A 123312-nucleotide genomic window follows, 5' to 3' on the forward strand; every position below is an offset into this window, starting at 1 on the left:
CCAAACCTTGCGACATTGCGTAAAGAATGTCACAAGCATGAATCATTCTATTCAAATTACCTTTCCAAGGCAATTTCTCGACCAATTAAACCACAACGGGTTGTCAACGAGGTAGTCCATGACGATACAACAAGGACGGACTTGACACAGAATCCGGTAGAAACTGGGGACATAAATGCTATACATTCTCCGGAAAATGTTATATGCTGGAACTGCGAGGAAAAGGGACACAGATATCAAGAATGTTTAAAAGCTCGTCGTGTATTTTGCTACGGCTGTGGTGCCGTTAACATTTACAAGCCTACTTGTCCAAAGTGTACTCCTGTTTCGGAAAACTCTCCGGAGGACTTTCGTCGTCTGTTAAACGCAAATGTCCGTCATCAATAGCCTCGGATCCAGACTTAAATAAAGACACTATTAAACCTGATTCTACCTTCACACCAAACTCATCAAAACCATACCAGACCAAACTTAAGCCCTACCATGTCCGTTTACACGAATACTTGGACCGTAGAGCAACTATTTTTGCTTCAGAACCCAAAGTCAATTTTAGGCCTCGTTCGTCAGAGAGACTAAGAGATCTATGGACTCAGCGACGCATACTTAATAAGTACCGTGTTTCAGCAGTCGGTCATACATCAAGCGATGTACGGCCTTTCACGAACTTGGAGATATTCAGTCAGCGATATCTAGCCTTGTTAGATAGCGGGGCTACGAAAAGCGTGATTGGAGGGAGCTTAGCGAAAAGAATTTTCGATACTAAAATAAACTTTAACAAAATGAAAGGCGATGTAAGAACCGCAGATGGACAAAAGCAACATGTTATAGGTTCGATTACAATTCCTATCGTGTATAACTCCATTGCAAATGAGTTCGAATTTTTAATTGTCCCGTCTATCAAGGAAAATGTTCTCTGTGGAATAGATTTCTGGAGAACATTTGGCATTTCGATACATCATTCGAGTACACTGAATTCAGTGGATTTCGAAAAAGTTGATTCGAATCAGTTGTCGTTAACACTAGCCCAAAAGAAACGCTTACAATCAGTAATCGCCTCTTTCCCTTCGTTTGAAAGTGATGGTCTAGGAAAAACTACTCTGGTAGAGCATACCATTGATACTGGGGATTCTAAGCCCATAAAACAGAGGTTCTATCCGTTATCACCAGCAAGGGAAAAATTGTTGTGCGAAGAAGTGGATCGGATGATCGAACTTGGCGTCATTGAAGAAGCTCCAAATTCCGCATGGTCATCTCCTGCTATACTGATTGTCAAGCCGGGAAAAGTCCGATTTTGCCGCAAGGTAAATGAAGTGACCAGTAAGGATGCATATCCGATACCAAATTTAGATGGTTTGATAAGTAGACTTCCCCCTGTATATTGTGTGTCAAAAATTGATTTAAAAGATGCCTTTTGGCAAATATGCTTGGATGAATCATCGCGGGCAAAAACAGCATTCACCATTCCAAACAGGCCGTTATATCAGTTTATTCGAATGCCTTTCGGATTGTGTAATGCGCCGCAGACAATGAGCCGACTGATGGACCAAGTTATTCCCTACGACATGAAAGGCCATGTTATGGTTTACCTGGACGATTTACTTGTATTATCGCAAAGTTTTGATGAACATTTAGTTCATTTGGCTGAAATTGCCGTGCGATTGTGCAAGGCAGGATTGACAATTAATATCCGTAAAAGTAATTTTTGTCTAACAAAAGTCGAATATCTTGGTTATATCGTAGGTGAAGGCATTCTGCAACCTAATCCGGCCAAGGTTCAAGCAGTTGCAGATTTTCCAGTACCGTCAACAAAAAGACAGCTGAGACGATTCCTAGGAATGACCGGTTGGTATCAACGGTTTATCCCTCAGTACTCGTCGATTATCTTCCACCTTACAGAATTGCTAAAGGGCACGTCATTTTGTTGGAATGATGATGCTCAACTTTCGTTTGAAGAAATCAAAAAGAAATTATCCTCAGCACCGTTTTTGATAAACGCAAACTATGAAAATCCGTTTATAGTCCAATGCGACGCTTCCATGCATGGTGTAGGCGGTGTATTAGCCCAATGTGATGAGTCAGGAATCGAGCGACCCATCGCGTACATGTCAAAAAAACTAAATAAAGCGCAGCGCAATTATTCCGTTACGGAACTCGAATGTCTTGCTGTTGTATTGTATGTAAAAAAATGTCGCATGTACATCGAAGGTCACGATTTCAAAGTCGTAACTGATCATGCAAGTTTACGTTGGCTAATGACCCAAAAAGATCTAAGTGGTACACTAGCTAGATGGTCATTCAAATTGCAAGGATATAGTTTTGCTATCGAGCATCGCAAGGGTAGTGAGAACGTGGTCGCAGACGCGCTTTCCCGTGCCTTTGAGCCAGCAGACGAAGTAGCTGCGGTAGACCTTGAAATATATCCTGAAATCGACCTGACTTCAGAAGCGTTTCAATCCAGCGAATACTGTCGGTTAAAAGACAATATTATTTGTTCTAAATTGTCAGATTTCCGAGTCGTAGATGGTTATATATATTATCGAAATGAATTCTCAGCTAGTAGTTTAGACGAGGATATGAAGAGTTGGAAATTATTTGTGCCGTCTGAATTACGTTTGAATGTTATAAAAGCAGCACATGATCAACCAACATCCGCTCATTGTGGAATGGCCAAATGTTTAGAATGTATTCGCAGACATTTTTACTGGCCGAATATGGTGGTCGATGTACGCGAGTACATACGTCATTGCGAGCTCTGCCAAACTGCAAAAGTTCCTAATCGATGCCTCAAGCCAACCATGGGAAATCAAGTAGTCAGCGAAAGGCCTTTCCAAAGGCTATACGTCGACTTCATTGGTCCGTACCCACCATCAAAAAAACGAAACATTGGTATATTCGTCATTCTTGACCACTACTCAAAGTTTACATTTCTCAAGCCCATAAAAAGGCTCAATGCAAAAGTAGTGGTAGATATACTGAAGGAAGATATTTTTGACTGTTTTGGAGTACCCGAGATCATAGTGAGTGACAACGGCACTCAATTTAAAAGCCTGGAATTCTCCTCACTCTTGTCTAAGTATGGCATACAGCATATGTGTACCGGGGTATACTCGCCACTAGCAAACGCGGTTGAAAGGGTTAATCGTTCGGTTAATGCTGCTTTACGAGCAAATATTCGGTCAGACCAAAGCCAATGGGATGTATACATTAGTAGTATAAACAGTTCGTTACGAAACACAATACATCAGTCTATTGGATCTTCTCCATATTTCGTTGTGTTTGGGCAAAATATGATGAGGCATGGCAATGATTACAAGCTTCTCAAAAGCTTGAATATGCTAAATGAAGGGCAAATAAAACTCGATCGAGTAGACGAATTCCCCTTAATACGTTCTAATATCATAAAACACATGGACAAAGCATATCAAAATAACTCGCGGACATATAACTTACGCACGCGCCCTCGTTCTTTTGAAGTCGGTCAACTTGTAATAAAACGAAACTTCGTTTTAAGCAATTCGGCTAAGCACTTCAACGCAAAACTTGCGCCAGTTGGAACTAAAGCACGTATCAAACGAAAGATTGGCAATTGTATATATTTGTTAGAAGATCTCAGGGGAAAAGAACTTGGTCATTACCATGCTAAAGACATTTGGGAATGTAAGTAATCACCCCTTTTTCAGCTTTTATCTCAGCATTAGTCAATCCTTTCGATTAAACCTGCGTTGTGGTGGGGTGATAAATTTTATTTTGCAAATTCAAATAATCGATGCCATAGGCATGAACAGCTGATCGCAATTAATTCCGATGGGCAGCATTGCACCATAACAGTTATGCAAATACAGAGATTAGCTTAGGTTAATAACATAACCAGAGTGACCATGACCTATGTTAACAATGACGCCGTTGCGAATGAAAATATTGGGTCTTGGAGGTGTGCGTCTTTCCTGCGTTTAATGTCGGCGTGGCGTCATTCTTTCCATTTCTTATCGCCAACGAGTGCAGTCGCATTAAAGTGGAGTACAAATTATAAAAGTTCAGTTTTACACGTGGGCTAAATAAACCACGTGCATCGACATCCTAGCTCGTAGTCGATGTCCCTGGGAAAAATAAAAGTAAATATAGACTTCATGCGCTCTCGGGCGCTCGACTATAAGTTTGCACTAGACTAAAGAAAATTTTTCAGTATTCGGACATAACCAATATCCACTAAGGAATCAGACTTAGAGTCGAGGTGTGCGTTTCCTGAAGCCGTAGGAAGGTGCAGGCTTAATTACGGCGCGCGTTGATGCGTGCCAAAAAAAGAGACAAATTACTCAATACGTGCGGTCCTTGCCGGAGCCAAAGCCAAAGCAACCAATAAGCGATAACCTGCTGTAGACTGGTAGCAGCGAGTTTATTCCCCGAGGCCTGACCAAGCTTTCGGTTTCATCTGATTGTCTACAAATAAGCATCAAACCTCGCATCGTTTGCTCAGACAGACCAACGTGACCACGTGCTTGACCCATATATTCTCGAACTTTCGTTAGCGCAGATCTGGTGGACAGCGAACCAGTGCGCGCAATCACACGGATTTACGGCATTAACTATATTTGTTAAACGGCATATTGGCCGTAGATATAATCGAAGGGCATAAGTATATATAATATCCAAATTGCATCTCTTCCCTTTTTATATCACTGATATTGTCTTTCGATCCTGATCTAGCGCGTATATGTCGCTGACTATTCTTCGTAAATAATATACTTCTACGTTCACACAATTCAACTAAAATTCCACAGCACATCATCGTCGTCAACAGGCCTGCTGACATCGTTGGATTATACCAAATAGTGAGTACTGTGTGAACAAATAAAAAGGTTATAAGCCAATCAAATATTATCAAAAGTATACCCTATGTAAATTATACATATTATTTGAATCGCGGTTATAGTCAGCGGGTGTACCCTTAGTCGGCTTTCGTAATTGTAGGTGATTTTTGTTGGATCATTCAGACCAGCAGTAATTTAAAGTAACGTTAGTTTTGCAGTGCAATCCCGCTCATGTATGCTTTTGCCCAGATTATGTTTAGTTTTATATCCCACCGTTATTCTTTTAACGTTATGTATATTGAAGCACGACAATGAATTTAAATTCTCATTGAATACAATTATATGATAAAATGAAATTTTAACTTTATTTGGGCACCTTAGGTTAATAACATCGCATATCAAGGGTAGTTGCAATGACAATTGCCGATGCAGCTACAGGTAGGGTGGGTGAAGACCGAGGAGCGCCAACATCTTAGTTCCTCGGCTCTATAGGATATTTTCTTCTTGCAGATCGTAGGCGCTCGTTATATATCGTGGTAGCCCCCCCTTATACCTTAACTCTGTCTACCTTTTTTTTTCTAATTATATCTAACGCATCGAGTGTATTAAGGGGGCAAAAAAACCCACGCCACTTCCCCTGAGCACGGTCGGAACCCGTAGCCGGAGTACGCTCCCAATGCACCACACGAGTTATAGGCGGAATACGCCCAGCGTAGCAGTCGTGTTCGTTACAATTGTATTAAACATTTTGTTAGTTATCAAGATAACGACTATAAAATAGTGCCATTCGGACGATTGGTCGAAAATGTAGTTAACAATTTTTTTTGGTTTTTTGAGATTTCTATGTCAAGTCCAAATCCGAAACACTATATTATATTCTTCCCATCTTCCCATATTCGAACGATTGGTCGAAAATGCAGTTCTCATATGAACATTTGTTTTTTTAAGATATGTAGATTAAACTCGGCAGTTACTAGTACAACTATGCTCCTTACATACATGCAAAATCTTACCAATATCGGACCACTATATCAAATAGCTAGCATAAGAACGATCAGTTAAAAATTAAGTTCTTGTATGTTTTTGTTCAGCAAGATATCTTGTCCAAATTCTGTATTTACTAGTTGAACTATATCGCTTATATATGAGCCATGTGTTTTTGTATCGCAAAATATTTTCATCATACTCATCATTTATGAGCTTCACAATTCCCAAATATCTTCAAACCCTTTAGGCAATAATTGTCTGTTGAAGAAGTTCAAATTAAAACAAATTAAGAGGTTATAGTCGGGAGCTCCCGACTCGGGGATACCCTGAACACCAAATACAGCTCGCGATAAGCGCTCAATTGTTCTAGTAGTAATAAAAATAAATAAAATAGCTTCCTCGGTAGGGTTCGAACTCGCAACAGACCGCACTACTTGCCGCCGCCGCTCCTCAATATCCACTCCAATAATGAGTCTCAAAAACGAACTAAAATATCAGCACAGAAAACAATACAGTCGCAATTGTAATGCTGTTGATAAATTACAAAAATAAGCGCATGAATGTGTGTGTGCCTGTATACAAAAATTATTGCAATTTGCGCTAGCTGCCCCAAACTCGAGGCCAGCCAAAACGTGTTTTCTTTAATAACTTCTGTGTTTCTTAACCGATCTTGATAAATTTTCTACAGTAGATCTTGTTGTGCTATAGAATATTTGTGTATTCTCAAAAAGCTAATTGCTTATAAATTGTGGCAGCATATATTGGTAGGCAGCAGAAGTTGGGGGAGGTGGAGATATTTATAAAATGAAAGATACTTGATATATATATACTATTCTAGAAGCTACATGTCAAGTTTGGTGACTCTAGCTCTTATTATTTACCAAAACTGCTCAAAAAACAGGATTTCGATATCGATTTGTATTGATTACTTTGAAACTGGACAAGTTATCGAATATCGGAAACAATCTTGATTTGCGCGAGCACTAGGAGGACCCACAGCATTTATAGGTTCTGAGATCCTTGCATTCATACATACGGACAATGGGTTCAGGGTATAATAAATTAAATATCTAAGCATACCGCTTTGCCACACACTCACGTGAAAAACCGTCGCTCTTAATTTGTCTAAAGAGCATTGTTAATCGCTGCTCTTGTTGATTGCTCAGATTAGCAGCGACATGCCTCTGCTGTAATGATTTGTTTGGAATTGTTTCTCGATCTCTGGAAATGGTCAGAAGCAATAAAGTTCAAGGCAGAAAAGTTCGTTTTCGTTTTTTTCGTCGCAATTAGACATCTGTCATCACAAAAACCTAAGCGGCGTCCAATAATTAAAATTGACATAATAGTGAAAAATTCGGAGTACGTTTCCGTGAAAAACCTTAAAGATTTTACATTGGCGCCCGAGCAGGAATTGTGGGCACATATTATTGATTTATATAAATATAAAAATAAATCAGGTCAACCGCCATTAAATCATCCTTAAAAAAATTAAGTATGTTTGTGCATAATTGGGTGCAACATTAGCGATTTGATTGCCCAACGTGCCGTGTTCGTTACTGCAAGGTATCACTGGGCTTGTTGAGTTGGGCAGCGGCTTTTGCCTACACCGTGTTCGTTAATGCAATGTATCACTGGGCTTGTTGAGTTGGGCACGGGTCATTTGACTGCCAATTTCTGTTTATGGATAAATATTATCCATGGCTAGATCGACTCGGCTGTTGATGCTGATCAAGAATATATATACTTTATGGAGTCGCAGATGCTTCCTTCTGCCTGTTACATACATTTGCACAAATACATTATACCCTTTTTACCCATTTTTAATGGGTTCAGGGTATAATTACCGAACCCATAAGGGATGCACAATCTAAATCAGCATCAACAGCCATATTCATATAGCCAGGACCGTCTGTCTGTTTCTATGCAAACTAGTCTTAGTATTGTATCAAACATTTTGAGATTTCTAAATCAATCTAGGCATTTGCTGGTGCCACTATGGTCCTTTCGCACATGTCAAATCCAAATCCGAAACACTATATTATATTCTTCCCTTAGGAACGATTGGTCGAAAATGCAGTTCTCATATGAACATTTGTTTTTTCAAGATATGTAGATTAAACTCGGCAGTTACTAGTACAACTATGCTCCTTACATACATGCAATATCTTACCAATATCGGACCACTACATCAAATAGTTAGCATAAGAACGATCAGTTAAAAATTAAGTTCTTGTATGTTTTTGTTCAGCAAGATATCTTGTCAAAATTCTGTATTTACTAGTTGAACTATATTGCTTATATCTATATATGCAATGCGGTTGATAAATTACAAAAATAAGCGCATGAATGTGTGGGTGTGCTGTAATGGTTCAATGCTACTAAACGTTTTCTTGTGTCGATCCTTAACAAAGCTTAAAAGAAATCTTAGTAAAAGGATCCACATGGAAAGAGGTGGTCACGCGGTAAAGTCGGAGGGCGAATGGCCTCAGTATATTTGGTCGCGAGAAAACAAACACCGGTGGCTCATCAATATCCACACCAATCCTTACTACGGTCTTTCCGGTAGACCTTGGGTGCACAGTGGAGGTCGGGACCCTTTGATACCCTAGCTCTTCCGGGTTTGGGGTGGGGTTGCTGTGTCCTGAGACCGTCGCTACATAAACTTAATTATTATAGAGTCCCTGCAGAATCTAAATTGGGGAAGCTAAACTTCCATTTAAACATACCAAAAAGTGGACAAGAAGAAAACCAAAACCTAACTTACAGCGTATTAACTGTATACATCAACATGTTGGTGAGGCTCCTTAAAGCTAAACAACTGTCCGATTGTTGCTGGATCTGAGATGAAGGGCGATCCTGGCGATCTTTTACCCACCCAACCATGAATCTCTCATGCCAGTTTAAGAGAGACTCCCTAAAGTAAACTTATCTATAACATTAGGTCAATATGCCTCCCCTCATTAACGATACTTAAACGTTCATTTTGACTTACAATAATATATATGCTTCATTTATTCTCTCTTTAAATTTTAACATGCTTTGTAATGTTGGACATTCGTTATAGCTAGATACGATTTGCAAATTAATTCTTCAGAATGATTTAATTATTACCGGAAGATGTATATCTCATTTCCCTTTTTTAATTCGTTTCTAAACCAGGTCATAATAAAAAAAAACTACTATCTGTATGTATAGTCCCTTAATTAAACTTATTATTACTATTATTTCCTCATATGTCGTTAACTACAAAAAAAAACTCATCGATGATGTAAAACGTGCATTGGGATACGTATATATATATTGACCTAGCATCTTGGTTAAAGTCCGAGCAAAAATCATACAAAGTTTTTTTAAAAAAATTCAAAATAAACAATTTAGTGGGCGCATACTTTTAGTAAGAACGGTCTCAAAGCAAATCAGCAGTTTATACTATGTTCCTCCGCGTCAAGCTTTCGAGTTATGCAAGGGCTCGAAGCATCCAAAAGCTCTTTGTGAGCACAAACGAGTACTTGTTACCGATCAACTGTTCTTTTATTACGTTGCTTTATATGTGCATAAATGAATGCATAATCAACTCACAAACAGAAAGCGTGTTTGAAAGCTCTCTCGCTTGTAAGCATTGTGCAAGCTCGATCAGCACCTGCACACTCACTTATCTGAAAGCTCTATGTATGCAGATACGACGACGCAACGAGAAAGCTTTCAGAACGCTGACACGCTCACAGATGTAAAAGAGGGAGAAGGAAGTATGGTGACTTACATGCAACTGCGGTGAAAGGCCTTCCAACGCTGGAGACGGTGTTGTTCCCTTTAGTTTATGAGTAGTGGGTTGCTATGGTATGGAACTTCTTGTTCCTTTTTTCTTTTTTTTTTTCTTTAATCACTTGAGCACTTAAAGTTTGTTGATTAATTATGCATAATTTCTTTTAGAATTTTTGTTTGTTATATTTATATATACCAAGTTTTTTTATTATATTTTAGTTTTGTTCTCTGCGTGAGAGCACTGCTGACTTGCTTTGTACACACTTGCTTCGTAAACACCTAAAGAAAACTTTGCATACAAAAATTTCAATATTTCCAATTCCCTGCTGGAGGGTTTAAATCCTATGGCACTGCACTCAAAGATTTTATAAATTTTTCTGTTCGTTTAAGTCTGTTATTTTGTTTTCCTTTTTGGGTTTGTGAGACGGCCATGTGCGTCAATATTTCCTGGACCCGTTGGCGGTTCCAACTGGCACGGCACACGTGATTCAAGAAATGGCACCCTGGTGGCCAAAATTTTAGCCCATAACCCAGAATTTTGCTGGTTGGCTGGGGCAACACAAATTTTTGTCTTAGTGATCCTATGGAGCACCAGCAACGATTCGGATCAGGGCGATCGGAATAGTCAGGCTCTTCTCCTTTTTTCCTCTTCACCGCCTTATTAGAAGCTGCTACAAGTGGAGCAAAGATGGGATGCCCTTAGATTAGGGTTTTGGGTGACCGTCACACGTGAGCTGTTGGTTCACCGGGGATTGCCACAACTCAAGCAGTTCTGGTCGCTCCCGTGCCCAATTGTTCAACAAAAAATGTATTGCGAATTTTTACGGGGTTTTTCTACTTCCGTTTTATTTAATTTTTTTTTTTGTTTGTAAAACGATTATTTATAAACTTAAGCATTTATGTAATCACGACGATTTTCTTCCTTGGGGGGTTATGTCAGCAAAAAGGCATTCTGCTTCTATCCGCAGGTTTTTATAGGCTTCCGAAGAAAAAGCTCATGCTCCCGGATGATAAGTGGAGACAACGAAGTTGGGGGTGATCATATAAAGCTCCCATGTGGAGATATATGAGCGGTGCAAGCTTACGAACGCTCGACTTGCTTCAAGCACATTATCTAAAGCTTTAGTTGGTACAAGCCAGCTTTTGTCTGTTACAATACAGGTGACATTTTTGTCGCAGACGATATGTGGTGGAACTGAGTTTACTTTCTTGGTTGTTCTCATCGACCATTACAGTGCCTGCATACAAAAATAATTGCAATTTGCGCTAGCTACCCCAAACTCGAGGCTAACCAAAACATGTTTTCTTTAATAACTTCTGAGTTTCTTAACCGATCTTGATAAATTTTCTACAGTAGATCTTATTGTGCTATAGAATATTTGTGTATTCTCAAAAAGCTAATTGCACATAAATTGTGGCTCATTTCACCATATCCCAAACTCATTGCACAGCTTGGTCTGGCAAGCACAGTGGTCAAACTATGTTCATAATGTGACAGACGCGTACAGTGTCCAAAATACGTCCATTATGCGACACGGCCTTCCTGACAAAATACACGTCCTCGTGTGTTGTCTTAACTCAACCGCATAAGTGACAACGCTTCAGGATTCAAAGGCTCTCTGGACATTTCAATACATTTTAATTCGATATTCTTATTCATTATGTAACACAATTCAAATCAGTTTTAATTTCATTCTTATCATAGCATAATTACATTTTCGTAACATAATTTTAATTTAATAAATCATAACATTCGTGTAATTCCTTAAACACATTTTTTTTTTTTTTTTTTTAACCAAACAAATTTGTGTAGTTCCTTTTACACACAACTAACTTATCATTTGTGTAATTCCTTCTACACATACGAACTTATCATTTGTGTAATTCCTTCTACACATACGAACTTATCATTTGTGTAATTCCTTCTACACATACGAACTTATCATTTGTGTAATTCCTTTTACACATACGAACTTATCATTTGTGTAATTCCTTTCTACACATACGACCCCCGCCATAACATGTCTCTTCTGCTATGGTGCGGTCTTCAGTTATCATATTGGGCAACAGATGCAACTTCCATTGTACTGTCTCTATCTTTACATAACTCATGGAGTATCTGATTATTTGGTATTGCTTTTAAACATTCATGAGAATACTTATACTTTCGATTACATGTTAAAGATTTAAGTAAATATCTGTCCCCATCCAAAGCTTCAATTATCTCAAATGGCCCTTTAAATTTAGGATCAAGTTTAGTTTGATGACGTTCTTCGTTTTTGAGCAAAACGTGATCACCCACTTTGAAATTTCTTATTTTAGCTTTATTTTTATCAAACCTATTTTTGTCGTATTTTGCTAAACTTAGTCACACGATTAATCGTGCAATTCATTGCTAGCTGCACTTCAGCCAACGCATCCTGCCATGATCTCTGACTGGTTTCGACAGCAGTCAGCATACCTTTCAGGGTACTCATGACCCGTTCTACCTGACCGTTTTGCTCTACTGGCACCCGTAGCAATTAAATGTAGATTAATTTTTTGAGATGAGCAAAATTCGCGGAAACTTTTACTTGCGAAACTACGTCCTTGATCTGCTATAATTCGAGTGGGTAAACCAAATAAAGATACGACTGATTTTACAGCCTTAATGCAGCTTTCAGAATCTATATTTAGTGTGTGATAAAAATAAACAAACTTGGTGAAAGCATCTATAAGAACGATGACGTATTCCTTCAAATCATTTTTACCACTCATTTTGCCTGTAATGTCAATATGTATCGTATGCCATGGTATTTCTATTTTAGGAATAGGATGCAGCTCGACTTGCACTTTTCCCACAAGTGGCTTAGATACTTTACATGTGATGCAGTTTTCTACAAATCTACGCACATATTTGGACATGTTTTCGAACCAGTAATAACCATAGACCTTGTCGAGCGTCTTTTCCCAACCCAGATGCATTATAGCTTCATGGACGTGATTTATGACGGCCCATCGAAAAGCTCTTGGTATTACCAGCAAACATTTGGTCTTACTATTTCGCTGTATTTTCCTATGTAGTATACCTTTTCGCAATTCATAGGTTTTGTCCATATTTCCTGGTAACTCATTACTTTTTAACTTTAAAATTATTTCTTGTATCTCGGAATCTCGCTGTTGTTCCGAAACCAACCAGTTGTCAGATACCTCCGTCAAATTGATTCGTAATTCAGGTATTTTAATCAGACTTTTATGTTGTTCATGCACTGGATTCCGAGAGAGAAAGTCAACATGCGCCATTCGCTCGCCTTTTCTATATTCTATTTCGAAATCAAATGCCTGTAAAAACGCCCACCATCTATGCACCCTCGGTGTTAAATCTAGTTTTGTGCGACTGGCCTTTAATGAATTACAGTCAGTATAAACTATAAATTTACGTCCCTGCAAATAATGTCGGAAGTGTTTAATAGCATTTACTACTGCTAACGTCTCCAGTTCGTATGAATGGTATTTAGATTCGGCGGGAGACGTACACTTACTGTAATACTCTACCACATGAGGTTTATTGTCAATTTTGTGTAACAGGATCGCTCCATACCCAATACAACTTGCGTCTGTATGTAGCTCTATTGGGTATTGCGGATCGAATATGATTAAAACTGGCGTCTGAGTCAATATAGTTATTATTTTTGTTCGTATCTGTTCATGCACTGGTAACCAAACAAAGTCAGTGTTTTTCTTAGAGGTGAGAAGATACAGAGGTTTAAGTGTTTGGGAGAAATTTAACACAAATTGCCGAAATTAAGAAGCTAAACCAATAAATTGTCTTAGCTGTGAAACATTTTGAGGTGGTGGTAATCCATTTAAAGCTTGAATTTTTCGTGAATTTGGCCTGATTTCTCCATTGCTTAATGTGAGAAAGTGAGAAAGGAGCACTTGGTGACATTAAATGAAAATCCAGCCTTACTTAATGTCTCCAATACTGTCCGCAATCTAACTAGCGCATCTTCTTTGCTTTCTGCTATTATGAGAACATCATCAATATACACGATTGCATAAGAGTGTAAGCTAAACATTTTGAGGTGGTGGTAATCCATTTAAAGCTTGAATTTTTCGTGAATTTGGCCTGATTTCTTAGCGTTCTCCACTTGAAGCGAACAGACGTGTTTTTTTTGTGCTCTCCGTTTTGTTTTCGATTTAATAAAACACCGGCGTTTTAATTATTTATATTTTATATATTTCTACTATTCTGTTCGCCTTCTCGGTTTATTTTTTATTTATCGCGAGTGCATGCTTGTGGTCTGTGCATTTTTGTTATTTAAATATTGTTTCTTTTAAACTTGTGTTCTTGTGCATTTTTGTTTGTGCGCTTGCGCTATTTAGCTCTGTGGGTAAGCTTCTTGTTGTTGTTTATGTTTAACTGCACATCGCCTCTCTGGTGTGCAAGATTTCGTGGGCAAGCAAGCAATCTATAAATAGACTACTCTCGCACTCTCGCGCTCTCTCACCTTTTTTTTTCAACTCGCGCTTTGATCTTTTTCTATCTTTTTTCGATCTTTTTGCCACTTGTTGGTGCTCCATACGACGCTATTAATCTAATCTAAATAACTCTCTTTTTACATTTGGCTGTGTTATTACAGTAGAGACCCATAATAATGGACCATAAAATTGTCTGTTTTATAAAAACTTGCCAAATGCCAATTACGGCAAGTCAATCCAGCATACCTTGTTGGCTGTGTGATAATGTCGTGCATTCTAAATGTGCGGGTTACACTGGTCTTGTGGGGGATGCTGTTGTCAAACGAAATGGTTTGCACTATAGTTGCGACTCGTGTAGGGAGATTGATGGTGAAATGCGGGCGTTTATGCGTCAGACCAGGAGTGGCTTTAGGGGTCTGATTGTTGGTTTTCGTAAACTTAACGATCAGCTCACAGCCCTGGACACCCAATTTAATAGCCTTAAACTGTTAGATGAGTCTCCGGGGCCTAAAAAGCCCACTCCTTGTGATCTGCCGTTGCCTAATACCCTTCAGCCTCCGACTGCTATGCAGCAGCCTACTACACCGATTACACAGCAGCTCATCTCGTTTGTTACTCCGGTAGCTGTGAGTGAGGTCTGCTGTGGACACTGATTCTGTCCCGAAAAGTGTGACATCGGCACGAGAAAAACCAGTCGAATTATCCGTGTCGTCCGCTGTCGTGGGTGTTCCGAAAGGGCGACAGCAACAATTAAATTTACAACGGCCGCTAGAAGGCTCGTCGTCCGGACTACCGGCTGTTTTAGGTACCATAGTTAATAGTGTTCCCACTGTCCTACCTGTGGCACCTAAACCTCTAGTCGGTGTTCCACCGAAGAGACTTATTTTTGTTTCTAAGGCTTGCCCCTCACTTTTCATCAGATGATGTAAAAGCCTTTATACAGGCAAAAATTCAAGCCCCAGGTATACTGGTGGAGAAATTTAAGTTCGCTTATGAAAGGGATATTGCGTCCTTTAAAATAAGTGTTCCGCCAGAAATATTTACTGATATTTGTTGTAAAGAATTCTGGCCGGAGCACTTAATAGTAAAAGAATATAAGGCCAAAAAGAAAAATCGGACTCCGATTTCATTACCACCTATTTCTAATGGCGCATCAAACTTTAGTTGCTGCGTCAAAAAACTAATTCCATCTTTCGAGCTTGCCTACCAGAATGTTAGAGGTCTTAAATCTAAACTCGCTAAACTGTATTTAGACTCTCTTGCTTTTAATTTTCAAATTATCGCTTTTACTGAGACCTGGCTGAAGCCGGACATCTCAGACTCTTCAATTTTTACCTCCAAATACACCACTTACAGATGCGATCGAGCTTCCCGTATCGGAGGAGGAGTACTCATAGCTGTCGAGTCTGCTCTTTCGTCGGAACGCATTGATCTTCCCATCTCAGAGATTGAGTTGGTGGCTGTACGAGTTGTATTTGGTACTCTTTCTATCTTTATTACATGTTCATATTTACCTCCTCTATCTAATTTGTCTACCTATCAAACCCATCTTAATGCTATTAAATCTATCTCCTCCCTACTTTCTGATAGAGACCTTTTAGTAGTTCTTGGTGACTTTAATCTTCCCGTTGTCGAGTGGTCATCGCCATCAGACTCAAACTTTCTGTTGCCGTCATCGTCTCAAACGAATTTATTGATGGTCTACATGAAATGTCCTTACGGCAGGTTAATTGTGTGCGCAATTCAAGAAACAGATCTCTTGATCTAATTTTCGTGTTGGATTCGTTCAACAGTGTTGTGCACAGGATCAATCCGCTTACACTTCCTGAAGACCTTTTTCATCCAACTCTGGAAATGGTCATTGATTTATCAGCCCGAGTCCCTATCAAGGAATCGGAATTAGCTGAACGTATGCGTTGTTTCAGAAAGGCTGATTTTCATAAGCTTAATGATCTTATTCTGCAAGTCGACTGGTCCCAACTGTACAATTGTGCAGACATTGATGTTGCCTTGAAACTTTTTTATGACACCTTGTACTCGATTTTTGATGTCTGCGTTCCTCTTGATTACCCAGCGAGGCCTGATAGGCCTCCCTGGTTCTCAAAGGAACTGATGAGGTTAAAAAACGTGAAGTCGAGGTGTTATAAAAAGTTTAAGAAATCGGGAAATCACTCTGATTTCTCCCGCTATGCAGTTGCCCGATTCAAATTTTTCCACCCAAAATTCCATTTGCTATAAGAATTACCTTCGGCGTTGTCGCCTTCAATTTTCACATAATCCTAAGCAATTTTTTAACTTTGTCAATTCTAAACGAAAGACATCTACTTTGCCTTCTTCGGTTAAGTTTGCAGATGAGAGCGCGAACACTGATCCAGGCATAGCCGATCTGTTCGCAAACTTTTTTCAAACTACCTACTCCTCCTCTAGGTATAATAAAAATCAGCCTTATCCTTATCAGTTACAGAGGTCAAACTGCATCTTTAATCCCATTATTACCGAAAGTTCGCTTCTTAGCGACCTTAACACTATCAAGCCGGTTTACTCACCGGGCCCTGATGGTGTTCCTGCTTGCGTGCTTAGATACTGCGCTGCAGCATTATGTAAACCTGTTTTAAAACTTTTTGAATTGTCCGTAAACACTTCATCTTTTCCGACCATCTGGAAGGAATCATATATTATCCCTCTCCATAAGAAAGGGAGTAAGTCCGATGTCGAAAACTATAGAGAGGTATTTCCAAATTATCCGCTATACCTAAAGCTTTTGAGAGAATTATAACATCTCAACTGCAGCATTTATGTAGTTCTATTATTTCACCTTCCCAGCATGGGTTCGTGAAGCGCAGATCTACAACCACTAACCTTCTTGAGTTTACTTCGTTTGTAATTGATGGGTTTAAGAAAAGAAAGCAGACTGACGTCATCTATACTGATTTCAGTAAGGCTTTCGACTCTGTCAACCATTCCTTGCTGCTTCATAAATTAAGCCTTCTCGGCTTCCCAGTCAATCTTTTGAACTGGATTTCAGAGTATTTGCGTGACAGAACCCAAAAGGTTCTTTTCAGAAATTCATTCTCTAAACGTATTCTGGTGACTTCCGGTGTTCCTCAAGGTAGTCATCTTGGCCCGCTACTCTTTACTCTTTTCATCAATGACCTTCCCTCGATACTGTCTCACTCTCGAGTATTAATGTATGCTGATGATGTAAAATTATGCCTTGCATATAAGGATATGGCATCATGTTATCTCTTACTACAAGCGGACATTGATGCGTTTCAGGCTTGGTGTCTAGCCAACCTGTTAAGCTTAAACTGCTCTAAATGTAAGGTAATGACCTTCTATAGAAGCCCTCCTCAATTGGTTTCTTACAACCTTGACAGCATACCGCTTGAGCGTGTTAATAGTACTTCTAATGAAGTTAATGATCTAGGTGTCATCCTTGATCATAAACTTAAATTCGACTCTCATGTTAATACCGTGGTCAATAAGGCCAGAATAGTTATGGGTTTCATCAAGCGATGGTCGAAGGAGTTTGACGATCCGTACACGACAAAAACACTTTATATATCTTTGGTACGACCTATTCTTGAGTATGCCTCATGTATCTGGTCACCACAATATGCTACCCATCAGGACAGAATTGAATCCGTTCAGAAACAATTCTTGTTGTTTGCCCTTAGTGGTTTAAATTGGGATCCTCGTGTGCGGTTACCGTCATACTCCAGTAGACTACTGTTGATTAACCTTCCTTCTTTAATTAATCGTAGAACCATGCTGGGTGTAATATTTATTCATAAATTAATTACTGGTGAAATCGACTCTTCTGTGTTGACTAGCCAATTAAATTTCTCTATCCCTACTAGACTAACACGTAATTTTGTACCTTTATCGCTTCAATTTTGCTCAACTAATTATGCCTTGCATGAACCGTTCAGGGTTCTCTGTGATGACTATAACAAGCATTACAGAGTATTCTGCTCGGAAGCTTCTCTTCCTCGTATAAAGTCTTCTATTCTAAACTATTTAGCAAGTAGATAGTCCTATCTTTATTTGTAATTGTATTTGTACACATACTCGTAGTTTGTATCGACTTTTTTTTTTAATATTTTTTTTTCATATTTACTTTGCGTTTCGTGTCGTACGTTACACGACTGCGCCCCTCGGTCGGTTGGGCGGGAGGTGGGATGCAGTACGTTGCATCGGGATTCGCGTAAAAAAAAAAAAAAAATAAAGCTCCTAAGGCCTTCATTATAGCCCGCTGGAACACAGATGGCGCGTGCTTCAAACCGAACGGCATTGTCAAGAACTCGTATTGACCTTCTGGCGTGACAAATGCAGTTCGTTCGATTGAGTCCTCGTGAACTGGAATTTGATAAAAGCCGCTTGCCATATCAATGCACGAAAAATATTTAGCACCACGAAGTCTGGCAATTTGGTCTGAGATGAGGGGCAACGGGTATTTGTCAGCAACTGTATTGTCGTTTAGCATGCGTTTAGCACAGTCGATCGGTGCCATTTTTCTTCTTAACTAGCATCATGGGACTAGCGAAAGGTGAACAGCTTGGGCGAATAACTTGAGCTTTTAATAATTCGCCAACTTTACCCCGCATTTTGATTTTCTCTTCTTCACTAAGCCTATATGGCCGCCGTTGTACTGTCTTTTGCTGATCTATTAGTCTAATTTCCAAATGCCCTGTGGTGACCCTAGTCTTTGGTATTCCATCAATAAACCAATCTGAATAATATTTTAAAATATTTATCAAGGCTGCCTTATCAAGATCATCAAGTTCACTATTCGATTCTATGACATCTTCATAATTGGCAATTGTTAACGCTTCTACTCTTTTGGTTTTGTAAAGTTGAAATTTGTCAGCGTCCATAGTTACGCCAAAGCCCTGACTAAAAATTTCACGACCAATTAGTACGTCATGTTTCAAATACTTGTCCATAATAACATGTAACAAAATCTCAAAATAACATTGATCAATATTTATGTAACATAATAGTTGTTGAGTGCTACATATTGAATCAATACTTATACCGTTTAACTTTACAATGTTATTAATTCTTTTACCAGTAAACTTATCGGCGACGCTTTCCTTAACCAAGGAGCATTTAGCTCCAGAGTCGAAGCAAAATGGAACAGACTCACCGGTTGAACTGCTTATTGTTCCTGATGGCGGAGCTACAGTACAGATGTCTACACGTTTCTCAATTACTCGGTCGTTTCCTCGTGATCGTCCTTTTGGACAAGCGGATGCGAAGTGTCCAAGCTCGTCGCATTTGAAACATTTGACAGTTGACCGGTCTTTTGATCCTTGCGTTGAACTTCCGTAGTGGCTTTTTCCTTGAATTGGTGTCCTCTGCCGAGCACGACATTCAGCATATTTATGCCCAGACTTTCCACAATAGTTGCATTTCACTTGAGAGAGATACTTAGACTTTTTACGCTCCGAGCCTGTTGTAGATGAGTCGTCATCTAGGTTCCGCTTCTTAAAAGTGTGCGCTTGTAGTTGTTGTTGCATTTCATTTCGGGTTTTGATATTGTTTGTAAAAACCCAGCGCGACAATTTGTCATCAATTTGTGCCATGTGGGCCAGAGCTAGTGAAACCGCGATTTCCTCCAGATCATTAGATTTAAATTTTGACATTAAGGTGACAATTCGGCTGCCATATTCGGTGTAGCTTTCTCCAGACTTTGGTCGCCCGTTCAAAATTTTTATCAGTATAGCCGCAGACGTTTCTATGCCAACAAAGCGTTGCACGAAGAGTTCTTTGAATTGTGGCCATGTAATGCCAGCAAAGCATATTTGGGACAGCCATTGTGATGCGCTTCCCTCTAGCGCCTTACTCAAAGTTATCATCAGGATGCTTCCTTCGGGCATTTTATCAGCAAAAATGAGATCCACTGTCGTACACCAAGCTGTGGCATCTGCTCCAGCTCCCTCAGGATTAAATTTTGGCAGAGTTACATGTTTTCCCTTTTCATCAGTTGCCGGAGCCCTTGGTGTCTGCATATTTTTAATGATCTCCAAAAGGTTGTTGTTTTGCACTTGTAAAGCTGCCAAGTATGCATTGGTGATATTTGTAGGCAAAGCAGATCCCACTTCTGATGTCGCAGAATCGTTTATTTTTGGTTGCTGGTCTGCCATATTGACTCACAAACTTTGAGAGTGAAGCGAATTCCAACCGGCGCATACAATTGTCTGAACGCAACTACTTCGCATTCTCTGATCACGCCTCGATCTACTTCTTTTTACATGCTAGCTGGACTACACTCGGCGACAGCGCGACAACGCCGTCGCCTCACTCGTACGGTACCTAGGCGCCAGTCATATTCTACGTTGTAGTCAAATTCTAAGAAATCATTTCACCATATCCCAAACTCATTGCACAGCTTGGTCTGGCAAGCACAGTGGTCAAACTATGTTCATAATGTGACAGACGCGTACAGTGTCCAAAATACGTCCATTATGCGACATATACTTTATGCAGTCGGAAATGCTTCCTTCTGCCTGTTACATACATTTGCACAAATACATTATTCCTTTTTTACCCATTCTTAATGGGTTCAGGGTATAATTACCGAACCCATATGGGATGCATAATCTAAATCAGCATCAAGAGCCATATTCATATAGCCAGGACCGTCTGTCTGTTTCTATGCAAACTAGTCTCAGTATTGTATTAAACATTTTGTTACTTATCAAGATAACGACTATAAAAGAGTGCCCTTCGGACGACTGGTCGAAAATGTAGTAAACAATTTTTTTGGTTTTTGGAGATTTCTAAATCAATCTAGGCATTTGCTGGTGCCACTATGGTCCTTTCGTATGTATGTCAAATCCAAATCCGAAACACTACATTATATTCTTCCCATAGGAACGATTGGTCGAAAATGCAGTTCTCATATAAACATTTGTTTTTTTAAGATATGTAGATCAAACTCGGCAGTTACTAGTGCAACTATGCTCCTTATGTACATGTAAAATCTTTCCAATATTGGACCACTATATCAAATAGGTAGCATAAGAACGATCAGTTAAAAATTAAGTTCTTGTATGTTTTTGTGCAGCAAGATATCTTGTCCAAATTCTGTGTTTACTAGTTGAACTATATTGCTTATATATGAGCCATGTGTTTTTGTATCTGAGAACTAAGCGTCGTCTGCGCAGAATATGGCAGCTTAGTCGTAATCCTCGCGACAAGGCAGCGCTTAACCGTGCATGCAAAGACTTAACGACTCTCCTACTGGATTTGCGTAACGAGACACTTTCTGACTATCTCCGCAAAGCTGAACCTAATAGGCCAGAGCACAACCTGTGGAACGCCACCAGATACCTCAAGAGACCAACTATAAGGATTGCACCTATTCTCAACGCATCTGGCTCCTGGTGTCGTTCCAACGAGGAGAGAGCCCAGACTTTTGCACTCTATCTGGAGAGAATTTTCACACCCTTCAACATATGTTCTGCCTCGGATGTAACAGCCACACAGCTGTTTATAGATGCACCTTGCCAAATGGACTTGCCGATACGACCCATACAAGCAGAAGAAGTTGAGAATGTAGTGTCAAGTTTAAAAACAGCTAAAAGTCCTGGCTACGACCACTCCACCACTTTCCTTCACAATGGAAGTGTGCGGAAATTATAATGATACATAAACCTGGGAAGCCTGAACAAGATCCTGCCTCCTACCGTCCATCAGCTTGTTAGCAATACTGCCGAAAGTATTAGAAAGATTATTTTTGGTCAGACTATTGCCACTGCTGGAAGACGGAAACTTGATACCTGATCATCAATTAGGGCCTTTCTCGATATAAAACAGGTCTTTGACCGAGTGTGGCATCCAGGATTGCTGCACAAGCTGAAGCTCCTACTTCCAGCGCCGTTTTATTTAACGCTAAGGTCATACCTTCATAGGAAGACGTTCTACGTGAGAAGCGAATGGGCCGAATCCGAAATATACCAAATCAATGCCGGTATCCCACAAGGAAGTGTGTTGGGCCCAGTCCTATACACCCTGTACACTGCTGACCTTCCTGTTATCGACAGAGATGATCTGCTCATCGCCACCTATGCAGATGACACTGCATTTGTAGCTTCGTCAACGGATCATGCTGAAGCCTCTGTCATCCAGCAAGCACAGCTGTCAAGCCTCGAACCATGGCTCCAAAAATGGATTATTGTGGTCAATGAAGCCAAGTCCACACACATAACATTCGACACAAGACGAAAAACCTGCCCTCCTGTTAACCTAAACGGCACCACGCTGCCAACGGAAAACACAGTAAAGTATCTTTGCCCAACCCTTGACAGGAGATTGACGTGGTCAACCCACATAAAAACCAAAAGAAAGCAGCTCAACCTGAAACTCCGGCAGATGAACTGGCTACTTGGGTACAGGTCGCAGCTTAACTTGAGAAACAAAGTTCTTTTGTACAAGGTCATTCTGAAGCCAATTTGGACATATGGGATTCGGCTGTGGGGCACGGCCTCAAAATCCAACATTGAAATCCTGCAAGGATTTCAAAATAAAACTCTGCGCAGGCCCCCTATTACTTTAAAAACAGTGTAATACACAATGACCTCAAAATCCCATCCGCCACCGAAGAAGTGAAACGAATAAGCCTGAAGCACGCAGACCGACTGGACAACCACTGCAATCACTTTGCAAAGAACCTTCTCGACAACAACTTGCATCCCCGACGCCTTAAAAGACACCATCCACTCGGCCTGCCTTTTAGGCCGCCTAAAGAGTGGTGAGATCGTTTAAAATACCAGTGCCAATCCACACAAAAACCACATGTAAATATCCACACCACACAATTTACTTATTATCGAAGAGGTAGATCGTAAATAAAAATGGAAACAAAAAAAAAAATACTCATCATTTATGAGCTTCACAATTCCCACATATCTTCAAACCCTTAAGGCAATTGTCTGTTGAAGAAGTTCAAATTAAAACAAATTAAGAGGTTCTAGAGGTTCTAGTCGGGAGCGCCCGACTAAGGGATACCCTGAACACTTTTCTTCCAACACCAAGTGCAGCTCGAGCTAAGCGCTCAATTATTGAAGTAGTAATAAAAATAAATAAAATAGTTTCCTCGGTAGGGTTCGAACTCGCAACAGACCGCACTACTTGCCGCCGCCTCTACTCAACATCCACTCCAATAATGAGTCTCAAAAACGAACTAAAATATTAGCACAGAAAACAATACAATCGCAATTGCAATGCTGTTGATAAATTACAAAAATAAGCGCGTGAATGTGTGTGTGTGTGCCTGTATATAAAAATTATTGCAATTTGCGCTAGCTGCCCCAAACTCAAGGCCACCCAAAACATGTTTTCTTTAATAACTTCTGTGTTTCTTAACCGATCTTTATAAATTTTCTACAGTAGATCTTATTGTGCTATAGAATATTTGTGTATTCTCAAACAGCTAAGTGCATATAAATTGTGGCTCATATTGGTGAGCAGCACAAATTGGTGGGCAGCAAAAATTGGGGGAGGTGGTGATATTTATACAATGAAAGATACTTCATATATATGTATATTCACTATTCTAGAAGCTACATGTCAAGTTTGGTGACTCTAGCTCTTATTATTTACCAAAATTGCTAAAAAAACAGGATTTCGATATCGATTTGTATCGATTACTTGGAAACGGGACAAGTTATCGAATATCGGAAACAAACTCGATCTGCGCGAGCACTAGGAGGACCCACAGCATTTATAGGTTCTGAGATCCTTGCGATCATACAAACTGACAATGGGTTCAGGGTATAATAAATTAAATATCTAAGCATACCGCAAATGTAAACCTGCAGAGTGCAGCATTGTTTTGCCACACACTCTCGTGAATAACAGTCGCTCTTAATTTGTCTAAAGAGCATTGTTAATCGCTGCTCTTGTCGATTGCTCAGATTAGCAGCGACATGCCTCTCCTGTAATGATTTGTTTGGAACTGTTTCTCGATCTCTGGAAATGGTCAGAAGCAATAAAGTTCAAAGCAGAGAAGTTCGTTATCGTTTTTTTCGTCGCAATTAGACATCGGTCATCAAAAAAAACCTAAGCGGCGACCAATAATTAAAATTGGCATAATAGTGGAGAACTTGAGAATACTTTTCCGTGAAAAACCTTAAAGATTTTACATTGGCGCCCGAGCAGGAATTTTGGGCACATATTATTGATTTATATAAAATTAAAAGTAAATCAAGTAAAACGCCCTAACAGCATCCTTAAAAAAAGTATGTTTGTGCATAATTGGGTGCAACATTGGCGGTTTGATTGCCCAACGTGCCGTTCATTACTGCAAAGTATCACTGGGCTTGTTGAGTTGGGCAGCGGCTTTTGCCTACACCCTTAGAAATTTTACTGTCCACCGTTTGTGAACATCGCATGTGAATTTTTGCAGCTGCAGATGCGAAACAAAATTTTGTGGCACAGGTCTTTGTCATTTGTGTTCCGCTATTCATCCGCTTCCCTGTTTTGCTGTTTCGGACCAGGCGAATAGACATCAACAATTTGTCTAGCAATTTACTTTGTGATTTTTTTAATGTGTTTCTTGATTTGATTCGGTGCACTTGGTCAGTACGTTATCGTTATTGCAAGGTAATACTTGCAGCTGCAGATGCGAAACAGAATTTTGTGGCACAAGTCATTGTCATTTGTGTTCCGCTATTCTTCCGCTTCCCTGTTTTGATGTTTGGGATCAGGCGAATAGACAACAACATTTTGTCTCGGAATTTACTTTGTGATTTTTATAATGTGTTTCTTTTTTAATTTGTTGCACTTGGTCAGTACGTTATCATTATTGCAAGGTAATACTGTACTTGTGAGTTGTGTAGCGGGTGTTGCTTAAGCCGTTAGTTATTTTATAGTGGGCATTGTCGCTGATTTTGTGCAGCTGCTGTTGCTAGGTAGAATTAAAGTACAGGTCATTTGACTGCCAATTTCTTTTTATGGATAAATATTATCCATAGCTAGATCGACTCGGCTGTTGATGCTGATCAAGAATATGTATACTATATGGAGTCGGAGATGCCTCCTTCTGCCTGTTACATACATTTGCACAAATACATTATACCCTTTTTACCCATTCTTAATGGGTTCAGGGTATAATTACCGAACCTATATGGGATACATAATCTTAATCAGCATCAACAGCCATGTTCATATAGCCAGGGCCGACTGTCTGTTTCTATGCAAACTAGTCTCAGTATTGTATTAAACATTTTGTTAGTTATCAAAATAACGATGTTTTGAGGAGATGCTAGTTTGCACCCCACTTCGGCCCCCTTTTATGTTTTATAAATATTAATAAAAATCAAAGGAGCCTTTAGACTGCTTGTAATGCGTGATTTACTTCTCGAACTTTCAACAATAACTATCGATAGATTAGTGGTGAGCAACTTACAATGGTATTTTATGGTGGTTTAAAAATAATAGTATGTGACTTCAATATCGTGATTTGAGAAGTAAAGATATATTGTAATTCAGATATAATATTATTCAGAGGGCGTTCTGCTGCGAACATGCTTCCCCCGTTGGAAGATACATGCTTTCAACCGATGTGGTCTCGATTGGCAGAACGGCGATTTTGGCAATGGCTCTCTTGACCAGACCATTTTGTGTACGAATGACTGCTACTCTCACAATGCCGTCGTCACCCGTGATGACGCTGTCGACTCGACCAAGCGGCCACCTGAGTGGTGGTGCATTGTCCTCCTTGAGCAGCACGATGCTGCCGGCCTGAAGATTTTGCTTGGACGATCGCCATTTCCCGCGCTCTTGGAGCAACGACAAATACTATGTACTTCATTTCTTCCAAAATGATTTCTGCATGTGACATATTCGCTGCCAACGGCTGAGGCGACCTATGCTTATGTGAGTTATGTCTGGCTCGTCGATAGTGGCATTGGCTTTGCCCCAGATGAAGTGCCCAGGCGTGAGTATCTCCAAGTCATTCGGGTTTTCTGTAATAGAGCAAAGCGGTCTTGAGTTAAGCATTGCGGATATTTGACAGATGAGTGTTCGGAATTCGTGGAATGAGAGAAGAGAATTTCCAACGACGCGGTAAAAATTATATTTTGCTGACTTGACAGCGGCCTCCCACAATCCTCCAAAATGTGGCGAACTGGACGGAATGAATTTCCAGTTGATTCCCAGAGCTAGGCAGTTGCGAACAATCTCATTGCGCTGGGGATCGCTTATAAACAGGTCGCGCAGTTCCTTCAGCTCATTTCGAGCACCCACGAAATTTGTGGCGTTGTCTGTCCATATTGTATGCTGTTTCCCTCGAAGGCTGATGAATCTCTTCAAGGCAGCGATAAACGATGACGTGGACAGGTCCTCTACCAACTCTAAATGCGTTGCTTTCGTTGCAAAGCATATAAAAATTGAGATGTAGCATTTCGTTGGTGATCGATTCCTGACCTCTGATTTGACGTAGAAAGGACCGCAAAAGTCGATGCCAGTTACGTAAAACGTCGGACTTGGCTGCACACGCTCAGCTGGTAGCGGGGCCATGACTTGCTCCAGAAGTTTAGGTCGCATTCGAAAGCAGCGCACGCACCTGTTGATGATATTTGAGACAGCCTTGAGACCTCCGATGGGCCAGTATCGCTGGCGGAGTGTTGCTAGAAGGAATTGCGGACCAGCATGAAGAAATTCCAAATGATAATATATGATCATAGCTGCGGTGACTGGGTGGCGTTTAGGCAACAATAACGTATGCTTTGCTTCATATTCCAAGTCCCTCAGCGTCCAACAGTGGGCACAATGAACGAAGTCTGCTTTTTGTTGGAAGCGGCCTTTTCAAGCTGAGTGCTTTGTTGAATGTTGAATGTTTTTTATAAGTAAATGCGTTCCGCACTTGATATCATCTGGAGTGAGTGGACCTTTTGAACTCGTCGAATCAGATCTTTTTAGCGCTATAAATCGATACATGTATGCGAAAGTGCGCTGTAACTTGGCAAATGTGTTGTTGAATTTACAAGATGCCGATAGGTCCGTCTTCGTTGATAGTACCAGCACTTTCTGGCGTCGTTCTGGAAGCTCAAAGGGATAGGCGACGTTTTGAGGCCAAGTCGAGCTAGCGGCCTGTATGAATGGGGGTCCATTATGCCATAGCTGTGAGTCTAAAAGTTCCAAAGGTGTGCATCCACGTGATAAAATGTCCGCAGGGTTCAGCTGAGAGGGTACATGATGCCAGGTCATGCCCTTGGTCCGCTCCTGTATTTGTGATACCCTGTTGGATACAAAGACGTTAAACTTTGAAGGTGATTCAGCAATGATTCCAGCAATGATATCTGCATTCGAACTGAATGCACTTGGCAATGTTTCCTAAGAGCTCTGATAATAAAAGTGCAGCTGCCAGCTCAAGCTTTGGGATTGTCAGCGTCTTTAATGGGGCGACCCTTGATTTAGAGCATAGCAAATGTGATGAAAATACCCCTTGCATTTCGGATCTGACAAATACGCAAGCACCATTAACGTCTGTGCTGGCGTCGCAAAATCCATTCTGATTGGAAAGCGACCTTTAGCCAGTAGCAGTTTTACTTTCTGTCGGATCTGAATGGCTTCTTCTATAGAGTCCCCTCCAGAAATTAAATCGTCTACGTAGAAGTCGCGACAAACTATCTTTGCAGCTAGTGGAAAGGTAGGCTCTTCGTCCTGGGCCAGCTGCTGCATCGCTCGAATTGCTAGAAACGCAGCGGGTTTAGTTCCATACGTTACTGTATCCAGGGTGTACGTCCATATGCTTTCATTTTGATGATCACGCCATAAGATGCATTGCAGAAATTGATCTGGATGCGTTATTCGGACACAGCGGTACATGTTACAGATGTCACCGCACATGGCAACCTTTAAAAAACGAAACTGAATTAGAATGTTGAATAATTTGGTGGTTGAGCTATCTGGCTTTTCTACGCAGTGGTGGGGTAAATAGAATTGTGGGACAAGCTGCTGCTTGGAAGCCAAAGACATGTGGCCCAAGTCGATGTACTCGCACATGAATGCAGAGTAGCTCTCCTTCAGCTGGTGATTTTTGTCCAATTTGTTTTCAAGCGACTTGAAACGTCGTAGAGCACGTTGATATGAGTCTCCTAGCGTGTCGAAGCTGAGCTTTGCTGGAAGCCTAACTGAATACTGCCCTGACTTTAGTCGCGTGTAGCCTTCGAGAAATAGCTGCTCACATAGTGCGTCTTCATCAGAGAGCGCAGGGGATGTACCGCAGCAATTGTCGACTTCCCAGAATCGTTTTACGATATCCGTGGATCCTCCCATGGATTAGGTTCCTTGTAAAGGGCTGAAAGGGATGTGTGTTTGTTGTGTACGCGAGAGAGTCCGCCAGACGCAATCCATCCGAGCTTGGTCTTTTGGATCGTTGGTAGGTTATCCGCCATTCGAATTTGACCGATGCAAATGAGATCGAAAAATAGTCCGGCACCAAGTAATAAATCTATTCTTTGAGATTTGAAAAACGTTGGATCCGCGAGCGAGATGTTTTTGGGGATATTCCACCCAGAAATGTCTAACCCAAAGTGGGGCTGATAATCCGTTATACTGCGAGTAACGACTGCTGAAAATGATGTGCTGAAGCTCCTATCACGTGACTGCGCTGATATGTCAGTGGACATGTTAGAAGATAGGGTTGAATCGCCTATACCAGATATTGATACGGCAGCATGATGAGTTTTGAGTTGGAGCTGCTTTACTAGACGAGCAGTGATAAAGTTGAGTTGAGATCCAGAATCCAGTAATGCACGGCAGGGTATGAATACACCTGAGTGGCTCTTGGCATATAAGATGGCGGTTGGAAGCACCACATAGTCTACAGGCTGGGCATTCGTGGCTTCAGGTGCGAATTCAAGAGCAGTGCTGACGAGAGTTGAAGATGGTGGATTACTTGAAGACGATGCGTGAGGCTGGATCGTGGTTGCAGCCTGCAAGCTTGGTGTACACAGGGCAGATGATTGAGTTGTGATGGGGCTCATGTGCAGCAACGAATGATGTTTTTGTTGACAATGCCTGCAGTGACCTGAGCGACATTGCTGCAAGCCATGGCCTTTGCGCAAGCAGTTTAGGCAAAGATGCAATCGCTGGGCCTCCTTGTGGCGCAAACTTGGGGACAGATTCAAAAACAACGGGCATTTAACAAGAAAATGCTCTTTTGAGTCGCAAAAATTACAATTTTGCTGGTAATTGTTAGATGAGGATGCAATGAATGTGTTACGATTCAATTTTTGTACATTCTGGTAACTTGGTGGCTAGGCGTAGGTGCCGTAGCGCCTTTCAAGTTTTCCATCATGCGGCATCTCTTCTCTAAGAACGCCGACATATCCGTCCACCTGGGTAGCTTATCCGTTGCAAGCGCCTCCTGCCACTTTTCCTAGGTGTGGTGATCGAGCTTGTGCGATATTGTGTGTATGAGTAATCCGTCAGCCAGCTCCTCAGTTGTTGACATGGTGCTAAGCGCCCGAAGATGCGAGTTAATTTTGTCACTCAACTCACGCAACGCCTCTGCTGATCCCCTTTCAACACCTGGCAGCCCGACTATAGCCCGCACGTGGCCCTGAAAATGTAGCAACTTATTATCAAAACGCTTTATGAGTAACTCCAACGCCTTGTCGTAATTCACGTCGACAGGCTCTAACGATTTGATTGTGTTGAGAGCAGCACTATCCAAGCACGTAAATGTTGTAATTTCTCAATCTTATTCAGGTCCTCATTGCTGTGCATGGCGTAAAAATCCGGCCAATCCTCGTAGGAGCCGCTGAACCTAGGCAGCTGCAATTCCGGTAGGCGAGACAAGTTGAACAAGTGAGCAAATGTGTGCATACTTTCAGCAAAGCGTGGGATAATTGTTGAATTGGCGTCAGTCATACGTCCCTTAGTGACTACATCCATTTGACGAGCGAGAGTGGATTTGATCTTCCAGTAAACCTTCTCGAAGTCTGAGCGTGCGTCCGTTGCAAGCTCGAGCAAATCTAATTTTTCTACCCTTGACTGGCTGATATCAAACTCGGCCTTCATGCTCTCCGCAGATTCTATACGCACCATCAGATCGGCCTCGTCAAAGCTGATCATCTCACCAGCGCTGAAGAATTCGTTCATTGCTAATAGTTGGCGTTGAACAGAAGCGCATTTGGCTTTGCAAAAGTCTTTTTCACTTGTCGAATTTTCCATTCTGTTGTTGGCGAGGTAATGTTTGGTTGGTACGTTTTGTTGAGTGCTCACTGTACTCCGGCCTGTCACCAAAATCCACTTATGGAGAAGAGCTTTGACCTTGACCACTGCGAATGTCACAGAGTGAGCAGTGCGAGAATGCGATTACCGTTTTATGTGTGCAGCGGCTTGTGTATGTGTGTGTATTCGAGATCAATTGTAGCGGCACTTGCATTCACATACATATGTATGTATGTAAGTATGTAGGTATCTGCTCGACGGCTTCTTTTCTAAGCAAACGGTTGTGCTTGGCAGTGATATCCACCAAACAGCTTGGTTATAATAGCCGATCTGCTAAATAACGCGATAAGATCTTTGAGAGAGAAGCGCGCACTCGAGCCGGTGTGCGAAATATGTACATACATATGTACATATGTCTGTACTAGTGTTTAGTGCCTATGCTGCAGCGGCAAAAGAGCGATGAACAACGAAAGTAAGATTTGCGGCAAGACGAGAAGCAAGCAAAAAAATCACGTCGGGGTCACCAATGTTTTGAGGAGATGCTAGTTTGCACCCCACTTCGGCCCCCTTTTATGTTTTATAAATTTTAATAATAATCAAAGGAGCCTTTAGACTGCTTGTAATGCGTGATTTACTTCTCGAACTTTCAACAATAACTATCGATAGATTAGTGGTGAGCAATTTACAATGGTATTTTATGGTGGTTTAAAAATAATAGTATGTGACTTCAATATCGTGATTTGAGAAGTAAAGATATATTGTAATTCAGATATAATATTATTCAGAGGGCGTTCTGCTGCGAACAGACGACTAAAAAAAACGGCCATTCGGACGATTGGTCAAAAATGTAGTAAACAATTTTTTTGGTGTTTTCAGATTTATAAATAATCTAGGCATTTGCTGGTGCCACTATGGTCCTTTCGTATGTATGTCAAATCCAAATCCGAAACACTATATTATATTCTTCCCATAGGAACGATTGGTCGAAAATGCAGTTCGCATATGAACATTTGTTTTTTCAAGATAGATCAAACTCGGCAGTTACTAGTGCAACTATGCTCCTTATATACATGTAAAATCTTTCCAATATCGGACCACTATATCAAATAGCTAGCATAAGAACGATCAGTTAAAAATTAAGTTCTTGTATGTTTTTCTGCAGCAAGATATCTTGTCCAAATTCTGTGTTTACTAGTTGAACTATATTGCTTATATATGAGCCATGTGTTTTTGTATCTGAGAACTAAGCGTCGTCTGCGCAGAATATGGCAGCTTAGTCGTAATCCTCGCGACAAGGCAGCGCTTAACCGTGCATGCAAAGACTTAACGACTCTCCTACTGGATTTGCGTAACGAGACACTTTCTGACTATCGCCGCAAAGCTGAACCTAATGGGCCAGAGCACAACCTGTGGAACGCCACCAGATACCTCAAGAGACCAACTATAAGGATTGCACCTATTCTCAACGCATCTGGCTCCTGGTGTCGTTCCAACGAGGAGAGAGCCCAGACTTTTGCACTCTATCTGGAGAGAATTTTCACACCCTTCAACATATGTTCTGCCTCGGATGTAACAGCCACACAGCTGTTTATAGATGCACCTTGCCAAATGGACTTGCCGATACGACCCATACAAGCAGAAGAAGTTGAGAATGTAGTGTCAAGTTTAAAAACAGCTAAAAGTCCTGGCTACGACCACTCCATCACTTTCCTTCACAATGGAAGTGTGCGGAAATTATAATGATACATAAACCTGGGAAGCCTGAACAAGATCCTGCCTCCTACCGTCCATCAGCTTGTTAGCAATACTGCCGAAAGTATTAGAAAGATTATTTTTGGTCAGACTATTGCCACTGCTGGAAGACGGAAACTTGATACCTGATCATCAATTAGGGCCTTTCTCGATATAAAACAGGTCTTTGACCGAGTGTGGCATCCAGGATTGCTGCACAAGCTAAAGCTCCTACTTCCAGCGCCGTTTTATTTAACGCTAAGGTCATACCTTCATAGGAGGACGTTCTACGTGAGAAGCGAATGGGCCGAATCCGAAATATACCAAATCAATGCCGGTATCCCACAAGGAAGTGTGTTGGGCCCAGTCCTATACACCCTGTACACTGCTGACCTTCCTGTTATCGACAGAGATGATCTGCTCATCGCCACCTATGCAGATAACACTGCATTTGTAGCTTCGTCAACGGATCATGCTGAAGCCTCTGTCATCCAGCAAGCACAGCTGTCAAGCCTCGAACCATGGCTCCAAAAATGGATTATTGTGGTCAATGAAGCCAAGTCCACACACATAACATTCGACACAAGACGAAAAACCTGCCCTCCTGTTAACCTAAACGGCACCACGCTGCCAACGGAAAACACAGTAAAGTATCTTTGCCTAACCCTAGACAGGAGATTGACGTGGTCAACCCACATAAAAACCTAAAGAAAGCAGCTCAGCCTGAAACTCCGGCAGATGAACTGGGTACAGCTCGCAGCTTAACTTGAGAAACAAAGTTCTTTTGTACAAGGTCATTCTGAAGCCAATTTGGACATATGGGATTCAGCTGTGGGGCACGGCCTCAAATTCCAACATTGAAATCCTGCAAGGATTTCAAAATAAAACTCTGCAAAATAAAACTCTGCCCCCTATTACTTTAACAACAGTGTAATACACAATGACCTCAAAACCACTGCAATCACCTTGCAAAGAACCTTCTCGACAACAACTTGCATCCCCGACGCCTTAAAAGACACCATCCACTCGGCCTGCCTTTTAGGCCGCCTAAAGAGTGGTGAGATCGTTTAAAATACCAGTGCCAATCCACACAAAAACCACATGTAAATATCCACACCACACAATTTACTTATTATCGAAGAGGTAGATCGTAAATAAAAATGGAAACAAAAAAAAAATACTCATCATTTATGAGCTTCACAATTCCCACATATCTTCAAACCCTTAAGGCAATTGTCTGTTGAAGAAGTTCAAATTAAAACAAATTAAGAAGTTCTAGAGGTTATAGTCGGGAGCTCCCGACTCGGGGATACCCTGAACACCAAATGCAGCTCGCGATAAGCGCTCAATTGTTCTAGTAGTAATAAAAATAAATAAAATTGCGTCCTCGGTAGGGTTCGAACTCGCAACAGACCGCACTACTTGCCGCCGCCGCTCCTCAATATCCACTCCAATAATGAGTCTCAAAAACGAACTAAAATATTAGCACAGAAAACAATACAGTCGCAATTGTAATGCTGTTGATAAATTACAAAAATAAGCGCATGAATGTGTGTGTGCCTGTATACAAAAATTATTGCAATTTGCGCTAGCTGCCCCAAACTCGAGGCCAGCCAAAACGTGTTTTCTTTAATAACTTCTGTGTTTCTTAACCGATCTTGATAAATTTTCTACAGTAGATCTTGTTGTGCTATAGAATATTTGTGTATTCTCAAACAGCTAATTTGGCTCATATTGGTGAGCAGCACAAATTGGTGGGCAGCAAAAATTGGGAGAGGTGGTGATATTTATACAATGAAAGATACTTCATATATATATTCACTATTCTAGAAGCTACATGTCAAGTTTGGTGACTCTAGCTCTTATTATTTACCAAAATTGCTCAAAAAACAGGATTTCGATATCGATTTGTATCGATTACTTGGAAACGGGACAAGTTATCGAATATCGGAAACAAACTCGATCTGCGCGGGCACTAGGAGGACCCAGCAAGATATCTGGTCCAAATTCTGTATTTACTAGTTGAACTATATTGCTTATATATCAGCCATGTGTTTTTGTATCGCAAAATATTTTCATCATACTCATTATTTATGAGCTTCACAATTCCTTATTACAACTTCTTATTATTTACCAAAATTACTAAAAAAAAAAAAAAAACAGGATTCCGATACCGATTTTGATCGATTATATAGAAACGGGGAAAATTATCGAAAATCGGAAACAAACCCGATCTGCGCGAGCACTAGGAGGACCTACAGCTAAAATTTCAAGTCTCTAGATCTTATAGGTTCTAAGATCCTTGCGTTCATACATACGGACGGTCGGAGAGACGGACATGGCTAGATCGACTCGTCTGTTGATGCAGATCAAGAATATAAATACTTTATGGGGTCGGAGATGCTTCCTTCTGCCTGTTACATACATTTGCACAAAAACATTATATGTTTTTGCCTATTTTTAATGGGTTCAGGGTATAAATAGCAGCACAGAAAACAATACAATCGCATTTGCAATGCTGTTGATAGAATTCAAAGAAGACGCGCATGAATGTGTGTGTGTACATGTACACAGAAATTCTTGCAATTTGCGCTAGCTGCCGCAAACACGTGGGCAGCCGAAACACATTTTCTTTTGTGTTTCTTTCCCGATCTTGATGTAATTTTCATCAGTAGATCTTATTTTACTTTAAAATATTCGTGTATTCTCACAATTGCATTTAAATTAAGGGTTATTTTGGTGGGCAGCATATGTTAAGTGGTTTATTTAATTGATTTATAGCTTTATGGTGGTAGCGGGGAGGTGATGATGGGTACAAAATGAAAGATACTGATATATATATATACTTTTCAAGAAGCAACATTTCAAGTTTGGTGACTCTCTTATTATTTACCCAATTTGCTCAAAAACAGGATTTCTATATCGATTTGTATCGATTACTTGGAAACGGGCCAAGTTATCGAATATCGGAAACAAACTCGATCTGCGCGGGCACTAGGAGGACCTACAGCTAAGATCCTTGCGTTCATACATACGGACGGACGGACAGACAGACGGACATGGCTAGATCGAGTCGGCTGTTGATACTGATCAAGAATATATATAGTTTATGGGGTCGGACATGCTTTCTTCTGCCTATTACATACATTTGCACAAATACATTATAACCTTTTTACCCATTTTTAATGGGTTCAGGGTATAAAAAATCGAAGTCGCATTTCTGCAAAGGTAATTAATTCATCGTCGGCTTGTCTACGAATTCCGAAAAGAAGACCAAAAATTGAAAAGATCTGTTCGGTGCAAATTTGACAATATTTGAAGGTTTTCGGGATTTCTGAATTTCGAGCTCTACACTCACTGACATACACACAAATGTGTGCGAATGAGCAGAGCAAGGGCTTGTCGTGAGACAGAGATATTTTCTTTAATGGGTGCGTAGATTTTGGCGACTGATACAGTCCTTGTTTTTTTTGCGTCCGCAAAAGCACAAATGTGTGAACTGTCAATAAAATAGGTGAGCCCCACTGGTCGCGGATCTATGCATTGTATGGTTAGTGCTAAGACGTATCTACTTATGTATGTATGAGAAAATACATTCTTCCGTAAGTCATAATAAAGATATTGATTGTTGAGTAAGAAAAAAGTACGCGCTCGCTTGCTTAGGCTTTAGCCGAAAATGATAAAAAACTGAACTAAAATAGCAGAACATACACAGAGCACACATTATACGATGTAATCGCAATCGTAACTCTTTTCCGCTGACACGTGCCCTGCCAATATATATACATATATAGAGACATGTTCTATTTGATAACTTCTGTGTTTCTTAACAGATCTTGATGAAATTTTCAGCAGTTGATCTAATTGTGCTATAGAATATTCGTTTATTCTAAAAAAGAAAACAACATTAATATTGTGTTTTATTTATTTGAGGTGGTGGTGGGATCAGGAATATACATACATTATGGGGTCGGAGATGCTTCCTTCTGGCTGTTACATACATTTGCATAAATTCATTATACCCTTTTTACCCGTTTTGAATGTTACATTTTGTCGACAGGTGCATTCGGAATAACGGAATTCTGAATAGCTACTTTTTTATTATTGTTGTAAAAATCGAAGCCCTGCTGTTGCTTTTTTCAGTTTTTTTTAACTATTGTTTCTAGTTTTTTCGTAGTCTACTACAATAAAACAAAACTGAAAAAAAAACAGCCAACCTAATGGGCCATAGCACAACCTGTGGAACGCCACCAGATACCTCAAGAGACCAACTATAAGGATTGCACCTATTCTCAACGCATCTGGCTCCTGGTGTCGTTCCAACGAGGAGAGAGCCCAGACTTTTGCACTCCATCTGGAGAGAATTTTCACACCCTTCAACATATGTTCTGCCTCGGATGTAACAGCCACACAGCTGTTTGTAGATGCACCTTGCCAAATGGACTTGCCGATACGACCCATACAAGCAGAAGAAGTTAAGAATGTAGTGTCAAGTTTAAAAACAGCTAAAAGTCCTGGCTACGACCACTCCAACACTTTCCTTCACAATGGAAGTGTGCGGAAATTATAATGATACATAAACCTGGGAAGCCTGAACAAGATCCTGCCTCCTACCGTCCATCAGCTTGTTAGCAATACTGCCGAAAGTATTAGAAAGATTATTTTTGGTCAGACTATTGCCACTGCTGGAAGACGGAAACTTGATAGCTGATCATCAATTAGGGCCTTTCTCGATATAAAACAGGTCTTTGACCGAGTGTGGCATCCAGGATTGCTGCACAAGCTAAAGCTCCTACTTCCAGCGCCGTTTTATTTAACGCTAAGGTCATACCTTCATAGGAGGACGTTCTACGTGAGAAGCGAATGGGCCGAATCCGAAATATACCAAATCAATGCCGGTATCCCACAAGGAAGTGTGTTGGGCCCAGTCCTATACACCCTGTACACTGCTGACCTTCCTGTTATCGACAGAGATGATCTGCTCATCGCCACCTATGCAGATAACACTGCATTTGTAGCTTCGTCAACGGATCATGCTGAAGCCTCTGTCATCCAGCAAGCACAGCTGTCAAGCCTCGAACCATGGCTCCAAAAATGGATTATTGTGGTCAATGAAGCCAAGTCCACACACATAACATTCGACACAAGACGAAAAACCTGCCCTCCTGTTAACCTAAACGGCACCACGCTGCCAACGGAAAACACAGTAAAGTATCTTTGCCCAACCCTTGACAGGAGATTGACGTGGTCAACCCACATAAAAACCAAAAGAAAGCAGCTCAACCTGAAACTCCGGCAGATGAACTGGCTACTTGGGTACAGGTCGCAGCTTAACTTGAGAAACAAAGTTCTTTTGTACAAGGTCATTCTGAAGCCAATTTGGACATATGGGATTCAGCTGTGGGGCACGGACTCAAATTCCAACATTGAAATCCTGCAAGGATTTCAAAATAAAACTCTGCACAGGCTGGTTAAGGCCCCCTATTACTTTAAAAACAGTGTAATACACAATGACCTCAAAATCCCATCCGCCACCGAAGAAGTGAAACGAATAAGCCTGAAGCACGCAGACCGACTGGACAACCACTGCAATCACTTTGCAAAGAACCTTCTCGACAACAACTTGCATCCCCGACGCCTTAAAAGACACCATCCACTCGGCCTGCCTTTTAGGCCGCCTAAAGAGTGGTGAGATCGTTTAAAATACCAGTGCCAATCCACACAAAAACCACATGTAAATATCCACACCACACAATTTACTTATTATCGAAGAGGTAGATCGTAAATAAAAATGGAAACAAAAAAAAAAATACTCATCATTTATGAGCTTCACAATTCCCACATATCTTCAAACCCTTAAGGCAATTGTCTGTTGAAGAAGTTCAAATTAAAACAAATTAAGAGGTTCTAGAGGTTCTAGTCGGGAGCTCCCGACTAAGGGATACCCTGAACACTTTTCTTCCAACACCAAGTGCAGCTCGAGCTAAGCGCTCAATTGTTGAAGTAGTAATAAAAATAAATAAAATAGCTTCCTCGGTAGGGTTCGAACTCGCAACAGACCGCACTACTTGCCGCCGCCGCTCCTCAATATCCACTCCAATAATGAGTCTCAAAAACGAACTAAAATATCAGCACAGAAAACATTACAATCGCAATTGCAATGCTGTTGATAAATTACAAAAATAAGCGTATGAATGTGTATGTGTGCCTGTATACATAAATTATTGCAATTTGCGCTAGCTGCCCCAAACTCAAGGCCAGCCAAAACATGTTTTCTTTAATAACTTCTGTGTTTCTTAACAGATCTTGATGAAATTTTCAGCAGTTGATCTAATTGTGCTATAGAATATTCGTTTATTCTAAAAAAGAAAACAACATTAATATTGTGTTTTATTTATTTGAGGAGGTGGTGGGGGGTGTCGATAACTATACAAAAAAAAAACAAATTTCTATAGGTTTTGAGATACATACGTTTATACATATGTACGCACGGACATGGCTAGATCGACTCGGCTATTGATGCTGATCAGGAATATACATACATTATGGGGTCGGAGATGCTTCCTTCTGGCTGTTACATACATTTGCATAAATTCATTATACCCTTTTTACCCGTTTTGAATGTTACATTTTGTCGACAGGTGCATTCGGAATAACTGAATTCTGAATAACTACTTTTTTATTATTGTTGTAAAAATCGAAGCCCTGCTGTTGCTTTTTTTAGTTTTCTTAACTATTGTTTCTAGTTTTTTCGTAGTCTACTACAATAAAACAAAACTGAAAAAAAAACAGCCGGGCTTAGATTTTTACAACAAAAATAAAAAGTAGCTATTCAGAATTCACCTGGCGACAAAATTTTCGTAAAACATAGCAGGGACTAAAATGTCTAAGCGTTTAAAAAAAATAGTAGATAGAAGAACTTCTTACTAACGTTTCTCAAACCAATCCCGTCATTCTGATTATTTGAAATAAAATCTACCTAATAAATTAATAAACTAATATTGCATGCTATAAGCAAAATGGCTATAAACGAAATAGGATCTGTATGGTATGCAGGTAATCCAAGTCATGAAGTTTACGAAATAAAAGCAAATAATATGAGCAACATAAACAAGTAAGAGGTTCTAGTCGGGAGCTCCCGACTAGGGGATACCCTGAGCCCTCTTCTTCCAACACCAAATGCAGCTCGCGTTACGCGCTCGTTTGCTTTAGTAGTAATAAAGAAAAATTAACATAAAAAAAAAAAATTGTTCCCTTGGCACACACCAATAATTGAACTTTAATGAGAAAAAAACCAATTAAAATAGCAGCACAGAAAACAATACAATCGCAATTGCAATGCTGCTGATAGAATTCAAAGCAGACGAGCGTGTGTGTACATGTACACAGAAATTCTTGGAATTTGCGCTAGCTGCTGTTAACACGTGCGCACATAACCTTTGTGTTCCTTAACCGATCTTACTGAAATTTGCGATAGTACATCTTATTGTAGAATAGAATATAGAATATTTGTGTATTATCAAAAAGTCAATTGCATATAAATTGTGGCTTAAATTAATGGGCAATATAAGTTAGATAATTAACTTGATTTGTAGCTTTTTGGTGGTAGCGGGGAGGTGGCGATAGGTATTAAATGAAAGATACTTGATAAAGATGTATATACTATTCTTGAAGCTACATGTCAAGTTTGGTGACTCTAGCTCATATTATTTGCCGAAATTGCTCAAAAAACAGGATTTCGATATCGATTTTTACCGAGTACTTGAACACGGGACAAGTTATCGAATATCGGAAACAAACGATCTGCGCGGGGACTAGGAGGACCAACAGCTTAAATTTTTCTAGCTCTTATAGGTTCCTTGCGTTCATACATACGAACAGACGGACCGACGGACGGACGAACACACGGACGGACAGACAGACGGACATGGCTAGATCGACTCGGCTATTGATGCTGATCAAGAATTTATACACTTTATAGGGTCGGAAAAGCTTCCTTCTGCCTGTTGCATACATTTGCACAAATACATTATACCCTGTTTACCCATTTTGAATGGATTCAGGGTATAAAAACAATAACGAACCAGTTGAAATAAATAAAGGCATTATAGAAAGAATAAACAAGATAACAATGTAATAATCAAAGCATTCAAAGTTCAGACAATATTCTAAATATTCTTGCAATTGAAATTTGTCAATGGCTAAATACTAGTAGTAGTACTAATAATACTATTATAATATCCGAAGAAGAAACTAAAGTTATAAGCAAAATTTGTATAAAAGAAAATATACCATTTAACAATATAGAAGAAGCGTTAAATTTTGCAAATATTAAAATCGCATTTAATGGCGACAAACTGAGCAAAGCTATTGTCATTTCAAAATCTGATAAAGAAATTTGGAAACACGTTTAAAGCATTTAAAAACCAGGAAATGTCTGTATAAAATGTAAAAATTCAGTTTTGGCTACTAACGACCAATGTAAAATATTAATGAAATCAGTAAGTAAGTAATCAGTAATCCGGAATACTATTGGTTTTCATTGCCTATATAATAAAACTAACGCTGTGCAGGCAAACTACTAGGCAAACTACTATTGTTGGGGTAACAGCTACCCCCAATTACAACGAACAGCGCCCAGCCAAGGTTGGTGAAACAGAAGCTCCCCGGAAAAAAGCACAACAAATTTTGAAGCATCAATGATCTATCTGGCTTTTAATAATTGACCAGGACGTTCGAGTTTAGAGAGGGAAGAATTAACACCCAAGTTACCAAATATACCAACCAATTAGATAATCAGCCTTCATACATTTGGTTCGCGCAAGTGGCAAGTCGACGTGCAGGGAAACACTGACATAAAGATGTTGTGTATGCAACTTAGGTGTCTACGGGGTCAACGCTCTTGCTAGAACATATGTAATTGTGAAATTAGCGGACCCAATAGAGTTCGCTTATTATAAGTTATTATATTAGTTTATAATTTCGACATTAAGTTTAGTTTGTATTTGCAACTCATTGTAAGCATAGTGCTGCTAAATAATTAATAAAATATTTTTTTATAATTATCAATCAACAAATAGGTTAAAACACTACGGGGTCGGCATGTTGCATAAATTTGCTCAAAACCGGTATACCCTTTTTATACCCTGAACCGATTAAAAATGGGTAAAGAGGGTATAATGTATTTGTGGAAATGTATTTAACAGGCAGAAGGAAGCATCTCCGACCCCATAAAGTATATATATTCTTGATCAGCATCAATAGCCGCGTAGATCTGTCCGTCCGTCTGTTCGTATGTATGAACGCAAGGATCTCAAAACCTATAAGAGCTAGAGACTTTCCGATATTCGATAAAATTCCCCGTCTCCAAGTAATCGATAAAAATCGATATCGAAATCCTGTTTTTTGAGTAATTTTGGTAAATAATATGAGCTAGAGTCACCAATCGCCTGTTGGAAGAAGAGGGACCTGTTACTTGTTTATTTATCATATTTTGTACAGTGTATATTCATACTTACTTTGACAACATTTTTGACTGCTCGTGAAGGTTTTCTAAATTGCCAATAGCACAAAGCTTATGCAATCGATATTGATTATCTCGTGCGTCTTGTAATATTTTAAGCGATTCCGGAATATTCCCAGACTTTTCATGAATGCGAGCCAGTAGCAACAGCATCTTTATTTTTAATTGCAGTTCTGTAAGACTGTCCTCATTTCTAGAAGAAGAATTTGAGTTTAATTTGGTTAATCAGTTTAATACCTAATTTGAGGGAGCTTATATTACATGCTGCAACAATCGCCACCAACTAGTAAATTTGCTCCGTTTTGAAATTGTTTTAGTTGCAACAATAACTCTGCCAAATCCAATTTTAAAGCAGAACACCCAGGATTTTTTATTACTGCATGGTAGTACTTTAGAGCATTGGCATACTGATGACTTTTGACGTAGGACCTGCCAAGTTCTCTAGCCAGGAATGCATTAGATGGAAAAATACTGCAGGCTTTTCGGAATACTTCTATTGCCATGTCTGTCTCTACAAAAGAAAACCAAGTAAGTTATTTAGTAACATTATAAAATATTTATGGTCGACCTTGGATTGACAGATGCGCCTCCCCTAACATAAAATAACTTCTGGATTCCGGTCGAACTTCAACTAATTCCTTAAAGCACTTCGAGAATGCACTCCGATTTTTTTGGTGATGCAGATAAATATTAGCCAAATGCGTCCTAGCCTTAATAAAAAAATAATAATATTAGGTTAACTTTCTAATGTTGAAACTACATAAGTAGCGTGAGCGCCATAAAGCAAATGTTCTAAACACGTTTGTAATTTCCATTTGTGCATATTACTTCTAAGCACACAATAAATATAGTAGTAAATTGGCAAAAAAAAGTGGACCCTTTTTCTCATTCAAGTTTTTATTAAATAACAAGTTATAGGCTATAATCGGGGGTACCGAAAAGGGGATACATTCACGCATGAATGTGTGTGTGTGTACATGTATACAGAAATTCTAGGAATTTGCGCAACAGCTATGCTGCTAACAGGTGCGCACATACCGTTTGTGTTTCTTAACCGACCTTAATGAAATTTTCGACAGTACATCTAATTGCATATAAACACTGACCATACAATGCATAGACTTGTCAAACAGCGGAATAATCGGATACCGATAAAACGTCAACGACTGAGCCCCATGGGTGTCCGCAACCATTTTAGTGTGCCCAGACAAAGTAAGACTGCTGAGAGTGGCAGCCGAACGCCGGCCTCGAAAGCCGAACGTTCAGTATGAAGCCGCATCTCGCTCAGCGCACAACGTTGCTGCGGCTGATGCTGTTTCGTAATATATGTATGTTAGTATTAACTCTTTTCAGCCCAAATACATACATATATGTATATGCGTGTGCAGAGTGTGCCTCGCTCACATTTATTGCTTTGCGCACTTGTGTGCATCTCCTTCTCCCTGCATAGCTTCTCAAAAACGCCGAGATCTACAAGCATACAAATGTTTGTGTTGTGTGGATGTGCGCACAAGTAGATCACGGCGTTTGTCGCGAGCCAGAGATTTTTTCTTCAATTGTCTGCCCTTTGTGTCTGTGGTGGCAAAAGGCACACACATTCAAATGCTCTATTATGTATTTCTTCGTCCAGTCAGGCATAATGAGAAGAATCTGATATAGTTATATTTATTAAAAACTTAAATGACCTAAATGGTATATTTATATATTATATTTTAATTTTTTGTTTATTGTGGGGACCAATTTTGCTTAAAATTAAAAAAAAAAACTATGTCGTATTTCTGCAAGGGTAATTCTTCGTCGGCTTGTCGAATAATTTAAGAAAAGACCAAAAATTGAAAATGTTCATTTTTTTCGACTTGCTACTTGTGCCCACGCACACTCTTTCTAGTAAGCAGTTGGGTGATATTATTAAAGGGTTTGGCCTGTTCATATGCAAACTCCTATTTTCCATGCATGTTGTAAGGGTAAGGGTACCTGAACGTTGGCATGTGAGCATAATTACTTTTTGGGCCTGCCAAGAACACACACTTACACACTTTTCTATATGGATGGAAGCATTTATGCGTTTGTGTGCGTGTTGGTTGCCTGTCTGCCTGCCCGATGCAAATTTGACCAAATTTTAAGTTTTTGGCATTTCTGAATTTCGAGCTCTACACACAGACACACACACACACAAAAATGTGGGCGAATGAGCCGATCAAGGGTTTGTCGTGAGACAGAGAGATTGTTATCAATGGGTGCGTAAATTTGGGCGACGGTGGGCTTGCGGCCGCGTAAGGCACACATGTGTGAACAGGCAACGAAAACAGGTGAACCGCACTTACCGCTCGTTTGCACTTTGATATGGATGCAGACGCATGCTGCACATTCTGATCCTTTATTGCCTGCCATAACACCCTTTAACCCAAAATGTTTACAATGTCGAAAAATACATTAAAAGATCACTTGCATTTTTTCCATATCAAAGTGCAAACGAGCGGTAAATGCGGTTCACCTGTTTTCGTTGCCTGTTCACACATGTGTGCCTTACGCGGCCGCAAGCCCACCGTCGCCCAAATTTACGCACCCATTGATAACAATCTCTCTGTCTCACGACAAGCCCTTGATCGACATAGCCTGTTTACCCATTTTTAATGGGTTCAGGGTATAAGAACGAGATGCCCAAAGTACACGAAACAACGAGTGGGCGTGAGATACACTCTGCTCATGCATACATACACCAAAGACCATATATGTAAATGCTAAGATGAGTAACGCCATACAACAGTGCTATTATGCATCGGATTAAAATTTACTTATTTTATATCGTATGTGCATCCTTTTACTCTAGAATCAATGTTTTGATAGTTATCTACAAACAGCCCAAAAAATGTTGTTCCCTTTTTCTTTAAATTCTCCTATTGTATTTTGTACTTGAAAAGTGGCAAAACTTATCAACTGACATGTTGTGAAACACTAAATCATTGAATATTTATTAGATTTATAATAGTTATTTAATAATGAATTCTCTCAATTCATAATTTTCCCTATTGATATACTTAAATAAATGCTTTATTGATTCTTGTAAAATTTTCTCAAAACTAATATTATTCTCTCCATGTTTTCCAAACATCTTATTATTACATAAATTTATATCACTCTCTTGTCTTAGAATTTTTATATTAGCTCTATTTAAATATTTGTTTATAGATTTATCTACTGCATCAACTTTATTATATATGAGAAGCTTTAAATCCTCTTTTGGTTTGTGTACTATATTTTGAACATAAAATTTATGTTCGACTGTCTCTCTTGGTAGTTTAGCAGTTATGCCCAAACTTGTCGGTACTCATTTTAATAATGCAAGTTAAAACAAATATTTTTTCCTTATAATAAATTTATTCAAAAATATGATTGCTATGTCCAGCTGCTTGTGAAGCAATTAAAAGCTTTAATCTATTAACAATTTCATTGGAATCATCGCAATAAATATAGTTTGGTTTATTTGGATGTGCTGTTTTATGAAAAAGACCTTATTGAGATAATTTTTGATTATAGTTAAATATTTTCTTGAACGATTTCCTTTAAGTCCATCAGTCCATCATCACCATGCTTTCTGTGCGCAGAAGGTTTCATTAGAATATATTTATAATTTTCCAGGTCTAGTTCATTATAATTCTGAGGAGTATTTTCATAAATTGATAAATACAAGACTGTAGTGAGATCCCATGATTCGCCACTGCCTAGGCTTAATTTTTGTTTTGATAAATGCATTTTAGAATTTCATTACCTCGATTCACCATTTAAATCTTTATATGGTCCATAGGCTTTATCAAGTATCTTTTTTCTAGCAAACTCATTTAGATTCAACATATTTTCAACCCCAACATTAGATTGAGAGAAGAGTTGATTAACTGTATTATCATTAATATCATCATCATTAGCATTATCATGGTTACCGATTTATTGATTTTCGTGTTAGCATCAGTAAAATCATCATAATCATTCTCATTAATGATCTAACATGTGAAGTATCTAGCTGTCACTTGATTCCAGAATTTGATTTATTCGGTTTCAACATTTGATTTTGTAATACTTTACTTTTAGTGATGAGTTTCTGCAATAATGATGTTATGGGCTTAGACGTTTCTTCCAGTTGTAAGGCTGATTCAGCTTTACCACTAACCATACAATGCATAGACTTGTCAAATGTCAAAATAATCGGATACCGATAAATCGTCAACGACTGAGCCCCATGGGTGACCGCGACCATTTTAGTGTGCCCAGACAAAGTAAGACTGCTGAGAGTGGCAGCCGAACGCCGGCCTCGACAGCCGAACGTTCAGTATGAAGCCGCATCCCGCTCAGCGCACAACGTTGCTGTGGCTGATGCTGTTTTGTAATATATGTATCTTTTCAGCCCAAATACATACATATGTGTATATGCGTGTGCAGAGTGCCCCTCGCTCACACTTATTGCTTTGCGCACTTGTGTGCATCTCCTTCTCCCTGCATAGCTTCTCAAAAACCCCGAGATCTACAAACATACATACATATGTTTATGTTGTGTGGGTGTGCTCACAAGTAGATCGCGGCGTTTGTCGCGAGCCAGAGATTTTTTCTTCAATTGTGTGCCCTTTGTGCCTGTGGTGGCAAAAGGCACACACATTCAAATGCTCTATCATGTATTTCTTCGTCCAGTCAGGCATAATGAGAAGAATCTGATATATTTATATTCATTATAAACTTAAATGACCTAAATGATATATTTATATATTATATATTAATTTTTTTGTTAACTGTGGGGACCAATTTTGCTTAAAATTAAAAAAAAAATAAGTCGTATTTCTGCAAGGGTAATGCTTCGTCGGCTTGTCGAATAATTTAAGAAAAGACCAAACATTGAAAATTTTCAATTTTTTCGACTTGCTACTTGTGCACACGCACACTCTTTCGAGTAAGCAGTTGTGTGACATTATTAAAGGGTTTGGCCTGTTCATGTGCAAATCTCCTATTTTCCATGCTTGTTGTAAGGGTAAGGGTACCTGAACGTTGGCATGTGTGCATAATAACTTTTTGGGCCTGCCAAGCACACATACTTACACACTTTTCTATATGGATGGAAGCATTTATGCGTTTGTGTGCGTGTTGGTTGCCTGCCTGCCTGCCCGATGCAAATTTGACCAAATTTGAAGTTTTTGGCATTTCTAAATTTCGAGCTCTACACACAGACACACACACACACAAAAATGTGTGCGAATGAGCCGATCAAGGGTTTGTCGTGAGACAGAGATATTTTCATCAATGGGTGCGTAAATTTGGGCGACGGTGGGCTTGCGGCTTGCGTAAGGCACACATGTGTGAACAAATGGACAAATGGATGCAGACGCATGCTGGACATTCTGATCGTTTATTGCCTGCCATAACACCCTTTAACCCAAAATGTTTACTATGTCAAAAAATAAATAAAAAGATCACTTGCATTTTTTCCATATCAAAGTGCAAACGAGCGGCAAGTGCGGTTCACCTGTTTTCGTTGCCTGTTCACACATGTGTGCCTTACGCAAGCCGCAAGCCCACCGTCGCCCAAATTTACGCACCCATTGATGAAAATATCTCTGTCTCACGACAAACCCTTGATCGGCTCATTCGCACACATTTTTGTGTGTGTGTGTGTCTGTGTGTAGAGCTCGAAATTTAGAAATGCCAAAAACTTCAAATTTGGTCAAATTTGCATCGGGCAGGCAGGCAGGCAACCAACACGCACACAAACGCATAAATGCTTCCATCCATATAGAAAAGTGTGTAAGTATGTGTGCTTGGCAGGCCCAAAAAGTTATTATGCACACATGCCAACGTTCAGGTACCCTTACCCTTACAACAAGCATGGAAAATAGGAGATTTGCACATGAACAGGCCAAACCCTTTAATAATGTCACACAACTGCTTACTCGAAAGAGTGTGCGTGTGCACAAGTAGCAAGTCGAAAAAATTGAAAATTTTCAATGTTTGGTCTTTTCTTAAATTATTCGACAAGCCGACGAAGCATTACCCTTGCAGAAATACGACTTATTTTTTTTTTAATTTTAAGCAAAATTGGTCCCCACAGTTAACAAAAAAATTAATATATAATATATAAATATATCATTTAGGTCATTTAAGTTTATAATGAATATAAATATATCAGATTCTTCTCATTATGCCTGACTGGACGAAGAAATACATGATAGAGCATTTGAATGTGTGTGCCTTTTGCCACCACAGGCACAAAGGGCACACAATTGAAGAAAAAATCTCTGGCTCGCGACAAACGCCGCGATCTACTTGTGAGCACACCCACACAACATAAACATATGTATGTATGTTTGTAGATCTCGGGGTTTTTGAGAAGCTATGCAGGGAGAAGGAGATGCACACAAGTGCGCAAAGCAATAAGTGTGAGCGAGGGGCACTCTGCACACGCATATACACATATGTATGTATTTGGGCTGAAAAGATACATATATTACAAAACAGCATCAGCCACAGCAACGTTGTGCGCTGAGCGGGATGCGGCTTCATACTGAACGTTCGGCTGTCGAGGCCGGCGTTCGGCTGCCACTCTCAGCAGTCTTACTTTGTCTGGGCACACTAAAATGGTCGCGGTCACCCATGGGGCTCAGTCGTTGACGATTTATCGGTATCCGATTATTTTGACATTTGACAAGTCTATGCATTGTATGGTTAGTGGCTTTACCTAATTTTACACTTTGAATTTTTTTTAAAACATTTCGAGCCTTTGATAATTCTTCTAGTAAATTCTTATCCATCTTCTAAACTGCCATACTGTTTAATCTGTTACTTACAGTTTTATAGCAGTTAAACAGACTGTTTTTAATAAGGTTGCCAAATTCGGTCCTCACGGGTTGTCTGCAAAAAACCAGTTTTTGTCGGACATAATGAATAAGGTGAAAAGAAAACACACAAAGTTCTGTTTCTACGCACGAGCAAAGACACTTTTCGTCCTTTTTTTCTCGCACGTGTGGTTGCTTTTCATACAGTGGGTCATAAGTGATGTTTTTATACCATGAACCCATTGAAAATTGGAAAACAGGGTATATTGTATTTGTGCAAATGTATGTAACAGGCAGATGGAAGCATCTCCGACCCCATAAAGTATATATATTATTGATTAGCATCAATAGCCGAGTCGATCTAGCCATGTCCGTCTGTCCGTTCGTCCGTATGTATGTATCGTATGTATCGATATCGAAATCCTGTTTAATGAACAATTTTGGTAAATAATCAGAGCTAGAGTGACCAAACTTGACATGTAGCCGCGTTTCCAAGTAAAAAATCGATATCGAAATCCTGTTTAATGAACAATTTTGGTAAATAATCAGAGCTAGAGTCACCAAACTTGACATGTAGCTTCGAGAATGGTATATAAATTAAATGAACGTTGGTTATTCTTTATTTTTTGTAATGTATAATTTATTTTTATTAAGACATAACTGAATCGCTCATTTTATGACTGAGTTTCAAAGCTTGGACGTGGTGTCGCAAGGCATACATAAAGTGAACTAAACTATAGACAATATAAAATCACTTATCAAGCTACAAAGAATCATTATGAAGTTACACAATGCAAATTCATAGCGTCCGCAGAAACACTAAGCTTGCGCCTCGTGCATTGCCTGCTATGCAAAGACATCCGGCCCAGAGCTGAGTCAGCGTCTGTGCTGGAGTCAAACACGGTCGCGTTAACTAGTGTTTACTACTCCCCTCTCAAGTTAAGGCCGCCCTTGGCCGACCCTATTTCAGCGAGCGCCTCGTTCATCCTTTGGGCCGCTGCCTTTTTCCTGATGATCCGTCGATAGGTGAAGCCGATGCAGATGACTGTGCCACAGGGTGCTCCAAGAAGAAGAAACAATATGGTCAAGTTGATGTTGCCAATTTCGTCTCTGACTTCTTGTATTGTCTCCAAATTGCGTTCATTTAATCGATGAAGGTAAGGGAGACTGAGGATGCCCTAATGACCTGTGACGTTTAACAGAGGGGACGCTGCGATGCCTGGGAACCGGTTCTGAACGTTGTTGCGGCTTATATACCATGTTCCGTTTATAGTGACCCAATTATTGAAAGTGATTAATAGTTGGCCACGCACCCAGGACTGGGTGCCGTTATCTACGCAGACCGGCGCCGCTCCATGTGATTGCGTCTAGGTTGCTTGGATGCATTTCGTAATGGGCTACGCAGCCAGCATGAAGCTCCTTGGCGCATGAGCTGGCTGTTGATCGTTGACAAAATGTCGTTATTGCGGTAACTGTGCAATTCTTCAGCGCGTAGATTTGATCCTGGCATTCGGAAATAATGTTGTTCTCCATTCGCAGCACATGGCTTTCGTGAGCAACCGAGTAGATTGTAATTTTCTCACAGGTGTATTTAATTTTTGGAAATGAGATTATAAAATATATAATGTTTGTGGATTGTAAATCCTTAACGGACGAAACGGACATTAGGTCGGCAATGGGAATTTCTGTGGGTTCTTCAAGCCAAACAGATTTTAAGTCTGCGTGGTCTAAGATATTTGGACTAACAACGTTAATTTTATCTTAGGTTATGGCGAGCATTAAGTTCTGCAATTCCATTGATAACATTCTGTTTCTGTCCAAAAGGGTTTCGTATAAATGCCTTCAAAATTTAGATACCTGTGAGGGTGAGTTGGTTAATCTGATCCTGAACTCTAGTGTTTATCTGCACCTGTCTATTGTTTGAATTGATTACTTTTTCTTTTTTTTTTTTGAAGAAGGAGACGAAAGAATAAAGAATAAAAAAAAACATTGAACAACCCATCACCGAACTTATCTAAAGTGGGGTGTCGAGTGGCTTAAACTTACATCTCTAGCAACTTAATAAAAAAAAAAATGCCAAATGGCACAATAAAATAAAAAGTAAAATGGGAAACACTACCTAAGTTTGTCCTTGTGGACCACCCTCCCCTTAATGAGAACTGTGGTTTCCAGCTCAGCTTCCATGGTTCTTTCTTCACACAAAGGTGTGAGTTTGTTTCCGAGCCTGCGATTGGATTTTTACCATAATTTTCTCGTTAACCTCAAAGACCTTGTTTCGCTGGAAGTCATTCTCTCTAGCTCTGAATGTGTCCTGTGCCCTTTTAAGCTTATTTTGAATCTCCGTCTGTGATTCGCCTGGGAGTGAACGGACGACGTCAACTGGCCGTTTATAAGTGACCGAATGGATTGTCTTGTTGTACTCCACAGTAGACAACAAGATTAGCTCTACAGTGTCAGAAATGTTTTTGTCGATTTTTGTCGGTGGTCCACAAGGACAACCTTAGATAGTGTTTCCCATTTTATTTTATTGTGCCGTGTTTTTCTTTTTTTTTTTGGGTCTTAATGGTTTTTATGGGGTTATGGGGTGTTCCTAATCATATATTAGTTAAATATCCGCCGACGATGCTGTCTTCCTCGCTGCAATCGGGAACAAAATATTTTTTAACGCTGTCCAGTTTAGCTGGCCTGCTATACTGGTGGCACACAGCTGCTCGAAGAGTTCCAGCAGCTTCAGCTGACCAAGTAGACGTAGGTCAGGTACACTGCACTGCACTGTCGAATTGATTGTAGCGGCGCAGGTTTTAATGTGCGCACTGTTGGTATCACAACACAGGTTCACTTTACGTCGATGGCTGTGAATACCGCACAGATTTTTCTTTCGGTTGTATCGAATAAAAGTGCCTCAATGTTTGATGGGCGACTTTTTGTTAAGTTGCTTTTCTTCTAACACAATATTAGAATGTTTTTGAACGAAATCGTCGGCTAAGCGACTTAGTAGCGAACGCGGGATTCGTTAAAGTTGGGCGCCAATTAAAAGAACGTTAGTCATTCTTTATATTTTGTATTGTTTAATTGATTTTTATTAAGACATAACTGAATCGCTCATTTTATGAATGAGTTTCTAGGCTTGGACGTGGTGTCGCTAGGCATACAAAAAGTGAACTAAACTATAGACAATATAAAATCACTTATCAAGCTACAAAGAATCATTATGAAGTTACACAATGCAAATTCATAGCGTCCGCAGAAACCCTAAGCTTGCGCCTCGTGCATTGCCTGCTATGCAAAGACATCAGGCCCAGAGCTGAGTCAGCGTCTGTGCTGGAGTCAAACACGGTCGCGTTAACTAGTGTTTACTACTCCCCTCTCAAGTTAAGGCCGCCCTTGGCCGACCCTATTTCAGCGAGCGCCTCGTTCATCCCTTGGGCCGCTGCCTTTTTCCTGATGATCCGCCGATAGGTGAAGCCGATGCAGATGACTGTGCCAGGCAGGCTGCTCCAAGAAGAAGAAACAATATGGTCAAGTTGATGTTGCCAATTTCGTCTCTGACTTCTTGTATTGTCTCCAAATTGCGTTCATTTAATCGATGAAGGTAAGGGAGACTGAGGATGTCCTGATGACCTGTGACGTTTAACAGAGGGGACGCTGCGATGCCTGGGAACCGGTTCTGAACGTGGTTGCGGTTTATATACCTTGTTCCGTTTATAGTTACCCAATTATTGAAAGTGATTAATAGTTGGCCACGCACCCAGGACTGGGTGCCGTTATCTACGCAGACCGGCGCCGCTCCATCGTTGATGATGATTATTCCGTCGTCAACCCATGTGATTGCGTCTAGGTTGCTTGGATGCATTTCGTAATGGGCTACGCAGCCAGCATGAAGCTCCTTGGCGCATGAGCTGGCTGTTGATCGTTGACAAAATGTCGTTATTGCGGTAACTGTGCAATTCTTCAGCGCGTAGATTTGATCCTGGCATTCGGAAATAATGTTGTTCTCCATTCGCAGCACATGGCTTTCGTGAGCAACCGAGTAGATTGTAATTTTCTCACAGGTGTATTTAATTTTTGGAAATGAGATTATAAAATATATAATGTTTGTGGATTGTAAAACCTTAACGGACGAAGCGGACATTATGTCGGCAATGGGAATTTCTGTGGGTTCTTCAAGCCAAACAGATTTTAAGTCTGCGTGGTCTAAGATATTTGGACTAACAACGTTTATTTTATCTAAGGTAATGGCGAGCATTAAGTTCTGCAATTCCATTGATAACATTCTGTTTCTGTCCAAAAGGGTTTCGTATAAATGGTCGGAATCAATTTGCCTATCCTTTGCAGCCTTCAAAATTTAGATACCTGTGAGGGTGAGTTGGTTAATCTGATCCTGAACTCTAGTGTTTATCTGCACCTGTCTATTGATTGAATTGATTAATTGAGATGTGGAGTGAAAATTACTCTTTCTATTTTTGAAGGAGACGAAAGAGAGAAAAAAATTGAACAACCCATCACCGAACTTATCTAAAGTGGGGTGCCGAGTGGCTTAAACTTACATCTCTAGCAACTTAATATAAAAGAAAAAAAAATTCCAAATGGCACAATAAAATAAAAGTAAAATGGGAAACGCTACCTAAGTTTGTCCTTGTTATAAGTTACCGAATGGATTGTCATGTTGTACTCCACTGTAGACAACAAGATTAGCTCTACAGTGTCGCAACTGTTTTTGTCGATTTTGTCGGTAGTCCACAAGGACAACCTTAGGTAGTGTTTCCCATTTCTGATGATGTCCTGATGACCTTTGACGCTTAACAGAGGGGACGATGCGATGCCGGTAACCGGTTCTGAACGTTGTTGCGGTTGATGTACCTTGTTCCGTTTATAGTGACCCAATTATTGAAAGTGATTAATAGTTGGCCACGCACCCAGGACTGGGTGCCGTTATCTACGCAGACCGACGCCGCTCCATCGTTGATGATGATTATTCCGTGGTCAACCCATGTGACTGCGTCTAGGTTGCTTGGATGCATTTCGCAATGGGCTACGCAGCCAGCATGAAGCTCCTTGGCGCATGAGCTGGCTGTTGATCGTTGACAAAATGTCGTTATTGCGGTAATTGTGCAATTCTTCAGCGCGTAGATTTGATCCTGGCATTCGGAAATAATGTTGTTCTCCATTCGCAGCACATGGCTTTCGTGAGCAACCGAGTAGATTGTAATTTTCTCGCAGGTGTATTTAATTTTTGGAAATGAGATTATAAAATATATTATGTTTGTGGATTGTAGAACCTTGACGGACGAAACGGACAGTAGGTCGGCAATGGGAATTTTTGTGGGTTCTTCAAGCCAAACAGATTTTAAGTCTGCGTGGTCTAATATATTTGGACTAACAACGTTAATTTTAGCTAAGGTTATGGCGAGCATTAAGTTCTGCAATTCCATTGACAACATTCTGTTTCTGTCCAAAAGTGTTTCGAATAAATGGTCGGAATCAATTTGCCTATCCTTTGCAGCCTTCAAAATTTGGTTACCTGTGAGGATGAGTTGGTTAATCTGATCCTGAACTCTAGTGTTTATCTGCACCTGTCTATTGATTGAATTGATTAATTGAGATGTGGAGTGAAAATTACTCTTTCTATTTTTGAAGGAGACGAAAGAGAGAAAAAAAATTGAACAACCCATCACCGAACTTATCTAAAGTGGGGTGCCGAGTGGCTTAAACTTACATCTCTAGCAACTTAATATAAAAGAAAAAAAAATTCCAAATGGCACAATAAAATAAAAGTAAAATGGGAAACGCTACCTAAGTTTGTCCTTGTTATAAGTTACCGAATGGATTGTCATGTTGTACTCCACTGTAGACAACAAGATTAGCTCTACAGTGTCGCAACTGTTTTTGTCGATTTTGTCGGTAGTCCACAAGGACAACCTTAGGTAGTGTTTCCCATTTCTGATGATGTCCTGATGACCTTTGACGCTTAACAGAGGGGACGATGCGATGCCGGTAACCGGTTCTGAACGTTGTTGCGGTTGATGTACCTTGTTCCGTTTATAGTGACCCAATTATTGAAAGTGATTAATAGTTGGCCACGCACCCAGGACTGGGTGCCGTTATCTACGCAGACCGACGCCGCTCCATCGTTGATGATGATTATTCCGTGGTCAACCCATGTGACTGCGTCTAGGTTGCTTGGATGCATTTCGCAATGGGCTACGCAGCCAGCATGAAGCTCCTTGGCGCATGAGCTGGCTGTTGATCGTTGACAAAATGTCGTTATTGCGGTAATTGTGCAATTCTTCAGCGCGTAGATTTGATCCTGGCATTCGGAAATAATGTTGTTCTCCATTCGCAGCACATGGCTTTCGTGAGCAACCGAGTAGATTGTAATTTTCTCGCAGGTGTATTTAATTTTTGGAAATGAGATTATAAAATATATTATGTTTGTGGATTGTAGAACCTTGACGGACGAAACGGACAGTAGGTCGGCAATGGGAATTTTTGTGGGTTCTTCAAGCCAAACAGATTTTAAGTCTGCGTGGTCTAATATATTTGGACTAACAACGTTAATTTTAGCTAAGGTTATGGCGAGCATTAAGTTCTGCAATTCCATTGACAACATTCTGTTTCTGTCCAAAAGTGTTTCGAATAAATGGTCGGAATCAATTTGCCTATCCTTTGCAGCCTTCAAAATTTGGTTACCTGTGAGGATGAGTTGGTTAATCTGATCCTGATCCTCTAGTGTTTTTCTGCACCTGTCTATTGTTTGAATTGATTAATTGAGCTGCGAAGTGAAAATTACTCTTTTTATACCCTGAACCCATTGAAAATGGGTAAAAAGGGTATAATGTATTTGTGCAAATGTATGTAACAGGCAGAAGGAAGCATCTCCGACCCCATAATATATATATGTTCTTGATCAGCATCAACAGCCGAGTCGATCTTGCCATGTCCGTCTGTCTGTCCGTCCGTCCGTCCGTATGTATGAACGCACGGATCTCAAAATCAAGAAAAGCTAGTGACTTGAAATTTTAGCTGTGATCCTCCTAGTGCTCGCGCAGATCGAGTTTGTTTCCGATATTCAATAAATTGCCCCGTTTCCAAGTAATCGATACAAATCGATATCGTAATCCTGATTTTTGCGCAATTTTGGTAAATAATAAGAGTCGCCAAACTTGACATGTACCTTCTAGATTAGTATATATATATCAAGTAACTTTCATTTTACAGCTACCACCACCTCCCCGCTACTACCACATAGCTATAAATCAAGTAAATACACCAATTTATGCTGCTCACCAATATAAGCCACAATTTAAGTGCAATTGACTTTTTGATAATACACGAATAGAATACTATTGAACAGTACAAGAAGATGTAGAAAATTTCTTCAACGTCGGTTCAGAAACACAGAAGTTTCTAAATAATGCATTTTTATTGCACTCTCAACATTAAGGGGTATTTCCCTTTTCAATACCTTATCAGCTGCTTTAACTGCCTGCATAAATCTTTTCTTTTTTGTGCAAAATGTAACCCTTTCCTTATTGCTTTTAATAACTCCTTTTCCCTTTTTTTTTATTTTTTCGCTCTGTTTTTAATTTTTTATAGCGACACCCATTGAGTAATAAACAGACAGAGGGGTCTTTTGGATCAAAAGATCTTTTTCAAAATACTTCATGAGTTATACCGAGGTTGCAAATACAACACCCGGCTGACTACAGCTACTTCTGCCGATGGCCAAAACTCAAAGACAACCTCAGAACATTTTCTATAAGAACCAACAACAACCATAATCAAAACAAACGACTCTACAATAAAACAAGTAAGAGGTTCTAGTCGGGACCTCCCGACTAGGGGATACCCTGAACCCTCTTATTCCAACCCTGAATGCAGCTTGCAACACGCGCTCATTTGCTTTAGCAGTAATAAAAATAAAATAAATTTAAAAAAAAAGTTACCTTGGCAGGGTTCGAACTCGCAACTGGCTGCATAACTAAAAATGGAGTGTACTCTGAGCTTTGGCTCTCTGAGAGCCGTGCAAGCAATTATGTTTGTATGTGTGTTAGTGTACATACATAACAGCATATTTGAATGTGTTGTTATTCACAGCTCTGGCTTTAGCTGGAAAAGAAATACATTTTGTTAGTTTTCTAGCGCTGATCATGCAACTAACCCAAATTTGTATCCACATACAAATGCATGTTGTGTACTGAGGCTCCGTAGAAATTCTGTTTTTTAAAGTCGTCGCAAATATTTATATAATTTCTTTAAATTATATGATTAATTATTATTATTTTTTTTTTATTTTGTTAAAAAATAAATGAGTGCCAAAAATACAAATAGGGTAAATTAAAAACGTAGGTAGCTAGTTCGACCGGCGGAGTAAAAAAAATTTAAACAAAAAAAAATTGATTAAATAAATCTTTGGAAACACAAAACTTGCTCTCTAATTTCATTTATTTTATTTCTTAAAATTAATAAATAAAATTAATATATATAAATATTTGCATCGACTTTAAAAACCTCAGTACACAAAATGCATTCATATGTGAATACAAATTTGGGAAAGGTGCATGATCTGCGCTAGATAATTAAGAAAATGTATTTCTTCACCAGCCAAAGCCAAGGCAGTGAATAACAACACATATATACATATTTTGATGTAGTTATGCATGCATAATTCACACATACAAACATAGGTGCTTGTACGCCATTGGCTGAACCAGAACTTCTCTCGATATGTGTGATATTTGCTTAACATAGTTATTGCACAAGTTGCGCCTTGTAAAAAAAATTATTTTATTCTTAAAATTTTTCTGCAAAATTTAAGGTTAGTATATAGGGTAATGTATCATATAAATTAAGCATGCATTTCATGGATACAGCAGAAGTACTTTGCGTTGATCGTAAGTTTAAAACTTTTCGCTCAATGTACTTCGAAAACGAAGCGCGCAAAGCACCATCGACCAGCTTTGCTGAAGGCAGGCTGGCGATTCGTTCTCGTGTCAGCGCATCAGCAAGCTGAAAACTTCGGCATTCGTTCGTCTGAACGAACAGCCGTCGGCAAGCATGTCGAGCGAAAACTCAAACGTCAGATGAAACGCCAGGCATTAAATTTTTCGTCGCATGCAAATGTATGGGCGTTACTCATCTTAGTGTTTATATTATCAACAACCACACCAATAATTGAGTTTTAATGAGAAAAAAACGAATTAAAATAGCAGCACAGAAAACAATACAATCGCAATTGCAATGCTGTTGATAGAATTCAAAGAAGACGCGCGTGAATGTGTGTGTGTACATGTATAGAGAAATTGTTGGAATTTTCTTGTTGCCGCTGATAGGAGAAAAGTCAAAACACGTTTTCTTTAATCATTTCTGTGTTTCGTAACCGATCCTGATGAAATTTTCTACAGTACATCTTATCGTAAAATACTATAAAATATTCGTGTATTATCAAAAAGTCAATTGCATTTAAATTGTGGCATATATTTGTGGGCAGCATAAATTGGTGTTTTTACTTGTTTATAGCTATGTGGTAGTAGCGGGGAGGTGAGAATAGCTATAAAATGAAAGATACTTGATATATACATATATACTATTCTATAAGCTACATGTCTAGTTTGGTGACTCTAGCTCTTATTATATACCAAAATTGCTCAAAAAGCATAATTTCTATATCGATTTTTGTCGATTAATTGGAAACGCGGCAAGTTATCGAATATCGGAAACAACCCCGATCTGCGGGCGTATAATAAGATGCGTATACATTTATTTTTATTTACTAAAAATACTTTTGTAATATATACTTAGCGTAGTTTTATCTCTCCAAGACAATATAGCTTCTTTTTACAAATATCCTTATAAAGGTACAACAAAAAATAACTTTGTACCTAGCGTATCCTTGCTCTCCATTAAATTGATCTAAAATATACCGTGTGATTGGGGTATACACTTAGGGAAATAAGAAGTTTGGGAGCAGGAAATTTGGCATGACTTCACGATACTCTGAAAAAGAGGTGTGAAACTCCTCCTAAATAAGTGGGATTACTCAACTCAACATGAATTCCATTATTGTATCTCCCATATACCATATATCCATGAATTCTTCGCCGTTCACTAGCTCGCTAACAACTGCATTTTAGTTCCCACGCTTACGCTGCTCACTCACGCACTCGGTACTCACTGTGAAGCCCGTGCAGAGCGTTCCTGGGGTGGCGTTTACGCTGTAAGCTTTACAGCTACACGATCCAGGCGAGGGGAGTGGAGGCGTTGGAATGTTTTAGTGCGCTATTGTGTTATTTAGTACTCAAGTTTAGTAGCCGTCTCGCGAAGCTATTGGTTGCATTCACTCTAATTGCTGTTAGTAGGCTGCCAAACTTCCTATCTAAAACAACAACCAGGTGATTAGTTGTCGAAGATAGCTGGCAGAAAGTATTGCAGGTAAGCTTGTAAGCATTTAAATACGCTAGACAATAGAGCTGGATCAACATCGATATCTGAGACCATCGATCTTTTCCATTGTTTTTAGGCAAAACATCGATAGTATCGATGTTTTAAAATGAAACAATTCGAAGACATTAGTTATATTAACAAGAAACAAATTTATTATTTTCTCTAAAAATAAGTAACATTTCCAATACAATTATTCATGGGAGATCAGGCTAAAATGATGTCGTTTAAGTTTTTGCGTCCTGAAATTATTTGACCAGCTTTGCTAAATGTTTTCTTTGAAATGGTGCACGTCACCGGAATGCAAAAAAAATGTTGTGTTAATAATTCCAATCTTCTTGAGTGATAGCATGAGTTTCAATTTTCGAAATCAACAATCTATTTTTTGAGAGCAATGTTTCGTGTAAGTCTTCTGTTTAATTTGGCAATTTTTTTTAATTTTTCATAATTTTTCTGCGTATTATAGTTTATTTAACTGCTCTTGCGCTTTATATCCTGAACCCATTGAAAATGGGCAAAAGGGTATAATGTATTTGTGCGAATGTATGTGACAGGCAGAAGAAAGCATCTCCAACCCCATATATATTCTTGATCAGTATCAATCTAGCCCTGTCCGTATGCCTGTTCGTATATACGTATTAATTAACTTTTTGAGGATATTTAAATATTCTATAGCACAATAAGAACAAATGTTGAAAATTTCATCAAGATCGGTTAATTGCAATTGCGATTGTATTGTTTTCTGTGCATATTTTTATTTTAATCCGTATTTTTCGCATTTAGACTCAATTATTGGTGTGGCTGTTGAGTAGAGGAGGCGGCAAGAAGTGCGGTCTGTTGCGAGTTCGAACCCTACCGAGGGAACTATTTTTGTTTATTTTATTTATTTTTATTACTATAAGAGCAAACGAGAGCGTAGCGCGAGCTGCATTTGGTGTTGGAAGATTAGGGTTCAGGGTATCCTCTAGTCGGGCGATCCCGACTAGAGCCTCTTACTTGTTGTATTGAAGTTTCCCTGTCTATTTCCAAATTTAATGAGCTTATGTTGTGTAATTTTTAAACTTAAAAAGTAATCAAAGTCATTTCTACATACATTGTCAACTTAGTCAAGGATTTTAAATATTGAAAATTTATTCGAATTTTCGTGTCTCCGTCCAAAACCGGGATGGTGTTGTCGTTCGAGTATTCAGTCGACCTGGTCGTTGTCATTGTGCCAAAAAGTAGCATAGTCTTGTTCCTGAGAACATAAAATTCTATTTTAGAAATCTTACAAAATCTTGATGAACCACCCTCGCATTAATTAAGACTGTCTGCATCCACTGTTTCCTCATTGTAGAAAGGTGTAAACTTATTTCCCAGTCTCTTATTTCTATTCTATGCTCTAAGGGCTTTATTTCTAAGTTCTGCGTCGAGCTCTGGGAGAAATGAATGGATTATGTCGACAGGTCGTTTGTTTGTAATTGAGTAGATTGTCCTGTTGTATTCTATCGTTGCCTGAAGTATTAGTTCGACTGTGTCGATGATATTTTTCTCGGCTTTCAGACTGCGTGCGATTTCGACGAGGGTATTGTGGAATCTCTCTACTTGTCTCTTCGAAGTACCTAGAAGCGGTGGTGCGTTTACAATTTGAACGTTAAATCAAGTTTTTGGGTCATCTTCGGAAAAAAATAATCTTGGAGATTCTGTTTTGTGTGGTGGGAATTGCCGTCGTGAATTTTTCTACTAACTTATACTGAATACAAGCTAAGTTGACACATCCTTTTTGACAAAGTCACATACCCACTGAATAAGTCTTTCTCTTGTAGTGTATTCATGCATGCGCATTGTAACACTTCGTTACAATCTTAAATAATTTTAAAACAAAACAAAACATAAGCGCAAGTCAGTGACCCAATCAAATGTAATATAATCAGCCACAGGACGGCCACCGCCTTATGCCGTCTTACTGCATAAGCGCTGACCATGCTTCCTACGGCCAATGCCCTGGACCGCTATGTACAAGTAGTACGGAGCAGTACTAATACTTTAATGCAACTATATATGCATGAGTACGCTCTCCCATTCAGACTATGTTAGCTTTAACATCATTTTGCTAACTCGAATTTGTAAGCTACGACAAGCTCATTTTAATTCAGTGAAAATCAATCATAAAACTGACGTCAAATCAGCAAGTTGAGTAAACAGTTTTACAAAGCGACCGTGACAATTGTACCAGAAAACGATCGACGGACCTAGATGTGGGAGCCGGAAAGGAAAAGACAACAACAATAACAAAAGCAGGTTGTGTGTTTTATTAACTTGAAAGCGATGCCATTGAACATAACGCTAAATGAGTTTGCTATAGAGCTCACAATGGAAACAGCACAGTAAACTCGGTTCGCACTGAAGCAAGGATGCAGAGCATAGCACGATGGCAATCACGCTGTGATCGCACATCTAAAGGAAGCTGGACGCATAGGCTTATCCCAAACTTGGCAGCCTAGATAAACCGGAAGTCTCGTGAAACTAACTTCTATTTAACGGAACTCCTGCCTGCCCACGGATGCTTCAGGAGCTACTTAGAGCGATTGAGACACGACGACACAGACGAATGTACTTGGTGCGGCCGAGGAATCGTAGAGGACGCTCACCATATCATCTTTGAGTGAGGACGTTTTTGCAGCGAACATACAGGAGCTGGAGAACAGCATGAGCTGCCCCATCATGGTGGGCAACCTGGTCATGAGCCTGCTGAGGCCACACAGAAGTGGGACGCACCCAGCACAATTTCAGCAGCAGTAATGTTGGAACTCAGGAGAGTTGAGCGCAATAGCCGAAGAACGGAGAAAGATTAGGTAGCAACAACATGCCTGTGAAGCAATGCTATGCGGCCGTTTCGAAGGCAATCCACGCTACCTAGTCCCTATGCATCCCCCAACTGCAACCTAAGCAATACAATTAATTATACCTAGTATACTATTATACCTTATTAAAAAAAAACACGTGCACACACACTTTGTTTTCACTGGGGGAATCGTCCACACCTCTGCATTTTCGCATATCGTTTCGCCTATAAGGCTTCTAACTGCTGTGGTTTTCTCTCTCTTTTCAAATTATCTCCTAATAGCTAGCTTCGCCTTTTAGCGACATGACTATGGCATCCGGTTGCGTCTTTTCCTTGCTCCTTTTCGATTGCTTTTCTTGTGAGTGACCTACTTCCATTTGTCACCATCTCCTATGGAGCTCGGTGTCTCTTGCACAGTTGATACGGCAGCCTGACTACCGACTGGTACCCGGATTCTTTTTGTTTGGGGCGTTCGCGCTGTAGGTTGCTTCCGTTTGACCTCGGCCGTCGTCCTAAACAGTTTGTGAGGACTGGTGTGTCCTGATAACCGCCTTTGCCCCGACGTCGTTTACCTGTATGGCTACCAGCTCGTTCAGCGCTCGGATGCTCTCTTTGGAGTCTCGCATGAGCTGATGGATAGAGCGCCGCTTGCCATCTGGATAGGGTTTTCCAGTGCTTACAATCTGAGACGTTGCTGGTCTCAGTCTTAGTCGCCTTCTCGTGTTAGCTAGGCGCGTCACGGGTGGCCTGGTCACAACCGGAGGTCAAGAGTTGCTTTAACTGCCCAGGAACGGAATCGATCTGGCCCTTGCCAGGTTAATGGCGGTCAGAATATTTTCACCTGCCAGAGGCACCCCTCCGAGCAACTACATCCCCGTGTCATTTCAGTCGCCTTACCCGACAAGCAGTGACTAGCTGTGGAAGTATTCTATAGGCCGCTTGCCACACGGCATGCACACAACAACAAACACGGTAGCAAGTCAGAACAGCCTTTGAAGGAAGCTAGCAATCTCTTACAAGCTCAGCGCACTACGCGTTATCTCTGTTTTCCGGACGGTGTAGGACGAGGCAGCCACAGTACTGGGTGGCATGCCGCCAGTGGATATACTTGCGAATGAAATGGAAAAAATATACATAGCCCGAATAACGATGGGTGACGCCGTCTCAATGGACGTCATCCGAAGGTCGGAGAGAGAAGTATCAATGGCAACTTGGCAATCCAATCTGGAGCAATGAACTAGGACAAGGAAAGGAAAAATTAATTTCCACCTAACGCGGTGTTTTACTGGACACGGCGGGTAAAGGAAGAACCTTCATAGACTCAGGCACGAGGACACACACGAAGACCCGGAACACGTTCTGTATCAATGCTTGAGGTACAGAGATGCAGTAGGATCTGTCGCCCCACTGTAGGGACTGGTGACTTTCATCTTAAAAGGAGAAAACTGGAGAAATATGAGCCAGGTCACTATAGGCATCTAGAGGGATCTGAGAAGGTGCGAAAATGAGCGACAAAGAATGGAGACTGCCTAAGTAGGCAACCCATACCCACGAAGTAATACTTTGCAGGTATCCCGCGGGGAATGTGGTGTGTGAGTGGGGGGGTAAGTTTAGTTCGTAGGTGTTGACGGAGTCAGCGAATCGTGCCTTCGAGAAGGCAAAAATCAAACAGATAGTCGTCTAAACAGCTGATAGCAGTGCTATATGAGGGGACCCTATACACGGTACCTAGCACGGCAGTAGGACGAGTAGTACGTTGTGGCCGCGCTACTAAGCGTTGTTAACCGACGATAGAGATATAGTTGTAAACCAAAAATCGTAGCCAAAACATTGAATACCACCATGGTCAAAAAATGTTCCTGTTGTTCTTTACTGACATGCAAATTGAGGCACTTTGAGATTGAAAAAGCACATGGGAAAAAGTACTTAAGGTCACGGAACCGGCCAACTGACAGCCCCGCCACGCAGGTGGTGTACTCAAAGAGGGTTCTGGCGATCGACTAGGAGCGGTATAACTTCCACCAGTTAAAGGCTGAGGGAAACCATGACCGTGGGCCCCCTGTAGAGACTACTCCTCGCACACAACCACAAATCCACCACGCGTCTGTTTTATATTAAAAGGGCTCGTTGGTCTGCGTCTGCGCCGAGTCGGCCGGCAGACAAAAGTCTGCCAGTAGGAATAAAATGCAGAAAAAAATGAAAAGAATGGATTGTAGAAACGAAGCTACTCCAGGTGGCAGTCAAGTAATCCACAATCCATAAAATCCACCACGGATTATGGTGGCCCCAACAACCGTTACTGGCCAAACTACTACGATGTTGGCTCACTTACCCATCGTAGCGGACACAGAGACAAGCAACACAACAGCGGCAACAATAGAAGTGGATCCCTTCCGTAAAAATGCATAGATGGCGAGAACACAGCCGAAAACATCATTGCCTGCATCGCACGCAGTATAGATAGAGGAGCACCGACTGGAGATGCTGCTAACGACACGCCAACGACGAAACGAAGCCGGGATCCATCATGCCTCCCTAACGCAGCAAGCGAGCACCTTGGAAAAAGCAAAAGGGCATGCTGGAACTGGGAGAGATATTGAATAGGCTTTCCCTGTGGAGGGGAAAAAACCAGCTGAGCGGCACATAAATTAAGGTATGTAATATGATATTGCCCGGAAGAAGGAGAACCAGATGGCAATCACTGTACATCGAGCACCCGAGCAACTGGCGCACAAATCCTGCCAGGGTAGGGTTCACTATGATCAGCAGAATATGCAACCGTGCGCATCTCCGGCAGTGCTCCCAACCAGCAGACAAAGCCTGGCTTAACCGTCGACCGGGGAACGATCCCAACTCCCAAAAAGAAAGCGACGACAGCAGCAGCGCGCACATCTCAGCGGCAAAATGGATCAGCAGAAAAAAGTGTGTCCAGAGAAAACAACAATGTCCCCGGGAACTACAAATGGCAAAAATTGAGAGGCAAGGAGGGCTAGAAGAACACCACCTAGCCGCCAAAAAGAATCCGACCGGATGTCCTTCTGGTCATGAGTCCAAAGGAGTACACCAAAGAGCTCAAAGTTGGACATACCAACCCGGAATAACAGCAGTACAGAAAGAGTGTTAGCGGCATCATGCTTTTTTATCTTCTCCTCTTTGAAGCGAACAGACGCGTTTTTTTGTGCTGCTCCGTTTTTTTTAATTTTAATAAAACACTGGCGTTTTTAATATTTATCTCTATATATAAAACTGTTTGTCCTGACTGACTGCCTGACTGACTGACTGACTGATTGGTGATCAACGCACAGCCCAAACCGTAAGAGCTAGGAAGCTGAAATTTTGACTGTAGTTACCTTATGTGACGTAGGTGCACGTTAAGACGGGGTTTCGGGAAATTCCACCCGCAAGTGTGGAAAAATCGCGAAAAACGTTTGTATGTAACTTTTTTGTTTACCATCCGATCGGCCTCAAACTTATTTTCAAAGATCTATGTTCAAATTCATTCGAGGGGTGTTTCACACTTTTTGAAAACTCCATCCCTCCTTGGTGCAAATGGAGGTCGAAGATTTGGTGGATGACGTTTCGCGCTCAAATTCATTTCCAGAGATCTATAAGAAAAATCATTTGAGACGTGTTTCACACTTTTCGCAGAATTCAAACTTCTTCTGGGGGAATGCGGCTTAAAGATTTTTTGGGCGAAGTTTTAAGTTGTGTCCGATTTGCTTCAAACTTATTTTCAAAGCTCTACATAAGAACTTAATAAATATGTATTTCAGCGATTTGGGAAATTCCACCCGCAACAGTGGTAAATTGGTGGAAAACGGTTGTATGAACATTTTTTGTTTACTATCCGATCGGCCCCAAACTCATTTTCAAAGATCTATGTTCAAATTCATTTGAGGGGTATTTCACACTTTTTGAAAAATCCATCCCTCCTTGGTGCAAATGGGGGCCGAAGATTTGGTGAGTGACGTTTCGCGCTCAAATTCATTTCCAGAGATCTATAAGAAAAATCATTTGAGACGTGTTTCACACTTTTCGCAGATTCCAAACTTTTTCGGGTGGAATGCGACTCAAAGATTTTTTGTGCGAAGTTTTAAGTTGTGTCCGATTTGCTTCATACTTATTTTGAAAGCTCTACATAAGAATATAATGAATACGTGTTTCAGCGATTTGGGAAATTCCACCCGCAACAGTGGTAAATTGGCGGAAAACGGTTGTATGAAAGTACCATCCGATCGGCCTCAAACTTATTTTCAAAGATCTTTGTTCAAATTCATTTGAGGGGTGTTTAACACTTTTAGGAAAATCCTTGGTGCAAATGGAGGTCAAAGATTTGGTGGGTGACGTTTCGCGCTCAAATTTATTTCCAAAAATCTATATGAAAATTAATTTTAGACGTGTTTTACATTTTACGTAAAATCAAAGCTTCTTCAGCGGAAAGTTCAATTCTAAGATATTTTTGGAGAAGTTTTAAGTTTTGTCCGATTTGCGTCAAACTTTATTCTTAGAGCTCTACATGAGAATTTAATGAATAGGTGTTTTTGGAAAGTCTTACGTCAATTTGCGGCAAACGGTTGTATGAAGGTTTTTTACCATCCAATCGGCTTAACAGTTATTTTTATAACATAGCTCCGCTTTCCACGTTGAACCTTAGAAAACGTAGCATTGTGAATGTAATTTTGTTGTCGCATGAGAAATATCAGTGCGATTAAATATATTTTGAAATTTGCAGCAGAAGTCTTTTAAACAAAAAAAAAATTATTTTCACAAAACTAGAAAGTTTGGTGGTCTTTTGTTGAAAAAGGAGAAACTGTTAAACATTTTACATAAATGAATTTTCTTTTGACAAATGCCAGACACGTCTTGAAAATTGCTGACAATTTTCTGACAATTTTTGGAGTTTTGTAATCCAACAAAATGAAAATCAATTCAAAAAATAAAAAGTTGTGAATTCTAAGGGTAAATAAAAAATAAAATAAAACCTAACTTTATGCAACAATATATTTTTTAATATCGAGCCGTATCCTACTTGATTCGAATTTGCGGTGTCAAAAAATGTAAGGGTTATGGCGGTGTGGTATGCGTAGCCACATGTCGCGTGCCTAAACACCCAGGTTCAAGTCTTAGTGATGCCGCCATGTGGTGGTTGCTTCGTTTTTTACACTAATTGTGCTTTTAATAAATAAACATGCGTGGAATAATTATGTAAATAAACATATGTTATTTTTAAGAGGTTATGTACGATGTGTAACGGAAAAAGATTGGTCGCTGTACCGCACCCGTACCGTACCCATCATTCTAAGCCCAAATAGTACATCGTGAAAAAGAGGCACATAAAACAAAAAACAGCATAGACACATTCCTTTGCATAGAAAATTTGCTTTGTTGTAACGGTCAGAATTGACGCGGAATACAAGTTAAAGCAAACCACAAAAATTATCGAATCCCTCTCTCAGCAGAAATATCGGCGCGGTGTGCGTCCCTCTCTGAAGTAAATATAAAAATAGTGCAAGTTAATACCTAAGTGTTTGATTATTAGCAATTGATTTAAAATTTATCAATTTATTATAATTAATTGTTTTTCGATTGCGTACGATTAAGAAAATTTTTGGCGCTCCATTGACATTTTTAGTAAACAGTGGACGCAGTGTTAGAACGCGTTTGTATGTTTCTTTGTTTTGTGTTGACTGGATAAGGATTGCAAGTATTTTATATTCCTAAAACCTTTATAAATATTTATTTTTAGCTACATACATAAGTACTTCTTTCCACTAACTTTAAAAATATCGAACTTAAGTGTACTTCTTATTGAGTTGGGTATATAGCAATTGATAGTTTAAGAGTTGAGACTTTTCTTCTATTTTTTTGACTTTAACACATTATGGGTACTGAGAATGTTAACATAAATGGGGTCATGGTGCCTCATCACGTCGTTCATATAATAGGCGATGGCGGTTGCCTCTTTAGAGCTATATCATATGTTTTAAATGGTACGCAAGTATTAGCCTCTGAAATACGTCAGGAGATAGTTTCCCATGTGATAAATCACTGGGACGCTTTTGCAGTTTTCACCCATAATGCTGATGGGAACAATTATAATTCACCTTCACACTATTTAGCCGATATGTTACAGCCCCATACATATGGTAGCACATGTGAATTATATGCAGCTGGGCAAATGTATGGTCTGCTTTTTGAAGTGTATCATAACCAACAATTTTTAAGGAAATGTGGCTCAGAAGCAAACCCAGTCGAAAGATTGCGTTTTACGGGGGACCTTTCAAATGGACATTTTGATGTGTATATTCCATCTTATACTTTGTCCAAAACAGATTCTGCTTCTGAAAATAATTCGAACGCAAATGTTAGAGAGAAAGCTGTGAGTAAGAGAACTCGATTTTCTGATAGAATAAGGAAAAATCAGCTTAATGTGGCAGCCAAAAAATATCGCGTTGAGCATATTAAAGAGCTAAGAGATGCAGCAAAACAATATCAGGCTTCTCAGCCTGAAGTGCATCGAGCTGCAGTTAAAAAATATCAGGATGAGCATCCTCAAGTGCACCGAGTTTCAGCTTTAAAATATCAGGCTGAGAATCCTGAGGTGCACCGAGTTGCTGCTTCAAAATACCAGGCTGAGAATCCTGAGGTGCACCGAGTAGAAGCAAAAATTTACCAAGTTCAAAATCCTGAAGCGCATCGAGCTGCAGCAGCGAAATATCAGACTGAAAATCCTGCGGTGCACCGAGCTTCAGCTTTAAAATATCAGGCTGAGAATCCTGAGGTGCACCGAGTTGCTGCTTCACAATACCAGGCAGAAAATCCGGAGGTGCACCGAGCTTCAGCTTTAAAATATCAGGCTGAGAATCCTGAGGTGCACCGAGTTGCTGCTTCACAATACCAGGCAGAAAATCCGGAGGTGCACCGAGCTTCAGCTTTAAAATATCAGGCTGAGAATCCTGAGGTGCACCAAGCTGCGGTCAGATTATATCAGGCTCTTAACCCTGATTTCCACCGAAAAGCTGTTAATCGTCACGAACAGAGCCATTCTAACGCACGATCAGAAAGACGATTGCCCCTATGGAAAGTAAAAGCTTTGTCTGGCCTTACGTACGATTCCCAAATAGCATATAACGCAGACAAAACTGTTGTACTTGGTTCCATGAACTATAAATGTAAGTTTTGTGATGCGCTAAAATGGAAATATGAATCGCAGGGACTGTGCTGCAAATCTGGTAAAGTTCAACTTCCTTCTTTCGATCTTTTACCAGAACCTCTTAACAGCGTATTAAAGGGTGATCACCCTGAGTACACTCATTTTATAGACCGCATAAGAAAATATAATAGCTGTTTTCAAATGACATCATTTGGATGCAACAGAATTCGAGACACCGGCTTTATGCCTACATTTAAGGTGCAAGGTCAAGTGTATCATTTAGTTGGTAGTATTTTGCCAGGCCTTGAACAAGATCCCCAATTTTTACAAATTTATTTTGTTGGTGAGGATGACAGGGAAGCGCAACTTAGATGCAAAAACATAGCAGATGTGAGATTAGGTTTAGTGAAATCACTTCAATCAATGTTGCACAATTTTAACTCTTACGTTAAAGATTTTAAAAGTGCATTTGATAAAATTCCCAGCAAGTGTACTGATTTTAAAATGGTTATTCAAGCCAATAAAAAGCCATTAGTGAAGTTCACCGTTCCATTGCAATATCCACTTCTTTTTTGTCGTGGAGAGGATGGATATTCCGTTGACATATCTCAACGTGACCCCCACACAAAATTGCCTCTGAAAAAAACTGTTTCAGCAATTAGTTTTTACACATACAGAATAATGATTCGGAAATCTCAGGCCAATCATTTACTTTATTGCCGATCTCTATTCAGTCAGTTTTTAGTTGACATGTATGCAAAAATTGAAACTGAAAGACTGAATTTCATACGAAACAACCAAGCACAACTCAGGGCAGATAGTTATATTCACCTTCAAGATGCTATTGGCAGGCAAGATGTGGATGCTTTTCAGCTTGGTCAGTTGTTCCAGTTCTTCCATCTTCCTTTACTGGGTCGGCAAGATACATGCATGAAAAAACTCAGGACGCAATGACGTATGTTCGACACCACGGGCGTCCTGATCTTTTCATTACATTTATTTGCAACCCTAAATGGAAAGATATTGCAGATGTGTTGATGCCAGAGCAAAAAACGCATGATCGCCATGACATTATTGCTAGAGTCTTTCACTTAAAAGTAAAAGCTTTAATGTCTTTGTTAACAAAAGGCAATTTGTTTGGTAAAGTTCAGTGTTTTATGTACTCTGTGGAGTGGCAAAAGCGGTTAGAAAAACATATTATGCCCGATCAAATTGATGTGCAGAAATTCCAGATCAACAAAACGATCAACTATTGTTTGAAATAGTCAAGGCTAACATGGTTCATGGGCCATGCGGTACACTGAACCTTAAATCACCCTGTATGAGAGAAGGCAAATGTACAAAAAGATTTACTCGACAGTTGCTTAGTGAAACTATCACAGGAAATGACGGTTATCCTCAATACTGGCGAAGAGCCCCACAAGATGGTGGATTTCCTGTTGAAATTAATGGAAAAATCCTGGATAACCGTTGGGTTGTGCCCTATAATAGTGTTCTCTTACGCACATTTGAGGCCCATATAAATATTGAGTACTGCAGTTCTGTTAAGTCAATAAAATACATATGCAAATATGTAAATAAGGGTAGTGATCAAGCATCTTTTACGCTTGAAAATCAGAAAGATGAGGTTAAAATGTATGAAAGTGGTAGATATATTAGCAGTTCAGAAGCAGTATGGAGAATTCTCGCATTTCCCATACATGAAAGGTTTCCGACTGTTACACACTTGGCTGTACACTTAGAAAATGGGCAGCGCATACTTCAACCCAAACAATTCAAATCAAATTCGAGAAAAGCTTAGTAACCCATCCCACACAACCCTTCTAGCATTTTTTGAACTTTGCGCAAAAGACGAATTTGCGAAAACACTGTTGTATGTGGAAGTTCCTTCTTATTACACGTGGAATAAGAATAAGTTTGAAAGAAGGAAACGGGGAAGTGAAGTAGTTCACTTTCCTGGAGTTAAAAAAGATCAAGCTTTGGGATGGGTGTATACAGTACACCCCAATTACAGTGAATGTTATTACTTGAGAATTTTACTCCATGAGGTACGAGGGCCAACCTCATATTCGTATCTAAAAACTGTCAATGGAACTATTTATGAATCGTTTCAATTAGCTTGCAAAGCTGTGGGCTTACTTGAAAACGATAGTCATTCGGACTCTACAATGGCGGAAGCTGTTCTGTGTCAAGTTCCGTTTAAATTGCGAGAACTTTTTGCAATCATTTTGGTATTTTGTCAAGTATCCGATGCCTTAAGTTTGTGAAACAAATATAAAGAAAGCCTTTCAGAAGACATTATTAATGAAATGAAACTCATAGCTGGTCCTAATGTAGATGCAATTATAGAAAAAATTTTAAATAACTGTCTGATATATCTTGAGGACATGGTGTTGTCCTTAGGAGGACAATGTTTGACGGCATACGGGCTGCCTAACCCATGTAGATCCACAGACGTCCTGCAGAATAGAGATTATCTATGGGAAATTAGTTATGATAATAACATTTTAAATGAAATTGTTATAGATAACGAGCCTCTCCTGAATAACGAACAGAAAAGCGTATACGATATTATTTTGGAAAGCGTTCAAACAGATAGAGGAAAAATATTTTTTTTGGACGCCCCTGGTGGTACTGGTAAAACAGTTTTACTGAATTTGTTGTTAGCTTAAGTAAGACAAAGTCAGAAAATAGCATTGGCTGTAGCTTCCTCAGGTATAGCTGCCACATTGCTTAATGGGGGTCGAACAGCACACTCTACATTCAAACTTTCATTTAATTTAATAAATGCAGAGTTACCTCAATGTTCTATTTCAAAGCAATCTAATTTTGCCAAGGTACTCAAAGATTGCAGCCTTATTGTTTGGGATGAGTGCACCATGGCTCATAAAGGTGGCTTTGAAGCTCTGAACAGAACACTAAAGGATTTGCGAGATAATGACTTCCTTATGGGAGGCATAACCGTTCTTTTAGCTGGAGACTTTCGTCAAACACTTCCTGTAATACCTAGGGGAACAAGAGCTGATGAAATAAAGTTATGCCTAAAATATTCATTTTTGTGGCCTCAAATTCAAAAACTTGCATTAAGGACAAATATGCGTGTTCACTTGAATAGTAATGCTTCAACTGGTATTTTTGCAGAAGTATTACTTAAAATAGGAGATGGTACATATCCCACAGTTACAGGAGAAGTTGATATCCCATCATGTTTAGGTAATGTCGTAACGACTCTTGAAGAACTTATCACAATTGTATATCCGAATGTTTCCAGCATATTGGCAAAACCGCCAAATTGGTTATCGGAACGAGCAATTTTAACTGCAAAAAATGAAAGAGCCGCCTATATTAATGACTTGCTACTTAAATCACTTGATGGCGATCGAATTCAATATAGGTCTATCGATTCTGTTACTGACATCGATGACGCAGTTCACTACCCCGTCGAGTTTCTTAATACTTTGAACCCAGCAGGAGCTCCCCCGCATATTCCAACTCTTAAAGTCGGTGCACCTAAAATGTTATTGCGGAATCTAAATCCACCAAAATTATGCAATGGTACTCGACTGCAAGTGAAAGCTCTTCATAAAAATGTCATTGAGGCTACCGTGGTTACTGGATGTGCCAAAGGAGAATCGGTATTTTTACCAAGGATCCCGCTTATACCATCAGATCTTCCTTTTCAGTTTAAGAGACTTCAATTTCCCTTAAAAGTCTGCTTCGCAATTACAATTAACAAATCGCAAGGTCAGACTTTAAAGCTAGCTGGATTAGATCTTACAGAAGATTGCTTTACTCATGGACAGTTTTATGTAGCCTGTTCTAGAGTAAGCTCAGCTAGCAACCTTATCATTTTAGCACCTCTTGGTAAATCTGCAAATGTTGTTTGCAATGAAGTTCTTAAATGAAATGAAGAACTTTAACGTAATTACTGGTTTTATAGTATTGTTTTGAGCTAGGCATAGTTTGTTTTTGTTTCTCTCCGTAGGAAAAAAACATTTCACAAAATAATTTTCCAACAATAGTTGAATAATTTAAGCATAGTTCTATTTAGGCAAAATAAACTCTAAAAAATTTAAGTGACAATGGAGTTCTTAAATAATATGGAAAACTTTAACGTCGTTTAAAAAATATTTTTAATTTTCTGTCTTTTAAATTTACTCATTTTTCAGATCTATCTGTAAGTTAAAAAATATAGTAAAAAATGTAGCCAGCCCATCATTTTAGTCAAAACGTTTAGATATAAACTGCATTTAGGAAAATTTGTATTTTTAATGAGTTCAAATTAAATTTTGACGATTAAATAGTATAAAAATTTAAGCATAGTTTTTTGGGCTAAAGAAGTTCTAGAGCGAACTTTAATTGATGTATCTAAAATTACTCATTTTCCAGATAGATTGCAAATTAAAATTTATAACAAAAATAAATCTAGCAAGCCTATCAGTTTTGTGTAAACTGTTAGAAGATATAAATTTCATTTGGGAAAATTTGTATTTTTAATGAGTTAAAAATAATTATATTTTTAAGCCAAAGAAGTTCTAAAGGGAACTTTAATTTTTGTAACAAGGGAGTTTTTAAATAAATTGGGGAACTTTAACGTAACCATGGTGAAATTGTCTAGAATCTTTTGATATGTATTATCAATTTTTTATTCATATATACTCTTTTTTTTCAATAGATTGTAAATAAAAAAAATTACAAAAAATTAATTTAAGTTGAACAGATTAACGTTTTAATCCCATGTAGTTTTAAGTTTATTTTAAAGAAGTTTTTAAAGAAAGGTTCAGATTGTCTTTATAATAGTTTTAGAATAATCTATTTTCTAATATAGAAGATCTAAAAAAGTAAAGGGAACTTTTATGCCCATTAAGAGAAATTAATTATATGTGGGGGGATGGAGGACGGAATCGTCTCGAGTATTGAAGTAAAATTATTTTATTTTCGAGCGATTCTAGCAACTCACATACTTCCGGTCTCTTAAAACAGACCAAGTGTCCTCTGGGTAGCCCCAGCACAATTGTGTTTGGAGTGAGCTAAATGTGAGAAGGCGAAATAATCAATCTTATCAGAAATATTTGGCAACTATTTAGATCGTAAAGAACGTTTTGACAGCGAAACTCCGGGTAACATCAGATAATTAGTTCTTAAATATAGTTATGGTCGTGAAACTTCGAGTTACATTAGTAACTTTGTTTTGAGATGGAGTATTACCCGTGCAACGCCGGGTAAAAGCAGCTCAAAGTTGGACATACGAACCCGGAATAACAGCAGTACAGAAAGAGTGTTAGCGGCATCATGCTTTTTTATCTTCTCCTCTTTGAAGCGAACAGACGCTTTTTTTTGTGCTGCTCCGTTTTTTTTAATTTTAATAAAACACTGGCGTTTTTAATATTTATATATAATATATTTCTATTATTCTGTTTGCCTTCTCGGTTTATTTTTTATTTTATAGCAGGTGCATGCTTGTGGCCTGTGCATTTTATCATATAAATATAGATTCTTTTAATTTTGTGTTCTTGTGCATTTTTGATTGTGCGCTTGCGCTATTAGCTCTGTGGGTAAGCTATTGTTGTTTTTGGTTGTTTATTTTTAACTGCACATTGCCTCTCTTAGTGTTCAAGATTTCGTGAGCAAGCAAGCCTCTATAAATAAAATACTCTCTCGCACTCTCGCGCTCTCTCACCTTTTTTCAAAAAAAATCAGTCGAATTATGCGTGTCGTCCGCTGTCGTAGAAGTTCCGAAAGGGTGTCAGCTACAAATGAATTTACAGCAGCCGCTAGAAGGCTCGTCGTCCGGACTACCGCCTGTTTTAGGTACCACAGCTAATAGTGTTTCCACTGTCCTAACTGTGGCGCCTAAGCCTCTAGTCGGTGTTCCACCGAAGAGACTTATTTTTGTTTCTAGGCTTGCCCCTCACTTTTCATCAGATGATGTAAAAGCCTTTATACAGGCAAAAATTTAAGCCCCAGGTATACTGGTGGAGAAATTTAAGTTCGCTTATGAAAGGGATATTGCGTCCTTTAAAATAAGTGTTCCGCCAGCAATATTTATTAACATTTGTTGTAAGAGTTTTGGCCGGAACACTAATAGTCAAAGAATATAAGGCCAAAAAGAAAAAAAAATCGGACTCCGATATTATTACCACCTGTTTCTAGTAGCGCATCAATTTTAGTTGCTGCGTAAAAAAACCAAATTCTTCTTTCGAGCTTGCCTACCAGAATGTTAGAGGTCTTACATCTAAACTAGTTAACCTGTATTTAGATTCTCTTGCTTTTAATTTTCAAAATATCGCTTTTACTGAGAGCTGGCTGCAGCCGGACATCTCAGACTCTACAATTTTCACCTCCAAATACACCACTTACAGATGTGATTGAGCTTCCCGTATCGGAGGAGAAGTACTCATAGCTGTCGATTGTGCTCTTCCGTTGGAACGCAATGAACTTCCCATCTCAGGGATTGAGTTGGCGGCTGTGAGAGTTGTATTTGGAAGTTTTTCTATCTTTATTTCATGTTCATATATACCCCCTACATCTAACTTGTTAATTTATCAAACCCATCTTAATGCTATTAAATCTATCTCCTCCTTACTTTCTGATAGAGACCTTCTAGTAGTTCTTGGGGACTTTAATCTCCCAGATGTCGATTGGTCATCGCCATCAGACTCAAACTTTCTGTTCCGTTTGTCCTCGTCAAACGAATTTATTGATGGTCTTCATGAAATGTCCTTACGGCAGGTTAATCGTGTTCGAAATTCAAGAAACAGATCTCTTGATCTAATTTTCGTGTTGGATTCGTTCGACAGTGTTGTGCACAGGATTAATCCGCTTACGCTTCCTGAAGACCCTTTTCATCCATCTTTGGATATGGTCATTGATCTACCAGCCCGAGTCCATAGCAAGGAATCGGAATTAACTGAATGTGTCCATTGTTTTCGTAAGGCTGATTTTCATAAACTAAATGATCTCATTCTGCAAGCCGACTGGCCCCAACTGTACAATTGTGCAGACATTGATGTTGCCATTAAACTATTTTATGATACCTTGTACTCTTTTTTTGATGTCTGTGTTCCTCTTGATAACCCAGCAAGGTCTGATAGGCCTTCCTGCTTCTCAAGTGAACTTATGAGATTAAAAAATGTGAAGTTGAGCTGTTATAAAAAGTTAAAGAAATCGGGAAATCACTCTGATATCTCCCGCTATGCAGTTGCCCGATCAAACTTTTTTACTCAAAATTCCATCAGCTAAAAGGTAATCCCTTCGCCGTTGTCGCCTCCAATTTTCTCATAATCCTAAGCAATTTTTTAACTTTGTCAATTCTAACCGAAAGACATATATTTTGCCTTCTTCGGTTAAGTTTGCAGATAAGAGCGCGAATACTGATCCAGGCATAGCCGATCTGTTCGCGAACTTTTTTCAAACTACCTACTCCTCCTCTAGCTATAATAAAAATCAGCCTTATCCTTATCAGTTACAGAGGTCAAACGGCATCTTTAATCCCATTATTACAGAAAGTTCGCTTCTCAGCGACCTTATTACTATCAAGCCGGTTTACTCATCGGGCCCTGATGGTGTTCCTGCTTGTGTGCTCAGGTATTGTGCTGCAGCAATATGTAAACCTGTTTTAAAACTTTTTGAATTGTCCGTAAACACTTCATCTTTTCCGACCATTTGGAAGGAATCATACATTATCCCTCTCCATTAAAAAGTGAGTAAGCCAGATGTCGAAAACTATAGAGGTATTTCCAAATTATCCGCTATACCTAAAGCTTTTGAGAGAATAATAACATCTCAACTGCAACATTTATGTAGTTCTATCATTTCACATTCCCAGCATGGGTTCGTGAAGTGCAGGTCTACAACCACTAACCTTCTTGAGTTTACTTCGTTTGTAATCGATGGGTTTAAGAAAAGAAAGCAGACTTACGTCATCTATACTGATTTCAGTAAGGCTTTCGACTCTGTCAACCATTCCTTGCTGCTTCATAAATTATGCCTTATCGGCTTCCCAGTCAATCTCTTGAACTGGATTTCAGAGTATTTGCGTAACAGAACCCAAAAGGTTCTTTTCAGAAATTCGTTCTCTTAACGAATTCAGGTGACTTCCGGTGTTCCTCAAGGTAGTCATCTAGGACCGCTTCTCTTTATTCTTTTCATTAATGACCTTCCCTCGATACTGTCTCACTCTCGAGTACTAATGTATGCTGACGATGTGAAGTTATGCCTTGCATATAAAGATATGGCATCATGTTATCTCTTACAAGCTGACATTGATGCGTTTCAGGCTCGGTGTCTAGCCAACCTCTTAAACTTAAACTGCTCCAAATGTAAAGTAATGACTTTCTATAGAAGCCCCCCTCAATTGGTTTCTTACATCCTTGATAGCATACCGCTCGAGCGTGTTAATAGTACTCCTAATGAAGTAAATGATCTAGGTTTCATCCTTGATCATAAACTTAAATTCGATTCTCATGTTAATACCGTGGTCAATAGGGCCAGAATAGTTATGGGTTTCATCAAGCGATGGTCGAAGGAGTTTGACGATACGTACACGACAAAAACCCTTTATATATCTTTGGTACGACCTATACTTGAGTATGCCTCATGTATCTGGTCACCACAGTACTCTATCCATCAAGACAGGGTTGAATCTGTTCAGAAACAATTCTTGTTGTTTGCCCTTCGTGGTTTTTTATTGGGATCCCCGTGTGCGGTTACCGTCATATTCCAGCAGACTTCTGATGATTAACCTTCCTTCCTTAAATAATCGTAGAACCATGCTGGGTGTAATATTTATCCATAAATTAATTACTGGTGAAATCGACTCTTCTGTGTTGACTAGCCAATTAAATTTTTCTATCTCTACTAGACTAACACGTAATTTTACCCCCTTATCGCTTCAATTTTGCTCAACTAATTATGCCTTGCATGAACCGTTCAGGGCTCTCTGTGATGACTATAACAAGCATTACAGAGTATTATGCTCGGAGTCTTCACTTCCTCGTATAAAGTCTTCTATTCTAAACTATTCAGCTAGTAGATAGTATCATTTTTATTTGTAATTGTATTTGTACATATTTTTATTTTTATTTTTTTTTACTTTGCAACTCGTGTCGTACGTTACACGACTGCGCCCCTCGGTCGGTTGGGCGGGAGGTGGGATGCAGTACATTGCATCGGTATTCGCGTTAAAAAAAAAAAATACGCACTGCAGCCGGATAGCTCTTTCTATGGATGAGCAAATTTGAGGGAAAATCTGTCCAGCCGCCCAGAAAGCCATGGAGAATAATGCAGATCTCGGATAAGTAATCATAGAGAAACGCGACATACCCGAATGGTAAACCAGCAACGACGCGCTTACTCCTTTATTCGAAAAATTGAGGTCTTCATATCGCGGCACTCAGACGGGAACTATGCTTTTACCTGGAGGAGGAGAAGATGTTTCAAGTGTCTCGACGTTGGGCAAACGGCTGCACGATCCAGAAGTAAGCATGATACCTCGAACCTGTGCTTCAATTGTGGAGAAACCAGCCACTCATCGATGGAGTGCACCTGCATGCCAAAATGCATAATTTGCACAACGCACGAGCCACACCGCACACAATACCCTTAACAAAGCCTGCCCGTGGCTCATCAAAGTGTCGCAGGCAACGAGCAAAAATTAAGTGAAGTGAAATAACCTTAAACCACTGCAGAGGGGCCCAAACTATCCGAGAAGAGAATGCGGACTTCGCCATGATAGAATTTCAAAGAGTTCTCCCTTATACTGGACAACATCACGGTCGTTGCACGAGTTCGTTCGCCTGTAATCATAGCGGGTGATTTCAATGCGTGGGCATTCGTCTGAGGAAACAGCAACATGGGCGTCTCTTGGGCGTCTCTTGCAACGTCGGTAACAGGCATACGTTCAGCAAAGCGGGCAGAGGATCAGGAATCGACTTGACCTTTGCTACCCCATGCTTAGCGAGACGCGCTACATTAATGGTATCATACGCATACACGCACAACGAATACCAAGCCATATTAAGCCACTTCGACGACCAGCACAAGGCCCAGTATGCTCAGCATGATAACTCGAGCCAAAACACGCTTAGCCCCATAGCAAAAACGGTGAAGGATGCATGCAATGGAGACATGTTTACAAATCGGAGGCGAATAAACGGACCTGTTCACTGTTGAAAACAGGACATAGAGACCGCTAGAAGGGAATGTCATATAGCCAGACGACGCTACCAACGGGCACACAGGAGACACAATTGTCAGGAGATGCAGGAAGCCTACAAAGCGAAGAGGGCCGTACTTAAAATTCCATAAAGCGTAGAAAAGACGCAAAGACGTGAAAGAGCTCATGCACTGACGCCAACGCGCAAAGCTTTCGAGCAGTCCACAAATTGGTTATGGGGTGAATGTGCAGGATGCCAATGCCCACAAGCGAGGACCAGCTATGAGATATTGTCACCACGCTCTTCCCCTCTCAACCATCACTGAACATAGCCAGAACGTATATCTGAGTACCTGATTAGTCTGATCACGGACTATTTTGCAAAGCGCGTGCTCTTGTATGACACCTCTGCAAGACAGCGCCAGCACATTATAACCGGCAACGTTCCACAAGGGTCAGTCCTGAGACCTACTTTCTGGAATGTAAAGGCAGTTCTCCGTCTGGACAATCCAGTAGGAACATGCATTATTGGCTTCGCATACAACATAGCGGCTAATGGTCTAAGATTTAGCTGCCCATAAGACGAAGGCAGTATTAGTCAGCAGCTGGAAGGTAGTGGAAATAGCTACAATATGCGTCAAAAGTTGTTCCATACATTCTACGCCAGCCATCAGGTATTTGGGAGAAATGGTTGACCATCGGCTTACTTTCAAGCACCATCTAGAGCTCGTCAGACGAAAAGCGGCGAGTGCAGTAGCCAGTATGATGGATAATGGAAGGATGGTTGATCACCAGTGTGGTCAGGTCGATCATATTTGTATGCCGCATCAGTATGGGCGCCGATACTGAATAAACTCGCTTACGGCCGAAGCAGCACACCAAAGGTGCTCTCTGCGCTTCAGTTCCTACCGTACTATCTCCAAAGATGCAGCTGGGGTTCTGTCTGGAAGAAACAGAAACAGCCCCCAAACCACAAGGAGGGCTGAATTGATAGACGCTTGGCAAGCCAGGTGGAGAGCTACTGCCAATGGCAGCTGGACACGATTGCTGATCCCGGACCTACGGCCTTGGGTGAGTAGAAGGCACTGACAACCTGACAGAGACAGACCGGTTTTGCAAACACTGTGAGCGGGGCATAGAGGATGCAGAACATGTATTTTTCGTCTGTCCAAAATTCTCTGCTGAACGGGAAGAGCTAAGTCAAATTATTGGGAGACCTTTGATTGATGAGATTGCTATTAGCAGCACAGCTGCAGGGATAATCAAATCCTTGCATCGCGCTGAAACACAGCGCAATCGTCAATTATAGCTAAAAATCTAGCTGAGGCTTTTATGCCATCTCCCCCTTGAAGTGATACCCATCGGTGGTACTATAAGAGGGATACGGATAGTAGGTGGGTTTTTAATGGGTGCAAGTCCCACACTTTTGGCCTTTAACGCTTTTCCCTCCTATCCAAAAAAAAAAGATATAAATAGCACACACAAAAAAGACGCGGCGCCGCCTGCAAAGGAAAAGCTTCGATAAACGACAGGCTGAATGACGTCCTTAACATACCTGGAGTTTACTGCAGTGACCACTCAATTGTGCCCTGGAAGTAAAGTGATTGAAAAGCTTTCCAATCTCTCACTGAGAATTGTGAAAGCACCTATGCTCAAAAGCCGCAGCCAAAAATTTAGCAGTGCGTTAAGAAAATTGCGCCACTAAATAACCACAAGGCTGCAACTATTTAGCTGCACGCCACTAGCTACTACGCGTTAACGATTTGAGAAACAGCAATGACTATCCCTTCCTACAGCCACAAATGAAGGGCGTTGTATAGAGGATGTGCACTCCGGGTCCTCTGTACTATTTGGACTGTTTCAGACGATGCAGCAAGCACGATGTGCGACTTCCCCCAACGGCAGCTGGACTAAAAGCATAGTCCCGGATTTACTGCCGTGGGAGGGCAGAAAGTACGAACAAACTGATTTTTACCTGACTCAGTTAGTTACAGGATATGGATTCTTCAAAACCGCACCTCTTTAGGCTTATGCATGATACAGATCCCTTTAGCACACACTGTGTGTGGACCATAGAGGACGCAGAACACGTCTTTTTAGTCTGTCCAAGTTTCTCTGCTGAGCGGAAAGGGGCTAAGCATTTAACCCAAAATGACAATTCTTGGCCAATTTTTATCGTTCTTGTATAAACAATCATACTTGTGCACGTCCGACTAAAAAAGTTCCCTTGCACATATACCAGCGCTTACGTGCCCTTACTAACAAATACCTTATAAAATGAAACGTGTTCGTTATTTTTTACTACTCGTTCCCTCAATGGGAAGTAAAGTGAAAAATATTCAATTTGTGCACATCGTTACTTGCGCAGACATAATCACACACATTTAAATGATCTTTAGACATTAATGAGAGACCATTGAGCGCACTGAGAGTAAGCTGTTTTCTGTAGTGGAAGCGAAATAAAAATCAGTGATGCCGTTCTATGACACGGAGCATTTGGCTCTCTAACTCGCTAAGCACACAAAAACGAAGTCGGACCAAAAAATGAATAGCCACCTTCTGAAAGTGCATTTAAACTATTTTTGCTGCTCTTCTGCAACTATTTTTGCTGCTCTTCTGCAAGTAAGTTATTTTCGAAGCCAATAAATATTTTAGTCGATGTACGAAGACATTATTGGTACACTGTATAAGCAAACTCTTTTGATTAATAAAACAGTTGCTCATAATTTATATAAAGTGGTCCGATGTTGATAAGCTCTGTATTTATATGAGGAGTGAAACTAGTGAAAATAATAAATACACCGATATCTTACAAAAAAAGGTTTTCGGCTGCTGAAGTCGATCAATAAAATGTCTCCTTCTTTTCGTTACACATTTCATGATATATCTTTGCTGACTAAAAATCCAAAAATCCCAAGTTTTCTTTCATAGTTGGACTTTAAAATAAGCTCTTTCTAGCGTTGCAAATATTAATCGTAGGTTATTGGAATGTTCTCTGCTTATATTTATGTATATACATTATGATGTCGTCTAAGTTAACAGAGCATCGTTTCTCTATGTGATCATCAATAGATTTTTTTTTAATTGCTAGGTCATTACGTAGCCGAAAGTGCAGTCTGAAAAACTTAAATTTGCCGTTGCTAATGGAAAATGCATCTTTTCCTATTTCTGAGTTTTTCAGCTCGATTCAGGAAAAACCTGTTTTAAAATTAATACTAGTGAAGAATTTGTTCTCTCCAATCATATTCTGATTTAATTTTTATTATCAATTGCCATGCGAAATTTCTTTCCTAATGGTTCTTTTATTTATTTTTGAAATATCCAAATCAGATAACTATAGGGCAAGTGCAACTAATAATAATTTTATGTGGCTGTAGTTTTCTTCTTTTAAGGTAGTAATTATAGGGTTTTGAATTGACTTCTTTGACTTAAGTAGCAAAGCTTCGTTTTTTTAACAGGTTCGGCAAAGAGACCTGGGCATTCTTAAACTAATTCTTTTTAATTTGACTATTGTTTTGGTCTAAACGAGGGAGTCTAAGTTCCATAGTTGCAATGTGGGTTATGGGGAGTTTTTTATCTTATACTTTTATTTTTAAAAAACCAAAAAATATCGTGTATATAAATTAATATGTTAAAATTTTTCTGGCAAACGGTTGGCTCAAAATAACGGCGAAGGACAACGCTATTGGCCGAAGCCGTGTAAAAAGGAAAAATATCCTCAAAACACCGGATAACTAGCAATGCAGGTGGTAGTTACACTGTTCCAATCGCCTCCCTGACAAATGGGAACAGATATGCTCCACTCGCGCCGCGAAAGAAGCCTCTATCATCGATGACGACGATATGAAAGCTACCGACAAAGCTTCGCTAGCTCCAACTGAACCTTAAACTGCGAAGAAGGTCCCCAAGCCCAGGCCCATAACAGTTCCAGGAGATAACAACATCGTCGCAATGGAACAGATCCTTGACCAGGCAGTTGTTTTTAGATGCCTACGAGTTCAAGGTCTCTTCGACTGGCGCCCTGAGGATCTGCGCATAGTATTCAGACACCCACAGAGGCATTATATTTCGCAAATTGACTAAGGTCAGGGTCCAGTAAACGCACTTCTGTCTCAAGGAGGTCAGAATGTATTGCGTAGTCATAAAAAAACTAGACCTTAAGCAGGCTCCTAACAACAGGGACGCGCTTCGCTTTAGCAGGTTGGCCGTCAACAGGTACAAGTTGAGCTCCCGAGAAAGAACAAAAGCATCAGGCAATGCTATCGCTGCTATGAGTTTGACCACACTCAAAACTATTGCATCAAAAAGCCCATTAGCGGCAGGTGCGGCCAGCCCCGCTGGACGAACTCGGAGCAATAACAGGCTAAAACGGTGGCAGATCTACGATGCTCAAACTGTGAGGTTTATCCAGCTCATCCAGCTTATTATAAAGGATGCAAAGTATACCTGCAGCGCTTGAATGCCAAACAACCGGCCATCAATGTTGTCCCCCCGGTTCGACACAACCAACAGCAACCTGAACGGCGCACAAGCGTGCCAACCCCCCGTGTGCACCAGCCAGCCCACCACTACAACAATGCAGCCCCATACCTCCAGCATGGATCTCAGGGGCAAGATGCGTCCCTTGGAAGCATCCTCCAAGAAGTCCAGCAGTCGATTACAGCATCAAGGAGCTGAAGGACGCGCAAGGTCCTCCACAGCTCGGTCTTCCCACTCCCCGCAAATAATGGCTGTCCATATGCACCTCGGATCGTGGAACGCTCGCAGCATCATACAAAACGCAGACGAGGTCAAACTGTTTCTGAGAAAACATGAAATAGACATCAGCTTGTCTGAGAAATCCACCTACACGCCGGCCTGTACTTCTCCATGGAGGGATATGTTTGCTACCGTGCGGATCACCCAGCAGGTCGAGCCAGAGGAGGTGCTGCGGTGCTTGTCAAGCAGGACTTGGTGCACTAAAACTACATCAGGTGAACTCCAGCGCCACACAAATGACTGCTTTTATGGTGGGGACTCCTTTGGGCGAAATACCTGTAGCTGCAGTGTATCTACCATCAAACGTATCCTGGAGCAGAGCTGGATTCGATTCTCTCCTTGATCAGCTTAATCATAAATTCATCGTTGGGGGCGACTTTGATACCAAACACAGGCTGTGGGGAAGCTACAGAGCTGACAGCAGGGGCATTGCGCTACATGAAGCGCTCACCAGCTGCTCAGCCCAGGTCTTGGCCACCGGGACACTTACCCACTTCCCGTACAACGGACAAAGTATTTCTTCGTGCATTGACTTCTTGATATACAAGGGCATCCCCAACAGCGTAATATCAGATCGCGAAGAGTATGAGCTGTCATCCGACCATCTACCACTCCTTGCAACGGTCTCTACGTCTATTCAAAGGACCCCAAAAAAGCGAAGGCTTGTGACCCTCCAGTCGGACATACAACAGGGTCAGAAAGAAGTTGACTTTACTGAGAAGAAATGTCACAGACACTTTGCTGGATGAGCAAAAGCAAAGTCACTGCATAACGTAACAACGTGAATTGCGCTTTCCGCTTTCAATCGCTCATCCAAAAATGTAGCCAATCTATTCCAGATCGGAAGCTCGTTGACACTAGAACTCTCGTCCCACTTTACCTGAGTCACCTTGTGCAGCTTCGAAAGCATATCAGCAATATCTTGCATGTTAGCCAGCAAATGCAATGCGCGTAGGTGCGAGGTTACCTTATCTGTCAACTCGTATATATTGTCTACAGTTGCATCTCCTTTTTTGAGTCCTATAATCTCCCAAATGTGTACCTACAATAAAGGTTATTATTAAAACGAATTTTGAGAATTTCCAAATGAATTTCATAGGTGGTATCATTTATTTTCAACGAGCGAATGGTGTACAGGGTGCTACAGCTTTTCAATGGAAGTTAGGTCGACCTCGTTGACAATAACCGCGGTAAACTCGAGTAAAAATAAAATTAGGGTTGAGCAAGGCTGAACGGCGCTTGCCAAACCCATGCTGAATAGAATAGGTCTTACAAGTTGCAACAATGCGTCCTTAAACTTGCTGCGTAGCTCTCCAGAATTTATGTCGAAAGAAATTTCTTCCAAATTTATGGGAAGGTATGCAAATTCAAATTTAACTCGTCTGCCATTTCCATTTAGTATGTACGTGCACATTCTACTTAGCCGCTCATCGTCGATATCCACGCACCATATGTTAAGCCTGCCAGGTATTCCAGTTGCCTTATGACGCAATAGCACAGATCTATCTTCTTAGTGGATGATGCAGTATTGCAGTATTAGTCAAAGTGGGCGAAAAAGCACTCATCAGCAACTGTACCAGACCAAGTTTTTTTTTAACTCGATACTGGTTGCCAACACAAAAAACATTATGGCTAACCCGAACCGAAAAAGCTCATACAAATAATTTATGTCGAAAAATTACCTTTCAGCGGCATTGTATGAGATAAATCGGGTTGCAAAAGTATGTAGAAAATGCGCGCGTTCTTTTTTTTGCAAAAGACTAATAATTCAAGTACTATTTGTGTTTGATAACCATTTGGAGGATAAGATGGGAAATTCTATAACTTCAGTAGATTTTAAGCTAGGGTCACCAAATTTAGCAGGTGGTCTACTGATAAGGTGTAAGTGTTTTGTTTCCACAACTTGTCTTAATCTAGTCCCATTTCTAAATTGATTTTAAGGCATGGGTTTGGAAGGCTAGCGTAAAAGTTATAGGAGCTGGCTACATCTAGTATTGTATTTATTCAGACTATTACCTTCATTCATATCATTCCCACCAAAATTGACTAAAATTAATTTTTTTATGAATACATTTCCCAGAGTGTGGAGCAATGTGGAACAGCTGCAGCGTATCCACCGCAGCAAGTGGCGTGCGTTCATGTGCGTGTGCATGTGTGTGTTTTTTAATAGAATGACGATAGCATTTTTATATAGGTATCTCGGCCGGGGTTCAGGATATGTCCTAGTCAGGCATTCCCGATTCTTACTTGTTTTTTATTTAAGCCCTTTAAAGATACAAAATATTTGTTTTTGACATCTATTCAGATTCAAGCAACAATTAATGTTTTTATTTAAATTTCTTTTTATAAATTGATTTAATTTATATAATTTTTTATTTAAACCCTTTAAAGATATAAAATATTTGTTTTTAACTTCTTTATCATTCCAGAATAACCAAGGACTGCCTTCATTCGAGTGAGCTAGTAGTTAACACAAACAACCCATAGTGTCACAGGACGCACACATGACAAAGTAGCTGATCGGTGCAACGAACCGAACGGAGTAACCTGGCACAAACTTTAACGCACCCATGGGTGCGGCCGATATTTTCAACAAAGAGGCAAAGAATTTGTTAAAAAACGGTATCATTCGCCAATCCAGGTCACCGTTCAGCAATCCAATCTGGATAGTGAATAATAAAGGCGTTGATGACTCAGGCTCAGCCAAGCAGCGCTTGGTCATAGATTTCCGGAAGCTAAATCAAAAAACCATTGCGAATAAGTATCCGATACCACGCATCACTACGAAACTATCAAACCTTGGAAACCTTGTACTCCGAGAGCATATCGGCTAGTCTTGTTGCGTCGATTTCGACAGTGTCATAAATTTGTCCAAAAATGAATCGGAACATGTTAAGAATATAAGCTAAGTTTTAAAAGCCTCCAGCACGCCAACATGGCCAACATCCTAGCATCAGAGGATTTCATTCTCCACTACCCGGATTTTAAAAAGGCGGATTATCTAACAACAGACGCGTCGTCTTCTGGTATAAGAGCGGTATTGTCCCAACAAAAAAAAAGGCCGATCACAATGATTTCTAGAACCCTGAATGACAGGGCAATGCACTATGTAACTAACCAAAGGGAGTTGCTGACAATAGTATGGGCCTTGAATAGCTTGCGTCACTACCTCTATTGAGTCAACAACCTCAATATTTAAACGGCCCACCAGCCACTGATATACGCTGTCTCGGACAGGAACGTTAACCCGAAAATAAAGCGTAGGAAACCGTTCATCGAAGAACATGGTGCAAACATTTTTTATAAGCCAGGGAAAGAAAACCACGTGGCGGATGAAAAGATAAGAGCTCGGTATTATCCAAATCTCTAAGGTTCTGAAATCCTTGCCCTCATATACATATATACAGACGGGGAGGGCTCGATCGACTCGGCTATTGATCCTCATCAAGAATATATAAAGTTTTAGGGTTTGAAAATGCTTCCTTCTGTCTGTTAGATACATTTGAACAAATAGTTTATACCCTTTTTACCCATTTTTAATGGGTTCAGGGTATAAAAACGCGATGATGTCACACTCAACTACATTGTCAATTAAAGGTAATTTTTTCGATTTCGGTTTCATTTTCTTCACAACTCGTATCAAGTTAAAAAATAACTTAGTCTGGTAAAGTTGTTAATAAGTACTTTTTTCCCCACTTTGACTGTTAACAAACATACCACTAAGCCAATTTGAGCTCATTAAAAAACAAAATGGCAGATGCAAATTCATCTGTAATTCCGCAAGGTGACTCAGGTAAAGTGAGACGAGAGTTTTAGTGTCAAGGAGCTTTCGATCTAGGATAGATTGGCTACATTTTTGGATGAGCGATGGAAAGTGTGCAGCACGCCATGCGAATACACGATGGTCATGGTCGTGACCACTAAGAAAATCATTTGCTTCGGATGTTAGCCTATTCCGCAGCGTGTGCTAGAAAGAGGCATAAAGGCTTACACTGTCCGCTAATTGTTTACCAAACGCGAAAAATGCCTACACGCTCTTGCATGTTAGTTCCATTGACCTTGCCTTTTGCCGTTAACCCTCAGCCTCCCATTGATGCTATTAGTAGCCTTCGCCATTGTCTGTGTGAAGATCACTGCTGGAATACATATGACATGTTGTGCGCTTTTGAACTCCGGCTCCCAACTGCACTTCGGTAACACTCTATTCTCACGCCAACTTCATCTTCGAAAAATCACTGCAGTTGCGGGCAGATAATTTATCTGGATGACAGTAAACGTTTATTCGAATATACAACTAACTGACCATTCCTTTAACTTGCATGAAATATTGCTCTGCTCATCGGATCAGGCCTTTTTAACAAATTGATGTGCAGGGAGGCTCTCTCTGTGCAACAAATAACAAAGCTTCTTGCTTAAGGCAACTTTCGCTTAAGTGTTATTCTAGCTGTCCTGGTTTTCTTCATGATATTCCCGAGATTGAAATATAACATGCGACGTCACAAAGGTACTTGTTACCAAGTCAGTGCTGGTGAGCACAAAGATCGCGCTGTTTTAGCATCTATCGTTTTGACCAAGAAATCCGGAGAGACAAGTTCATTTATGATAAGAGCATGCCGCTGTCAACTCTGCCTGAAATGCGTTATGCAGTGAATTTGCTAATGCTCATCACGAAACAATTCCGGCTACATGCTGCAATCCGATGCCCTGATGGAGATTTTCGCATTTTGTGATGCCAGCCTTCGTCAAATTATTCTGGTGTTCACTACATTTATATTGGCCAATGTGATCGCTACCATTATATACTCTAGCTCCAGTGTCAGTGTTATATTTCATGCCAAAAGTTTTTCAAGTAGATGTGATGTATTGACTTACTCTTTTTTCTTGACTTATAATGTTTCGTTTACAGTGCTGATGATAGCGTTCTTGCGTTTTTGTGATTATAAGTATTTTTCTGTTGTTGTTTTCCCTAATCAGTTCAGCAATTTCGCATTCAATAGTGAAGCCCATAATGAAAGTAAATAAAGATAACTACACCAATGAAAAAGTACACAAATTGAGATACATTATAAAATGAACAAGTAAAACTGTTATTTTATAAGAATATAAAAAAATGTATGAAAAATGTTTTATGAACCGTTTTCCTTCACTTAAGGTTGTTCTTATGGATCACCCTCCCACTTATGAGAACAGTTGTTCCCAAATTAGCTTCTATTTGTTGTATTATACTGTGGCCTGCAGAATGATTTCGACGGTCTTTGATCCCTCATAGCATTGATCAGCACCCATGTGCCCATGTCACCTAAACTGCTGTGCGACTCTTCACTTGTCCATTTGACGTGCTATTTAGAGGTGGAGCGTTAACTATTTTGATATTGTAGGAGTTTTGAAAAGGTTTGGAAAGGCGTTGACTCTTTCATGTGTGAGATGGTACGTGATGCTCTGGGTTTTACAATTCCATATTCTGAAAATTTTTCAAGGGCAGTGAGGAAGAATTTCCCAGTAGTCGAGTAAATGTCGATTTCCCAAGCAAATTATGAGACTGGGGTAGCGCCGAGCTCTTATCTTTTATCTTTTCATCCGCCACGTGGTTTTTTTTCTCTGACTTGCAAAAAAATTTTTGCACCATTTTCGCGTAAAGGTTTCTGCCCAAGACGGCGAATATCAGTGGCTGGTGGGCCGTATTGAAATTGTTCACTCTATAGAGGTAGTGACGCAAGCTGTTCAAGGGCCATACTATTGTCAGCAACTCCCTTTCGTTAGTTCTAGAAATCATTGTGATTGGAATTATTTTTTGTTGGGACAATACGGCTCTTATACCAGAAGACAACGCGTCTGTTGTTAGGCTTTATAAAATCCGGGTAGTGACATCCTCTGATGCTAGGATGTTGGCCATGTTGGCGGGCTGGAGGCTTTTAAAACTTCGCTTATATTCCTAGCATGTCCCGATTCATTCATGGACAAATTTTTGACATTGTCGAAATCGACGTAACAAGTCCAGCCGATATGTTCTCGGAGTACATCGTCAATTGCCGTTGGACTGAAGCTACATCAGCGACGTTCGTCGCGGGACTGCCAGTGTAACATATTTGGGGCCCAATGTTTAAGAGAAACTCACCAACATCTTAGACATAAGCAATAAAAAGACCTGAGAGAGTTCTCAGTTGAAATTGAATGACGTGGTTTACTTGTGCTACATATTTTTCATATTTTTGCGCTTTAATCCTGCTTTTAATTCTAAATTATGCATTTTTTGTGCTTTAAAAGCTTTAATTACTTGTGCAAAGTGCTATCTGTTGTGCAGCGTTATTCTGTTAATAATTGCATTTATTGCGGCGTCAGTTGCGTGTCGTTGTTATTGTCTGTTTTGATTCTTTTGTTTTGGCGCTCCCCTGTGCATACACTTGTTTGTGCGTGTGTTCGCTGGTACATATTTCTGCTTGTGAATCACGCTCTCACAAATTTTTGCTGCTGCCTTTCCCTCCAAGCAATTTCCTTGTGTACGAATATTTTTTGAGCGTTTGCTTGCTCTATTTTTGTGCAGTATATATCGTTTCGCTTTGCGCTCTCGCAACTTGTGCTTATCTTTTAACGCCGGTAGAAAATTTGTCGTGCTGTAGGAATCCGTGCATGTTCAAGGCTGTGTGAGAATATGATGCATGCTAAATGTGCGTGATTGCGACAAGATCGCTGCCATTGCCAAGAAGGGCTGCGCCGTCTTGCGTTGGTCGTGCCCAGAATGCATCGACAAGCAAATTGAATTCTCCAGAATGTATCTCGAGTAGTTTTGACTCGAGTTGTGAGTTGCTTAGCAAATACAAATTCGATTCTCCAACCAATCGCCGGTTGGAGCCTCAATTTTTGCAGTTTCCCTCTCCGTCTGTCCAGACACCTATGCCTCTGTTGTCCCTGCCTAGCAACTTGGATTTATCTCCAATGTTGTCATTATCGCCTTCTCCGAGCAATTGTCCAAATATTACCCCTGCTGTATCCCCTGGAGAAGTCCCAGTAGGCCCTGCAGTTGAACCTGCCCCAGTCAGCGCAACTGCTTCAGCCGCGTCAGTTTCTGACCGCGTCAATTCTTGACTTTCGTCTGACACCACTTCTGAGAGTGGTAGCCTATATTGCTAGCAAATCTTCTGCTAGCGTGTCAATTACCAAATTTAATTTCTCCACTCCTCGTGAAATAGCATCTTTCAAAATTTATGATTCACATGATATGTTCCCAATCATTTGTGATCCTAAATTTTGACCATTTCTGCCCCAAAAAAGTAACTTCGTCTTCCGACCATTCATTAGCAGAATGTCAGAGGTCTCATTTCCAAAATTTTTTTAAGACTAGCACTTCCTTCGATTTGGATATAATCGCATTTTTAGAAACATGGTTAAATTCAACCATATCTGATTTTGAGGTTTTATCAAATAATTTTATTTTGCATAGATTGGACGACTCGAGGTGGTGGGGTATTAATTGCCATTAAAGCCACTTTCCAGTCAGAACTTTTCTGTTTTAGTACGCCTACTGACGCTGAGATTGTCTCAGTTTAGGTGTCTTTTCCTACAAGGATTATCTATATTACATGCTCCTATGTTCCTCCTTCTTCTGATATTCAAGTTTATATGAAACATATAACTTGTATTTAATAAATTTCTTCACACGTCCGTGATAATGACCAATTTATAGTGTTAGGTATATTCATTTTCCGAACATCTCTTGGTCATTATTCACTGCTGAAAATTATCTAGTACCCTCAGCACAGCATGACTTTATAGATTGCATGCTAAACATTTCCTAGTTTCAAATAAATTTAATTTCTAATCATTTGAATAGAACTCTTGATCTGGAATTTGTTAACGAATACCTTTTTGCTAATGTTTTCAGATCCACTCCTTTATCCCTTCCTGAGGATGTATATCATCTTACTTTAGAGGTTGCAATGTTCAATTGCAATCCTCTCATTTTGCATTTATCAGCTACCTATAAACCCCGCCGTTGCTTTCGCAAAGGAAACTATTCCTTGCTTAATAAACGTATTCATGCAACCGATTGGTGTTTTTTATATGACTCGGTTAATATGAATATTGATATTAATTTTTTTATAACACCCTGAACGCCATCTTAGATGATTGTATTGTAGTGTATATATGCCTTAAACGAACACCCTATATTCAAATATAAAGTATGCGGCACTTTGTTGCATACAATAACATTAAACAAGCCCAGAGCGACCTTATGTAATGGCTCTGGCTCATATTACGCAGCGCGGCTCACTAGCCTCTCTAGCTGACCGTTTATGCTTACGCTGCATATCCCAAGCGCCGTCTGAGCGCTTTTCATGAGCAAAATATATATGCTCACTAACACAGGCATATGCAAGCTACTCACTCTCCCTTTCTTTGTAGCTGTTAACCAATAGCAGCATAAGTATATACATGTATCCATAGGCTAAGTGCATTATAATGACTTCGAATAACATCATTCTTATGAACAATACAAAACAACACTAACGTGCTTTTATGTATCAGTTTGAAACATTTATAACTGGAACACTTACAATACTATATAAGTGGAAGATTTCATTATTACATGGCGACCGTGACAGGACCACAATTCCCTGCCTGGAGGCAGTAGAACAAAAAGACAAGAGGATAAATAAATCCCTGCCTGGAGGCAGATGACGGGATCGTGGAACGGAAAACTACAAATTACTGAGTGAGTAGAGGGGTGGTCAGAAAACTAAAATAATTAAAAGAATAGCCCACATTAAGCGGCTATTATACACAAAATCACCACCACCTGCTTGGGCAACAGCCCAAAAGTTACAGGCAGAATTCGATTTTTTAAAATCTTGCCTGATAAAAAAGAACTCCATTGACGCAACACACCACTCAATCAGTAACATATGTAAGAAACAAGTAATAATACCACCACCACCGTCTCAGATCCTAAAGATGAAACAAACAGGCCCAGCAGACTGCGAGGGACCACTCTACACCATACATTGCAAGTATACTTGGCAACTGAAGGAGACCAGCACCGGCCCCGCTAGCCAGTAAAGCTGGCAAACATCAACCTGTGCGAAGACCAGCACCGGTACCGCCAGCGCAACAAGCTGTGCCATCGAGACAAGTGCGAGAGGCACACCGCCACTTGTGTCAACGAGGGAGCATCAGCGTGCCACATCCGGCGACGCCCAGCTGATGCAGCGGACAAGCGACGCAGTAATAGATTATAATATAGATACATACAATTTGTAAAATTGAGCGGAATCATTTCCGCCCGATTAGAAGCATAGCCCGTAAAGCTATGCGATACGATAGGTAGGATTCTGTAAAAACAGTAATTATCCTATGTATGAGGAAAACAAAAGAAGTAAAATAAATAATGTAAATCGAAATAAGCCATATATATGGCATAAAATCCTCTATCAGCATAGAAAACATACCCATAATGGGTTTAGACGATACCAAAACAGTGGACTCCACTGCAAATGTAATAAATAAAGTTGAAGTTGATACTCCAGATCAGAAGCTAATTGTAACATTATTAATAATAATAGTAATTATCATGTGCACATATATGTTTTATAAAATTTATAAATTGCACAACAAATGTTTAAAATAAATATATATTAGCAGAGCAAATGATCTGGATAAAATATAAAAAGATAAAAAGAAGAAAGACACGAGATATATAAAGAATCATGTTATATTATATATTAATACAATAATAAATTAAATTAAAAAAAAAAAAAAAATTTATTAATTGACAGGCTGTTTTTTTGCATAATGCATTATGGAATGGCAACATATTTTGGCCACAATAAATGAAATTTAAGAAAATAATATAAGTGTCTATCTCAGAATAAAATTGTTCAGGCGGTGTTTCAAACTTTTTGATAAGTCTAAGATCAAATTTGATAACAATAAAAGGGAAGTATAATTTGGATATATCTATACTGACAATCCTAAATACCCCTTTGACAATCGAAACTGGTGAAGAGCCGGAAGTGATAGAATCAGCAAGCAACTCTGACACCGAAATAAAAGAAAAAGAACTACACGATCTAACAATACCAGCGGTATTAACCGAATTGGTAGAAGAAGAGTTTTCAGATTCTGATACAAACCTCGGTATAGCAGAACAAAAGGCCGATGCCTCAACCACCATAAGGACATAAGAGAAATATCGAGTGCAGTACTGGAATTCGATAGACAGAAAATCCATCTACAAAGTGCATGTTCTCCACTTGAAGCGAACAGACGTGTTTTTTTGTGCTCTCCGTTTTGTTTTTGATTTAATAAAACACCTGCGTTTTAATTATTTATATTTTATATATTTCTACTATTCTGTTCGCCTTCTCGGTTTATTTTTTATTTATCGCGAGTGCATGCTTGTGGTCTGTGCATTTTTGTTATTTAAATATTGTTTCTTTTAAACTTGTGTTCTTGTGCATTTTTGTTTGTGCGCTTGCGCTATTAGCTCTGTGGGTAAGCTTCTTGTTGTTGTTTGTTGTTTATGTTTAACTGCACATCGCCTCTCTGGTGTGCAAGATTTCGTGGGCAAGCAAGCAATCTATAAATAGACTACTCTCGCACTCTCGCGCTCTCTCACCTTTTTTTTCAACTTGCGTTTTGATCTTTTTCTACTTTCTGCCCCTTGTTGGTGCTCCATACGCTATTAATCTTATCTAAATAACTGTCTTTTTACATTTGGCGTCGTTATTACAGTAGAGACCCAAAAAATGGACCATAAAATTGTCTGTTTTATAAAAACTTGCCAAAAGCCAATTACGGCAAGTCAATCCAGCATACCTTGTTGGCTGTGTGATAATGTCGTGCACTGGTCTTGTGGGGGATGCTGTTGCCAAACAAAATGGTTTGCACTATAGTTGCGACTCGTGTAGGGAGATTGATGGTGAAATGCGGGCGTTTATGCGTCAGACCAGGAGTGGCTTTAGGGGTCCGATTGTTGGTTTTCGTAAACTTAACGATCAGCTCACAGCCCTGGACACCCAATTTAATAGCCTTAAACTGTTAGATGAGTCTCCGGGGCCTAAAAAGCCCACTCCTTGTGATCTGCCGTTGCCTAATACCCTTCAGCCTCCGACTGCTATTCAGCAGCCTACTACCCCGATTACACAGCAGCTCATCTCGTTTGTTACTCCGGTAGCTGTGAGGTCTGCTGTTGACACTGATTCTGTCCCGAAAAGTGTGACATCGGCACGAGAAAAACCAGTCGAATTATCCGTGTCGTCCGCTGTCGTGGGTGTTCCGAAAGGGCGACAGCAACAATTAAATTTACAACAGCCGCTAGAAGGCTCGTCGTCCGGACTACCGGCTGTTTTAGGTACCATAGTTAATAGTGTTCCCACTGTCCTACCTGTGGCGCCTAAGCCTCTAGTCGGTGTTCCACCGAAGAGACTTATTTTTGTTTCTAGGCTTGCCCCTCACTTTTCATCAGATGATGTAAAAGCCTTTATACAGGCAAAAATTTAAGCCCCAGGTATACTTGTGGAGAAATTTAAGTTCGCTTATGAAAGGGATATTGCGTCCTTTAAAATAAGTGTTCCGCCAGCAATATTTACTGATATTTGTTGTTTTGGCCGGAGCACTTAATAGTAAGAGAATATAAGGCCAAAAAGAAAAATCGAACTCCGATTTTATTACCACCTATTTCTAATGGCGCATCAACTTTAGTTGCTGCGTCAAAAAACTAATTCCATCTTTCGAGCTAAACTGTATTTAGACTCTCTTGCTTTTAATTTTCAAGTTATCGCTTTTACTGAGACCTGGCTGAAGCCGGAAATCTCAGACTCTTCAATTTTTACCTCCAAATACACCACTTACAGATGCGATCGAGCTTCCCGTATCGGAGGAGGAGTACTTATAGCTGTCGAGTCTGCTCTTTCATCGGAACGCATTGATCTTCCCATCTCAGAGATTGAGTTGGTGGCTGTAAGAGTTGTATTTGGTAATTTTTCTATCTTTATTACATGTTCAAATTTATCTCCTCTATCTAATTTGTCTACCTATCAAGCCCATCTTAATGCTATTAAATCTATCTCCTCCCTACTTTCTGATAGAGACCTTTTAGTAGTTCTTGGGGACTTTAATCTTCCTATTGTCGAGTGGTCATCGCCATCAGACTCAAACTTTCTGTTGCCGTCATCGTCAAACGAATTTATTGATGGTCTACATGAAATGTCCTTACGGCAGGTTAATCGTGTGCGCAATTCAAGAAACAGATCTCTTGATCTAATTTTCGTGTTAGATTCGTTCAACAGTGTTGTGCACAGGATCAATCCGCTTACACTTCCTGAAGACCCTTTTCATCCAACTCTGGAAATGGTCATTGATTTACCAGCCCGAGTCCCCATCAAGGAATCGGAATCCCTGGTTCTCAAATGAACTGATGATGTTAAAAACGTGAGGTCGAGGTGTTATAAAAAGTTGAAGAAATCGGGAAATCACTCTGATTTCTCCCGCTATGCAGTTTCCCGATCAAATTTTTCCACCCAAAATTCCATCTGCTATAAGAATTACCTTCGGCGTTGTCGCCTTCAATTTTCACATAATCCTAAGCAATTTTTTAACTTTGTCAATTCTAAACGAAAGACATCTACTTTGCCTTCTTCGGTTAAGTTTGCAGATGAGAGCGCGAACAGTGATCCAGGCATAGCCGACCTGTTCGCAAACTTTTTTCAGACTACCTACTCCTCCTTTAGGTATAATAAAAATCAGCCTTATCCTTATCAGTTACAGAGGTCAAACTGCATCTTTAATCCCATTATTACAGAAAGTTCGCTTCTTAGCGACCTTAACACTATCAAGCCGGTTTACTCACCGGGATGGTGTTGGTGTTCCTGCTTGCGTGCTTAGATACTGCGCTGCAGCATTATGTAAACCTGTTTTAAAACTTTTTGAATTGTCCGTAAACACTTCATCTTTTCCGACCATTTGGAAGGAATCATACATTATCCCTCTCCATAAGAAAGGGAGTAAGTCCGATGTCGGAAACTATAGAGGTATTTCCAAATTATCCGCTATACCTAAAGCTTTTGAGAGAATTATAACATCTCAACTGCAGCATTTATGTAGTTCTATTATTTCACCTTCCCAGCATGGGTTCGTGAAGCGCAGATCTACAACCACTAACCTTCTTGAGTCTACTTCGTTTGTAATTGATGGGTTTAAGAAAAGAAAGCAGACTTACGTCATCTATACTGATTTCAGTAAGGCTTTCGACTCTGTCAACCATTTCTTGCTGCTTCATAAATTATGCCTTATCGGCTTCCCAGTCAATCTCTTGAACTGGATTTCAGAGTATTTGCGTGACAGAACCCAAAAGGTTCTTTTCAGAAATTCGTTTTCTAAACGTATCCTGGTGACTTCCGGTGTTCCTCAAGGTAGTCATCTTGGCCAGCTACTCTTTAATCTTTTCATCAATGACCTTCCCTCGATACTGTCTCACTCTTGAGTATTAATGTATGCTGATGATGTAAAATTATGCCTTGCATATAAAGATATGGCATCATGTTATCTCTTACAAGCGGACATTAATGCGTTTCAGGCTTGGTGTCTAGCCAACCTGTTAAACTTAAACTGCTCTAAATGTAAGGTAATGACCTTCTATAGAAGCCTTCCTCAATTGGTTTCTTACATCCTTGATAGCATAACGTATTCTTGAGTATGCCTCATGTATCTGGTCACCACAATATGCTACCCATCAGGACAGAATTGAATCCGTTCAGAAACAATTCTTGTTGTTTGCCCTTATTGGTTTACTTTGGGATCCTCGTGTGCGGTTACCGTCATACTCCAGTAGACTTCTAATGATTAACTTCCTTCTTTAATTAATCGTAGAACCATGCTGGGTGAAATATTTATTCATAAATTAATTACTGGTGAAATCGACTCTTCTGTGTTGACTAGCCAATTAAATTTCTCTATCCCTACTAGACTAACACGTAATTGTGTACCTTTATCGCTTCAATTTTGCTTAACTAATTATGCCTTGCATGAACCGTTCAGACTATAACAAGCATTACAGAGTATTCTGCTCGGAAGCTTCTCTTCCTCGTATAAAGTCTTCTATTCTAAACTATTTAGCAAGTAGATAGTCCTATTTTTATTTGTAATTGTATTTGTACACATACTCGTAGTTTGTATCGATTTTTTTTTTAATATTTTTTTTTCATATTTACTTTGCATTTCGTGTCGTACGTTACACGACTGCGCCCCTCGGTCGGTTGGGCGGGAGGTGGGATGCAGTACGTTGCATCGGGATTCGCGTTAAAAAAAAACTGGTCCACCTAGCAAAGGGACCATATGAAGCGATTGCAGTACAAGTAATCAAATCAAAAATTATAGGAACAACCCTGTACAAAGTACAAAATGAAACCTCTATAGAGGCAATTATTAACAAATTGCAGAATGTAATTGTGGGCGAAACATCTCAAAATGTAAAAGCCAAATGGCAACGGTACAGCAAAAAGGGAAAACGGCCACGCAATATACTAATGAAATCGATCATTTACGAAAGCTACTCGAAGCCTCGTTTATCGATGAAGGTATACCGGCAGAACATGCTAATACTCTAATTACTAGAGAGACAATTGATTCTATGGTCAAAAAACCGAGCATGAGAGCATAAAAACCGTACTAAAAGCTGAAACATGCACAACAATGGATGCAGCTATAAGCGCATACATTAGAACTAGTACGAGACTTACTGGCAATGTGAATACTGTATTGTATTCCAAAAGAGGTAATTCCTATCTCGGTAATAGCTACAGAGGTAATTATTGTGGTAGAGGAAATGCCCGTTATAATAACAGGAGCAACTATAATAATAACAACAATAATCAAAATAATAGCAATAATAGATTTCTGATTTACGTTCCGATAACATACAGTTCTGGTAATAACTTAATATTATTACCAGCAAGATCCCAAGTTGTCCGCAAAATCACTATAGCCTCAAACGAAGAAAGTGTACTAATTCCAAACAAGGAAATTCAAGCTGGTATTTACGTTGCAAATACCATTGCAACTTCTCAAAACACATTTGTCCGACTTCTAAATACAACCAATACCGATCAATTAGTTGATATAAATTACTTAGAATATGAATCACTTTCGAACTACAATGTGGTTCAAACAAACACGAAAACCAGAAAAGAAGCTGTCATATCCCAATTATCTAAAAATTTTCCACCACAATTCATATCACAGTTATCAAAGTTATGCAATAAATATACAGAAATATTCGGACTTAAAACCGAATCTTATCAACAAATAATTTTTACAAACAAAAATTGAGATTGAAGGATGATAAACCAGTTTACATAAAAATTTATAGAAATCCTCAAAGCCAAATACAAGAAATTCAAGCTCAAGTAAAAAAGTTAATTGACGACAAAACTTCGAAAAAATCTCTTTCAGATTCCGAAAGAAAAAATGGCGATTAGTAATTAACTATCGTCAGATTAATAAAAAGCTGTTATCTGATAAGTTAACCACTCCCTAGAATTGATGATATTTTAGATCAACTAGGTAGAGCAAAATATTTTTCATGCCTTGACTTAATGTCGGGATTTCATCAAATTGAATTTGAAAAAAGTTCAAGAGATATAACGTCCTTTTCAACGAGCAATGGCTCATATCGCTTCACGCGACTACCATTTGGTTAAAAGATAGCGCCTAATTCTTTCTAGAGATTGATGACTATAGCATTTTCTGGACTAGAACCGTATCAAGAATTTCTTTATATGGATGATTTAATAGTTATTGGTTGTTCCGAAAAGATATGCTTAAAAACCTAACTGATGTTTCTGACAAACGCAGGAAATACAACCTGAAACTACATCCTGAAAAATGTTCATTTTTTATGCATGAGGTCACATTTTTGGGACACAAATGCACAGATAAAGGAATCTTGCCAGATGACAAAAAATACGATGTCATTCAAAATTACCAGTTCCCCATGATGCGGATAGCGCTAGACGTTTCATTGCATTCTGTAAATACTACAGACGATTTATTAAAAATTTTGCAGACTCTTCAAGGCACATAACGAGATTATTCAAGAAAAGTATTCCATTCGAATGGACCGATGACTGCCAATTTGCATTTTTACACTTAAAATCTCAGCTTATGGAACCAACTTACTGCGAGTAAGCAAGCGTGTGGTGCTGTTTTAATTCAAAACCACAATGGCCACCAACTTCCAGTTACATACGAATCTAGATCATTTAATAACGGTGAAACTAACAAGAGCACAATTGAACAAGAATTAGCAGCCATTTATTGGGCAATAACACATTTTAGACTCTATATTTACGGTAATCATTTCATCATCAAGACAGATCACAGACCTATTCTCAATGATTAACCCGGGCTCAAAATTAACACGTATGAGACTTGAATTGGAGGAATATAATTTTTTTTTTAGAGTATCTTAAGGGTAAAGATAATTATGTACATAATGCGTTATCAAGAATAACCTCAAAGAATTAAAAGAAATTACAGGAATTATTAAGAAAGTCCCTACAAGATATCAAAGTAGACAAAAATCTTGCTCAGGAGATGAAAAATTGGAATTGCCTAAGCAATCCCTAGAAAAAGCTTCAAAGCCCAACGTATATGAAGTCATTAAAAATGACGAAGTACGTAAAGTAGTGACGTTACATGTAAAAAATATGCTATGTTTCTTTAAACATGGAATAAAAATACTGCAAGATATGATGTTAGCGAATTATATACTAATGGAATTCTTGACTTAGGTCAGTTCTTCCAAAGGCTTGAAATGCAAGCCGGTATTTATCAAATCAAATCAAAGTGGCACCGTGGGAAAATATCTTTGAACAAGTTTCAATTGATCATTTCAAACAAATGGGCAATAAAACCTTGAAAACAGTAAGAGTACCGCTACTCAACCCGGTGACCCTAATAGAAAAATAAGCTATATTGTCTTCATTTCATAATGATCCAATACAAGGAGGTCACACAGGCATGACAAAAACCTTGGCCAAGGTCAAAAGACATTATTTTTGGAAAGGTAAGACCCGATATATTACTGAGTAAATACGAAAATGTAAAAAATCAAAGGTGACAACAAACACAAAAACTCCTTTAACTATTACAGAAATCCCAATCAATGCTTTTGGTAGAATAATAGTAGACACGATCGGGCCACTACCAAAATCAGAGCAAGGCAATGAGTATGTAGTTACACTAATATGTGACTTAACAAAATATCTTGTTGCCAATGCTATGCTTGTCGCTAATGCTATATTTGAATCTTTTATTCTGAATTACGGATTTCATTATTACAGTGTTCCTAATTCAATTCCCTCAATTGCTTCTTCAAAGCCACCCTAGTTCACTCCCAGATTATTCCGATGTCGTGTTTTCTTACTAGGGCCTCCAATACTTTACCTGAAATGCCATTGGCATTCCAGATAAGCACCTTCAGTGGTGTGTTCATCGGTGGGAGATTTTTCATTTTGGCGGGCTTTAGCGCTCCCGCACGCTTTATATATTATCGGTGAACCACTCGTAGCCCTTATAGTTGGCAGGGTGGTTACCACTACAGTGGGCGCATGTTGCCGTAACTGTATCGGGCTGTGGGTAATCAGCAGTATGATGACTGTGGTCGTGTGCACATACTTCTGACATCTATGGCATTGTAAGAACCTCCTTGTTGTTGGCCGCCGGATGCAAGTTAATGAAGTGAATATTCATGGGCTCTTTGGTGACTTTGCTACTCGGATTGTGTACGTGGAGAGCGGTATGACCCTGGCTCTGCAGGTCATCGGTGAGCCCTAGGTTGAGTGTGGAGTGATGGAGGCCTTTGATTACTATGCGGCTTCTCCTCCTGCAGCTGGTATGAGTATAACTCAATTTTTTGTTCTTCCAGTATCTGTAAATGGGCACATATTTGGCTAGGAGTCGTATAGTCCTACCTAGGTTGGATATGATGGTTGGGCTATCCAGGTCCACTACTTCGGACAGTACGAGCCCCACGTCGTTGATGTCGTCGATGCTATTTAGGACGATGGGGGCGGCTTCTTTCCTCCCGTGGGGGCATTGTTATTGGCTGAGGAGTCGGCCTCAGATTCGTCCGTGTCCATGTTTCGTCGTTATCGGGTGGTGCCAAGAGAGCATATCTATTGGAAGCATATATGCAAACTGGACTAGTGTCAGTCTTGTTCTGCTTTCGGCGTGTGGAAGGTGGGATTTGCTGTCTAAGACCTGGCGCTTCTCTGCTTTTTTTCGACTGTGATTGTGGGCTGCTGCCGGGGTCTTCGGAGTCCAATAAAGGGTAGGAAGGTGGAACTGAGGTACCTCTTGCAGACATCAGCGCGGAGAATTTATTGGCAGCTGTTGTTATGCGGCTGTTAAGCATTGAGATGCTCGGCGGCGTAGCGGCATCAGCATTTAGTTGGCCTACCTTAGTTAGTTAGTTATTTTTTTGCTGTTGCTGTTCTCAGCACTCACTGGAATGACATTGCCACTGGCTGGGTGCATGTCAGCACGGCAGCGCAGACGACTTGCTCAATTTTTTTGACCACCTTATTTTTCGGTTTGATTTTATTTCGTTTCACTTAAAACAAATTGTCAGCAAGTAGTTTTGTTTTAATATTTGCCGTTTTTAATTTTTAATTTTAGTTCGCGAGCACGTCCGTTCACTTCGAACACCAAAAAGTGTCGCTCGTGCTCTGTGCATTTTTGTCTGCGCGCTTGCGCTATAAGCTCTGTGGATAAGCCGTTTGTTGTTGTTTATTATAACTACACATCGCGTCTCTTGCTCAGAAAAAGACTGTCCTAAGGGGTCTGATTGTTGGTTTTCGCAAACTAAACAATCAACTTACAGCCCTGGGTACTGAGTGAGTCTTCACTCTTTACTCTCCGTTGCCGAATACCCTTCAGCCACCGATTGCAGTTCAGCAGCCTACTACCCCGATCTGCTGTGTGATCGTCTCTTTTGCTACTCCGGTAGCTGTGAGGTCTGCTGTGGACACTGATTCTGTCCCGAATCGGCACGAGAAAAACCAGTCGAATTATCCGTGTCGTCCGCTGTCGTGGGTGTTCCGAAAGGGCGACAGCAACAATTAAATTTACAACAGCCGCTAGAAGGCTCGTCGTCCGGACTACCGGCTGTTTTAGGTACCATAGTTAATAGTGTTCCCACTGTCGTACCTGTGGCGCCTAAGCCTCTAGTCGGTGTTCCACCGAAGAGACTTATTTTTGTTTCTAGGCTTGCCCCTCACTTTTCATCAGATGATGTAAAAGGGTTTATACAGGCAAAAATTCAAGCCCCAGGTATAGTGGTGGAGAAATTTAAGTTCGCTTATGAAAGGACATTGCGTCCTTTAAAATAAGTGTTCCGCCAGAAATATTTACTGATATTTGTTGTAAAGAGTTTTGGCTGGAACTCTTAATAGTAAAAGAATATAAGGCCAAAACTAAAAATCGGACTCCGATTTTATTACCACCTATTTCTAACTAACTAATTTCATCTATCGAGCTTGCCTACCAGGATGTTAGAGGTCTTAAATCTAAACTCGCTAAACTGTATTTAGACTCTCTTGCTTTTAATTTTCATATTATCGGGTTCACTGAGACCTGGCTGAAGCCGGACATCTCAGACTCTACATGAGAGCGCGAACACTGATCCAGGCATAGCCGACCTGTTCGCAAACTTTTTTCAGACTACCTACTCCTCCTTTAGGTATAATAAAAATCAGCCTTATCCTTATCAGTTACAGAGGTCAAACTGCATCTTAAATCCCATTATTACCGAAAGTTTAAGCCGGTTTACTCACCGGGCCCTGATGGTGTTCCTGCTTGCGTGCTTAGATACTGCGCTGCAGCATTATGTAAACCTGTTTTAGAACTTTTTGTATTGTCCGTAAACACTTCATCTTTTCCGACCATTTGGAAGGAATCGTACATTATCCCTCTCCATAAGAAAGGGAGTAAGTCCGACGTCGAAAACTATAAGGGTATTTCCAAATTATCCGCTATACCTAAAGCTTTTGAGAGAATTATAACATCTCAACTGCAACATTTATGTAGTTCTATTATTCCACCTTCCCAGATTGGCTCGTGAAGCGCAGATCTACAACCACTAACTTTCTTGAGTCTACTTCGTTTGTAATTGATGGGTTTAAGAAAAGAAAGCAGACTTACGTCATCTATACTGATTTCAGTAAGGCTTTCGACTCTGTCAACCATTTCTTGCTGCTTCATAAATTATGCCTTATCGGCTTCCCAGTCAATCTCTTGAACTGGATTTCAGAGTATTTGCGTGACAGAACCCAAAAGGTTCTTTTCAGAAATTCGTTTTCTAAACGTATTCTGGTGACTTCCGGTGTTCCTCAAGGTAGTCATCTTGGCCCGCTACTCTTCACTCTTTTCATCAATGACCTTCCCTCGATACTGTCTCACTCTCGAGTATTAATGTATGCTGATGATGTAAAATAATGCCTTGCATATAAGGATATGGCATCATGTTATCTCTTACAAGCGGACATTAATGCGTTTCAGGCTTGGTGTCTAGCCAACTTTTTAAACTTAAACATCTCTTAATGTAAGGTAATGACCTTCTATAGAAGCCCTCCTCAATTGGTTTCTTATAGCCTCTGCCCACTGGCTTAAGTTTCAAATTTCACATATTTGTGTGCCACCGGTTGTCGGTAACATGTGAGTGGCAAAAGTACCGCTTATTTAAATAAACAGCTGATCGAGTTGCTTTAATTTACAAAAGCGCCGCACAGATTTTCTTCTTAAAGTAAAAAAATACGGCCCCGAAGTGGGGGCTCCATTTAATAGACTCTTTGCGGGATTTGGCCAACATTAAATGTTAAAATCTGTGGGATAATTAAAATTTAAAATTATAATTTAAAGTTACCGCTTGCCTTCGTTGCAATATCAGCTGTTTATGGTAATGAATCGATTAATCATCGCAAAATACACGAAATGTTCGGGGCGAATTTACACATTTTTTAAATATGTGACATTTTTGAAAAATGTGTGAAATGTGATTTCTTATGGAGGAACGTACAGGCCGCATTTTACGCATTTTGCAAAAATGTGACATTTTCAGAAATGTGAAAGAAATGTGTTCAGTGGGCAGAGGCTATTACATCCTTGCATACCGCTCGAGCGTGTTAATAGTACTTCTAGTGATCTAGGTGTCATCCTTGATCATAAACTTAAATTCGACTCTCATGTTAATACCGTGGTCAATAAGGCCAGAATAGTTATGGGTTTCATCAAGCGATGGTCGAAGGAGTTTGACGATCCGTACACGACAAAAACACTTTATATATCTTTGGTACGACCTATTCTTGAGTATGCCTCATGTATCTGGTCACCACAATATGCTACCCATCAGGACAGAATTGAATCCGTTTAGAAACAATTCTTGTTGTTTGCCCTTAGTGGTTTAAATTGGGATCCTCGTGTGCGGTTACCGTCATACTCCAGCAGACTTCTGATGATTAAGCTTCCTTCTTTGATTAATCGTAGAACCATGCTGGGTGCAATATTTATTCATAAATAAATTACTGGTGAAATCGACTCTTCTGTGTTGACTTGCCAATTAAATTTCTCTATCCCTACTAGGCTAACACGTAATTTTACCCCCTTATCGCTTTAATTTTGCTTAACTAATTATGCCTTGCATGAACCGTTCAGGGTTCTCTGTGATGACTATAACAAGCATTGCAGAGTATTCTGCTCTGAAGCTTCTCTTCCTCGTATAAAGTCTTCTATTTAGCAAGTAGATAGTCCTATTTTTATTTGTAATTGTATTTGTACACATACTCGTAGTTTGTAGCGTTTCTTTATTTATTATTTTTTTTTCATATTTACTTTGCATTTCGTGTCGTACGTTACACGACTGCGCCCCTCGGTCGGTTGGGCGGGAGGTGGGATGCAGTACGTTGCATCAGGATACGCGTTAAAAAAAAAAAAAAAAAAACTTCAACTTTGTTAACTCTAAACTCTAAACGGAGAAATCTATTTTGCACGAACACTGATCCAGGCATTTTTTTTTTCTTTTTTCAAACTACCTACTTTTCCCAATCAGTTACTGACGGTAAATTGCATCCTAAATCCTATTATTACTGAAAGTTCGCTTCTCAGCGACCTTAACACAATCAAGCCGGTATACACCACGGGCCCTGATGGTGTTCCCGCTTGCGTGCACAGGTATTGTGCTGCAGCACTATGTAAACCTATTCTAAAACTTTTTGTATAGTCTGCAAGCATTTTATTTTTCCCGACCATTTGGAAAGAATGGTTTATTATTCCTCTTCATAAGGAAAAGAGTAAATCTAATATCGAAAACTTTAGAGGTATATTTAAATTATCCGCTATCCCAAATGCCCCATGTAGCTTTTTATGTATCTCTATTATTTAACTATTCCAGCATGGAGACCAGAAGCGTAGATCTGCAGCCACTATCCTTCTTGAGTTTACCATCTATACTGATCGTAGTAAGGCGTTCGACTCCGTTAATCACTCCTTAATACTTCAGAAATAATGCCTTCGTGGCTAGTCAATATTCTGAGCTGGATCTAAAAGTACTTGCGTAACATAATCCAAAAGATTATTTTTAAGAAATTTTTTTTTAATGAATTCAGGTGATTTCTCGTCCTCCCCAAGTTAGTCATCTTGGCCCGCTACTCTTTACTCTTTTCATCAATAATCTCTCTCGATACTGTATCAATCTCGATTACTAATGTAGACTTCCTTAAATGGTTTCTTACATATTTTTTCTCACATATTTTATTTTTTTATTTATTAATGGTGGACAAAACGAGTGTCTTCCTAATTATTCAATACATTATATATACAATTATGGAAATTAAATGCTAAGAGCCTAGTTAGAGAACACAAATTTCTAATAGCATCACCGACCGATGGAGGTGTTTTATTTGCCAGTCCGGCCAGATGTGCCCCTTTTCACAGCTAATTATGTCGGTGACGCTATTATAGCCTACATCTCAGAAAAATGGTGTAAGTAGGAAAAAATGTTTCTTAAGTAAAATTAAAAACAATCTTATTTTGCAATATTATTTAAGAAAATATTACAAATAGGAGAAAAGAAAGTAAGAAGATTGTTAATAGAGTAAAGAACTGTATGCTAGATAGGATGAAGAGATAGTATTGGGAAATCACCGAACCGGTGGGGGAAAATTTACAGCCTGTCCGGCAAGCTATGCCCCTGCTCATAGCTGGGAATGGTCAGTGACTTCCCGAAGGTATCCTAAAACAACGATTTTATTAGGTGTAGAGAAAGTTCGGAAGAGAAAACGTGATGCAAACTATTGTAATTTTTACATAGCACGCGAAAAGGATTGTGCATAGCGTAGTCTGTTGTGCACGTCGATAGGAATAAGGGGCGGTAATTTCTGGTTGGTCTTGAAGGAACAGAGAATTGAAGAAGTCCTAGCAAAAAAGGATAATCAATATCGTCAACAACCAACTAATGTAGAAAGACAACACCGAGAATTGTCCTACGGTTGGTTAACGACGGAAGATTAAGAAGAAGCAGCCTGCTGGAATAGAATGGCAACCGAAGATTAGGGTCCCAATTTAAACCTCGTAAGGCAAAAAGCAGAAATTGCTTCTGAACAGATTCAATACGATCTTGGCTATTGTTATACTGCGGAGACCAGATGCCAGAGCAGTATTCAAGGATAGGACGAACAAGAGAGATGTACAGAAGTTTCGTTATATAAGGATCGTTAAACTCTTTAGACCATCGTTTAATGAATCCAAGTACACTTTTTGCCTCAATAACGATGGTATCTATGTGAAGATTGAAGAAGAGTTTAGAATCAAAAAGAACGCCTAGATCCTTAACTGTTAGTATACGTTGCAATGGAGTATTGTCGGTTGTATAACTGACAAGATAATGTGTAGTACGATTAAATGTCATAAGCATACACTTTGAACAATTCAGATGCAATTGATTGGCCGAACATCAAAGTTGCATAGCGTTCAAATCGTCTTGAAGACGAGAATGATGTAGGGGATTAGTGTATGATAGAATAAGTTTCATATCGTCCGCATACATGATTACACGGGCATGTAATATAACAGAGGGAGATCATTTATAAAAAGAATGAAGAGTAAAGGACCAAGATGACTACCTTGAGGAACACCAGAAGTAACGTGAACCTGTTTAGAGGTAGTCAGCCTCAGCATTACTCTTTGGGTCCTACCTTTTAAATAAGAACTTATCCAAAACAAAAAAGACGGAGGGAAACCTGTGCGGTCAAGTTTAAAAAGTAAAATGACTTGGTGCACAGAGTCAAACGCCATACTGAAGTCAGTGTAAATGACATCAGTTTGCATTTTCGAAAGGAAAGCATCATTTACCAAGGAAGTAAACTCAAGCAGATTGGTCGTAGTTGACCGATTATTTACGAATCCATGTTGAACAGGGGTAACAACTGATTTGCAGAAATGCTGCAAATTCGAAGTGATTATTTTTTCAAATATTTAAGCAGTAGCGGACAGTTTCGCAATGCCCCTGTAGTTTTGTATATCAGACTTTCCACTTTGCTTGTGGAGAGGAATGATATAAGATTCTTTCCAAAGAGATGGAAAGACAGAAGATTCAAGGGATGGATTAAAAAGCTTTAGTAATGGATAAACAAGGGAAGAACTACACTCCTTGAGTAGACAACTAGGAATATAGTCAGGCGAGAAAGAAGATTTTAAAGAATTTAAAGCTAAAAGGAGAGAGGAATGGGAAATAATAGGAGGTATAGAACTAGAGGAAGTAATAGTATAAGGGTAAGAATTATTATTAGGACAGACTGAAGAGTAAGTTTATTGAAAAACATTTGCAAAGAGGTAAGCAGAATCAGAGTCATTGCTAGCTTTATCCATCCCGAGAGAAAACAAAGATGGCAAACTTGAAGATTTACGCTTCAAGTTTACAAAATTGTAAAACTGTTTCGGATTTAGGGCAAATTGCCTTTTGCAACGAGTTAGATAATTCAGAAGAAAGAATTCAGAAGAAAGAAGTGCGACTTGGCTATGGAATATTTAGCCAAGTCTGTACACGAACCAGACATATTAACTTTTTAAAATATAAAGATTTTATATTTTTTAGATTCGATAATTTGGGAGTAAACCAAGGTGGCTTTAAAGAAGTAGTCGAAGGAATTGACTTGGGAATACACATATCTAAGAGGGAGTTTAGGGTGTTATAAAAAAAGTTAATAGCAGTATTCATGCCAACCGAGTCATATAAGAAAGACCAATCGGTTGAATAAATAAGTTGATTCAGTAATGTAAAGTAGGATGATATACATCCTCAGAAAGAGATAAAGGAGGGAACCTAGACACTTTAGAAATAAGGTAGTCGTTAACAAATACAAGATCAAGTGTTCTATTCAAATGATTAGAAATTGAATTGATTTGAAACAACGAAAGGTCAAGCATGCAATCTATAAAGTCATGCTGTGCTGAGGGCACTAGATAATTTTCGGCAGTGAAAAGTGACCAAGAGATGTTCGGCAAATTAAAATCACCCAACACAATAAAAAGGTCATTATCACGCACGTGTGAAGAAACTTCTTTAATACAAGAAATATGTTTCATATAAACTTGAATATCAGAAGTAGGAGGAACATAAGAGCATATAATATAAATATTCCGTGTACGAAAAGACACCTTGACTGAGACAATCTCAGCGTCACAAAGCGTACTAAAACAGAAAAGTTCTGACTGGAGAGTGGCTTTAACGGCAATTAATACCCCACCACCTCGAGTCGACCGATCATTTCTATGCAAAATAAAATTATTCGAAAAAGCCTCAAAATCAGATATGGTTGAATTTAACCATGTTTCTGAAAATGTGATTATATCCGAATCGAAGGAAGTGCTGGCCATGAAAAGATTTTAAAGTTTTGAAATGAGACCTCTGACATTCTGATAATGAATTAAGACTTGGTCAGAAGAAGAAGCTAGTTTTTTGGGGAAGAAATTGTACCCTGTATTGAAGGGACTGGAAGGGTGAGAGGCTGGTTACGCTTTTTTGGCTTGAATTCGTGAACAATCATGTGTGGAGGCCAAAATTTGGGATCACAAATGATTGGGAACATATCATGTCAAATATTTATTTTGAATAATGATATTTCACGAGGAGTGGAGAAATTAAATTTGGTAATTGACACGCTAGCAAAAGATTTGCTTTTGATTGTTTTTAACAATCTGGGCAAGATTGCGCGCAGGTCTACCTTTGCAACCAGGAGCTGAGGGGGCTGAGGCAGTTTGGCTAACTGGGACAGGTTCAGGTACGGGGACTAATGGGACTATTACAGGGGATAAAATAGGGGTAATATTTGGGCAGTCGCTCGGAGAAGGCGATAATGACAACATTGGAGATAAATCCAAGTTGCTAGGCAGGGACAACAGAGGCATAGGTGTCTGGACAGACGGAGAGGGCAACTGCAAAAATTGAGGCTCCAACCGGCGATTGGTTGGAGACTCGAATTTGTATTTGCTAAGCAACTCACAACTCGAGTCAAAACTACTCGAGAGCTGCTTAGCCACGTTATTTAGTTTTAAGAATTGATTTCTCACAGAATTATACATTCTGGAGAAATCAATTTTCTTGTCGATGCATTGTGGGCACGACCAACGAAAGCCGCCGCAGCCCTTCTTGGCGAGTTGTGAGAGCGCAGAGCATAACGAAACACGGTGCACAAAAATAGAGCAAGTAGAGTAGAGCTCAAAAAATAACTATTTGTACACAAACAAATTGTTTGGAGCGAAAAGCAACAGCAAAAGTTTGCGAGAGCGCGATGCACAAGCAGAAATATGCACCAGCGAACACACGCACAAACAAGTGTATGCACAGGGAAGCACCAAAGCAAAAGAATCAAAACAGGCAATAACAACAATACGTAACTGACGCCGTGTTTAATAAATGCAATAATTAACAGACTTACATTGCACAACAGATAACACTTTGCAAAAGTTATAAAAGCTTTTTAAATAAAGCACAAAAAATGCAAAATTTAGAAATAAAAAGCAGGATTAAAGCGAAAAAATATATAAAAATCTTGGAGCACAAGTAAAACATGTCAATCACTCTCAACTGAGAGCTCTCTCTTGATAGTTAACCGCTCGAGCGTGTCAACAGTTCCAGTAATAAGTAAGTGATCTAGGTGTCATTTTTGATCATAAACTTAAATTCGACTCTCATGTTACGACCGTGGTGAGTCAAGCGATGGTCAAGGGGGTTTGACGATCCGTACACGATAAAGACCCCTTATATATCTCTGGTACGACCTATTAGAGTATGCTTCATGTGTCTGGTCCCTACAATATTCTATTCACCAAGACAGGATTGAATCTGTACAGAAGTCATTCTTGTTTTTTGCCCCGCGTGGTTTTAATTGCGATCCTCGGTTACCGCCATACCCCAGTAGAGTTCTGACAATTAATCTTCCTTCTTAATTAATCGTAGAACTAAGATTGATGTAATATTTATTCATAAGTTAATTAGGGGTGAAATCGACTCTTCTGGGTTGACTAGCCAATTAAATTTCACTGTCCCTACTAGACTAACACGTAATTATACACCCTTATTGCTTCAAGTATTTTCAACTACTTAGCTATGCCGTGCATGTACCGTTCAGAGTCCTCTGTGATAATTATAACAAACTTTGTAAAATATTCTGGTCGGAGTCTTCTTTTCGTATTTAGCAAGTAGATAGTCTTAGTTTGTATTTGCGTTTGTACTTCGCGACTCGTGTCGTACGTTACACGAATACGCCCCTCGGTTGGATGGGTTGGAGGTGGGATGCAGCACATTGCATCGGTATTCGCGGGAAATTTTTCAACCCCATAAGTTATATATATTCTTGATCAGCATCAATAGCCGAGTCGATCTAGCCGAGTCGATCTAGCCGGGTCCGCTTGACTGTCTATGTATAAACGCAAGGATCTCAGAACCTATAAGAGCTAGAGTTGAAATTTTGAAAGTAGGCCCTCCTAGTGCCCGCGCAGTACGAGTTTTTTTCGGGAATCCATAACACGCCCCGTTTCCAAGTAATCGATAAGTATCGATATCGAATTCCTTTTTTTTTTTGAGCAACTCTCTTAGGTTTTAAGAGCTAGGTCAGCAAATTTGACATGTAGCCTCTAGAATAGTATATTTACAATACAGCCCCGTAGCAATAAATCAAATATGTAAACCAATTGGAAATACCTAATAACTTAAGCCAAAACTTTAATGCAATTTCCTTTTTTAGAATATACTAATAGATTTAATGTTACTAGATTTAATGTTGAATTTAATCAAAAGCAGTTCAGAAACGCAAAAGTTAATAAACATAACTTGTTCTTATATTGACATGTGTTTGCGGCATCTAGCGCAAATTGCAAAAATTTCATACACATTCATATGCGATTATATTGTTTTCTGTGCTTTGTGTATATTGAGAATGAATTGTGGGTATGGCTGTCGAGTGGAGGCGGTGGCAAGCAGTGTGGTCGCCATGGGATAGAGTCCAATTGGGAGGGACTTTATTTTATTAATTTTTTGTATTACTGATAAAGCGAGCAACATTTTGTGTTAGTAGAAGAGGGTTCAGGGTATCCCCTAGTGGAGAACTTCTGACTAGAATACTCTTGTTTTTTTATTTTTATAAATTTTGTATTAAAACATATTGGATTTTGCATTTATACTTTCTTTGTAGAACTTCTTCGAGTTAGCTTTTGCGTTACCAAAGAATACGTATGTTAATTTCTGTACGAAGACAATCTGCAAATCTATTTATTTCGCAGTGGCATCCAACTTATATCTTCCTTTTTTCTCAATGTTCTATACACCTCTCAGCGCCATTAACTTAGTTGTAGCTCACATTAATTATTATTTTTTTCTCTTATTTGTCGTATATCTCTATATATAAAACTGTTTGTGCTGACTTGCTGACTGATTGGTGATCAACGCACAGCCCAAACCGTAAGAGCTAGGAAGTTGAAATTTTCACTGCAGTTACCTTATGTGACGAAGGTGCACGTTAAGACGGGGTTTCGGGAAATTCCAACCGCAAGTATGGAAAAATCACGACAAACGTTCGTATGCAACTTTTTTGTTTACCATCCGATCGACCTCAAACTCATTTTCAAAAATCTTTGTTTAAATTCATATGAATGATATAAGATTCTTTTCAAAGAGATGGAAAGACAGAAGATTCAAGGGATGGATTAAAAAGCTCTAGTAATGGATAAACAAGGGAAGAACTACACTCCTTGAGTAGGCAACTAGGAATATAGTCAGGCCCAGGAGAGAAAGAAGATTTTAAAGAATTTAAAGCTAAAAGGAGAGAGGAATGGGAAATAATAGGAGGTATAGAACTAGAGGAAGTAATAATATAAGGGTAAGAATTATTATTAGGACAGACTGAAGAGTAAGTTGATTGAAAAAAATTTGCTAAGAGGTAAGCAGAATCAGAGTCATTGCTAACTTTATCCATCCCGAGAGAAAACGAAGATGGCAAACTTGAAGATTTACGCCTTAAGTTTACAAAATTGTAAAACTGTTTCGGATTTAGGGCAAATTGCCTTTTGCAACGAGTAAGATAATTCAGAAGAAAGAAGTTCGACTTGGCTATGGAATATTTAGCCAAGTCTGTACACGAACCAAACATATTAAACTTTTTAAAATATTAAGATTTTATATTTTTTAGATTCGATAATCTGGTAGTAAGCCAAGGTGGCTTTGAAAAAGTAGTCGAAGGAATTGACTTGGGAATACACATATCTAAGAGGGAGTTTAGGGTGTTATAAAAAAAGTTAATAGCAGTATTCATGCCAACCGAGTCATATAAGAAAGACCAATCGGTTGAATAAATAAGTTGATTCAGTAATGTAAAGTAGGATGATATACATCCTCAGAAAGAGATAAAGGAGGGGACCTAGACACATTAGAAATAAGGTAGTCGTTAACAAATACAAGATCAAGTGTTCTATTCAAATGATTAGAAATTGAATTGATTTGAAACAACGAAAGGTCAAGCATGCAATCTATAAAGTCATGCTGTGCTGAGGGCACTAGATAATTTTCGGCAGTGAAAAGTGACCAAGAGATGTTCGGCAAATTAAAATCACCCAACACAATAAAAAGGTCATTATCACGCACGTGTGAAGAAACTTCTTTAATACAAGAAATATGTTTCATATAAACTTGAATATCAGAAGTAGGAGGAACATAAGAGCATGTAATATAAATATTCCGTGTACGACACCTTGACTGAGACAATCTCAGCGTCACAAAGCGTACTAAAACAGAAAAGTTCTGACTGGAGAGTGGCTTTAACGGCAATTAATACCCCACCACCTCGAGTCGACCGATCATTTCTATGCAAAATAAAATTATTCGAAAAAGCCTCAAAATCAGATATGGTTGAATTTAACCATGTTTCTGAAAATGTGATTATATCCGAATCGAAGGAAGTGCTGGCCATGAAAAGATTTTAAAGTTTTGAAATGAGACCTTTGAAATTCTGATAATGAATTAAGACTTGGTCAGAAGAAGAAGTTAGTTTTTTGGGAAAGAAATTGTACCCTGTATTGAAGGGACTGGAAGGGTGACAGGCTGGTTACGTTTTTTTGGCTTGAATTCGGGAACAATCATGTGTGGAGGCCAAAATTTGGGATCACAAATGATTGGAAACATATCTTTTTGAATAATGATATTTCACGAGGAGTGGAGAAATTAAATTTGGTAATTGACACGCTAGCAAAAGATTTGCTTTTGATTGTTTTTAACAATCTGGGCAAGATTGCGCGCAGGTCTACCTTTGCAACCAGGAGCTGAGGGGGCTGAGGCAGTTTGGCTAACTGGGACAGGTTCAGGTACGGGGACTAATGGGACTATTACAGGGGATAAAATAGGGGTAATATTTGGGCAGTCGCTCGGAGAAGGCGATAATGACAACATTGGAGATAAATCCAAGTTGCTAGGCAGGGACAACAGAGGCATAGGTGTCTGGACAGACGGAGAGGGTAACTGCAAAAAATGAGGCTCCAACCGGCGATTGGTTGGAGACTCGAATTTGTATTTGCTAAGCAACTCACAACTCGAGTCAACACTACTCGAGAGCTGCTTAGCCACGTTATTTAGTTTTAAGAATTGATTCCTCACAGAATTATACATTCTGGAGAAATCAATTTGCTTGTCGATGCATTGTGGGCACGACCAACGCAAGCCGCCGCAGCCCTTCTTGGCAATTGCAGCGATCTTGTCGCAATCACGCCCAGTGAGACCTGCACATTTAGCATGCATTATATTCTCACACAGCCAGCAATTAACAAATGTTGGCAATGCAGAATCATCAGCCTGCTTCAACGTGCAAGGTTTCTTACAGCACGACATAATTACTACCAGAGATAAGCAGAAGTTGCGAGAGCGCAGACCATAACGAAACACGGTGCACAAAAATAGAGCAAGTAAAAGCTCAAAAAATAACTATTTGTATACAAACAAATTGTTTGGAGCGAAAAGCAACAGCAAAAATTTGCGAGAGCGCGATGCACAAGCAGAAATATGCAGCAGCGAACACACGCACAAACAAGTGTATGCACAGGGAAGCACCAAAGCAAAAGAATCAAAACAGGCAATAACAACAATACGTAACTGACGCCGTGTTTAATAAATGCAATAATTAACAGACTTACGTTGCACAACAGATAACACTTTGCACAAGTTATAAAAGCTTTTTAAATAAAGCACAAAAAATGAAAAATTTAGAAATAAAAAGCAGGATTTAAGCGAAAAAATATATAAAAATCTTGGAGCACAAGTAAAAAACGTCAATCACTCTCAACTGAGAGCTCTCTCTTGATAGTTAGCCGCACGAGCGTGTCAACAGTTCCAGTAAACTTAAACTTAAATTCCACTCTCATGTTACGACCGTGGTGAGTCAAGCGATGGTCAAGGGGGTTTGACGATCCGTACACGACAGAGACCCCTTATATATCTCTGGTACGACCTATTAGAGTATGCTTCATGTGTCTGGTCCCTACAATATTCTATTCACCAAGACAGGATTGAATCTGTACAGAAGTCATTCCTGATTTTTGCCCTGCGTTGTTTTAATTGCGATCCTCGGTTACCGCCATACCCCAGTAGAGTTCTGACAATTAATTTTCCTTCTTAATTAATCGTAGAACTAAGATTGATGTAATATTTATTCATAAGTTAATTAGGGGTGAAATCGACTCTTCTGGGTTGACTAGCCAATTAAATTTCACTGTCCCTACTAGACTAACACGTAATTATACACCCTTATCGCTTCAAGTATTTTCAACTACTTAGCTATGCCGTACTGAACCGTTCAGAGTCCTCTGTGATAATTATAACAAACTTTGTAAAATATTCTGGTCGGAGTCTTCTCTTCGTCTTTTACAGTCATCGAATCTAAACTATTTAGCAAGTAGATAGTCTTAGTTTGTATTTGCGTTTGTACTTCGCGACTCGCGTCGTACGTTACACGAATACGCCCCTCGGTTGGATGGGTTGGAGGTGGGATGCAGCACATTGCATCGGTATTCGCGGGAAATTTTTCAACCCCATAAGTTATATATATTCTTGATCAGCATCAATAGCCGAGTCGATCTAGCCGTGTCCGCTTGACTGTCTATGTATAAACGCAAGGATCTCAGAACCTATAAGAGCTAGAGTTGAAATTTTGAAAGTAGGCCCTTCTAGTGCCCGCGCAGTATGAGTTTTTTTCGGTAATCCATAACACGCCCCGTTTCCAAGTAATCGATAAGTATCGATATCGAATTCCTTTTTTTTTTTGAGCAACTCTCTTAGGTTTTAAGAGCTAGGTCAGCAAATTTGACATGTAGCCTCTAGAATAGTATATTTACAATACAATATTTACAATTAACAATCTTATATTTTATAGCCTCGTAGCAATAAATCAAATATGTAAACCAATTGGAAATACCTAATAACTTAATCCAAAATTTTAATGCAATTTCCTTTTTTAGAATATACTAATAGATTTAATGTTACTAGATTTAATGTTGAATTTAATCAAAAGCAGTTCAGAAACGCAAAAGTTAATAAACATAACTTGTTCTTATATTGACATGTGTTTGCGGCATCTAGCGCAAATTGCAAAAATTTCATACACATTCATATGCGATTATATTGTTTTCTGTGCTTTGTGTATATTGAGAATGAATTGTGGGTATGGCTGTCGAGTGGAGGCGGTGGCAAGCAGTGTGGTCGCCATGGGATAGAGTCCAATTGGGAGGGACCTTATTTTATTAATTTTATGTATTACTGATAAAGCAAACGAGCTCATAGCGCGAGCAACATTTTGTGCAGAAGAGGGTTCAGGGTATCCCCTAGTGGAGAACTTCTGACTAGAATACTCTTGTTTTTTTATTTTTATACATTTTGTATCAAAACATATTGGATTTTGCATTTATACTTTCTTTGTAGAACTTCTTCGAGTTAGCTTTTGCGTTACCAAAGTATACGTATGTTAATTTCTGTACGAAGACATTCTGGAAATCTATTTATTTCGCAGTAGCATCCAACTTATATCTTCTATACACCTCTCAGCGCCATAAACTTAGTTGTAGCTCACATTAATTATTATGTTTTTCTCTTATTTGTCGTATATCTGACTGATTGGTGATCAACGCACAGCCAAAACCGTAAGAGCTAGGAAGTTGAAATTTTCACTGCAGTTACCTTATGTGACGAAGGTGCACGTTAAGACGGGGTTTCGGGAAATTCCAACCGCAAGTATGGAAAAATCGCGAAAAACGTTCGTATGCAACTTTTTTGTTTACCATCCGATCGACCTCAAACTCATTTTCAAAAATCTTTGTTTAAATTCATTTGAGGGGTGTTTCGCACTTTTTGGAAAATCCTTCCCTCCTGGATGGGGGAAAGATTTGGTGGGTGACGTTTCGCAATCAAATTCATTTTCAAGGATCTACACAAAAAATCATTTGAGACGGGTTTCGCATTTTTTGCAAAATTCGGACTCTTTCGGTGGAAAGTGCACCTCTTGGTGAAAATGCGGCTCAAAAATTTGGTGGGTGACGTTTAGCCCTCAAATTCATTTCCAAAGATCTATATGAAAATTCCTTTGAGACGTGTTTTTTACTTTTCGCAGAATCCAAACTCCTTCGGTATTAATTCGATTCAAAGATTCGTTGGGTGTAGTTTTAAGTTTTGTCCGATTTGCTTCAGACTTATTTTCAAAGCTCTACATAAAAACTTAATGCATGCGTGCTTTAGCGATTTGGGAAATTCCACCCGAAACAAAGGTAAATTGGCGGAAAACGGGTGTATAACAATTTTTTGGTTACCATCCTATCGGCTAAAAAAATATTTGCAAAGCTTTTTTAAAAACATTTTTTTTACACGAGCCACGTTAAAATTTTCATAATAATATCACATTCATCCTTCTACTACAGAAATTTGCCGAAAACAATTATACCCTTCTTACCCAATTTCAATGGGTTCACGGTATACAAAGTAATTTTAGTTTCCATGAAGGGGACAAAACAAATCCAAATATAAAGAAACGATTAGCCAAAATATACTTTTTCATTTTGAATTTCACACTTACCTGTATATAGAACGATTCATCTGGTTTGATTGTAGACAGCAGATTTATAGCTTCGCTAACATTACATTTTTCAAGCATAAGTTGAGATTGAGCAATAACTAAACGGCCTCTTTCAGTAGTGCTGCTAAATTCTTCAAGGGCAGTCTGCAAAATACGTTCGCTTTCGTAAATTCCATGTGCATCACCCATCTCGCGAAGAACATAAATTAACTCTATGTATATAGTCATTTTATGAGAACTATATATGTTATTATCGGTTTGCGTATTATAAATCTGCTGGACACCTTTTGACATTTCTCCAAATAATTGCAACGCAAACAGAAAACTCTGATACGCTTCTGATAGCTTCTGTTGATGCTTAAGTATTATACCCTTTAGCAAATGGTACATAGGCCGTTCACGGACTGTAAATTCCTGTGATAAAGACAGTTCTAGATACTCCAACGCTTTCAAGTACTTCCTTTTTTCCACTAGTATTTGAGCCAATAATATATGAGCTTCAGTGAATGTATCTCCAAATAAATTAAGAATGCCCTGCAAACGGCTTATGGCTTGGGAATGTTGACCACAAAGAAATTCAACCTTTGCTCGCAAAAACAAGGCCTGCAAAATAATAAAAAAAATGTATGTGTAATTCAGATTAATTCAATACATATTTACTTCTTTATGTCCGGGACATATATGTAGTATGGTTTCCAATATGTTAAGACTGTGCTTGAGGGTAATATGCAATGATTCCTGACCCAAATCCAAGTCATAGCGTGATTCTTTTATTGGAGCTGGAGTGTGTCGAATCAGCTCCCTACATATCTCAAGCATAAAATCAGGATTCATGGAGCATACATATTCAAAACCAAAAGGAAGATTATTTAATTTTTGACAATGTAGCTCAGCCGCTTCTGCCAACAAGTTCACTGATGACGTCTTCTGCTCCTTGGGATCAGCCAACAAAGCGGACATATAAAAAACCATTGGATTAGGTTTAAGGTCAGTAAGCTTCATGAGGTAGGATAACTGTTGTTGTATTTGTTGCCTACTCTCAAAATCTGTAGGAGATTTCAATTTACACAACGTTAGGCCACAAAGCGCATTAAAGTTGTTGCTATCAACATTACAGGCCAAACGAAATGCACGTTCTGCATCGGAAATATTGTCTAGTAATAATTTCTGATAGCCTAATTCAGCTAAAAGGTTCACATTACCAGGATTCAATTCATTGACCTTTTCAATACATCGCAGGGTCAATCCCAGTAGTTCAGTATTTCTTGAACAGATGCGAGAAAATAGTTGGCATATTTTAACAAGAAGTATAACATTACCGGGCTCAGCATACTCTACAGAAATTAGCAGTTGTTGAAGTGTAGCCATCCCAGCTTTGAAATTGCTTTCTCGCACGATATTCAACATGCCCTTATTGCGCAGAGCTGCCACATTAAAAGACTCAATATTGATCACTTTAATGGCAGTTTCCAGCGAGTTATCCCAGTCTAGTGCAGCAAGATGCGTTTCCATTTTCTCAATAAGAAGTATACTTGTGTCGGGAACTCGTATGCTAAGCTTATTGATTAATAAAAGGGCCTCTTCAAATTGTCGTCGCTTTTGAAAATATCGCACAAGTGCTAATGATGCATCAATACTCTTTCCATTGCTTCGGGAAATACACCCTTCGAGCAAGCTGTGCAATTTCCGATTTGTAGAGAGATCCATACACGAAGATAGCTCGCACCAAATTTTCAGGACAAGAGCTGCATCAGAAATGGCATCATTTTTCATAGACCTGCCGATGTAATCTAAGGCCACATCAAACTTGCCAACTAAGTATAAGAAGGCAGCTGTATAATAACATGAAGAAGTGCTAACGGTTTTGTTTTCGTCAACTATTCGACGTTCAAGTGCTTGTATTGCTTCCACATTTATTAAGTGGCAATGTTTGTGAGCGTAGATAAGTGCCATTTTGGCTGCCAAGCCCAATTCCAATTCATTTTTTAATGGGTTCAATTCACGGATACACTCCTGCATTCGATTTCCCAAGGCAAGCGCAATACCATTGAACAATCTAAAGTCTGATTGCATGGGAAACTTGGTTAATCCGTCTAATGCCGTTTTCTGCATTGAGTTATAAAACCGCATTCTTCCATAGTACAGTACTAAGCTTTTATAGTCATTAGAGTCCATAATGATAATATTCAAATTTATTAATAAATTACACAGTTAATACAAGATATATTTTAAGTAACGTGGTTCATATTGTTCAATATAGAATTGCACAAAACTGCATGATATTTTGAGAATTAAGTCATGTTGTACCGCATATTCCAAAGCTACCTGAAAAGAGACAAATTATACATACAATAACTTTACCGCAAACATACATATGTATGTGTAAACAAATGTAGTCATAACTTAAATTTATTTACATACTAATCACATTTCTAGTGCTATATTTTCATTTTTATATTTTTTTAGATTGAACTTATGTTAATATGTATTTCACAAAGAACCATCCGGACTACTAAATTTGACTGGGTGACTTTCTTCAATATACTATAGCATTTTTTATATATGTGTGTACGGTTTAGTTTGTTGAATAGCAACCAGATTGCATAGCAACGGTTTATGAAATGAAGCGAGGTGGTATACAAATACCTTAGCCAATAACTTGCCCAGACCGTGTCCGCCCAATTTTTTAGGAACCTTTGTTTGCTTTATTTCCATAACTCCATCTTTAATAGTGTATTTCAAATCAGCAACTTTATCGTTCATTTCTATAAAAAATCTATTTTCTTCGTGCATTATTTTAATAATTGTACCCATGCACCTACAATGGATACGCAGTCTGGATGTTTGAAATGTTTCTGTTTTTTTTAAAGATGTGAAACTTTGAGTTCTATGAAGCAGCTGTAATTGTGAATATACAACCCGATTTGCTTTTGGCAAGGAAATGGTGGAAATATTTTTAATGCTGCTGCACATAACTCTTGAAACGGAAAACATATTATCTAAAGTAGGAAAATGAGAAAAATTAATTATTCATTTAATAAAAGTTTATAATTAAAAACTAATACTTAACACAAGTACCAAGGCCCTCACAAGTTTTATAATTTTCCTCCGAGTTGATAGTCCTAAGCAATTCAATTTGGGATGGAGATGGATATTAAAGATGAGAAATTTTTAATTAGCCCATTTCAAGTATCAAGTATTAAAAAGTAACTAGATACTGATGATACCACTTCCAAGAGTACTTGTAATTAGGGATGATCGATAGTGTTATTTCTGTGTCACAGTGACAACTGTGACAGTTACAAAAAAATACCAGCTACAAATAACAGCGACTGTTACTCGACTTCTAGGCGCACCGTTTTTTATAAAAAAATATATATAAGAAAAAACCAAATAAAATGTTATAATGTTATGCTCTATAACAATTTTTTTTTTTATATTTGATTTAAATATTATTATTATATATGAAGTTTAAAAAGGTTTTCGTTGGCATTTAGGAAAATCAGCATTTGGACCTTATCGTCACTTAATCGTGTTGTACGATCTGACAATAAAAGGCCAGCTTGAGAAAAAAGGCGCTATCATGGTTTTTGTAGGTTCAAGTTCAAAATAACAGCCAATTACACATCAGTTTCATAGTTATTAGCTTTGCAGCCAGTACGAAAGGAACAACCTAAGTACAGGCACTAACCAAAAAACATATAGATAGGACAACCAGTGAAAAAATGTTGGTCACCAAAAATTGGTTTGCATCTGGTCCAACGAGCGAGTAAGATATACATATGACATCTTTTGATCGCTCACACTACTTTGGCTTACTCTCTTCCATATGATTTGTGCGATAGAACGGCATCGCTGTTTATTTTTATCTCGCTCGCACTTACTCTCAGTGCTCTCAATGCTCTCTTTATGTCTAGGTACCGTTTAAATGTTTGTGTGTGCATGTGGCCGCACAAGCAAAAATGCCCACAAATTCAATTTTTCTCAAAAGTCGGTGGCATTTCTTCCCTTTTGAGGGGACGAGCAATATGAAATAATGAAAGGGTTTGCCAAGTCGATGCGAAATTCTTTCATTTTAGCTCGGTATTGCTGGAAAGGGTACCTAAGCGTTGGCAGGTGTGCATTTAAAAGTTTTTGGACTTGCTATTCACGCATACTTGCATATTTTGTATATGAATAGAAGCATTTATGCGCATGTGTGCCTGTTGGTCCCTGCCTGCCTGTCCGATCCAAATTTGACAATATTTTGTGATTTCTGAATTTCGAGCTCTGCGCACACACACACACAGACAAATGTGTGTGAATGGGCAGATCATGGGCGCAAAAGAAAATATCATTTTTGGCCCGCGGTTGTCGCGCACCCTTCTTTTTATGATTTTGGGTTTGAATCGATGAATGAACGTTGACCCCTCATTACCTGCAGTTCCAATTCATATATGAAAAAGCTAAATATTTAAAGACAATAAAATTATGAATACTATAAATATATAATTGACCCTATTTTGTATGTGGTATATTTGAATATCTTAAAGATTTTATTTTTTACACAATTTTCCTAAAACTAGTTAAGTGATCAGTCACTTGACCTACATATGCAGGTACAGGTGCTTGGCAAAATATTAACCTTTCCACCCAACGGGCTGATGCAGGGGCACATAAACACCTAACCAAATAAAAAAGGTATATGTTTGTTAATAATTAAGTCTCATTATATACGCTTTTCGTGGCCTTGTGTGTTAATTTCGTACTATCAATATACAAATTTTGATTTTTTTTAGGAACCTATTCATTGGGTTTAAGGAAGCCATTCAAGATTTATTTATTTATTTATTTATTTATTTATTAGTGGTCGACAAAACGAGTGTCTTCCTAATTATTCAATACATTATATTTACAATTATGAAATTTAGATGCTAAAAGCCTAGATAGAGAACACAAATTTCAAATAGCATCACCGACCGATGGAGGTGTTTTATTTGCCAGTCCGGCCAGCTGTGCCCCTTTTCACAGCTAATTTTGTCAGTGACGCTATTAGAGCCTACATCTAAGAAGAAGGGTGT

The 123312-nt window shown here is 39.4% G+C and overlaps 2 protein-coding genes across 3 annotated transcripts; both read right to left on the minus strand.

Moving 5' to 3' along the window:
- Positions 1-41299: 41299 nt before the first annotated feature.
- On the minus strand, positions 41300-120427 carry LOC135440768 (tetratricopeptide repeat protein 21B-like). Its single transcript, XM_064700101.1, has 5 exons — positions 118913-120427; positions 118253-118855; positions 42032-42173; positions 41725-41974; positions 41300-41656 (listed from the first exon to the last, which is right to left on the minus strand). Exons 1-5 carry the CDS (start codon positions 120425-120427, stop codon positions 41455-41457), a joined length of 2712 nt encoding a protein of 903 aa, XP_064556171.1. The 3' UTR covers positions 41300-41454.
- LOC135440770 (uncharacterized) lies at positions 120417-121463 on the minus strand. 2 transcript variants are annotated; one of them, XM_064700102.1, is made up of 3 exons: positions 121323-121463; positions 120899-121251; positions 120417-120577 (listed from the first exon to the last, which is right to left on the minus strand). In XM_064700102.1, the coding sequence occupies exons 2-3, from the start codon at positions 121244-121246 to the stop codon at positions 120464-120466; spliced, it is 462 nt and encodes a 153-aa protein (XP_064556172.1). In that variant the 5' UTR covers positions 121247-121251; positions 121323-121463; the 3' UTR covers positions 120417-120463. The 2 variants fall into 2 exon arrangements, with proteins under 2 accessions (XP_064556172.1, XP_064556173.1); XM_064700103.1 differs by having other exon boundaries at positions 121318-121442.
- Positions 121464-123312: the final 1849 nt, after the last annotated feature.

Source organism: Drosophila montana, unplaced genomic scaffold, assembly GCF_035044405.1.
Source record: "Drosophila montana isolate Dmon_TW-CO22-7 unplaced genomic scaffold, ASM3504440v1 contig_1638_1, whole genome shotgun sequence".
NCBI lineage: Eukaryota > Metazoa > Arthropoda > Insecta > Diptera > Drosophilidae > Drosophila > Drosophila montana.

What these genes read in the sequence shown, in the direction of transcription:
- LOC135440768 (XM_064700101.1), bottom strand. Translation starts at nt 120,427, where the DNA reads ATGGACTCTAATGACTATAAAAGCTTAGTACTGTACTATGGAAGAATG. An exon ending in ATGAATCGTTCTATATACAG is followed by an intron (nt 42,174 to 118,252) that starts GTAAGTGTGAAA and finishes TTTTTTATTAAG; the next exon opens with GCTAGGACGCATTTGGCTAA. An exon ending in GGTGGCGATTGTTGCAGCAT is followed by an intron (nt 41,657 to 41,724) that starts GTAATATAAGCT and finishes TTCTTCTTCTAG; the next exon opens with AAATGAGGACAGTCTTACAG.
- LOC135440770 (XM_064700102.1), bottom strand. Translation starts at nt 121,246, where the DNA reads ATGTTTTCCGTTTCAAGAGTTATGTGCAGCAGCATTAAAAATATTTCC. An exon ending in TGGGCAAGTTATTGGCTAAG is followed by an intron (nt 120,578 to 120,898) that starts GTATTTGTATAC and finishes GTCTCTTTTCAG; the next exon opens with GTAGCTTTGGAATATGCGGT.